Source organism: Ornithorhynchus anatinus, chromosome 16 (genome assembly GCF_004115215.2).
Source record: "Ornithorhynchus anatinus isolate Pmale09 chromosome 16, mOrnAna1.pri.v4, whole genome shotgun sequence".
Classification (NCBI taxonomy): Eukaryota; Metazoa; Chordata; class Mammalia; order Monotremata; family Ornithorhynchidae; genus Ornithorhynchus; species Ornithorhynchus anatinus.
The window spans coordinates 44,508,763-44,645,344 of record NC_041743.1 but is presented as its reverse complement, the minus strand read 5'-3'; the positions used below and the strand labels follow the sequence as shown (position 1 = coordinate 44,645,344).

Here is a 136,582-nt window from a genome sequence, read left to right as displayed (position 1 = left end):
TTCGCCCACATCCCGCCTCTTGCCCGGAATTCCCTGCCCCTTCATATGTGCCAGACCACCACTCTCCCCATCTTCAAAGTCTTATTAAAACCACATCTCCTCCAAGAGGCCTTCCCTGACTGACCCCTCATTCCCTCTCCTTTCTGGTTCGCCTTTGCATTTGCACTTTTGGTCACCCCACCCGCAGCACATAATAATAATAATGTTGGGTTTTGTTAAGCGCTTACTATGTGCCGAGCACTGTTCTAAGCGCTGGGGTAGACACAGGGGAATCAGGCTGTCCCACGTGGGGCTCACAGTCTTAATCCCCATTTTACAGATGAGGTAACTGAGGCACCGAGAAGCTAAGTGACTTGCCCAAAGTCACACAGCTGACAAGTGGCAGAGCTGGGATTTGAACCCATGACCTCGGACTCCAAAGCCCAGGCTCTTTCCACTGAGCCACGCTGCTTCTATTGCACTTACCAATCAATAGTATTTCCTGAGCGCTTCCTGCGTGCAGGGTACTGTATTAAGCACTTAGGTCCACATCCTTCATTTACTAATTCATATTAATATCTCTCTCCCCCTCCAGACTGTAAGCGGGGTGCGGGCGGGGAACGGGCCTACCGTCATACTGTACTCTCCCAAGCGCTCAGGACGGTGCTCTGCTTCCAGTAAACGCTCAAAAGACATGACCGACTGGGGGAGACCCGGAAGAAAGGGTGGGAACTCTGGTGCGGAGGCAAACGGGGAGATTGGGGGGCAGGGAAGACGGGGCACCCGGAGGGGTACAAATTGCAGAGGGTGGGAGGGAGGCTCTTGGGCAAAGGAAAGTGGGAACGTCAGCGGGGATCAACTAGACTCCAAGCTCAGCCTAGACTGTAAGTTCATCGTGGGCAGGAAATGTGCCTGCCAACGCTGTTATTTTGTACTCTCCCCCGTGCTCGGTACAATATTCTGCATGCAGTTATATGCTCGATAAATATAACTACAACTGACTGGCTCTATGCCAACCTACTCACTCTCAGTCTCCTCTATCTCGCCACCAACCTCTCCCCCACGTCTTGCCTCTTCGTATCTGAAAGATGATCGCTCTCCCATCTTCAAAACCTGACTAAAGGCTCATCTCCTCCAAGAGGCCTCCCTCAATGAAGCCCTGACTTCCTCTTCTCCCACTCCCTTATTATTACTTTTATTATTACTGTTATAGCCTTTCAGTGCTTACTACTTCTCTGTGCCTCAGTTCCCTCATCTGTAAAATGGGGATTAAGACCGTGAGCCTCACGAGGGACAACTTGATCACCCTGGATCTACCCCAGCTCTGCACTGAGTAAAAAATACCAACATTATTATTATTACGTGCCAAGCACTGCTCTAAGTGCTAGGAGAGATGCAAGGTAATCAGGTTGGACGCAATCCCTGTCATTCAGTCATTCCTTCAACTGTATTTACTTACTGTGTGCAGAGCACTGTACTAAGCGCTTGAGAAAGTACAACACAACAATAAACAGTGACATTCCCTGCCCATAACAAGTTTACGCATGGGGCCCGGTCCTAATGGCCATTTTACGGATGAAGTAACCGAGGCACAGACAAGATAAGTGGTTTGCCCAAGGTCCCACAGCAACCAAGTGGCAGAGGCGGGATTTGAACCCTTCTGCATCACCCTGATTTGCTCCCTTTATCCACCCCCCAGCAAGTAAATCCATATCCGTATTCATTTCTACTAAAGTCTGTCTCCCCCTCTAGACTGTAAGCAGGGCACCTGCCTACCAAACTCTTGTTCAACCGTCCTCTCCCAAGCGCTGAGCAATAATAACAACAACTCTGGAATTTGTTAAGCGTGTGCAAGGCACTGTACTAAGCGCTGGGGTGGAGACGGGCAACTCGAGCTGGACACAGCCCCTGTCCCACAGTGTTGAGGCGGCAGGGCGTACTGGATGGGGCACAGGCCTGGAAGTCATGGCTTCTAATCCCCACTCCACCACCTATCTGCTGTGTGGCCTTGGGCAAGTCACTTCCCTGGGCCTCAGTGACCTCATCTGTTAAATGGGGGTAAAGAATGTGAGCCCCACGTGGGGCTCTGCCCATCGCGATTGGCCTGTATAATAATATGGGTATCTGTTAAGTGCTTACTATGTGCAGCGCACTGCTCTAAGCGCTGGGGGAGATGCAGGGTCATCAGGTGGTCCCACGTGGGGCTCACAGTCTTCATCCCCATTTTCCAGATGAGGTCACTGAGGAGTGACTTGTCCCCGGTCACCCAGCTGACAAGAGGCGCAGCCGGGATTCGAACCCGTGACCTCTGCCTCCCCAGCCCGGGCTCTTTCCACTGAGCCACGCTGCTTCTCAGCATCCCGCATCAGCATTCCTGTATCCTTCGCAGCGCTCAGTACAGTGCCTGGTACACGGTAAGCGCTTAATAAACACTATTATCATTAACCCCGTGTTGCAGCTGGGGAAACTGAGGCCCAGAGAAGCGACTTGCCCAAGCAGGGACCCCCGCCCTCCTTCACTCGATCGGACTTATTAAGCGCTCCCCGGGCGCTGGGCACCGTACTAGGCGCTTTGCCTCCCAGCCCCGAGAGGCGCTCACTAAGTCCCACCGCTTGCTGGAGCCTTGCTTGGCAGGGCTGGTCTCCATCTGGGGCCGAATTGTCCATTCCAAGCGCTTAGTACAGTGCTCCGCACCTAGCAAGCGCTTAATAATAATGATGTGGGTATTTGTGAAGCGCTTACTATGCGTTAATATTAACAGTACGCGCTTACTGTGCATTAACAGCATTAATAGTAATAGCATTAATAAATACTCTGGACCCTTGGGACCTGGAGCCCGACGTTGGGCGGCGGGGTGGGGCGGTCCGGTGCCGAACCGTCCAACCCGAGCGTCCAGTCCAGCGCTCTGCACCTAGTGGGCGCTCAGTAAATAGGACTGGACGAAGGAATGAGCACGTGGGCCTGGGGCCCCCCCCTCCCCCCACGAGGCCCCGCTACCTCTTGGACACCGCCCTCGTGCTGCTGGGCCATGGCCAGCAACATGCCGTCGAAGCGCTCGTCCTCCTGCTCCCCGCCCATCGCACCGGGCCCGGTCCCCCGCTCTGACCTCTGACCCCTGACCCCTGACCCCCAACGGCTCCCCGCCGGCCTCCGCCTCCACCTCCTTCCGCAGCCCACCCGGCAACGCGCATGCGCCGCGCTGCCCTCCCGGGCCCCGCCCCCTCGCCGCTCTCCGCCAATGGCCTGCCGGGACGCCGCCCGCTCTCGCCGGCGATTGGCCGCGGCGCGGACCAATCGGCGGGCGAAAGCCGGTCGGGCGCTTGGCGGCCGTTGCTAGGGTTACCGCGGCCTCGCTGGAGCCTTCCAGAAAAGTCCAGGCCCAGAGCGGGGGCGGGGGGCGAGGGATCAAACCCCCTCCTCACAATCTGACAGGATCAAAATCAAAAAATAATAGTTGCTAAGCTTTTAGTAGGTGCCAGGCACTGTTCTAAGCGCTGGGGTAATAATAATAATAACGTTGGTTGGTAGGTGTTCGACCAAGAGATGCAGCGTGGCGCAGTGGAATGAGCGCGAGCTCGGGAGACAGAGGTCATGAGTTCGAATCCCGGCCCTGCCACTTGTCAGCTGGGCGACCCTGGGCAAGTCACTTCACTTCTCTGGGCCTCAGTTCCCTCATCTGGAAAATGGGGATTAACTGTGAGCCTCACGTGGGACAACTTGATTACCCTGGATCTCCCCCAGCGCTTAGAACAGTGCTCTGCACCTAGGAAGCGCTTAATAAGTACCAACATTATTATTATTCAATAGTATTTATGAATACTATTAATACTATTAATATTAATACATAGTAAGCGCTTAACAAATACCAACATCATTATTAATATTATTATTATTAAGCGCTTACTAGGTGCAGAGCACTGTACTGAGCGCTTGGAATGGACAATTCGGCACCAGAGAGAGACCATCCCTGCCCAATGACGGGCTCACTATGTGCAGAGCATTGCACTAAGCGCTGGGGGAGATCCAGGGTCATCAGGTTGTCCCACGTGAGGCTCCCAGTCTTCATCCCCATTTTCCAGATGAGGGAACTGAGGCCCAGAGAAGTGAAGTGACTTGCCCACGGTCACACAGCTGACAAGTGGCAGAGCCGGGAGTCGAAGGTGCGGAGCACCTAGGTGCAGAGCACTGTACTAAGAGCTTGGAATGGACAATTAGGCACCAGATAGAGACCATCCCTGCCCAGTGACGGGCTCACTATGCGCAGAGCGCTGTTCTAAGCGCCCAAAGACGGGCTCCCGGTCTAAAAGGTGTAATAATAAAAATAATGTTGGTATTTGTGAAGCGCTTACTACGTGCAGAGCGCTGTTCTAAGCACTGGGGGAGATACAGGGTCATCAGGTTGGCCCATGTGAGGCTCACAGTCTTCAGCCCCATTTTCCAGATGAGGTCACTGAGGCCCAGAGAAGTGAAGTCACTCGCCCACGGTCACACAGCTGACAAGTGGCAGAGTCGGGATTGGAACCCACGACCTCTGACTCCCGAGCCCGGGCTCTTTCCACTGAGTCACGCTGCTTCTCTATCTTGTAGACACGAGATAAAGGGGTGGGACACAGTTCCTTGTCCCACAAGGGGCTGACAGCCTTAATCCCCCAATTTAATAATACTAATGTTGGTATTTGTTAAGCGCTTACTATGTGCAGAGCACTGTTCTAAGCGCTGGGTGAGATACAGGGTAATTAGGTTGTCCCTCATGAGGCTCCCAGTCTTAATCCCCATTTTACAGATGAGGTAACTGAGGCACAGAGGAGTGAAGTGACTTGCCCACAGTCACACAGCTGATAAATGATGAGGGAACTGAGGGACAGAGAAGTGAAGTGACTGGCCCAAGATCACACAGCATGAGACTGTGAGCCCGTTACTGGGCAGGGATTGTCTCTATCTGTTGCCGAATTGTCCATTCCAAGCGACTAGTACAGTGCTGTGCACACAGTAAGTGCTCAATAAATATGATTGAATGAATGAATGCATATATATATATATGTATGTATATGAAAAGCAGCATGGATTAGACTGTGAGCCCGTCACCGGGCAGGGATCGTCTCTGTTGCCGAATTGTCCATTCCAAACACTTAGTACAGTGCTCTGCACATAGTAAGCACTCAATAAATACTATTGAATAAATGAATGGAGTAGTGTATAGAGTGCGGGCCTGGAAGTCAGGAAATTATGGGTTCTAATCCCGGCTCGGCCACTTGTCTGCCTTGTGATCTAGGGCAAGTCACTTCACTTTTCTGGGCCTCAGGTACCTCATCTGTAAAATGGGGATTGAGAATGTGTGCCCCACATGGGACAGGGACTGGGTCCAACCCGATTTGCTTGTATTCACCCCAGCACCTAGTACAGTGCCTGGCACATAGTAAGCGCTTAACAAATACCGTAATTAATTAGAGAGAGAGAACTCAATTGTAAAGGAACTTCATATCATTTGAGAAGCAGCCTGGCATAGTGGATAGAGCATACACCTGGGAGTCAGAAGGTCATGGGTTCTAATCCATGTCTGCTGTGTGACCTGGGGCAAATCACTTCACTTCTCTGTGCCCTCACCCGTAAAATGGGGCTTGAGACTGCAAGCACCACATAGGACGGGGATTGTGTCCAAACCGAATTGCTTATATCCACCTCAGCGCCTAGAACAGTGCCTGGCACATAGTAAGCGCTAAACAAGTACCACAATCATAATTATAATTTTATATATTTATATAATTTATATAATTATTATTTTCCAGATGTTCTTAAGAGGATCCTAATTTATAACACGCCATCATATGGGGAAACCTAACACTCGCGGTGACGTTGGTTAAGTGCTTACTCCATGCCAAGCGCTGTGCTAAGCACTGGGTTAGATTTAATGCAATTAAATCAGACCCAGTCCCCGCCCCTGGCATTTATTGAGGAGGGAGTGCCAGGCCAGAGGGAAGACGTGGACAAGCCCGCCAGCTTTGCTCTTCCAACTCACGGTACCTCGATCTCATCTATCTCACCACCGATCCCTTGTCCACGTCCTCCCTTCCAGCCTGGAACTCCCTCCTCCTTCATAGATGGCAGGCCGCCACTCTTCCCACCTTTAAAATGGAAATTAATAGTAAAATTGATATTAAAAATCACACCCCCTCCAAGAGGCCTTCCCCGACTGAGCCCTCATTTCCTCTATTTTCCTTTCTTCTGCATCATCTACGCACTTGACCGTGTACCCCTTGCCTTATGCCGCTTCGACCCACAGCGACGCCCCGGACACATCCCTCCGTGAACGCCCCACTTCTATCTGCAGTCGTTCCGGTAGCGTATCCGTGGAGTTTTCTTGGTGAAAATCCAGAAGTGGTTCGCCACTGCCTCCTTCCGCGCAGTAAATTTGAATCTTTGCCCTTCTCCCACGTCGCCGCCGCCCGGCACAGGGGATTTTTGACTTGTCGCAGATTGCCTTCCGCTCGCCAGCCACTGCCCGGGCTGGGAATGGAACGGATATTCCGCTGCCTGACTCTCCTTCATGTAGTCGAGACTGGTAGAGTAGTGGAAACTCTCCAGGTGTGACCCCGAGAGGGGGACTGTACCCCTTAAGCACTTTATATTCATCGTCTACCCCACAACAGCCAATCAGCGAATCATATTTACTGAGCACTTACAGTGTGCAGAGCGCTGTACTAAATCCTTGGGAGAATACAACAGTAAACGGCATTTACATACCCATCCTTATTCTCTCCCATTTCCCCTATTTGTAGTTTGTTTTAAATGTCTTTGTCCCCGTCTAGACTGTAAGATACTTGTGGGCAAGAATGTACCTACTGTATTCTCCCAAGCACGCAGTACTGTGCTCTGGAGCCAGTGAGCATTCGATAAATACCGCTCATGGATCGACTGAATGATCGACGGGTCTTGGATCCCGGCCCACATCAACTCTCCGAACCTTCTCAGCCACCTCGCAAGAGGAGGTTCTTGCATTTCGCCTAAACTGGGGAGGCCGTTCACGGAAGGGGAGAAGAGGAGCAGGGCAGAGGTTCAAGGAAGAGGGTGAACTGGCTAGAAAGAGAGGCCTGGAGGGCTTCCCTGAAGAGGCGGTCCCCGGCCCACATCCCCTTTTATCCTCCCCTCATTTGGGGATGTGCTAAGCCCGTCCCTGACTCTCCTCGAACGCCTCCATCCCTGACCTGGGCCGAGGGTAGCCCCGGACGGAGGTCTGTGCGTGGCCGTCCCAGCCCACCCCTCGCGAGAATCGCCGCTGTTTGTTCTCAGATTCTCGCCCAACGCCCTGCAGGTCAGCCACCCCTGCCTGGACCTGCCGGGGCCATTCATCCCTCTCCCGGGTGGGGGAAGAGTCGGGGGAAGAGAAGGAGGAGGAGGAGGAAGGAGGTTCCAGCCCCAGGGCCAGTGAGACTGTGGGATGGGAGAGGCAGCAGGAATCCTCGAATGCCATCGGGTCACGGGCCGGGTGCTACGGGGCAGTTGGCATCAGAGTGGCCTTCCCGACCAGAAGCCCGGCCCACTGAACGATAGAGATCCCGCACGCCGGCTTCCCGGGCCCCGACCCCTCACCCCCTCATCCTGGTCTGCTCTCTCTCTCTCTCATATTTACTGAGCGCTTTTTGTGGGAAGAGCACTGTATTAAGCGCTTGGGAGAGTACAGTACAGCAATAAACGGACACAGTCCCTGCCCACAAGGAGTTTTCAGTCTCTGCTACGGAGTCCGACCCCTTTCCTTCCCCTGCTCTCTCTCCACTCACCCGCCGCGCCCCTCAGCCCTCCATCCCTGTCCCCAATCCACTCGACCCCCTCAGCCCCCCACCCTTCCACCGGTCCCTGCCCCCCACACCGACTCCAACCCCACTAAGGCCCAGGGGGATCCGGGGCCTGGGGCCTGAGCCGGCCCCTGGCCCCGCAGAGTCCGAGGGTCCCACGCCCCCAGCCAGGGGGAGACCCGTGGTGCCCACCAGGAGCCCCATGGCTTGGAGAAGCCGGGTCCACCCGAGTTGTATCCCCCCGGGGACGCAAGGTCCCCCCCCGGACGCCCGGGTCTCAAATCTGCTCCAGGGTCCCACCCTCCCCATCCTCCCCGCTGGCCGGGCCCGCAGCCCTTCCGAGAGGACCCTGTACCAGGCTGAACATTGGACTGTTTTTCCGTATTTGCCCGCCCGGGTGATTTATGACCTCGGGAGAGGGTGAGGGCTTCGGAATTGTCCCCGGGAGGGGTGGGAGGAGGAGGAGGAGGTCTTCCTCACCGCCCACCCTGAACCCCCTACCCCAAGGCGGGAGGAGACGGGGCAGGGCAGACCCCCCACGGGCGGGTCCCTCCCAGAGCCCCCTCCTCGTCACGGGATGTTGCCAGGATGCCTGGATTCCCTCTGGCCGTGCCCGCTGAGCCCGGCAGAACCTGCCGGCGGGAACGGCCACAAGGTTAGACAAACAGCCGCTGATAAAGTCATTTCCAGGTCGAGCCGTCCAAGGTTGGGGCTTGCGGACTGCCTCTCCCCACCCCCCGACCCCGGGCCCAGACTAGAGCCTGGGGCCCGGGAATCAGAAGGACCTGTGTTCTAATCGCGACTCGGCCGCTGGTCTGCCACGTGACCTCGGGCAAGTCACTTCACTTCTGTGGGCCTCAGTTACCTTATCTGTAAAACAGAGATTCCGAGTGTGAGACAGGGCCGGTTTACTTGTATCCACCCCGGCGCTCAGGACGGTACCTGGCCCACAGTAAGCGCTTAACAAATACCGCCATTATTATTATTAGAGAAGCAGTGTGGAGCAGTGTAGAGAAGCAGAAGAGCTTGGGCAAGTCACTTAACTTCTCTGTGCCTCAGTTACCTCATCTGTAAAATGAGGATTGAGACTGGGAGCCCACGAGGGACAACCTGATGACCTTGAATCTACCCTAGCGCTTAGAACAGTGATCGGCACACAGTAAGCGTTTAACAAATACCCTCCTCCTCCTCATCATCATTATTATTATTAGAGCACCGTGCGGATGCAGGAGTGCGCATGAGCGTGGGCCCTGACCGTGACACCTGTCGTCACCCCGCCGAGGAGGCCGGCGGTGCACCTGGAGCCCGGGGCAGGGTACGCGGTGGATTAACGACTCTGTTTATCCCTTTTGAGTAATCCCGGCGATAAGGCGGCTGGGCCGGCCGCCGGGCCCCTGGGTCCTCGGGCCCCTGGGTCCTCGGGCAGGCCCTTTCATTGAGAAAAGCCTCCTCAGCACCACGTGGGCCACCCCCCCCAACCCCTGCCCCGCTCCCCGGCCAATCGCGCCCGGGCCGCCTGGTTTGTCAATGAACCCGGCTCCAACCAAGGAGTCAAGGTTGCCCAAGCCCGCGCCCTCCCGGGGGCTATAAATAGAGCGGGAACCCAGCCCAGAGCGCGGCGGCAAGGCCCAGGGCCAAAGGGAGAGACGGGCAGCCGGGCAGACAGAGACGGGGAGAGAGACAGAGGCAGGGAGAGAGAGAAATAGCGAGCGGGAAATAGCGGGAGAAATATATAAAGAGAGAGAATTAGCGAGAGAGAAATAGAGCCGGAGAAATAGCAAGAGACAAATAGAGAATTCGTGAGAGAGAAATAGAGAGCAGAATAGCAAGAGAAATAGCACGTGAGAAAGAAACAGTGAGAGAAGTAGAGAGGAGAGAGAAATAGCTAGAGAGAAAAAGTGACAGACGCAGAGAGAAGTAGCGAGAGAGAGAGGGAGGGAAGGAGGGAGGGGACGGACGGAGAGATCCAGAGAGAGCGGCCCAGGCTCCGGGGTTTTGCCCCCGGGAGGCGGGTGACGGCAGCATGGCGGAGACGGAGGCGAGCCCCGCGGGCTGCCGGTGCCAGGGAGGTTGCGGGGGCCGCCAGGCCATCCTGTACACCCTCCTGCGGCCCGGCCCGGGCCCCGGCCCGGACCCCGGCTGGGTGCAGCGGCCCTGCCTCTGCCGGCGGTGGCGGCCAGCGTCCCTGCGTACGCCGCAGCGCACCTGCCGGGCGGCCTCGGCCGTCCTGGTGAAGACGGTCAGCTTCATGAAGAACCTGCCCTCCTTCCGCCTGCTGCCCGACGGCGACCAGCTGCTCCTGCTCCACAGCTGCTGGGCCCCGCTCTTCCTGCTGGGCCTGGCCCAGGACGCCGTCACCTTCGAGGTGGCCGAGACGCCCGCCCCCGCCCTCAGCATGCTCCAGCGGATTCTGCTGGACGGCCGGGGACGCCCGCGCCGGGAGCCCGAGACCGCTCGGCCCACGCTGGCCGCCGCGCAGAGGCTGCAGTGTTGTCTCCACACTTTCCGGGGCCTGGACCTCGGCCCCAAGGAGTACGCCTACCTCAAGGGGGTCTTCCTCTTTAATCCCGGTGAGGGTCCGGGGCAGGGTTAGGCCCCAGAGGGTTATTAATAATAACAATAAAAACTGTGGTATTGGTTAAGTGCTTACTACTTGCCAAGCACTGTTGGAAGCGCTGGGGTAGATATGAGCTAAACAGATTGGTAAACTCGTGGTGGGCAGGGAATGCGTCTGCCACGTCGTACCTTCTCCAGAGCATTATACAATGCTCTGTGCTAAAGCGGTCGAGAAATAATCATAATAGTGATGATGGTACCGGTTAAGCGCTTACTAAGTGCCAGGCACTGTACTAAGTGCCGGGGTGGAGACAAGCAAATAATAACGATAATTGTTGTGTTTGTTAAGGGCTTACTATGCTTCAGGGACCGTACTAAGCACGGGGGTGGATACAAGCAAATCGTGTTGGACACGGTCCCTGTCCCGCACAGGCCTCCCAGTTTTATTCTCCATTTTACAGAGGAGGTAACTGAGGCCCAGAGATGTGAAGTGACTTGCCTAAGGTCACACAGCAGACAAGTGGCAGAGCTGGGATCAGAACCCATGGCCTTCTGACTCCCAGGCCCGGGCTCACTCCACCGCGCCATGCTGCTTCCCTACGATTGATTGATTGATCGATTGATTGACACAGTCCCTGTCCCACATGGGGCTCACAGTCTTCATCCCCATTTCCCAGATGAGGGAACAGGAGACGAGTGGTGGAGCCGGGATTAGGGTTGGAAAGGGAAGATGACAGGCTGAGGTGAAGGGGAGAGACGGCCTGGTCTAGTGGATAGAGCTCGGGCGTGGGAGCCCGCGACCCGAGTTCTAATTCCGGCTCCACCGCTCGTCTGCTGTGTGACCTCGAGCAGGTCACTTTGCTTCTCCGTGCCTCGGTTACCTTATCTGTAAAATGGGGATTCGGTCCGCGAGCTCCACGCGGGACACGGACTGTGCCCGGCCTGATTAGCTTGGATCTACCCCAGTGCTTAGTACAGGGCCCGGCACATAGTAAGCGCTGAACAGATGCCATAGAAAGGGGGAGGTCAACAGGCATTCTACATATGTAAGGGGCAGAGGGGGAGAGGACGGAGACGGTGAGGAGGACAGGGGCCTGGGTTGAGTGGGAAGGGGTGGCCGGCGTCGGGCCGGAACCCGGTTTTCAGGCGTCGCCCCTCGGCGCCCCTCCTCTCCCTGCAGACGTGCCGGGCCTCCGGACCTCCCCGGCCATCGAGAGCCTCCAATGCGAGGCTCAGCGGGCGCTGCGGGAGGAGCTGCTGCCCCGGCACCCCGAAGACCAGGGCCGCTTCGCCCGCGTCCTGCTGGTCGCCTCCACCCTCAAGTCCATCCCGCCGGCGCTGGTGCGAGATCTCTTCTTCCGGCCGGTCATCGGCGACGCCGACATCACCGGGCTCCTCGCCGAGATGCTCTTCGTGCGGTAGCCCGGGGCCCAGACCTGGGACCCCTCCCCGCAGGGTCCGCTGCAGATTTACGGGGACGGGAGACCCCCGGGGGGGCTCTGCGGACGAGGCGGGGCCGGCCCGGAGGTGAGGGGCGAGAGCGCGGGCCGGGCAGGACCGGCCCGTGACCCCGGCCCGTGACCCCGGCCCCTCCAGCGGGGCGGGAGGGCCTCCGAACCACGTTTGTGCCCTCCTATGCGACTGTCCGAGGGGCCCGGGCACAGACGGGAAACTCCCCGAGGGTGCCCCAGGGGCCCGGGTGCCGGACACTCCCCTGGGATTCCGGCCCTGGCAAAAGTGGCGCCGCCGACCCCGGGACCAGCTCTAACTCTCCGCTTCCCCGACGGGGCCCGGGAGCGGCTGTCAATCAGAGACTTCGTCGTTTGTGCAGAACCTCGTTAAATTATTGAATTTTTTTAAAAAATAAAGTCCTTTCTAGCGCTTGGAACTGCTCTGACCCTTTGGAAGGGCAAGATCGGGAACGCGTTTATGGCTGTCTTCTCCCAAACGCTCAGTACGGTGCTCTGCGGGCGGTAAGCGCTCCCTAAATACGATAGAAGTGATGGAGACGGAAGGGATCCAGGAGAGGGGCAGGGCGAGGAGGTTGGGCACCGTGCAAAACCCACTCTGCCCAGCGGATCCCAGCCTCACCTCTCCCGGGGGGGTCTCGAGTGGGCTATTTTCCCAGCAAAGTCCCCACCCTAAGCTCCCTCCCACTTCCCCGAGGAAGTTCTCTCACCTTCTACCTCCGGGCCTGGTTAATTATTCACTCTATAAGGTCGTTCACCCAGGTGGCAGATCCCTAAACCTGCCTCCGAGGTTAACATAGGTCACAATAATAATAATGTGGGTTTTTTTTAATGGGATTTAGCACTTACCGTGTGCCAGCCACTGTACTAAGTCCCAGGGTGGGTACGAGCTAATCAGGTTGGACGCAGTCCCCGTCCCACTTGGGGCTCACGGTCTTAATCCCCATTTTACAGAATGAGGTCACCGAGGCCCAGAGAAGGTAAGTCGCTTGCCCGAGGACACAGAGCAGACAAGTGGCGGAGCCAGGCCCTTCTGACTCCCAGGCCTGTGCTCTAACCAGTAGCCCACGCTGCTTCTCGTAATGGTATCGACTGGGCTATTACTGCGTAAGCGCTGGGGGAGACAGATGCGTAAAACAGACCAGATACAGTCCCTGACCCACATGGAGCTCACACTCTAAGAGGGAGGGAGCCGAGATAACAGCCTTATTTTACAGATGAGGAGTCTGGGTCCAAAGAGGTGAAATAATAATGATGATGGTATCTGTTAAGCGCTTACTATGTGCCAAGCACTGTTCTAAGCTTGCCCAAAGCCACCCAGTAGTCCAGCAGGCGATAGGAGACTGAAAGTCAGGCTCCCGGTCGCACGCATATTCCAATTAGCCAAATTAGTTCTCGGCCACCGTGCCATCGGACATTCAGTGGTCTCTTCTTCTCTTGGGAGGCAACACAAAGGGGTTTGCTAATTAGCAGCTTTTCTCCTTGTATCCACTCAGTTTTAGTATGGAAAGGGGGTGTTTATTATTATTATTATTCATAATAATACTAATAACAGGGATACTTGTTAAATACTTACTCTGTGCCAAGCACTGTTCTAAATGCTGAGTTAGATACGCATTAATCAGGTTGGACACAGTCCCTGTCCCACAAGGGGCTCAACGGTCCGAATAGGATTTAATCCCCATTTTACAGATGAGGTAACTGAAGCCCAGAGCAGTAACGTGACTTACCCAAGGTCACACGGCAGGCAAGCGGCAGAGCCGGGACTAGAATGCAGGTCCCTTGAGTGTCGGGACCCTCGTCCTCCCTTCGTCCCTCCGTCCGGTGCCCAGTCCAGCGTACGCACATCTTATCTCGGTGGCTCCCTCCAGCACCGTAAAGAGTAGGTATTGAGGGCAGACCAGAGCGGGGGCCGAGGGCGGCGGAGGGACGGGTCACAGGAGAGAGTGTCCCTGGGAGGGTCTGCCCCAGGCTACCCTGGGCCGGAGGACTCAAAGGAATGACTTTCCCGTTGAGTCAGGTCTCAGGTTCTCACAGGTCTAGCTCTCCCTCTCCTTGCCCAACCCATCCCAACCCTGCAGGTTCTGTTCACACCCTCCCTCTCCTCCCATTCATCAGACCCGCCTGCCCGGCCTAGATACTTGCCCGTCAATCAACCCATCAATCATACTTACTGCATGCTCACTGTGTGCAGAGCACTGTATTAAGCGCTTTGAAGAGTAATAATAAGGTGGGTATTTGTTAAGCGCTTACTATGTGCAGAGCACTGTTCTAAGCGCGGGGGTAGATACAGGGTAATTAGGTTGTCCCACAGGAGGTTCACAGTCTTAATCCCCATTTTACAGATGAGGTCATTGAGGCACAGAGAAGTTAAGTGACTTGCCCACAGTCACACAGCTAAGTGGCAGATGCGGAATTCGAACCCATGACCTCTGACTCCCAAGCCCAGGCTCTTTCCACTGAGCCACGCTGCTTCCCTTACACTATAACAATATAACACAGTTGGTAGACACACTCCCAGCCCTTGAAGAGTTTACAGACTGGAGGGGGAGACAGACACTAATGTAAGTAAATTATAATATTAATAATTGTTGTAATAATGATGGTATTTGTTAAGCGCTGACTATGTGCCAAGCACTGTTCTAAGCGCTGGGGGAGATACAAGGTCATCAGGTTGTCCCACGTGGGGCTCACAGTCTTCATCCCCCTTTTACAGATGAGGGAACTGTGGCCCAGAGAAGTTAAGTGGCTTGTCCAAAGTCACACAGCGGATACGTGGCTGAGCCGGGATTAGAAGCTACGACCTCTGACTCCCGAGCCCGGGCTCTTTCCACTGAGCCACGCCGCTTCCCCCGTAAGCGCTCGATAAATACGATGGAACCTAAGAAGCCTTTGGCAAGGGGCAGCTCTGGTCATTCCTTGGCGGGAGGGTCCCCTCCTGCTGCCTCATCTCCTCACTGTGCCTTGTTCTCACCTGTCCTGCTGTCGACCCCCGGCCCTCGTCCTACCGTCAACTCCCGGCCCACATCCTACCTCTGGCCTGGAATGCCCTCCCTCTTTTCATCCGCCAAACTAGCTCTCTTCCCCCTTCAAAGCCCTACTGAGAGCTCACCACCTCCAGGAGGCCTTCCCAGACTGAGCCCTCCCTTTCCCTCTGCTCCTCCTCCCCATTCCCCTGATTCCCTCTCTCTGCTCTACCCCCTTCCCCTCCCCACAGCACTTGTCTCTATTTGTATATATTATTTCTTACTCCATTTATCTATGATTCCATTTATCTATTTGATGGAATTGATGCCGGACTACTTGTTTTGCTGTCTGCCTCCCCCTTTTATTCATTCATTCAGTCAGTCGTATTTATTGAGCGCTTACTAGGTGCAGAACACTGTACTAAGCGCTTGGAATGGACAACTGGGCAACAGATAGAGCCCATCCCTGCCCAGTGATGGGCTCACAGTCTACAAGGTGGGAGACAGACAGCAGAACAAAAGTAGTCTGGCGTCAATATCATCAAGATGAATAGAATCGTGGATAAATAAACATCATTAATAAAATAAGTAGGGTAATCAATAATATATTCATTCATTCGACAGTATTTACTGAACACTATGTGCAGAGCACTGGACTAAGCGCTTGGAATGGACAATTGGGCAACAGATAGAGACCATCCCTGCCCAGTGACGGGTTCACAGTCTAAATGGGGGAGACAGCAGAGCAAAAGAGAACGAAACAAAAACAGGAAAACATCAAGATAAAGAGAATCAAGGGGACGTACACCTCATTAACAAAATAAATAGGGTAATAAATCATATACACAAATGAGCACAGTGCTGAGGGAAGGGGGAAGGGCAGAGGGAAAGGGAGGGCTGAGTCTGGGAAGGCCTCCCGGAGGAGGTGAGCTCCCAGTAGGGATTTTAGGCCGTGAGCCCGTCGTTGGGCCGGGATTGTCTCTCTCTGTTGCTGACTTGTCCCTTCCAAGCGCTTAGCAGAGCGCTCCGCACCGAGGAAGCGCTCGGGAAGCAGCGTGGTTCAGTGGCAAGAGGCCGGGCTGGGGAGTCAGAGGTTATGGGTTCGAATCCCGGCTCTGCCACTTGTCAGTTGGGTGACTGTGGGCAAGTCACTTCATTTCTCTGGCCCTCAGTTCCCTCATCTGGAAAATGGGGATGAAGACTGTGAGCCCCACGGGGGGCAACCTGATGACTTTGTATCTTCCCCCAGCGCTTACAACGTGCTCGGCACATAGCACTTAACAAATACCGTCATTATTATTATTATTTATCTGGGCAAGTCACTTCACTTCTCTGGGCCTCAGTTCCCTCATCTGGAAAAGGGGGATGAAGACCGGGAGCCTCTCGTGGGACAACCTGAGGACCCTGTATCTCCCCCAGCGCTTAGAACAGTGCTCTGCACATAGGAAGCGCTTAACAAATACCAACATTATTAGAATCCCGGCTCTGCCACTTGTCAGCTGTGTGACTGTGGGCAAGTCACTTCCCTTCTCTGTGCCTCAGTTCCCTCATCTGTCAAATGGGGATCAACTGTGAGTCTCACGTGGGACAACCTGATGACCCTGTATCTCCCCCAGCGCTTAGAACAGTGCTCTGCACCTAGGAAGCGCTTAACAAATACCAACACTATTATTATTATTGTTTATCTGGGCAAGTCACTTCACTTCTCTGGGCCTCAGTCCCCCCATCTGTCAAATGGGGCTGAAGACTGGGAGCCTCCCGTGGGACAACCTGATGACCCTGGATCTCCCCCAGCGCTTAGAACAGCGCTCTTTACCTAGGAAGCGCTTAACAGATACCAACATGATTATTCTTATTGATTGGATGAATGAATGAGTGAATGAATGAATGCTGCCCCCACAGAGCGCCCCGGGGCTTCTGGGAGCACAGGCCTCAGCCCCCCCCCCCGCTCAGTCTTCTTTCCGGTCCGGCCCGTCCCCGCCGCTCCTGCGCCTGCGCGGGTGACGTCACCCAGGCGGGCCCCGGGCGCTGCGCGCGCAGCCGGGGGCGCGTCATGTGACCGTCCAAGATGGCTGCGCCCAGCGGCCAGGAAGAAGCGGGGGAGGCCGACTGGTCTTCGGCCGCCTACCTGGTGGTCAGCGGGATCCCCGCCGGGCTGCGCTCGGCTCAGCTGCGCCACTACTTCAGCCAGTTCCGGGAGCAGAGCGGGGGCGGCTTCCTCTGCTTCCACTACCGGCACCGGCCCCAGCGACCCCCCGGCCCGGGCGCCGCCCCCGCTCCCGCCCCCTGTTGCTGCTGCGTGATCGCCGTGCGGGAGGCCCAGGCCGGCCGGCTGCAACGGATGTACTCGGGGCGCCCGTGGCTCGACTCCCGAGGGGACCCCCTGCCCGGACGCTGCCTCATCCGGAGGCTCCGGCTGCCCGCCGAGGCGGCGGGTAATCCACATGATAACGTTGGCAGCGCTTCCTAGGTGCAGAGCACTGTTCTAAGCGCCGGGGGAGATACGGGGTCATCAGGTGGTCCCACGGGAGGCTCCCAGTCTTCGTCCCCATTTGACAGATAATAATGTTGGTATTTGTTAAGCGCTCACTATGTGCAGAGCACTGTTCCAAGCGCTGGGGGAGATACAGGCTCATCAGGTGGTCCCACGGGAGGCTCACAGTCTTCATCCCCATTTGACAGACGAGATAACTGAGGCCCAGAGAAGTGACTTGCCCACAGTCACCCGGCTGACAAGGGGCAGGGCCGGGATTCGAACTCATGACCTCTGACTCCCAAGCCCGGGCTCTTGCCACTGAGCCATGCTGCGTCCCATAATAACGTTGGTATTTGTTAAGCGCTTACTAGGTGCAGAGCACTGTTCTAAGCGCTGGGGTAAGAGAGGGCTATCAGATTGTCCCCCGTGAGGCTCATAGTCCTCATCCCCATTTTCAGACGAGATCACTGAGGCCCAGAGAAGTGAAGTGACTTGCCCACGGTCGCCCAGCTGACAAGGGGCAGGGCTGGGATTCGAACCCATGACCTCTGACTCCCAAGCCCGGGCTCTTTCTGTCGTTCGTATTGAGCAAGGACTGTGCACGGAGCGCTGCACTATTCATTTATTCATTCAATAGTATTTATTGAGCGCTTACTCTGTGCAGAGCACTGTACTAAGCGCTTGGAATAGGCAAATCGGTAACAGATAGAGACAGTCTCTGCCCAGTGACGGGGGAGACAGACAGACAAGAACAATAGCAATAAATAGCTGGGACAATACAGTTCGGCACCAAATAAAGCCCATCCTTCCCCAACAACGGGCTCGCAGTCTGGAGGGGGAGACAGACAACGAAACAAGTAGAATAATAATTGATAATGTTGGTATTTAAGCGCTGACTATGTGCAGAGCACTGTTCTGAGCGCTGCGGTAAAAACAGGATAATCAGATTGTCCCACGTGGGGCTCACATTTTTAATCCCCATTTTTGCAGATGAGGTAACTGAGGCACAGAGAAGTGAAGTGACTTATCCAAGGTCACACAGCAGACAAGTGGCAGACTCAGGCTTAGAACCCACGACCTCTGACTCCCAAACCCAGGCTCTTTCCACTAAGCCACGCTACTTCTCAAGTAGAAGGCATCGGGAGCATCAAAATAAATAGAATTACATATACCCATCATTAATAAGGTAAATAGGATAATAAATATGTACAAACATATACCATCATCATCATCATCATAATGGTATTTGTTAAGTGCACACTTCCTTCCCAAACCAAAATGGGGGCAGCATTCATTCCTTCATTCAGTCGTATTTATTGAGCACTCGCTGTGTGCGGAGCGCTGTACTAAGCGCTTGGAACGGACAAGTCGGCAACAGAGAGAGACTCCCAGCCCAACAACGGGCTCATGGCCTAAAAGCCCTCCTGAGCGCTCACCTCCTCCAGGAGGCCTCCCCAGACCGAGCCCTCCCTTTCCCTCCGCTCCTCTCCCTGCCTTTCCCGTCACCGTGGACGGCACTGCCTCAGGGCCTCAGTTACCTCCTCTGTAAAATGGGAATTATTCATTCGGTTATAATTATTCCCTGCTCTCTCTCCCCACTGCTGCCACGGGGTGGGCCGGAGCCCTCTCGGATAGGGAGAAAGGCCTCAGGCCCCCCACCCCGGGCGGGGACTCTCCTGGACCGCCTCAGCGTGCACCCGCGTCCCCCCCTTCCCAGGTCTGGCGGCCTTCCCCTACCGGACCCGGCAGGAGCTGCGGAGTGAGAAGCCCCAGAGCGAGACGTTCACCCTGGCGGACCTGCGCCGGCTACCGGAGCTGAACCCGCCCGCGCCGATGCCCAACGGGAACGTGGGCACGCCCCTGCGGGTCTTCCTGGACCTGATCCGGGCCTGCCGGCTCCCCCCGCGCATCATCACGCAGCTGCAGCTGAGCTTCCCCAAGACCGGCTCCTCCCGCCGCTACGGCAACGTACCTTTCCACTACCGGGACACGGAGACGGTGGAGCGGGAGGAGCTGGTGTACACGGCCAGCGGGGAGGAGATCCCGGAGGCTCCGCGGCGGGATCCCGGCCCGGACCCCTCCCCGGGCGGCGACGAGGACGAACCCGACCCGGGAGACCCCGGGGGCGAGGCCGAGGCTTCCCACTCGGATGACGTAAGTCGTTCCGGACAACCGGGGGCGGGGGGCGGTTGGGCCACCCCCCCCAGCCCGGGCCGCGATCCCCCGGCCACGTTCTCACGCCGCCCCCGTCCCCCGCCCGGTGCCCCCGGCAGGACGACGACAGGTGCGAGGAGTGGGAGCGACACGAGGCCTTGCACGAGGACGTGACGGCCCAGGAGCGCACCGCCGAGAGGCTCTTCGAGGAGGAGATCGAGCTCAAGTGGGAGAAGGGCGGGTCGGGGCTGGTCTTCTACACGGACGCCCAGTACTGGCGCGAGGAGGACGGAGGTGCCCGCGGGGCCCCGGGAGGCCGAGCCCCGGGCTGGCTCCGCGTCTGCCGGCGGGTGGGGGGCGGGCAGGGAGGCTGTGGGCGGGGATGGGGGGGGCGGCCCGGGTTCTCACCAACACTGACGCGTCTGCCCGTCCTCCGGCAGACTTCGACGAGCAGACGGCCGACGACTGGGACGTGGACATGAGCGTGTACTACGACCGAGGTGCGCGGGGAGGCTTCCCCGGGCCGGGCGGGGATGGGGCCGGGTCGCCCCCACCATTCCCAGAAAGACAGGCAGCAGCTCTAGGGTTCATTGAGCACCCACGTGGTGCGGTGCACGGTGCTAGCTGACCCTCTGCTTTTTTTTTTCCAAATGTATTTAAGTACTTACTACAAGTCAGGCACTGTACTGAGCGCTGGAGTAGATAGAGGCTAATCAGGGTGTATCGACCCAACAGGTTGTATCTAACCCACTTCATTTGTATCCACCCCAGTGCCTGATACACTGCCCGGCACATAGTCAGTGCTTAACAACTATTCTTCTCCTCAGGATGTGGAAGTTGGAAAGAGTCCCTGTCCCGCATGGGGCTCACCGTCTTAATCCCCATTTTCCGGATGAGGGAAATGAAGCCCGGAGAAGTGTAGTGACTTGCCCGAGGTCACACGGCAGACCCGAGGGGGAGTCAGGATTAGAACGCAGGTCCTTCTGACTGCCAGGCCCGGGCTCTAGCCGCTAGGCCACGCTGCTCGACAGTCCCCAGCAACAGTCTGTGGGAGTCACCCGGGGTCCGGGAGGGGAATAAATAGAGAGGGAGACCCTGACCCTGTCAGCATGGCTTCGTGGAAAGAGCCCGGGCTTGGGAGTCAGAGGTCGTGGGTTCTAATCCCCGCTCCGCCGGTTGTCAGCCGTGTGACTTTGGGCGAGTCACGTTTCTTCTCTGTGCCTCAGTTACTTCGTCTGTAAAATGGGGATTAAGACAGTGAGCCCCACGTGGGACAACCCGATGACCTTGTATCTACACCAGTGCTTTGAACGGTGTTTGGCAGATAATAAGCGCTTGACAAATACCAACATTATTATTATTATCAAGGGGTCTGAGGTGGGAGGGAGCGGCGCGGTGATGTGAATCCCTTGGCCTCTGTGTCCGGGCCCGCAGACGGGGGGGACAAGGACGCACGGGACTCCGTCCAGATGCGCTGGGAGCGGAGGCTCCGGGCCGGCGAGGAGGACGGGTCGGTGGCCGGACGCCAGCTCGGCACCTTCGAGCGTCACACCAAGGTAGGAGCCGGAGCCGCCCAGATCCCCGGAGCGGGTTTGGTCGGCCGGGGGAGGGGGCTGACGTGGTCCTTCCCAGTCTTCCCGGTCCCTCCCTTCCCCGGCCTCCGGACCTCCGGACCTCCTCTCTCTGGTTGGCAGGGAATCGGGCGGAGGGTGATGGAGCGGCAGGGCTGGGCGGAGGGCCAGGGCCTGGGCAGCACCAACCTGGGGAGACCCGAGGCCCTGGACGGCGACGGCCAGGACCCCAGATGCAAGCGGGGACTGGGGTGAGTGGGGAGACCGGCTCGGAGGGCGAGGTTGGGGGGAAGGGGGTGTTGGGGGTGGGCAGAGGTAGGGAGATGGGGTGGGGGTGAGGGGGTTGGTGAGAGGACCCCCTGGGACCAAACTGAGGGCAACCACTCCCCCGGGGGTCCCCCACTCCCCGTGCCAGCTCGGCCGCCACCCTGTGCCTAAACCAGGCGTTGATGAGAAGCAGCGTGGCCTAGTGGCCAGAGCCCGGGCACCACAAGGACCTGGGTTCTAACCCCGGCTCCGCCACTTGTCTGCTGGATGACCTTGGGCAGGTCACTTCACCTCTCTGGGCCTCAGTTCCCTCGTCTGGAAAGCGGGGATTAAGATGGCAAGCCTAACACGGGACAGGTCCCGGGCCACCGTGGCGATGGAGCGCCGGGGCGGCTGAGCCCGTGCCGCTCCGCTCGGCAGGTACCACGGAGAGAAGCTGCAGCCGTTCCGGGCGCCCAAGAGGCCCCGCGGGGACGCCCTGGGACTCATCTCCACCATCTACGACGAACCGCAGGCCCGGGACCAGGGTGACGGGCTGCTCCGGCGCCAGCCGCCCACCGGCATGAAGTACCGGGCCCCCCCGGTGCCCTTCGTGCCCGCCTCCGACGACGCCGGCCCCTCCTGAGCTCCTCGAGGGGCTCCGACCTGGCCCCCTCCCGTCGTCCCTGGGAGGGGACGCTTGCTCCACTGCCAGCCTGGACCACCCAGGCCTCACACTGTTCCTCGGGCCCGGGTTTATTTATTTTTTACAGAGCGCTATTTTTATAACAATAATCACCATTCTCTCCAAACGTGTAGCGGCCTTTCTCTTTTCCTCACGCCGTCCCCTTGAGGAAGGGAGAAGCGGGGGTCACCCTCGCCCTTCCACAGACACAGAAAAGGAGGCCCAGGGAGGTTAAATGACTCTGACTCTCAAACCCGGGCTCTTTCCATTATTAGCCCACGCAGCTTTTACGGCCTTTTCAGCACGAGGGGGTGCAGGGAGGCCACCAGTTTACTTTCTGGAAGGGTCGAGGGCAGCTCTGGCCCCCTCCCCACCACTGGGTTAACTGAGCAAGCAGTGTGGCCTGGTGAATTGACCACGGGCCTGGGAGTCAGAAGGACCTGGGTTCTAATCCCAGCTTGCCACTTGTCTGCTGTGTGACCTTAGGCAAATCACTCAACTTCTCTGTGCCTCAGCTACCTCTTCTACAAAATGGGGATTAAAACTGAGTCCCATGTGGGACATGGGCAGAGTCCAACCTGATTTTCTTGTATCTACCCCAGAGCTGAGTACAGTGCCTGGCACATAGTAAGCACTTAATACCATGGAGAAAAAAGGGTTAGGCAGGGAACATGCCTGCTAACTCTGTTGTATTATACTCCCCCAAGAGCTTAGTACAGTGCTCTGCACATAGTAAGCACTCAATAATCCACATTGATTGATTAACCCACCCTCCACTCTGCACAGCACAGGCTACATCACTCTATGCCTGCACTCTGGGCTGGTGCTCATCCTTTCTCTTCCTTTTCTCCTCTTCCTCCTTCTCCCTTCTCTTCCTCCTCTTTTTCCCCTCCTCCTTCCTCCCACCTCTTCCTTTCCTCCTGTTCCTCCTTCTTCCTCTTCCTCTTGTTGCTCTTTCTCCCTCTTTTCTTCCTCTCTCTTCCTCCTCTTCTCTTCCTCTCTCCCTTCTCTTTTCCTCCTCCTCTTCCTCTTGTTCCTCCTTCTCCCTCTTCTTTTCCTCCTCCCTTCTCTTCTCCTCTTCCTCCTCTTGTTCCTCCTGCTCCCTTCCCTTCTGCCGAGAAGCAGCTTGGCTGAGTGGCAAGAACCCGGGCTTGGGAGCCAGAGGTCATGGGTTCTAATCCCGCCTCCGCCACTTATCAGCTATGTGACTTTGGGCAAGTCACTTCATTGTCTCTGGGCCTCAGTGACCTCTAAAACGGGGATTAAAACTATGAGCCCCACGTAGGACAACCCGATTAGCAGGTCGAGAAGCAGCGTGGCTCAGTGGAAAGAGCCCGGGCTTGGGAGTCTGAGGTCATGGGTTCAAATCCTGGCTCTGCCACTTAGCTGTGTGACTGCGGGCAAGTCACTTCACTTCTCTGTGCCTCAGTTCCCTCATCTGTCAAATGGGGATGAAGACTGTGAGCCTCACGGGGGACAACCAGATGACCTTGTTTCTCCCCCAGCGCTTAGCACAGTGCTCTGCACATAGTAAGCACTTAACAAATCCCAACATTATTATTACCCTGATTACCTGCTTACCAAGAACAGTGTTCTGCACCCAGTAAGTGCTTAACAAATCCCAACGTTATTATTATTACCCCGATTACCAAGAACAGTGCTCTGCACAGAGTAAGTGCTTAACAAATCCCAACGTTATTACCCTGATTAGCCAGAACAGTGCTCTGCACATAAGTGCTTAACAAAACCCAACATCGTTATTATTATTACCCCGATTACCTGATTACCGAGAACAGTGCTCTGCACAGAGTAAGCGCTTAACAAATCCCAACATTACTATTATGGTTACCCTGATTACCCAGAACAGAGCTCTGCATAGAGTAAGTGCTTAACAAATCCCAACGTTACTATCATTACCCTGATTACCAAGAACGGTGCTCCGCCCCTAATAAGCGCTTAACAAATCCCAACATTATCATTATCATTATCCTAATTAGCAAGAACGGTGCTCGGCCCATAGTAAGCGCTGAAGAAATGCGGTCGTTACCGTCCTCTTCTTCCTCGCCCCCTCCCGCCCTTCCTCCTCCAGGGGGAGCCCGCGGGTCCCGCCGGGGTCGTTTCCCCGGCAACGGAGGGCGCCTGCGCAGCCCGGAACCTTCGCTCCTCGGCCTCGCGCGCCGCCCGGACCCTCCGAGCGGGGGGGACCCTCCCTCCGCCGCCCAAATCCGTCCCCGGAGCGGAACGGGCGGGCGCCGCGCCCGGACAGGGGGCGTCGCCGTCTCCGGGGGGTGGGGGGTGGGGGGGGGGCTCTCAACACCCCCCCGGAAAAAGCCGCGCCATCCCCGCCGGAGGCCCAAACGTGGGCGGGCCGGGGGGGAGGGCGGGGGAAGACTCTCGGGGGAACCCCTTCCGGGTCAGCCGTCCGCCATCTTGCCTTCGCTTTACCTCAGCCGAGCGCGGGAGGCCCGAGGCCATGGCGGCCTCCCTCGCCGCCTTCGGCCAGGCCGTGATCGGGCCCCCGGGCTCGGGCAAGACGAGCTACTGCCTGGCCATGCGGGATCTCCTCGTCGGGCTGGGCCGGCGGGTGTCCGTGGTCAACCTGGACCCGGCCAACGAGGGGCCGCCCTACCCCTGCGCCGTGGACGTGGGCGAGCTGGTCACCCTGGCCGACGTGATGGCGGCGCTGGGCCTGGGCCCCAACGGGGGCCTGCTCTACTGCATGGACTACCTGCACGCCAACGTCGACTGGCTGCGGGCGCGGCTGGCCGGACTCCCCGGACACTACTTCCTCTTCGACTGCCCGGGCCAGGTGGAGCTGGGCACCCACCACGACGCCCTCAGGGCCGTCTTCGCCCGCCTGGCCCAGTGGGGCGTCAGGGTGCGCCCTCCTCCTCCTCCTCCTCCTCCTCCTCCCTCTGCAGCACTGATAATGTTGGCTTTTGTTAAGCGCTTCCTACGTGCAGAGCCCTGTGCTAAGCGCTGGGGGAGACCCAGGGTCATCAGCTGAGGCCCAGTGAAGTGACTTGCCCACAATCACCCAGCTGACAAGGAATAATAATGTTGGTATTTGTTAAGCGCTTACTAGGTGCAGAGCACTGTTCTAAGCGCTGGGGGAGACCCAGGGTCATCACGTGGTCCCCCGTGAGGCTCACAGTCTGCACCCCCATTTTCCAGATGAGGGAACTGAGGCCCAGTGAAGTGACTTGCCCACAATCATCCAGCTGACAAGGAATAATGTTGGTATTTGTTAAGCGCTTACTAGGTGCAGAGCACTGTTCTAAGCGCTGGGGGAGATCCAGGGTCATCACGTGGTCCCCCGTGAGGCTCCCTGTCTTCATCCCCATTTTCCAGATGAGGGAACTGAGGCCCAGTGAAGTGACTTGCCCACAATCACCCAGCTGACAAGGAATAATAATGTTGGTATTTGTTAAGCGCTTATTAGGTGCAGAGTACCGTTCTAAGCGCTGGGGGAGATCCAGGGTCATCACGTGGTCCCCCGTGAGGCTCACAGCCTGCACCCCCATTTTCCAGATGAGGGAACTGAGGCCCAGTGAAGTGACTTGCCCACAGTCACCCAGCTGACAAGGAATAATAATGTTGGTATTTAAGTGCTTACTCTGTGCAGAGCACTGTTCTAAGCGCTGGGGGAGACATAGGAGAATCAGGTGGTCCCCCGGGAGGCTCCCAGTCTCCATCCCCATTCTGCAGATGAGGGGACTGAGGCCCAGAGAATAATGTTAGCATTTGTTGAGCGCTTCCTATGTGCAGAGCACTGTTCTAAGCCCTGGGGGATACAGGGTCATCAGGTGGTCCCACGTGAGGCTCACAGTCTTCATCCCCATTTTTCAGATAAGGTCACTGAGGCCCAGTGAAATGACTTGCCCACGGTCACCCAGCTGACAAGGAATAATAATGTTGGTATTTGTTAAGCGCTTACTAGGTGCAGAGCACTGTTCTAAGCACTGGGGGAGACACAGGGTCATCAGGTGGTCCCCCGTGAGGCTCCCAGTCTCCACCCCCGTTTTCCAGATGAGGTCACTGAGGCCCAGAGAAGTGACTTGCCCACAATCACCCAGCTGACAAGTGGCAGAGCTGGGATTCAAACCCATGCCCTCTGACTCCCCAGCCTGGGCTCTTTCCACTGACCCCCGCTGTGCACAGCAGTGTGGCTCAGTGTCCCTCAGAAGTCCTGGGTTCCGATCCCGCCTCCTGTCAGCCGGGTGACTGGGACCAGTCGCTTCACCTCTCCGAGAAGCTCATAGCGTTGGCGTTTAAGCGCTTCCTATGTGCAGAGCACTGTTGTGAGCGCTGGGGAAGATGCAGGGAAGCAGCACGGCTCGGTGGAAAGAGGCCGGGCTGGGGAGGCACAGGTCGTGAGTTCTAATCCCCGCTCCGCCACCTGTCGGGTGGGACTGTGGGCAAGTCACTTCTCTGGGCCTCAGCTGGAAAGTGGGGATTAATTGTGAGCCTCACGTGAGGCAACCTGATGGCCCTGTGTCTCCCCCAGCGCTTAGAACAGTGCTCTGCATGTAGTAAGCGCTTAAATACCAACATTATTCCCTGGGCCTCAGTGACCTCAGCTGGAAAATGGGGATGAACTGTGAGCCTCACATGGGGCAACCTGATAGCCCTGTGTCTCCCCCAGCCCTTAGAACGGTGCTCTGCACACAGTAAGGGCTTAACAAACAAACAAATTCCAACATTATTCTCAGGGCCTCAGTTCCCTCATCTGTAAAACAGGGATGAAGACTGTGAGCCCCACATGGGACAGCCTGATCACCTTCTTCCCAGCACTTAATACAGTGCTTTGCACGTAGTAAGCACTTAAATGCCATCATTATTATTAATCCTGCCTCCGCCACTCGCCAGCCGGGTGATTTGGGGCCAGTCGCTTCACTTCTCCGGGCCTCGGTGACCTCATCTGGAAAATGGGGATTAAAAACTGGGAGTCCCATGTGGGACAACCTGATGACCTTCTAATAATAATATTGGTATTTGTTAAGTGCTTACTATGTGCAGAGCACTGTTCTAAGTGCTGGGGGAGATACAGGGTCATCTGGTTGTCCCATGTGAGGCTCACAGTCTTAATCCCCATTTGACAGATGAGGTCACTGAGGCCCGGAGAAGTTAAGTGACTTGCCCACAGTCACACAGCTGACAAGTGGCAGAGCTAGGATTCGAACCCATGACCTCTGACTCCCAAGCCCGTGCTCTTTCCACTGAACCACGCTGCTTCTGTCCATCCCCGCGCTTAGAACAGTGCTTGGCACGTAGTAAGCGCTTAACAAATGCCATCGTTGTTTTTTATTTCTTACCAGGTCAGCAGGTTGTCCCACGTGGGGCTCGGTCTTCATCCCTCTTTTACTTGGGCTTGGGAGTCAGAGGTCATGGGTTCTAATGGTCATGGTACAACTTGATTACCTCATATCTACCCCAGCGCTTTGAACAGCGTTTGGCACATAATAAGCGCTTAAAAAAATACCATAATTATTATTTTACAGGTGAGGGAACTGAGGCACAGAGAAGTGAAGCGACTTGCCCCAAGTCATACAGCTAAGTGGCAGCACCAGCATTAGAACCCATGACCTCTGACTCCCAAGCCCAGGCTCTTCCCACTGAGCCACGCTGTGCGCAGAGCACTGTACTAAGCGCTTGGGAAAGTACACTGCAATAATAAAGAGTGAGGTCCCTGCCCACAATAAGCTCTCACAGTCTGGAGTCGGGGGAGGTAGACAGCAATAGAGATAAAGAGGCAATAAAACAACAGACAAAATAATAATGATGATGGTATTTCTTAAGCCCTTACTACGTGCTAAGCGCTGGGGTAGATCTTCTAGACTGAGCCCATTGTTGGGAAGGGACTGTCTCTATCTGTTGCCGAAGTGTACTTTCCAAACGCTTAGTACAGTGCTTTGCACGCAGTAAGCACTCAATAAATACAATTGAATTAATAATCCAAGTGGATCGGGTTGTCCCACGTGGGGCTCACAGTCTTAACCCCCATTTTCCAGATGAGGGAACTGAGGCAGAGAGAAGTTAAATGACTCGCCCAAGGTCACACGGCAGACCTATAAGTTCTGTGGAGCGGGAAGGGTAGGGGAGAGCAAAGGGAGCAAGCCTGGGCAAACGCCACTTGTCTGCTGTGCGACCGTATGCGAGTCACTTGAGGACAAGCAATGTGTTTTAGAGGATAGAACCCGGGCCTGAGAGTCAGAAGGACCTGGGTTCTAATCCCAGCCACGCCGCTCGTCTGCCGTGTTGGCTTGGGCAAGGTCACTTCTCTGGGCTTCAGTTGCCTCATCTGTGAAATGGGGATTAAGACCGTGAGCCCCCACAGGGGCAGCGACTGCGTCCAACCTGATTAACTCGTATATACCCCGCCAGCGCTTAGAGCAGTGCTTGGCGTATAGTAAGCGCTGAACGGGTACCATCGATCATCATTATCATTTAACTTCCCTGTGCCTCATCTGGAAAATGGGGATCAAGACTCTAGATTGTAAGTCTAGGGTCTTTAGACTGTAAGCTCATTGTGGACAGGGAGTCTATCATATTGTAATATTGTATTCTCCCAAATGCTCAGTACAATACTCTGCACGCAGCACTACGATTGACTGGCCGAGAGCCGCACGTGGGACAGGAACTGTGTCCGACCTCATTAGCTTGTATCTACCCCAGCGCTTAGTACAGTGCTTGGCACGTAGCGCTTAACAGACACCTTTAAAAAAAAAAATCTGGACCCCCTCAAGGATAGAACAAAGGCCTAAAAGTCAGGAGGATCTGGGTTCTAATGTCGCCTCCACCTCTTGTCTGCTGTACGACCTTGGGCAAGTCACTTCACTTCTTTGTGCCTCAGTTTCCTCGTCTGTAAAATGGGGAATCAGACCGTGAACCCCGAGCGGGACGGGGACCGTGTGGGCCGTGGACCGTGTCCAAGCTGAGTAGCTTGTATCTACCCCGGCGCTTGGAACAGTGTCTGGCACATAGTAAAGCGCTTAACAAACGCCATAAAAAAAGTGGGTGGCGAGTTTTGCTGCCGGGCAGCGGGGCCGAGGCGGGGCCTCTCCATTCAGGGAAGGACCCTGCTGCCCATTCAGCTGCCCATTATCAATCGATCCAATTTATTGAGCGCTTTCTGTGTGCAGGGTACTGTACTAAGCGTTTAATCCGTCATAATTATGGTTTTTGTTGAGCGCTGTGTACCAAGCTTCATTCTAAGCGTTGGGGTAGATAGAAGTGAATGGGGTTGGACACGGTTCCAGGTGAGGCTCCCGGTCTTAATCCCCATTTTCCAGATGAAGGAGGGGACTGAGGCCCGGCCTAGTGAAGTGACTCGCTCAAGGTCACACAGCGGAGTGGCAGAGCCAGGGTTAGAACCCAGGTCCTCCGGATACCGGGCCCGGGTTCTTGCCCACTAGGCCGTGCCGCTTCCCGGCGTCCCTTTCCCCGGCCCTGACCGGCCCACCCCTCCCTGCCGCCCCCACAGCTGGCCGCCGTCCACCTGGTGGACTCGCACTACTGCACGGACCCGGCCAAGTTCATCTCGGTGCTGTGCACCTCGCTGGCCACCATGCTGCACGTGGAACTGCCCCACGTCAACCTCCTGTCCAAGATGGACCTCATCGAGCAGTTCGGGAAGCTGGGTGAGGCCGCGCCGGCCGGATCGTCGTCCCCCCCCCGACGGCCCCGAGGCGCCGCCGCCTGCCTCTTCTCCCCCCCCCCAGGCCCGGCAGGGCGGAGCTGCCTCCGCCCCCTCGCCCCTCCGGCTCGGTGCCGGGCTGGGCCTAGACGGCCAGAGAGGGGAGCCGGGGAAGGCGGAGGGTTTGGCTGGGAGCGGAGAGCGATGGCTGGCCAGAGGGACCCCCGCCTCCGGGCTTGAGGGAGGGCGGGATGGGTCTAGGGGGACCGGGCTTCGTGGGGGGGAACGTGAAGGGCCCCCTTCTTGCTGGTGTGAACCGTGCCCCGTGACAACACCCGTGACAACTCCGCAGCCTCTCTGCTGGAGCCACGACGGGGCAAGGCCCCAGCTCCCCGCATCCCTCACCCCCATTTTCCCCCCCGTCTCCGTCCCTCCCCGTATCCTCCCCGCAGCCTTTAACCTGGACTACTACACCGAGGTCCTGGATCTCTCCTACCTCGTCGACCACCTGGCCTCTGACCCTTTCTTCCGACATTACCGCCGCCTCAACGAGAAACTGGTGCAGTTGATTGAGGACTACAGCCTGGTCTCCTTCATCCCCCTCAACATCCAGGTACCGCCTTGGAGGCGGGGAGGGGACGGGGCGCCCCCGTCTCTCCAGCTTCCCACAGCCGAGCGGGAGGACGAGGCCGGGCCACTGCGGCCTCGCCCGAGAGAGGGTGTCCCCCTGCCCGCCCCCGACACCTGCCCGCCTCCGCAGGACAAGGAGAGCCTCCGGCGTGTCCTGCAGGCCGTGGACAAAGCCAACGGTTACGGCTTTGGGGAACAGGAGCAGCGGAGCCTGGAAGCCATGATGTCAGCCGCCATGGGGGCAGATTTCCACTTCTCCTCGTATCCTTTACGGCCCGACGGGACCCCGGTCGGCCCCCGGGGGAGGTGGGGGGTCCCCCGGCGGAGCGTCGGCCCCGGGTGGGACTGGGGGGGGCGGTTCGTCCCGTGAGCACCACACCGTCCTTGACCGGGGCCCCAGCACGTTGGCCGTCCAGGAGAAATACCTGCAGCCGCCGGAACGGGAAGACGAGCGGCCGTAGAGGCCGTGGGGGCCGAGCGGCGGCGCCCTCTCGGGAGTCCGGAAGGGCCGGGACCGTTCGTCGGGCCGTGGCGGGCGAGGGGCCGGCCGGCCGCCCCCCGCGCCCTCACGGTTGCCGGTGGATCCTCGGGGGGCGGCAGGAGCCTTCCCTCCTCGACTCTCCATCCCTCCCCCCAATACACGCTGTTTTCTGTCTGGCCGATGCCCACTCTCTCCTCGGCGGTGCCGCGTGGGCCGGGTCCCCTCGGGCACCGGACGCCAGTCCAAGAGAACCCCGCCGGCCGGTCCTCGCCTCAGACCCGGCCCGGCTCCCGCCTCCACCTGCCCCGAGGGCGGGCACCGGTCCCGGAGCGGAGCGTCCGGCAGAGGGCGGCCGCGGGACGCCCTCCGGCCCCGGGCGGGCCTGGCAGGGGGTGGGACGGAAGGGGGCGCCCTCGGGGCAGGGGGCGGCCGGGCCCGGGGCCTCCCGGGACAGCGCTGAGCGCCCCCGGCCCCGTCTCCGTGGGTGATAATAACCGGGTGCGCGTCCCCGGCCTGCGCTTTCATCTGCAGAGTTCAAAGCCGGCCCCTCCCCGCCGTTCAGCACCCGAGGAGGCGGCAGGCCATGAGGACCCGCCTCCCCGGGGCCGGGCCCCGGCGGCGGCCTCCGGGGCCGGGAAGGTTCGGGGCCCGGGGCCGGGCCCGGCTTTACGGGCCGGGGGAGGCGGAGGTCGCCCCGGCCGGGGCTCTGGTGCGGTCGGCCCCTGTGCCAGGGAGGAAGCTGGCCCGGCGCCAAGGCGGTGCCCGCCCGAGTTATGGGCTTGGACGCCAACAAAACCCGTCCCCCACCCCCGCTGCCCATCGCCCCACCGGAGGGCCCGGTCTCGGCTCCCGGGCCCTGCAGGAGCCGAGGCCCAGAGCGAGTTCTAGAGTCAGGCGGCGGCCGCTCCGAGGCCCCACCCTTCCCCGGCTTCAAGCGGCACAGCCTTGGGGAAAGAACCCCGAGCCTGAGAGTCAGACGACCTGGGTTCTAATGCCGGCCCTGCCGCTTTCCTACTGTGTGACTTTAGCCAAGTCACTTCGCCTCTCTGTGCCTCAAGTTTCCTCACTTGTAAAACGGGGATTCACCAGCCGGTCTGTCTCCCTCCCACAGACAGGGAGCCCCACGGGGGACAGGAACGGGGGTCTGACCTAACGCTTAGCACAGTGTCCGGCACCTAGTAAGTGTTGAAGAAATGCCACATTTATTATGGTGATTATTATGAAGATGATGATCACTCCCCCCCCCCCCGAGTTACTGACCCAGAGCGGACTTTGTCCGGAGCTTGGGGGCTCCACCAGTCCAGGCTCCTGCCGGCCCCGGGAGCCGGGGTCCCCCCGCCTGGAACCCCTGACTCAACCTCTTGTCAAGGGAAGGCGGCAGCAGGGTGACTGGGGTACTCCCAGCGCCCCTGAGCCTCAGAAGGGAGCTCTCCGGGCTAAAGAGAGATAGAACACATCTACCGACTATCCGCAGACCTTAGTCCAGCGCTCTGTGTATAGGAAGCGCTCAATAATGTGGCTCGGTGGAAAGAGCGTGGGCTTGGGAGTCAGAGGTTGTGGGTTCGAGTCCCAGCTCCGCCACTTAGCTGTATGAATGGGCAAGTCACTTCACCTTTCTGTGCCTCTAAGGCTGTGAGGCCCAAGTGGGACAACCCGATCACCTTGTATCTACACCAGCGCTTAGCGCATAGGAAGTCCTTAACAAATACCATCATCCTTATTAGTATTAAGTGCCAACCGATCGATCGGCGATGGGGAGGGGCTGGGCTCTGGGATTGATGGGATTCTGGCTTCTCGGTGCCCACGCCAGGCCTCTGAGCCCCCACGCCAGGCCAGTTTGCTTCCTGCCCACCTCTCTGTGGACCCGCTCTGACAGTGCAGAGGGGCTCGGGGGTCCAACTTCAGCCTCGTACCCCCCCGCGGCGGGAACCCGTTCGTCTGAGCCCGGCCCCGGGGAGGCCCTGGGTGCTGGGAGGGTCCGAACTGGGACCCTGGACGTGGGGGGCATCTACCTTGCCCCATAGGCCAGGAAGCTGGGAGGAGGGCGATGAGGAGCAGGCCTGTCTTGCAGTGAGGGGGCCCGGTGCGTCCTGTCCTTCCTTTTCCCACGGCCGGGGCCTCGTCTGTGGCTCCGGGGCCCTTGAAGGAGTTAAATTGTCTCGGGCCGGGGCTCCCGGCGCTGGCGGCTCAGGGGCAGGGAGGAGGAGGAGGAGGAAGAGGGAGGCTGGGGTTGACTCAGCCTCGACCCCCCCAGGTGGCATACCGGCCTGCCGCATTCCTGTCTCCCAAACTCATGGGGAAGGGAAGGTCTCCCGGAGCCAGGCAGGGCCTCGGGGTTGGGGGGGGGGAAGGGGCGGGGAGCTCCTTACACTCCCCTGCCGCCCCTCCCGCCCCAGCAGGAGCTAGTCGGGACTAAGGCGGGGAGGAAGGGGTAGGTGGGAAGCCGCCCCCCACCTTCCACGCCCCCCCTGCCTGCCCTGACAGGCCCCGGGCCTTGGGGGCTGGGTGGGGTTGTGGGACTGAGGCTCCTCCAGCAGCCGAGCCCTGTCAGCCGAAGCCGGGGAGGAGGCCCAGAGACCTCCCCCGGCCCCACTAAGCCGCCCAGCACATCGATGAACCGGGAGGCGGGACTCCTGGCTTCGGGGTTTGGAGGAGGCCCAACGGGGTGACCCCCGAAAGTGACCCTGTGCTTCCCAAGGGCGGGCCGCTACAGAATTTGGAGTTCTTCAGGGGGCAAAGGGCTAGGGACCGGACTCCCCTGTGGAGGAAAGGGAGGAAGAGGAGGAGGGAGAAGGGATCTGGGTCTCAAACCAACATGGAGACCGGGTGGGTGGCGGCCGGTGTCCTCTGTGTCGGGTGAGGCCCCTTTCAGTGGAGGTGGAAAGAAGGTGTGTGTGCATGTGTGTGTTTGGGGAGTGGGGGGTATCTTCCTGGAGAATCTAGTCCCTTGCATAGTGGTAATAATAATAATGATAGCATTCATTAAGCGCTTACAGTGTGCCAAGCCCTGTTCTAAGCGGCGGGATAGATACAAGGTCATCAGGTAGTCCCACGTGGGCCTCACGGCCTTAATCTCCATTTTACAGATGAGGGAACCGAGGCTCAGCGAATTCAAGTGACCCGCCCCAAGTCACCCAGCTGACAAGCGGCGGAGCGGGGATTGGAACCCGTGATCTCGGACTCTTTCCACCGAGCCACGCTGCTTCTCCCCGGGATTGCGTGCCTACTGTGTGCAGAGCACTCTACTAAGCTGTGGGGAGAGTTCAAGCCAATAAGCAGACACATTCCCTGCTCACAACGAGATCTGGGGGGCGGAGGGGGTCCTGTGGGGTGGGGGCTAGAGGCCCAGCGCGGGGAGCGGGGGCCCCCGAGCCCGAGCAGGCCCCCCCGGGGTGGGGGAATTGGGCTCAGGGCCGCCCCCCACACCGCCTGCCATTGCTGGCGTGGGCGGGGAATTTCCCTGCCAGGACAGGGAGGTAAAGGAAGCCGAAGAAGCCCCGCCGCCGCTTGCAGGGACCTGACTGCGGCTCTGCCATCCCTCCTCGCCGCCCCCGGCCCAGCTCCCTTCCCCTCACCCTCCGCCCGCCTCCCCCCAGGGGCTGCTCAGCCGGTCCCCGACCCAAGCGCGGCCTTGGAGGGGGGGATGGTTCTGCTCAGGAGGCCCGAGGGCCCTGCCCGCTCCTCCTCCTCCCCAGCCCCCGACGGCCGGGACCCAGGCTTCTTTCTTATTGTACCCTACTCTCCCCAGGCGTCTAGTACAGTGCTCAGCACACGGTAGGGGCTCGATCGGAGGAAGGAAAGGGGTGGTGAGGGGCGATGCAGGGCTCCCGGGTGGGGGGCTGGGGAGGGCGGGAGGAGGCTGGAGCTGCAGGCCCAGGACCCGCCTCGGCCCCGGGAAGCCACCGGACCGGTCAGATGAGGGGGCGGGGGCGGGGCAGGCGTCGGGGAGCCGAGGGGAGGGTGGGCATCTGCCCTGGGAGGGGGGAGAGAGGAGAGAGAGGGCCGGTGGGGGGCGGGGGGGAGGAACCGGGGACCAGGCCTGGCCTGGACTGACCCGTGTGGGGGCGGAGGGCCGGAGCCGCCCGCTGGACCCGCTCCACAAAGGCGGGCACCTCTGCGGTGGAGCCCGAGGGGCCGAGGGCATTTCGTCGGGGTGAGCGGGCCGTCGGCCGGTCAGTCGGTCAATCGGTCAGCCAGCGGGGGAGGAGGAGGAAGGAAGGGGGCGTCTTCCCGCGCTGCTCATTGGTCCGCAGGGGGCGGGGGCGGGGATCCTCACCCTCCCCACCCCCTCCGGGCCCGGCCGCCTCCGCCGCCGTGCAGCCCCCGAGCTCACCCGCCCGCCCGCCCCGGCCGCCCGGCCCGCCAAAGGAGAGCAGACGACAGCGGACGGAGTGTCAGGGGAGCTTTATTGAGAGGAGACGTGGTCACCCGCACTCGGACGTGCCCTCTCACACACGGACACACACACACGGACACACAGACACACACACACGGACACCCTGTCAGGCGCGCACACACACCGGTGTCCCGCAGCCTCCGCGCTGGCTCAGGCCGGGGCCCGACACTCCTCCCTTCCTATGGCAAAGGCCCCCCGGGGAGGGATGGATGGATGGATGGATGGACAGACGGACGGACGGATGGATGGGGGCGGGCGGGGGTGGGCAGGGAGAACGGGGAAGGGGGTCAGCCCGCCTCCCACCGCCCCACCCCCGGCGGCCCCCGACAGCGGGCCCGGGCCGCCTCCCCCGGGCCGCCCGCCTGGGCCGCGGGTGGGAGGAGGGAGAGGGGTGGGCCGCCCCGGGCCTCCCCGGCGGGGGCGGCGGGCCCGCCCGAGTCCTCTGCGGCGACGGAGGGGCCGGGCCGGGCCGGGGTTCAGCTCTGGGGGTCCTCGGGGGCCTCCCCGCCTTCCTCCCCGGCGCCGTCGGCCGTCCAGAGGGTGAGGTTGTCGCGGAGCAGCTGCATGATGAGCGTGCTGTCCTTATAGGAGTCCTCGTTGAGCGTGTGCAGGTCGGCCATGGCCTCGTCGAAGGTGGTCTTGGCCAGCGAGATGGCCTCCTCGGGGCTGTTGGCGATCTCGTAGTGGAAGACGGAGAAGTTGAGGGCCAGGCCCAGGCGGATGGGGTTGGTGGGGGGCATCTCGTTCTTGCCGATGTCCATGGCCTCCTGGTAGGCGCCGCGGGCCGAGTCGATGGTCCGCTTCTTGTCGTCGCCCGTGGCCACCTCGGCCAGGTAGCGGTAGTAGTCGCCCTTCATCTTCAGGTAGAAGACGCGGCTCTCGGCGTCGCCCGCCTGCTTGATGAGGTGCGAGTCGAGCAGGGCGAGGACGGCGCCGCACACGGCCCGCAGCTCGCCCTCCACCTTCTCCCGGTAGTCGCGCACCTCGGGGCCCCGCTCCTCGCCGCCCTCCTCGGGGCCCTTGTGCTCGATGCTGCTGAGGACCCTCCAGGCGGCCCGCTGGCCGCCCACCACGTTCTTGTAGGCCACCGACAGCAGGTTCCGCTCCTCGCAGCTCAGCTCCTCGCCGCGCTCCACCGCGCCCTTCATGAAGGCCGCCATGTCCTCGTAGCGCTCCGCCTGCTCGGCCAGCTTGGCCTTCTGGATCAGGCTGGCTCGCTCCATGGCTCGGGCGGAGGAGGAGGAGGAGGAGGAGGAGGTGGAGGAGGAGGAAGAGGAGCAGGAGGAAGCGGCGGCTCCCGGGCACCTGGGAGGGAAGACGGGCCGGCTCTGCTCGCCTCCCGCGCCCGGCCCCGGCTTTTGGCTGGGCGTCCTGCCCTAGAGCGGGGCGGGACGGGGCGGGGAGGGGGCGGGATGGGGAGGGGCCGCCCCCCTTCCCCCCATTCCCCCCCTTTCCCTCCCCCCATCCACCCGCCCGCGCCCTTTCCGGCTGATCCTTGAAGGCAAAGGGCGATGACGGAGGCGGCTGGGGAGTCTCCGTTCGAGAGAATTCCAGGTGTGCGCGCACACCCCTCCCTCCCCCTCCGCTTCCGTTCCGTCCACTCGCGCGCCCTCACCCTGATCTCCGGGCACTGCCCCCGGGCCCTCCGCCCTTCATCCCCCGACTGCCCGGGGGCTCGGAGTCGGCCTCCTCACACGCAGACACGCACGGCGGGGAGGGGGCTGCCTGCAAACGTTGCTGGAAAGCCCCGGCCCCCAGCCCCGACTCCACGTCCATCAATCCGTCGATCGATGGTTTTCATGGAGCGCTCGCCGTGTGCGGAGCGCTGGTCTAAGCGCCTGGGAGAGGGCCATTCAACGGAGCGGGTAGCTTCCCGTCTAGAGGGATTGGGTCTCAGCCCAGATCTGTCTGGGTCTGGCCCCTTTCTAGGGCACTGCCCCGTGGAAAGCGCCCGGGGCCCGGGAGGCGGGGAGACCGGCTTCTAATCCGGCCGCCACCGCTTGTGTGACTTGGGGCGAGCCACTTAACTTCTCTATCCTCCCTCCCGTTTAGACCGCGAGCCCCTCGGGGGACCCGATTAGAACGTAGTAAGCGCCTAACGGATATCACAGGTCCTCGTGTAATCGACGGGGACCGGGCACAGCCTGAGCCCGCGTGTGTGTTGGTCGGGGGTAGGGTTCACCCCACTTTCCCCTGGATTGCCTCACAGCTGGACTCAGCCAGGGTCCCGGGACCCCCCAGCTTTTTTTGGGGAAGGGGCAGCGGGGACTACTTGGGCCGTGAGCCCCACGTGGGACTTGATTTCCTCTTATCTACCCCAGCCCTTAGTTCAGTGCCAGGCACACAGTACGCACTCAATATTATCGTTGTCATTTCTCCGGAGCTTCTCGACCCTCTCCCGTCCCGGCCGGGACCCCTTCCGCCCAGGGCCGGCCGGGGCTGGGGCCTCTCTCGCGGCCTTTTAACGAGCGCGGACGCTCCGGGCCGGCCCGGTCCCTGTAATTACCCGCATGGCCCCGGAACCGGCCCCGGCCCCATTACTCTGCAGTTTTCCCTTTCAAGTCAGAGGCCTGTTGGCACTTGCAGGACTTTCCCTGTGACGCGGTGAGAGGCCCAGGCGGCCGCCCCCTCCGTATCGGCCCGGCCCTCCCGGCCCGGCCCCGTATCGGCCCGGCGGACTCCGCCGCTGCCCCACTTCCCAGCCTGACTCACCCGCCCCCCCCCCCGGCCCCGGGCGAGGGAGGGGTCCCCGCTCGTGGGGTCAGGACGGGAGCGGGGGCCCGGTGGGGGAGGCTAGGCCGAGACGAGGAGGGGGAAGGACCTGGGTTCTAAACCTGGCTCTGCCCCTTGTCTGCTGACCCACATAGGGCTCCCGCGTGTCTCCGGGGCCAATCAATAAGTCAAGGTACCGAGCGCTTACTGTATGAAAAGCACTGTACTAGGCGCATGGGAGAGTACACTCTGACAATATAGCGGACGCATTCCCTGCCCAAAGAGTGCTTCCAGTCTAGAGGGGGAGGCAGACACTCATAGAAATAGATTACAGATACAGACATAAGCGCTGTGGGGCTGGGAGGGGAGGATGAATAATGGGAGCAAGTCAGGGCGACGCAGAAGGGAGTGGAAGACGAGAAAAAGAAAAGTGACGTCGGGCAGTCACTTCACTTCCCTGGGTCTCAGTTCCCTCATCAGCAAAACGGGGATTCGATACCCATCCTCCCTCCTGTTTGGGCTGTGAGTCTCGTGAGGGCTCTGATTATCTTCTATCCAACCGGATTAGCTTCTATCTAGCCCAGTGTCTAGAACAGTGCCTGGCACAAAGTAAGGGCTTAACGAGGACCTTTTTTTTTTTTTAAAAAAAAAAAAGCTCTTAACAAATACGATAATTTTTAAGGAAGTGGAGAGTGGGGAGGAGCTGGGGAGGCAGGGGAAGTGAGATGGGGAGGGAGGTTCCCCGGGAGGATTGGCTTTCAGTCTCGGGCAGCCCCGGGCACGGTGGAGGGGGCTGACACCCCTTCGAGTGCCCCCCGTTTGGGCCCCCTTGCCGGGGCCGGCCCCTCCCCACCCCTAGGAGCTGGCACAGTCTGGACTCGAAGCAGGGAGGGCTGGGCCTCCCTCCTCTCCCTCCAGGGGGATGGTCCCACGCATCCTCGGCCTCCCAGCCTCAGTCTCCCTCGGTCCGGGGCGGGGGGCCCTCGGTGCCCGCTGGCCGCCGGGAGGCGGCCAGGCCGGGGCTCGACTCCTGACTCAGTTCCCGACGCGAACCACCTCCCTGGCTTCGGGGCCTCTGCTCGCTTCCTAAACGGTCAGGGAGCGGGCCAGGACGGCCAGGTGAGGGGAAAGCGGGCCAGGAGAAGCAGCGCGCCTTAGTGGAAAGAGCACGGGCTTAGGAGTCGGAGGACCTTGCACTCTAATGGCAGAGAGAGACGTAAAAACATTTTCCAACAGTGAAAGCAGACTAATCGAGGAAGCAGCGTGGCCTAAAGGCTAGAGCACGGGCCTGGGTTCTAATCCCCACTCTGCCACTTGTCTGCTCTGGGACCTCGGGCAAAGCACTTCCCTTTTCTGTGCCTCAGTTAACTTATCTGTAAAATGCGGATTGACACTATGAGCCCCATGTGGGACAACCTGAATACCTTATATCTATTCTAGCACGTAGAACAGTGCTTGGCACATAGTAAGCGCTTAACAAACACCATCATTATTATGATGAGGGCCAGGTGAGGGGGAAGGGGGCCAGGAGGACCAGGTGAGAAGAAGCGGGCCACCGGTTAGGTAAGACAGAGCCCCGCCGGGGATGAGTCAGGTAGCTCCCAAAGATGCCACGGCAAAAACTCCCCCCTCCCTTCCACGCCCCCCGCCCCAGCGGACGGCCCCCAGCCCCCGGGTCACTCAGTAAGCATCGAGGGTTTTGTACCCCGGGGCCACAGTCAACCGCTTTTCCTCTCCGGCTTGGAGTGCAGCAGGAAACACTGAAGCTAGACAGCAGGAAGCACTTCCTGCGGGTATTTAGGTCAGGCGTCAGAAAACTTCGGGCAGCGAGGGGGAGTCGGTCAGTGGTATTTGCTGAGCGCCTACTGTGTGCAGAATACTGCACTAAGCGCTTGGGAGAGTATGACAGAACAATATAGGAGTCAGAGGCTGGCAGAGTAGGGGTGGGAGTGGGGGCAAAGCGGGCCATTTCACTTCAGTTCCCCTCCCCCGCACCCCAGACTGTGAGCTCGTTGTGGGCAGGGATTGTTCTGTACTCACTTTCCCAAGTACTTAGTACAGTGCTCTGCACACAGTAAGCACTCAATAAATACGACCGAATGAAAGAATTGAATGAATTAATTTCATCTGGTGACTTTTACACATTACGCAGATCCCCGGCCGACTGGATGGGTGGGTTGGGGCAGGCTGGGCGCAAGGGAGGGGGGAAGGAAGGAAGGCGGGGGTGGGGGGATATACAGGAGCAGAATAGCAGCTCGGCTAAGGGATTTACTAGGATCGGCCCCTTCTGGAAACCCTATGAGGCTTCCCCCCAGCCCCCTTTTTGTGGCATTTGTTAAGCCCGTACTATGTGCCGAGCACCGTACTAAGGGCTGGGGCAGATACAAGTTAATAAGGTTGGACCCAGTACCTGACCCACATAGGGCTCACAGTTTTAATCCCACTTTTATAGATGAGGTCAGAGATCCCGAGAAGTTTAAAGTGGCTCACCCAGAGGTCACGCAGCAGACAAGCGGCGGAGCTGGGAATAGAACCCAGGTCCTTCTGACTCCGGGCCCGGGGCTTTATCCACAAGGCCGCGCGGCTTCTCTAGGCCCTGGCTTCTGTCAGCTGCAGAGTGAGGGAAGAGCAGGGGTTGAGGGGCAGTTCTGTGACCGGAGCGGCTTCCCCGGACCCTGGGAGAGACCAGCCAGGGGCCATCAGGCAAGACCCGACCCCGCCATGCCCCATTTGAGGGTCCCCAAGCTATCTCGGAGAAGTGGGCATCGCCCCTTTCTCCTCTTCTCCCTTCCCAGGTCTCAGGGTCCTGGGGTCAGGAGGGCAGCCTGGTGCCTGGGGAAAATTCCAGCCAGAGATGGGAGACAGGGACCGTTTCTAACGTCCACGTCCTCCTCGCTCTGCCCCAACACCTTCCCGGGTGACCCGGGCAGCGTCCCACCCAGAACCCTTCCCACGACATCCTGGCCTCCGCCTCGAAGCGCGTAATAGGCCCCCACCCCTCACGCCCCTCAGGGGTGGGCACTACGCAAGGAGGTGCGGCGAGCGGCAAAAAGAAGGGACACTTTTATTTGGTAAAAAACGTTGTCAGGCGATGCCGACTGACCCGACTTAAGGCTCGGGCCACTGACTCCCAGACCGGGGAAGGCCCCGGACCTCTCCTAGGTCCCGCCGTCCGGGAGCGAGTGGGGGTCTGGGGGGAGGTGAGAGACGGGGCAGCTTCGGCCCCAGGAGCCGGACGGAAGCGGGGCGGGAGTCCACCCTGTCCGTCCCACCCCGTCCCCTCGGCCTCGGGGGCAGCGGCCGGGGGGGGAGGGGGCTGCAGCAGCAGCAGAGCCGGCTGCCGTGGGAGCCGTCGAGCGCCGCTTGGGCTCAGCACGGTCACAGTCACGGAACCTGTTTGGCCGCGTCGGCAGGCCCGGCGACGGGCCGCCCGGCCCCACACAAACCTGTTGGGTTACACTGCGGCGGCGGCCGGGGGGCCGGGGTCCCCCCGGGGAGAGGCGGTGGGAGGGCGGGGCTCCTTCCGGCCAGCCGCCGCTCTATGGCTTCAAGCTCCGCACGTGGGGGGGGGGGGGTGTCTCGGCGCCTCCCGGCCTCAGCCGGGCCTTCGGGAGGCCCGGCCGGGGGTGGAGGCCGTGGAGGCTGCGGGTTCGGGCCGACAGGATCCCCGGATGCCCCCCGTCCACCCCCGGACACCTCACCCCCCCGGGGAGTTCCCGGAGCGGGAGACAGAAGGAGGTGTCCTCAAAGACTCCTTAACGTGCCACAGGCGACGCCGCGACCCCGGGCCAGCGAGGAAGAGGAAGGAACTAGAGATAGAGAGATAGAGAGAAATACAGAGATAGAGACAGTTGGTGATTGGGGCGGGGAGCCGGCCCAAGGCGGGATGGGGGAAGAGGAGAGGTCCCGGCCGCCCCCCGCCTCCTGCCCAGCGGAGACCCGAGGTCGGACCCCAGAGGCGGCGGACGGGGAACGGGTCTGTTCTCTTGTCCCTTCCCAAGCGCTTACTATAGTGCTCTGCACAAAGTAAGGGCTCAATAAATAGAAGCGACCGCCCGACTGCCCGAGGCCGGGACCCCCAGCCCCTCTCGGCCGGTCCGGCCTATCTCGCCTGCCACCCGCCACCGGAGCCCAAGCCCGGTCGTCGTCGGAGACCCTTGGAGAAGCCGGCCTAGGCTCTCCACCCCCTGACCGTGCCCACTGGCGGGCCAGGAACCCGCTCACCTCCCAGGGCCGACCCACCCCCGGCTCTCCTGGCCTCCGCCCCTCCCTGGGCCGCCAGCCCCTCGCAGGACCACCTCCCACCCCCGGCCCCGCTGGCCAGCCCGCCCCGGCCCCGGAGGGTCTCCTTGGGGTCAGGTAGCCAGGCGCGGGAGGGGAGGTGAGCGGGGGGCCAACAGGGCGGGAGCGGGCACAGCCAAGCTGGGTCTTACCCGCAGAGCCGCAGCAGGAGGCAGAGCCCTCCCGTCAGGCTGTGCAGGAGATGGCAAAGTCCTGACAGGCTTCGTCCTGGGGGAGACAGCGGAGAGGGGCCGCGTCACGGGGGCTTCGGAGCCCCGCGGCCCTCCCCCCGGGGGGAGGGGGTTCTTTGGGGGGATTGCGTGCAGGCCTATCCCCACGCTACCCGCCAACCCCAACTTCAGGGGAACCAGATGGGGAAAGGCCAGTTTGACCAAAAAAAGGCCAAAACACTCAAAAGGACCCAAGTAAACGAACTCTTGAAATGCAGTTTTATTCAGGGTGGAACTAAAAGTGAGTGGCAACGGGCAACCACGGGAGCCCGCCCCCTTCCCTTCCCGCCAGCGCGGGGAGGCTGCGGGGCCAACGGGCCCGCGAGGGATTAAGTTTCGCCCCGGCCGGCCGGGCCGCCCGCCGGAGAGTCGGCGGCCGACGGTGGCGGCCCAGCCCCACCCCGTCCGGCTCGCCGCGGCCCGGCCCGTCTCGGCAGATCGCGGCCGGAAGGCCGGGGGTGGGGGGAGCCGGCATCCCTCACCCACGGGGACTCCGGACATCAAAGTCCAGAAGGGTGGGGCCGAGCCCAGGCTCACGGGGGAGGGGTCGGGAAGCTCCTTTCAAACCACCACACAACTGGGCCGTGTCCCTCTGCTTCCCAATGACCAAAAGCCAGGAAGCGAGCAGGGAGAGGAGAACACACACATACACACACACACAGGCGCACACATATGCCGCGGAGGAGAATGAACCAACACCCCCGCACCGCCCCCCCCACCCCCCCGGGCCATGAGACCGGCCTCTCCCATTTTCAAACGTTAGGTAGAAAAGGTCTATAAAACTGTGCAAAAAACTACCCTGGTTGCTTGAACGAACTCATTTCAAGTACTGCCAGCGTGGGCGGCGCCCTCCCGCCTGGCACTGCTCCGGGGCCCGGTCGGGGAGTAGGCAGCGCCCCGCTTCCCTACCCGGGAGCCCAGATGGGGAGCCGAGAGGGGCGGGCCACGGTGGGGCGGGGTGGCGGCGTGTGCGGGGTCGGGGAGGGAGGGAGGGAGGGGTGGCAGGTTCTAGGAAACAAGGCCGTTCCCACGATCGGCGTGGACCCGCCCCATCCCCTCCCTGCCTGGCGGCCGGCCCGGCCGGGCTCCCGCGGGCGCAGCTCTTTCCCAGGCCTCCCCGCCCGGTGCCCGGCCCAGCTCCCCACACGGCCGCTCCAGGCTCCTGCCTCCCCCCAAGGTGAGGAGAGGGGCGGTCCTCCCGTCCACCGGGGCTCCTCGCTCCCCTCCCGCTTGGCCGGCCCTCACATCGACCCGGGTCCAGGGGCCGCTGAGAAATGGCTCCCACATGCGGAGGCCCCCGGGGGAGACCTGGTGACCAACGCCGAAGCGGGCCGGGGGGGTTCCCTAGGGGTGTGCCCCCAGGGTCGGGACCCCCGACCCCCCACTCTCCGGACCGAGGCCCAGGCCCCGGAGGGATTCCCCAGTGCCGCGGGGTTCAGCGGCGACAGTGGCAGCCGCCTCCTCCTCGGCCGTTGGGCCCGAAGGGCCGTCCTGGCGGCCGGGTACCGGGCGGGCAGCAGCAGCAGTTGGCCCAGCTAGGGGCGGCCTCCTACCATGCCGGGGGCGGGCTTGGCATCGCTCTTGGCTGGGGACGGTATCCCGGCGTCGGGTGGCACGAACCCTCTCCGGTCGATCAAGCTGCCGACAGAGAGGAGACGGGGCTGAGGACTGGGGGGCGGGGGGGTGGGGGGTCACCGGGGGCAGGCCGGTGGTTCCCGGGCCCTTGCGATGCAGAGGGGAACCACCTCGGGCGGCCCCTACTCGGGTCAGGTCGGTCAATGGTATCTATATAGTACAGAGCGCTGTACTAAGCGGTCGGGAGAGTTCGGCAGAACAATATAGCGGGCACTCCCTGCCCACAGCGAGCCTACAGTCTAAAGGGGGAGACAGACGTTAACGTAAGGTCAAGTGAGGCATTCCTCCGCCCCCGTTATTCCTGCTCAGTGGGAACCGGGGTGGCGGGGTTGGGGGGCGGGGGGATGGTCTGGGAGGTCCGGGGGCGAGGACGAGGTGAGGCTGGCAGGGAGAAAGGAGTTGACTCAGGCTGGGTTGGCCCCACCACCCAATCGGGGAACACCAAAGCCGGATGATGTCATGGCCCCGGTCTTTCTCCAGGGCACTGGGGCCTGCCCATCCCCCCTCCGCCCCCACGATCACCAGCCTGGATTGGGCGTCACCGGGTGCGCCGCCCCGGGCCGGGCATGGCGGGAGGGAGGAAGGGAAGACCCGGCGTTGCCCTCAGAGAGCTCCGCTCTGCGGGAGGAGGCAGGACCGACGAGGATGCGCGGACCGGACCGGACGGGCAGCCAGAGGAGAAGGGGCGGGCGCCGGGCCGGGGCCCCAGAAGCAGCGGGCCGGACTCAGGCGGACGGCGGCAGGGCCGCAGGAGCCGGGGGGAAGGGACAGGTGGCGGGCGGCGGGAGGAGAGAGGGGAGACGGCCAGAAGGCAGGAGGCAACACCCAGGGTCAAACCCCACAAGGCGGTGGCAGGCGAAAGGAGAACAAGAAACAGCCCCAAAGTCAGACGGAAGGGAGAGCTGGGGAGGCTTGGGGAGGAGAGGCTCGGGGCTAGGCCTCCGGGCAGGGAAAAGGAGGAAAGGTCAGCTGAGAAGCAGTGGCGCCTAGTGGACTGGGCCTGGGCCCGTGAGTCAGAAGGACCTAGGTTCTAATCCCAGCTCTGCCACTTGTCTGCTCTGTGACCTGCAACAACTCACTTCTCTGGGTCTCAGTTATCTCTTCTGTGAAGCGGGGGTTAGGACTGTGAGCCCCATGAAGGACAAGGACGGCAGCCAACCCCGTGTGCTTGGATCTACCCCAGTGCTTAGTATATGGCCTGGCACATAGGAAGCACTTATCAAATGCCACAAATATTACAGTTATTAGAGAGGAGCGAGGAGGTGGCCATCAGAGGCTCTAACAAGGGTCATGACGGCGGAGGGCGGAAGGGTTCATCTAGACGGACGGGGGTCGAGAAGAGGGCCGGTTGAGACACCTAGAAGAAGCCATCTTCTCCACCCCCCAATTAACTTCCTGCCTCATCATGGATGAGCTGCTGCTCCTGCTTTGGGGATCGGCCCCCTCGTGCCCCTAACCCTTGTTAAGATGCAATAGTTACATTGTTATTGTTTTACTGTGCTCTCCCCAGAGCTTAGTACGGTGCTTTGCACAAAGTGATCGATAAATACGACAATAAACGAATGAACGAACCTTCACCAAGGACGCCTCCCGCCTTTCCCAACTAGACCGTGAGCCCGTTGAGGGCAGGGATCGTCTCTCTCTGTGGCTGAACTCTATTTTCCAAGCGCTTTCCGGTGCTCTGCACACAGTAAGTGCTCGATAAATACGGCTGAATGAATGAATTAGACTATCAAATCCTTGAGTGCAGGGATCCACTCTTAACTGTCCTGGGTCCCTCTAATTCAGGCTCGGGTTTAGACACACACGCATGTATACACATACAGAGGAGGGTGAAGATTCAGCGCAGAGGGAGCCCCAACTAACAGATTCAGGTCTAGGGTGAGGGTGGGGGTCTGAGTGTCTCTGGGCCGCCCAAGGGACTGAGTCTGGGAAGGGAGGAGGGGATGCAGAAGTAGGCGTGGGCGGCAGAGCTGGTGCGGGGACGACAGGGCAAGAGGGCTTGTTGTGGGCAGGGAATGTCAGTTGTATTGTTGTACTGAACTCTTCCAAATGCTTAGTACAGTGTCCTGCAAACGGTAAAGCTCTCTCAAAAAATATGACTGACTGACTCCAGGTCCGGACATCCTCCAGGAGCAGCTGCAGCTGGGGCGAGGGGAGGTGCAGGGTGGCCAGGGTGGACGGGACAGTGGGGTGAAGGGATCCGGGGCCGGGAATGGTGCCAGGGCAGAGGGAAGGTGCCCGGGACACCCTTGGGGTGGTGAAGGGTAAACTGAGTCTTCTCTCTGGGGCAGCTTGCTGCCCAGTGGCCCCCTCTTGTGGCAGCCCAGGGAAGCCAGGTTTTTGGGTTGGGTTTTTTTTGGTATTTGTTAAGCGCTTACTTTGTGCCGAGCACTGTTCTAAGCACTGGGGTGGATCCGAGATACTCAGGTTGTCCCACGTAGGGCTCGCAGTCTTCATCCCCATTTTACAGATGAGGTGGCTGAGGCCCAGAGAAGCGAAGCGACTTGCCCAAGGTCACACAGCTGACAGGAGGCGGAGCCGGGATGAGAACCCATGACCCAAGACTCCCAAGCCCGGGCTCTTTTAATAATGTTGGTATTTGGTATTTGTTAAGCGCTCACTATGTGCCGAGCACTGTTCTAAGCGCTGGGGTAGACACAGGGGAATCAGGTTGTCCCACGCGGGGCTCACAGTCTTAATCCCCATTTTACAGATGAGGTAACAGGCACCGAGAAGTTAAGTGACTTGCCCAAAGTCACACAGCTGACAAGTGGCCGAGCCGGCATTCGAACCCATGACCTCTGACTCCAAAGCCCGGGCTCTTTCCACTGACTCAGGCTGCTTCTCACGCCGGCTGCTTAGGATTTCTGGACGCTTCCGCCCCGGCGGAGGCTGGGAGCTTCCCGGGCTGCCCCGGGGGGAGGCAGGAGCCCGGGCAGTCCTCCCAGGGCCCCCTTGAAAAGCGCAGCTATCAGCTGCGCCAACCCACGGTGAGTCAGGCTGGCATCAGAGAGCCGCTCACCTGCCTCGCTGTGGTCTCTCGCCACTGACCCCTTTTCCACGCCCTCTCTCCTGCCTGGCACTTCCTTCCCCTTCACATCAAGCACATCACACTGCTCTTCTCCTCTTCAAAGCCCTCCTACGATCACAGCTCCTCCAGGAAGCCTTCCCTGACCAACCTTTCACTTCCCCACATTACTGGCCCGCCCTCCCTGAATCGGTACCTCTTGGGCACTTAAGGGATTCACCTCACCCCCAAGGTGCTTAATGTCCATATCATTCGTTCAACTGTATTTATTGAGCGCTTACAGTGTGAAAGGCACTGTACTAAGCACTTGACACTACTAACTATATAGATAACAGATAATGTTAATATCTGTCTCCCTTGCTACACTGAAAACTCCTTGAGGGTAGGGGATCGCATTTACACACTCTGTCGGACTTTCCCGAGCGCTGAATATAGTACTCTGCACGTAATAAGCATTCAATAAATACTGACTGACTGACTGATCGATCGACCCCTCGGGCAAGGCAGCAGACAGGTGTCGGCGGGCAAGGCGCTCTCCCCTATAAGAAGCCGTGTGGTTTAGTGGCTCGAGCCCGGGCCTGGGAGTCAGAAGGACCCGGGTTCTCACCCTGGTCCCAGCAGGTGTTTGCTGTGTGACCTTAGGTAAGTCACTTCACTTCCTCTGGATCTTAAGCACTTACCGTGTGCCCAGAGCAGTGAATGAGTACCATAATAATTATTATTGTTATGGCTCAGGGGAGCCCAGTGGATGGGCTTGGGGGTGGGGAGCCAGGGGGCGGGGGACCCCGGGGAAAGCACGTACCTGGGAGGGAAGGGGCCGCAGAGCACTGAGCAGCAGTTGGTCAGGATGCTGTCGTGGCTGTACGGGTTGGCTGCTGACTCTGTGCCTCTCTTGTTGGACCACGAGCCTTTGATCTGGAGCGAAAGCGTCCCGCGTCCCCCCCGATCCCCACCGGTGGGTGTGAGCGAGGCCTATGCTCCGTCCGAGCGGTGGGAGGGGCGCGGGGGTGGGAGGCGGAGACGCGGGGAGGATCCATCCCACCCAGGCTGGGGGAGCAGCAGCCATAGCTGCCGGGGTGGAAATGACCCCCCAAGGGGAACCGGGGCGAGGCGGGGGGGCGAAAGGGCCGGGGTGGGCCGGAAGGGCTCAGCATCCGGGATGACACCGGAACCACCGGGAGCTGGCAGGAGTCTGATTCCCAGCTGCTCCGGCCTCACTCCCGGGAGCCGGAGAGGCCCGGGTGGGCCGCGGGAGCTGGGCAGGATCGGCCCGAGGCGGCACCCGAGTTGCCGGAGCTGTACCCTCCTGCCAGCCTCTCAGGATCCCTCTCCTCCTCGGGATCCCCTCTCCCACCCCGGCCCAGCCTCCCGAGCTGCCTCCCCCGTCCATCCGCTCGCACTCACATCTTCGTTGGTCGTCAGGTTCGAGGCAACGAGGTACGTGTGAAACCCTGAGAGGCCCAAGATAGACCAGACTGAGAAGAAGCAGACCACCAGCTCCAGCACAGTGCGGCTCAGTTGTCAAGGAAGCCGCAGAGGGTGGTTGGGGTTGGGGGGAAGAGAAGTGAGACGGAGCAAGGGGGGGGCCTCAACTGGGGTCCCGACTGGGCCAACGGCCTCAGTTCCCAAGCCTTCCCAACCCCTGACCTCGCCTTCCCCAAATCCCCTAGGGCTGTTCCGGGGTCTCCACAGAAGGCCACCCCCCTGCTGGGATGTGACCACCCCTCCCATCCCCTCAACGCAACCTCGAGCCTGCAATCGGGCCGGGAGCTGGGCCTAACGGAGAGGGGCACCGAGCTCCTTGGGGAGTGGCACCGCCCAGCCCAGGGTAGAACTGGAAGCTCCCTGGGGGCGGAGGCCAGGTCTCCTCTCTGTCCTATGTGCTCTCTCTCTCTCTGTCTGGAGCCACGAGAGCACCAACAGGGACTCTTGGAGGAGGAGAGAGGAAGGTCAAGGGCCAGGAAACCCCACTGGAGGGAAGGGGCTGGGGTGGGGGGAGAATACTAATAATTGCAGTATCTGTCAAGCGATTACTGCGCACCAGGTACTGTACTAAGCGCCAGGGTGGATACAAACAAATCGGGTTGGACACAGTCCCTGTCCCACATGGGGCTCACAGTCTCAATCCCCATTTTACAGCTGAGCTGAGGCCCAGAGAAGTGAAGTGACTTGCCTGAGGTCACAGAGCAGACAAGTGGCGGGACCGGGATTAGAACCCACTTCCTTCTGACTCCCAGGCCCGGGCACTATCCACTGCGCTACGCTGCTTCTCGGAGGGGCCCACCCCCGCCCAGGGCCCACCCCCACCCAAGGGGGTCCGCGTCTCAAAGGATATCTCGCCGGCGTCTCCTTGAGCGTGTTGAGGAAACTGTCGTTCTGGGAGCCTGTGGAGAGGGCAGGCCTGGGCTGGTGACACGGGCAGGAGCCACCGGGGGGGTCCGGAGCCAGCGGAAAGAACGCCCTTCCCGGCTCGCTTTCCTCCCCCGCCCCCCGCGGCCCATCCAGGAGCCCTTACGCAGGGTGAGGTGGGTGATGACGCAGGCGAAGATGAAGGCCGTCAGGAAGGACAGGGACAGGATGAAGGCGTAGAAGAAGCGGTAGTTGCGTTTCCCAACGCAGTTGCCCACCCAAGGGCAGTGGTGATCGAACCGCTCTGGAGGCGGGAAGGGCGACGTCGGTGCCCGCCCTCTGCCAGCCCCGCCGCCGCCCACCCCAGGGATCTCTGCCCTACTCGCGGCCCCACCCCCTCACAGTGGGGGTAAAGCAGCTTGTCACACAGCCAGTGGGCAGGGACCGCGGGGTGCCCGCGGGGCGCCCGCTTGGTCCCGGGGGGAGGCGGTGACCAGCCCCGCGGCCAACGGCTGAGAGGAGCCCCTGGGGCTCACCCTGCCGGGGCAGGAGGACCGGGCTGACTCACGGGGTGAGTCCCAGCGGGCTCTCCCCCTTCTGCCCCACCCAGGGCGGGCGGGCCTCGCCCTCCCCGTCTAGCTGGGAGATGAGATCACAGCCCAGGTGCCAGGGCCCGTCACCTGGGCCGTGCTCCCCCGGGGCTTGGGCGGGAGCGAGGCCCCCGCCCCCCACAACCGCCCCCCTCTCCGGGGCCCCCCCTCCTTCTCCCAGCTCCCCAGGGCCATGCCTCCCCCTCACCTCTCCTAACCACTCCTTCTCCGGGAGCTTCTCCCCCCGCCCAAGTCCCTCTAGACTGGAAGACCACTGTGGGCAGGGAATGTGTCGGCTATACTGTTATAGGGTGCTCTCCCAAGCGCTCAGTACAGCGCTCTGCACACAGTGAGCGCTTGATAAGTACAACTGCCTCCCAACCCCCAGGGGTCACACGCCTCCCCCGACAGCCACCCCCTCCCCTGGCCACGAACCACATCCGCCTACCACCGGAGAGTGGTCTCGGTCGCCGTCTCCTTGTCGCCCGCTTCCCCTAACCCCCTGCATCTCTAGCTGGGGACGGGGAGACCCGGACCCCCCGTCATCCGGGCTCACAGGGGCGGCGAGAGCCAACGTGCGCCTGGTCGCCGGTGGGGTTGTGGGGGGAAAGGGGAGCCTCCTCTGTCCGGCCCCCGCAGGTCCGCCGGGTCCCACTCACCCACACAGTTGTCACAGACGCTGCAGTGCGAGGTCCGGGGGGGCCTGAACATCTTGCAGGTGAAGCAGTATTTCAGCTTCACCACCTGCCCGTTGATGAGCACCTCCCGCGTCCGCGGGGGCGGCCGGTAGGTGGTGGAGCCCGTGCTGTCTGGAAAGGGGATGGGGAAGATGGTGCCGGTGAACCTTAGATCCCACCTCCCGCCACCCTTCCTGGAACACCAGGCCCAAAGAAGGGGCGGGAAGCTCCCCGCTGGCCCACCGGGCCCTGGCCCGGCCCACCCGATCCCTCCCCCAGACCTCCCCCGGGGCCCGCCGGGCCCCGGGTCCAGCCTCCCAGGCCGTACTAAGATGGCAGCCATCTCAGGCCGCCAAGCCAGAGCCATTGGCAGTGGACGTGGGGTGTCGCGGAGGCCGAGCCCATGACCCCCTAAGTCCCTCCCGGGGCCCTCCAGCGCCCGCGGCAGCCGGCCACCACCCCAAGAGCAGCCAGACAACCAGAGTGGCCTGGCGGAAAGAGCGCCCGGGTTCTAATCCCCGGCTCTCCCCCTTGCCTCCTGGGTGACCTTGGGCAAGTCACTTTGCTTCTCCGGGTCTGTTTCTTCATCAGTGAAATGGAGATTCAATACCCCTTCTCCCTCCCACTTAAACTGGAAGCCCCAAGGAGGACAGGTACTGTGTCCAACTGGACGATCTTGTATCTACGCCAGGCTTAGTGTAGTGCTTGGCACACTGTAAGAACTTAATAAAACCCAGTTATTATTTGCACTAAATTATTATTATTATTTCTATTAATGTCTGTCTTCCCCGCTAGACTGGAAGCTCAATGTGGACAGGGAATGTGTCTGTTATAGTCTTCTCTCCCAAACACTCAGTACAGTACTAAGCGCTCAATAAATACGACTGACTGCAGCTCCCCTGGCTGCCTCTGAGAAGTCCAGAGGCAAAAGCCATCCTTGCAGTGGGAAGTAGCGTGGCCTAGTAGTGGCCGGACCCCGGCCCTGAGAGCCAGAAGGACCCAGGTTCTAATCCCAGCTCCGCCACTCGTCTATGAGACCTTGGGCAAGTCATTCAACTTCTCTGGGCCTCAGTTCCCTCATCTGTAAAATGGGAATGAAGACTGGGAGCCCCACGTGGGACAGGGACTGTGTCCGACCTGCTTAGCCTCTATCTACCCCAGCGCTGTACCTAGTAAGAACTTAACAAGTACCATTATAAAAAAACAAATAAAAAAAACCCATAAAACATCTGTCACATCAAGTCCAAAGCAACTAGGCTCAGGTTGTTAGACTAATGACGATAATAATTGTGGTATTATTGTGGTATTGTGCTATCGTGCTTTGCAGTTGGAGGCCGGGCCAGCAGCAGCTCCTGGACCATGAGGGACTCTCCAAACAGCCCTGGCTCCAGCCCCACCCCCCGGACCTTACGCCGGCCCCCCGGACCATGCCGACTGACCTCAAAGTGCTTAGTACAGTGCTCTGCACGCAGTAAGCGCTCAATAAATACAACTGAATAAAAAATAATAATAATGGTATTTGTTAGGCGCTTACTATGTAACAAGCACTGTTCTAAGCGCTGGGGGGAATACTAGATAATCAGGTTGTCCCTCATGGGGCTCGCGGTCTTCATCCCCATTTTACAGATGAGGTGGCTGAGGCCCGGAGAAGTGAAGTGACTTGCCCAAAGTCACACAGCTAACAAGTGGCAGAGCCAGGATTAGAACCCATGATCTCTGACTGCCAAGCCCGGGCTCTTTCCACGCTGCTTGAATGAATGAATGAGAAACTTCCAATCGCTGCCCACCCACCTCCGCAGCAAAACAACGAGACACTCAATCAGCTCCCCCCCCCGCATCTACCCAAACGCTTCACTCCTCTAACGCCACCAATCATAATCATGATAATTAAGGTATTTGTTAAGGGCTCACTGTGTGATAAGCACCCTTCTAAGCGCTGGGGTAGATACAAGGAAGTCAGGTTGGACACATTCCCTGTCCCCCGTGGGGCTCACAGTCTTCACCCCCACTTTATAGATGAGGGAACTGAGACCTGGAAAAGTGAAATGATTTGCCCAAGGTCACACAGCAAGACAAGTGGTGGAGCCGGGATTAGAACCCAGGTCCTTCGGACTCCTAGGCCCGTGGCTCTGACCAGGCCACGCTGCCAACCGATTTACTGTCCCATCCCTCGACCGCACCCTCCCCCTGGTCCGGAACGCTCTCCCACCTCATCAAAGACAGACCGCCACTCTTCCCAGCGCCCTCCTAAAATCATATCCCCTCCATGAAGCCTTCCCTGACTAACTTCTCATTTCCCCACCCTACTCGTTGTCTTTCGGGGTCACTTTACACTTGGGACAGTACCCCTTAAACACTTTGATAGCCACCCTCCCACCCCCGCAGCTCTCGTCTCCACATCCCCATACTCTGCCTCCCCGACCTGAATCGTATTTTGACACGTCACCCCTGCTAGGTTGTTGGCTTCTTGAGAGCAGTAGCTGTAACGAAGGTATTTATTAGGCACTCACTGTGTGCGGAACACTGTAGCAAGCGCTGGGAATGAGTTCGAGTTCACAGGTGGGAATAATAATAATAATAATAATGTTGGTATTGGTTAAGTGCTTACTATGTGCAGAGAACTGTTCTAAGCGCTGGGGTAAACACAGGGGAATCAGGTTGTCCCATGTGGGGCTCACAGTCTTAATCCCCATTTTACAGATGAGGTAACTGAGTCCCAGAGAAGTTAAGTGACTTGCCCCCAGTCACACAGCTGACAAGTGGCAGAGCCGGGATTTGAACCCATGACCTCTGACTCCAAAGCCCGTGCTCTTTCCACTGAGCCACGCTGCAGGGATACTGTCTACCAACTCTACTGGAGAGTACTCTCCTCCCAAGTGCTCTGCACAAAGTAAGCGCTCAATAATTATATTGACTGCGCAGTGCCCGGGACCAAGCTGACCGAACCCCAGAAATTTTGGCCTCGGGTAGTGCCCCAGACCCCGCTGACTGAACCCCGGCAATTCCTGCCTTGAGTAGGGCCCAAGAAGCAGCGTGGCCTAGTGGAAAAGAGCACGGGCCTGGGATGCAGAGGACCTGGGTTCTATTCCCGGCTCCGCCCCTTGCTTGCTGTGTGACCTTGGGCAAGTGGCTTAATGTCTCTGGGCCGCGGTTATCTCATCTGTACAATGGGGGTTAAACCCTCCTTTCTGTGAGCTCCACGCGGGACAGGAACTGTGTCCAACCTAGTGTAGCCACCCCAGCGTTTAAAACAGTGCTTGACAGGGAATAAGCACTCCTCACCACTGGCTTTAAAGCAGTCCCTCACCTTACCCCCACACCTCACCTCGCTCCTCTCCTACTCCAACCCAGCCCACACACTCCGCTCCTCTAACGCCAACCCTCTCCTTGTACCTCCCTCTCGTCTCTCTGCTGACTTCTGGCCCTCCGTCCTCAAATCCGACAATTACTGTCCCACCCTTCAGAGTCTTATTGAAGAACCACCTCCTCCAAGAGGCCTTCCCTAAGCCCTCTTTTCCTCTTCTTCAGCTCCCTGACTTGCTCCCTTGGTTCATCCTCCCTTCCAGCCCCGCAGCACTTGTATCTGTAATTTATTTATTTATATTGGTATTTGTCTCCCTTTCTAGGCTGTAAGCTCGTCGTGGGTGAGGACTGGGCCTGCTTTATTGTCCTCTCCCAGCCCCTTAGTACAGTGCTCTGCACACAGTAAGTGCTCAATAAATATGATTGACTGATTTAAATACCGTTAAAAAACAATTAAAAAAAGAGCCCCCAACAACGTTGGCCAATGCCTGGCAGTACCGGCCACAGCGTCACCTCGCCCCCATGGCTCGGGGGTGTCTGATATCCAGGCAAGGGGCCTGCTGGAGTGGTCAAAGACCCTAGGGCCAGGCGCCCAGGGTCCGACGAGCTCACCCCGCCAACTCGGACCAGGGGTCGACCTCCAGAACCGGTGGTCGGGCATTCGCCTGCCTGCCCGGGACTGGTGGCTGTGCGGTCCCAGAGTGGGACCAGGGTCGCCTCGGACTTAGCCCCGCTTCTCCTCCACCATCCGCCCACCACAGGACCCCCCCAAACGCGGGCCTGTCGAACGGGGCTCGTCCGCTCGGACCCGTCGTCGCTGCTGCTCGGGTCGGGGCAGGGGGCCGAGCCGACCCCCAGCCTCCTCCGCCTGGGGTTCCCGCGGTGTGGGACGGAGCGTGGGACGGAGCATGGGACGGAGCGTGGGACGTGATCTAGGGACCCAGTCTGGGAGCGCAGGGCTGTGGCTGTGGTGTCCCGTTTGCCGGCTGGGGCCGCTTTCCTCCCCCCCGAGTCCCCACCCACTTCCTCCTCCTCCTCCTCCTCCTCCTGTGAGATCTAGGCTGGGAAGTAGGTGGGTGCTGAGCTCTCGCTACTCGGCCGCGGCCTCCCGACGCCCAGGGGTGTTCTTCTCCAGTCCCTTCCGCCCCTCACCCGCACTGAGGTCCCACCGACGGAACCACGGGTGCAGCTGGAGGAAGAAGAGCCCGAGGCAAATCCTCGGTCGGGGGTCCCCGGCCCCGGGAGGAGAGGCGTGAGGAAGGACGAGTGTCCAGGCTGGGGGATGGCCATCTCCAGGGTCCTCGGGGATGGCCCGAGCTGGGGAGGCCGTCCGGTGCTCCGGGACGCCCTCCCGCTTCCGCGCACGGGCACGGACCCGCGCGGGGGCTTCTAGGAGCCTGCAGGTGCCTCAGCAGAGCGGCTAGGGCATCTCCGGGAGGAGAGAGGACCCACAGACACCCAGCAACTCCCTCCAGACTGTAAGCTCATTGTGGGCATGAAATGTGTCTGCTTATTGTTGTACGGTACCCTTCCAAGAGCTTAGTACAGTGCTCCGCACACGGTAATGGCTCAATAAATACGACTGAATGAATGGGAAACTGGACCCACTCCCACTGGTGCCCGGCAGGGCAAGACCAGGCCCCCGGACACGAGCCCCCGTGGGGCTACGTTGCCCAGTGCACGACCTCCGCCGACAGGGAATCTGCCCAGCACCGGGGAGGTGGTGTGGTCTAACGGGAAGAGTCAGTCAGTCAATCAGTTCGCATTCACTGAGCCCTTATTGTGTGCAAAGCACTGTACTAAGTGTTTGGGAAAGGACAACAGAACAGACAGTCCCTGCACACAACTACCTTACAGTCTGGAAGGGGAGAGCCAAGGGCTGGGAGTCAGAAGGCCTGGAGTCTAGTCCCAGCTCTGCCACCTGCTGTGGGACCTCGGGGAGGTCACTTAACCTGTCCGGGCCTCAGTTTCCTCACCTGTAAATTGGGGACGAGGACTATGTCTGGTCTGATTACCTCGAATCACCCCCCAGCACTTAGGGTGTTTGGCGCCTAGAAAGCACCTGACGCAATACTCTAATTTTGGGGGAGACCGGTGGAGTCCGGGCTCCGCACCCCGAGTCCCCGGGCTTCCCTCGTGAGGTGGCACCCCGCCCTCCCCGGCCGTCCTTCCCACCGTCCCGGGTCCCCGAGAGATCAGCCGGGGCCTCACCGATCTGTTTCTCCAGGTCAGCGGCCTCGCTGGGGGTGGCCCGCGGCAGGATCCCGGGGTCCGTGAAGCTGGTCTGCAGCAGACAGCTGACCACGAAGAAGAAGAGGAGCCCCGCGATGGCCGGGATGGCCAGGGTCAGGTGGCGGGCCAGGAACGGGCAGCTGCAAGGAAGCGGACGTCGGAGGGGTCCCCTAGCTTCCCCGCCCACCGAGGGTCAGAGGGGCTGCCGTCGCTCTGATCCCCAGACGCCGGCCCAGGGCCGCGGGCACGCAGCCACGTCTGGGACCGGAGGGGGACCCTCTGTCTGCTGTGCCCTTTGGCTGCCGTGCCCGGGAAGAGTTGCCCGGGCCGCCCCCGGCCTCCAGCGACAGCAACGCTCAGGCAGCGGTCTGGCTCAGTGCCCCGGCTGGCAGACGAGAAGCGACAGTCCAGTACCCCCTCCCCTGCCGGACCTTCACCGGTTCCTGGAATGCCATCCGCGGGCCCAATTTCAGCCCCACCATGCCAATCTCAACTCCCTGCTGGCGCTCTCTCTCTCTATCCAGCTGGCACCACCCCTGGCTCTCCACACCCGGCAAATATTGGCCCTCATCAGTCCAGTGAGGGGGGTCTCCTCCTGAAGGCTGAGGACCCATCGACTCAAGGGCCTGGGAGGCCTCTCGTGGGCACCTTGGCAGCAGATCTCTCCTTGACCTGGGAGCGATTTGGTCATGTCCCAGGTCATCCCGGCCCAGGGTCCGGGTCAGCTCTACTTCACACCACATGGACGGCAGCTTGCGGGTCTCTGGACGCAACAGCGGCTTCCTCTGCGCGACCCCTCAAGGAGGAACCCGACGAGCCTGGGGAGGGGGCCGCTCTGTGAGCGGCCTGGAGTGGCGGGGTGATGGGACCAGGAAAAGTCTGTGAAGCTGCCCTCTGACTGACTCTGTGCCCACAGCACGGCCGACCAGCCCGAACCCCCAAGAGAGACAGCCCCTTTCCCTGGACAAGCCCTAGGACAAGTCCTCAGGGGTCCCGTCGACCCAGCCGGGCACCCCGAAGTGGGGGACGGCCTAGATGCCCCCTTCTCGGTTCCAGCAGCTCCCAAACTTAATCTGGTTGGGGGTGGGGGAATGAGAAGGGAAGGGGATAGGTGGGAAGTGAAACAACCCTGCTCCAGGGTGCCTAGAAGGAGGACATCATCTCAGGGCTCCGGGGTGCCCGACTTGACCTCGCCCTACTCCAGGAGGGCAGGGGAGGTGGGATGGAAGGAAGGCGGCTTGGGAGGGAGGCCAATTTTGAAGATGTCACTGCTCAAAAGAAGGGGACATAAGCGGAGGTGGCAGTGGCTCTCAGGGAAGGGTCCTGGAACACATGGGCACCACCAGGAAGCCAGAGCTAGTGCGGATGAGTGTTTACGGGAGGTGGGAAAAGCGTAGACTACTGCACAGCACCAGACGGATTAGGAAGCCTGCGTTAGGGAATGACTTGAGATAAAGGGGCGTCCCCATCCCCTGTCTCAGTTTCTCTCCAGTAAATGGGACAGATTCCCTGTCCCCGACCCTAGGGAAGACCGACATTCTCTGAGAGAATGCGTTGACCCGTTGTCTCTCCCGGGAAGACGCTCGGAAAAGCCAGGGACGTCTCCCCAGGTGGGGAAGAGGGGGTGAAACTATGGTCCGGGTGGGGGATCGGGAGCAGGGAGGTGGGATGGTGCGGAGGAGGGGAGAGGTGGGGTCGTGGCAGCGCGTGTAGGGAGAGCGGGGGGTCGGGGTGGTGTGGATGAGGGAAGTGGGGGGTCGTAGCTGCGTGGAAGTGGAGGGGTGGGATGTAGGGATGAGGGGATGCGGGGGTCGGAGTGGTGTGTGTGTGGGGAGCGGGGTGGTGTGAATGAGGGAAGCGGGGGGTCGGGACGGTGTGGAGGGGAAAGCGGGGCTTGGGGTGGTGTGGATGAAGGGAGTGGGGGGTCGTGGCGGTGTAGGTGAGGGGGTCGGGGTGGTGGGGATGAGGGAAGCGGGGAGTCGGGACGGTGTGGCGGGGAAAGCGGGGCTTGGGGTGGTGTGGATGAAGGGAGTGGGGGGTCGTGGCGGTGTAGGCGAGGGGGTCGGGGTGGTGGGGATGAGGGGAGTGGGGGGTCGGGACGGTGTGGCGGGGAAAGCGGGGCTTGGGGTGGTGTGGATGAGGGGAGTGGGGGGTGGTGGTGGCGTAGATGAGGGGGTCGGGGTGGCGTGGATGAGGGGGTGGGAGGGTCAGGATGGTGTGTCGGGGGGGGGGAAACAGGGGTGGGGCTGCTCTGCGTCTGGGGAAAGTGGGGGTTCGGGGCGGTGGGTGTGAGACGAAAGTGGGGTCTGGGGTGGGGGGGGGATGCAGCAGGAGAACAGGGGACGGGGTGGTGTGGATGAAGGGAGCAGGGAGCAGTGTGGAGGGGAGAGTGGGGGTGGGGGCGGTGTGGATGCTGGGGGAAAGTGGGGGTCGGTCGGGGGGATGCGGGGGGTGGGGTTGGGGGTGGGGCGTCCGTCCTCACTCGAAGACGAAGAAGAGGCCGGTGGTGGCGAGGATGAGCCCGAAGGTGAGGGCGCAGACTCCGCCGTGTCCGGACAGCATCAGCCGCCCGCCGCAGTAGAAGCGGTTCCGGCCGGGGAACACCTCCCACTTGCGGCGGGGCCGGGCCGCCGGGGAGCCCGGGGAGCCCGGGGAGCCCGGAGGGCCCGGGGGGCCGACGCCAGGCCCGACGCCGCAAGGACCGGACGGGGGACGGCCGGCGGGGCCCAAGCCGGAGCCACCGGACGGCGCGGGCGCGGGCGCGGGCGCCGCCCCGGGGGTGATCTGCTGGTACTCGCACTCCTTCATGCGGCCGGGGCCGGCCCGGCGGCGGCGGAGGACGGGGAGGACGACGGGGAGGACCGGGAGGAGGAGGAGGAAGAGGCGGCGGAGGCGGCGGCGGCCTCCCTCAGCCCCGCCGACGCTCCTCGGGACGCCGGGCCCGGGGACCGCGGGGCCTCCCCGCACACACAGCGCCCCCTGCCCTCGTCCGCCGGCACTGACACCGACGACACCGGAGACCCCGAGGCCTCCCCCGACAGCGCCCCCTGTCTCGCCCGCCGGCACTGTCACTGCCGGGAACGGGGACGCCGAGGCCTCCCCCGACAGCGCCCCCTGCCCTCGCCCGCCGGCACTGTCACTGACGGAGACCCCGAGGCCTCCCCCTTCAGCGCCCCCTGCCCTCGCCCGCCGCCACTGCCACGACCAGGGATCCCGAAGCCTCCCACCGCAGCGCCCCCTGCCCTCGCCCGCCGGCACTGCCACTGCCGGGAACGGGGACCCCGAGGCCTCCCCCGACAGCGCCCCCTGCCCTCGCCCGCCGGCACTGCCACTGCCGGGAACGGGGACCCCGAGGCCTCCCCCGACAGCGCCCCCTGCCCTCGCCCGCCGGCACTGCCACGACCAGGGATCCCGAAGCCTCCCACCACAGCGCCCCCTGCCCCCGCCCGCCGGCACTGCCGCCGCCGGGCCCTGACGACGCTAGTCGGAACACTGACGTTTCTCAAGCGCCTCCCGCACGCCAGCCACACTCTCCTAAGCGCTGAGGCAATCGTGAGCATAGTGGTGCTACTTGTTAGACTACTCCCAGGTGCCAGGCACTCTCCTAAGCGCGGAGGTAATAATAATGATCATAATTGTGCTTTCTGTTAAGCGCTTACTATGTGTCAGGCACTCTCCTAATGGCTGAGGTAATGATAATTACAATGGTGGTATATTCGTTCAGCACTTACTAGGTTCCAGGCACTGTACTAAGCACTGGGGTGCATACAGGCAAATCGCGTTGGACACAGACCCCGGTCCCACGTGGGACTCACAGTCGCAATCCCCATTTTACAGATGAGGGAACTGAGGCCCCGAGAAGTGAAGTGACTGGCCCAAGGTCACCCAGCAGACGAGTGGCAGAGCTGGATTAGAACCTGTGACCTTCTGACTCCCAGACCCATGCTCTATCCACTACATCATGTTGTGTGACCAGTTATTCAATCATTCATTCATATATCCTGCTCACTCTACTTGTAAATGCTGTACCAGACTTAGAAGGCAAGCAGGGAATCTGCCCACTTTTTTTTTTTAATTGGGTTTGTTGGGCATGTACTATATACCAGGCACTATACTACACGCTGGGGTAGATACAAGCTGATGGGGTTGATCGCAGTCCCTGTCCCACATGGGACTCATAGTCTTAATCTCCATTTTACAGAGGAGGGAGCTGAGGCCCAGGGAAGAGGCGTGCCCGAGGTCACACAGTAGGCAGAGCCGGGATTAGAATTTAGGCCCTTCTGACTCTCAGGCCTGTGCTCTCACCGTTAGGCCACGCTGCTTCTCCTCACTTGTTTTGTAGATTCCATGGCTTGCAGTGGGCACTCAACACACTACCTGTTGTGTGACCTTGGGCAAGTCACTGTACTTCTCTGTGCCTCAGTTCCCTCATCGGTAAAATGGGGATTAAGACTGTGAGCCTTATGTGGGACAGGGACTGTATCCAACCTGATTGCACTCTATCTATGCCAGCACTTAGAACAGTGCCTGGCACATGGTAAGTGCTTAACAAATACCATAATTATTATTACTGTACCGATTAGACCGTAAGCCCGTCAAACGGCAGGGACTGTCTCTATCTGTTGCCGACTTGTTCATTCCAAGCGCTTAGTACAGTGCTCTGCACATAGTAAGCGCTCAATAAATACTATTGAATGAATACCAATTGGGCTGATACACTGGGGAGAGGCTTTCTGGGGGGGGACAGCAGCATAACCTTTCATTCATTCATTCATTCAACAGTATTTATTGAGCACTTACTATGTGCAGAGCACTGTACTAAGCGCTTGGAATGAACAAGTCGGCAACAGATAGAGACAGTCCCTGCCGTTTGACGGGCTTACGGTCTAATCGGGGGAGACAGACAAGAACAGTGGCAATAAATAGAGTCAAGGGGAAGAACATCTCGTGAAAACAATGGCAACTAAATAGAATCAAGGCGATGTACAATTCATTAACAAAATAAATAGGGTAATGAAAATATATACAGTTGAGCGGACGAGTACGGTGCTGAGGGGATGGCAAGCGAGGGGGAGGAGCAGAGGGAAATGGGGGGAAGAGAGGGTTAAGCTGCGGAGAGGTGAAGGGGGGGTGGTAGAGGGAGTAGAGGGAGAAGGGGAGCTCAGTCTGGGAGCTCCCCCCTCAGCCCCTCAACAGGGTAACCAAAGCCACTTGTCCCTGTGGGTGTTTTGAGTTGGGGGGTGGATGGGAAGTCTGGACTCTAGCCTCAGTAGGGTCTAGGTGGGAGACCAACCCAGCTAGGTGTCGTTAGCTCTGGAATAAACAGTCTGATTTTTTGTTTTTATGGTATTTGTTGAGTCCTTATTACGTACCAGGCACTGTACGAAGCGCCGGGGTAGACACAAGCTAATCGGGCAGGACCCACTCCGTGTCGCACGCGGAGCTCACGGTATTAATCCGTCTTTTACAGTTGAGGGAACTGAGGCACAGAGAAGTTGAGAGACTTGCCCGAGGTTACACAGCAGACGGGTGTCGGGGCCAGGAGTAGAACCGGGTCCTTGTGACTGGCGGGCCGGGGCTCCATCCATTAGGCTAGGCTGGCTCCCGCCGAAAGTCCGGCTGCAGGCCTGAAAGCCAAGGCCGGCCCATCGCGGCCACCCCCTGGGGCGGGGGAGGGGACCCAGGCAGGTCTGTCTGAGGTCAGGAAGGAATTCCCTCCCTCAGGAAAGTGGGCAGGGTCTGGGCAGCGGGCCAGCCCGGGTTCTGGGCCATCTGCTCAGCTGTTGCTTTCCCCTGCTCCCAAGGAGGCAGCGGTGAGGGCGGCCGGATCTTCCCACAGCTGGGACGGACCCTCTCTCGGCCTCCGAACGGAGGCCAAAGGTGAGCGAGGGGTCACCCGGGGCCCTCCCTGGCACTGCCCCAAATCCCACACCCACGTCTGCGGGAGGAGGCCCGCTTCCCCCTGGGCCCAGCCCGGCCTAGAGAGCCGGCGACGACGGGAGGATTAAGGCCAGAGGGAGGGGAGGAGGGAGAGAGGGGAAGTGGGGGAAGGGGAGCGGGACGGGTGAGACCGTCTGCCAACTCCAAGGAGGATCCAGGCAGGACACAGCGCTGAGCCAAGGAGAAGCCACGACGGCTTGGCACGGGGCAGAGGACTCCCCTGCTCCGTGCCCATATTTCTCTCAGCTCTGGACGCCAAAGCAAACACGCTCGGCTGGGCTGATGCCGCTCCCTCCCCGGGCCAAGTGCAGGGGCTGGCCGTGCTGACCAGAAACCCCGGGCGGCGGGGGCCGTTCCGCTGATCACCCCGGAGGAACGGAGCGGAGGTGGAGCAGCCAATGGAGGGTCAGCACGGACACTTATTATACTTGCTCTCCCTGCCTGTAATTTATTTTAATGTCTCCATTAAACTGTAAGCTTCTTGGGGGCAGGGAATCATCATCATCATCATCATGGTATTTGTTAAAGCGCTACTATGTGCCAAGCACTGTTCTAAGCGCAAGAATAGATACGAGGTTATCAGCTTGTCCCACGTGGGGCTCACAGTTTTAATCCCCATTTCACAGATGAGGGAACTGAGGCACAGAGAAGTGAAGTGACTTCCCCAAAGTCACGCAGCTGACAAGCGGCGGAGCCGGGATTAGGACCCACAACCTCTGACTCCCAGGCCCGGGCTCTTTCCACTAATGGTTGGATTTGTTAGGCACTTATTATGTGTTAAGCACTGTTCTAAGTGCTGGGGTAGATACAAGGTAATCAGGTTGGACACAGCCCGTTTCACCTGAAGCTCAGTCTTGCTTGTATCCATTCCAGCGATTACAAGAGTGTGTGGCACATAGTAAACATGTGCCATACATGTGCCAAACAAGTACCATAAATATTATTGTTATTATTATTATTGTTAATCCCCATTTTACTGAGGAGGTAACTGAGGCCCAGCAAAGGGAAGTGATTTGCCCACACAGCAGACAAGAGGAGGAGCCAGGATGAGAACCCACGACCTTCTGACTCCCAGGCCTGCACTCTAGCCACTAGGCCTCTGTTGGATCGTAGCCTCCCAAGCGCTTAGTACAGCGCTCTGCCCATGTAAGCGTTCAATAAATACCACTGGTTGATTGGGTCTCACCATATCTCACCCTCGGGGAGGGTCCCCCGGCTCTAGATGGTAAGGTCATCGCGGGCACGGAATGTGTCTGTTTACTGTTCTGTTGTCCTCTCCCAAGTGCTTAGTACAGTGCTCCGCACACAGTAAGCGCTCAATAAATCCCACACTGTCTGCCTGACTGTCCCCAGCGTCTCGGTCCTTCCCCCAGGTCTTGACCAGCCATCTCCAGGATGTCCGGTCCCGGGTGGGGGGTGGCTCGTCTCCGGGTTCCAGGCCTCCCGGCCGTCCGGCCGGCCCAGCCCCCGGGACGGACGATCCTCCGTGTCACGTCCACGGCAGGAAGTTGCAGTGAAGGAGCAGCCCGAGGGCCCAGTAGGTCAGGAAGTAGCCCAGGACGACCCGGGCGACGGTGGGGCAGGCCCCCCAGTTCCACAGGAGCTCCAGGACGGGGTTGCCGGGCCGGCCGGTCTGAGCCTCGGGCTCTCGCGGCCGGCTCCCGCCACGGCTCAGGGACTCCTCCAGCAAATGGGCTGCAAACCAGTACAGAACCGGCGAGGAAGAAGCCAGGAACCTAGTGAGGACCTGGAAGCCACAGGTAGAAAAAGAGACAAGGGGTGTCTGGTCAGGTGACCTTGCAGACATTCCAAGCGCTTAGTACTGTGCTCTGCACATAGTAAGCGCTCAATAAATACTATTGAATGAATGAATGAATGAATGAATGAACTGAGTCAGTCAGTCCTATTTATTGAGTGCTTCCTGGGTGCAGAGCACCGTATGAAGCGCTTGGGAGAGTACAAAAGAAACGATAGAACAGTCACATTCCCTGCCCTCAATGAGCTTACCATCTAGAGGGGGACACAGATATTAACAGAAATACAGAAATGACAGATAGGAACTGTGGGGCTGGGAGGAGGGGATGAATAAAGGGAGTAAGTCAGAGCGATGCAGAAGGGAGTGGGAGAAGAGGAAAGAAGGATTTAGTCAGGAAAGGCCTCTTGGAGGAGACGGGCCTTCCATAAGGCTTTGAAGGCGGGCGGAGGGAGTGACTGTCTGTCGGATATGAGGAGGGAGGACGCAGAGGCGGGATGAGGCTGAGGGGTCGGCAGCGGCGAGGTGGACAAGATCCAGGTACAGTGAGAGGGTTGGCATTAGTGAAGTGTGCGGGCTGGGGTGTGTGTTAGGAGAGTAGCGAGGTGAGGTAGGAGGAGAGGCTTGGGAGAGGGGAAAGATGGGGGACATGAGACAAGTCGCCTCCAGGCCCGGCGGTGAGGTTAGCTCTGAGCCGAGGTCCAGGCTGGGAAAGGCACTTTCCTGGCCAAGACAGCGCCCGGGGCTGGCGGTCAGCTTCATGGACATGCGGGACTCCGGCCAGGCCGGTCTCGGTGTCACGAATAAACACGGTTTCAGCCCAGTGACCGTGTTAATTGGCCGGCGGCTTCCAAACACTCCACAGGGCCCCAGCCCTGACCTCTCTCCTTCTTGGCAGTCTCGCCTGTCCTCCTGCCTTCGGGAAATCTCTACCTGGGTGTCCCAGCAACTCTTCCAACTCAACATGTCCAAAAGAGAACTCCTCTTCCCACCCAAACCCCGTCCTCCCCCTGACCTCCCACCCTTCACATACGAGAGAGAAGCAGCATGGCGTAGTGGCTAGAGCACGGGCCTCGGAGTCAGAAGGCCCTGGGTTCTAATCCCGGCTCCGCTACCCTGCCGTGTGACCTTGGGTGAGTCAATTCACTTCTCTGGGCCTCGGCCACCTCATCTGTTAAATGGGGATTGAGACTGTGGGCCCCGTATGGGACAGGGCCTGTGTCCAACCCGACTTCCTTGTACCTACCCCAGGGCTTAATACAGTGCCTGGCACACAGTAAAGCGCTTAACAAATACCACAGTCATCACAACGGACCACCATTCTCCCACCACTTCAAAGTCTCATTAAAATCACACCTCTTCTAAGAGGGCTTTTCCAAGTCCTCATTTTCCTCACCTGCCCTCACCTCTGCGTTGCTTATACACTCAGACTGTACCCTCAACGCACTTGATCTCCACCCCACCGCTAGCCCTTATGCCAATTCCCCCTTCCTGAAATTTATGGCTCCCTCCCCTTCTGGCCTCTAAGTTCTACCAACTCTACTGTAGTGTATTTTCCCAATAGCTTAACATGATGCTATATCCCCAGTTAGTGCTCAATAAATAGACCTGATTGATTGACTGGGGGCTCTGGGGAGGTTGGGAGGCCAGGAAGAGCAAACTCCAGCTCCTGCAGTTAGTACTAAGCGCTTAGTACAGTGCTCTGCACATAGTAAATGCTTAATAAATAGGAATGAATGAAGTTCAATCCTCACCCTCGAGAAGGAGTTGTGAACCAACGCTCTGGCCAGCAGGTCCCTACACCCCCCTCAGGCCCTCCATCCTGGTGGTCGGGGTCCAGGCGGGGGTCTCAAACCCCTCTCATATATACACTCTGCAACCCCCTAGCCAAGAGCCCGGGTGGTTCTAGAACGGAGGGAGACGGGGGTCCGGGCTTCACCTTCCCCCTCCCAGCCTCCGACCTGTCCCCCTGCCCCCACCCCTTCCCCTCCCACCCAGCTCCTCACCTGCACGTGCATACAGAGGACTCCAAACAGCAGCAGGGCGGTGGCGTGGACCACGTACACGAAGACCCGAGGGCCGAGGAAGCCGTCCCCGGGCTTGCCCGCCCCAGCATGGGACCTGGCTTCCACCAGCCCCAGCCGAAGGCAGTGGCGGGGATTGGCGGCCACGTACGTCCAGGCCGCCCAGGCGCCCAGCGCCGCCACCGGGGCCGCCAGGAGGAAATTGGGCGCCTGCTTGAGCTCAAAGTAGCGCAGGAAGCCCACGTTCCAGTAGGCGTCCTGGACGTAGCCGTAGGCCAAGGGCAGCGGCCAGGAGCACCAGGGTGGCGCCTCCCCGCCCACCACTCGGTAGCCCCGTTCCGCTGCCAGCCGCTGCAGGGGCCCCGGCACGGGCCGAACCGGGCCGGGCCGGCAGAACCGGCTGTAGGCGTAGGCCTGGAACAGGGCGAAGGGCAGACCGACCGCAGCCACTCCCGAGAGCGAGGCGGCGGCCAGCCGCAGGATCCGGGCTGCAGGCCGCGGGCCTCCCCTCAGCAGGCCCCGGGCCAGGTGGTGCAGGAGGAAGCCCGCGCCCAGCAGCCCGTTGGATCGCACGGCGGCGGCCAGGGCGAAAAGGAGCCCGGCGGCCCGGGCCCGCCCGCTTTCCAGCCGCTCCATGGCGCTGAACGTGGCCAGCGCGAACAGGCTCTCCGAGTAGGCGGCGGCCAGGAAGACGCTCGCGGGGCTGAGGGAGAAGAGCAGGGCGGCCAGAAAGGCGGGGCGGCGGCGGGCCAGCACGCGGCAGCCCAGTTGGTACAGTGCCCCCGCGGCCAGCGCCGACGCCAGGGCGTTGAGCAGCACCCCCGCCAGCAGCAGGCGGCTCCGGAGGCCCAGCAGCGGGCTCAGCGGCCACAGCGCCAGCTCGGCCCCCGCCCGCAGGGCCAGCGGGAAGCCGGGGAAGAAGGCCAGGCTGGGCTCCAACAGGTAGCCGTGCTCGGCCACGAACAGGAAGTATTCGGCGTCCCAGCGCCCCAGCCCGCCCAGCAGCCGGTCCAGCAGCCGGTCCCCGGGGCCGGGGGTGTCCAGGCGGGGTGGGGAGAAGGCGTCCGCGGCGTGGTCCGGGATCAGGGCGTTGGACAGCGCCTGGGGGCGGAGAGGGTTGGCGGCTGACCCGGGGGCACCGAGACCCGAGGATGGAGCCGGAGGCGGGGGAGAGGGGCTCCCGGCTCGCCCGCCGGAAGGGGACGGGACCCGCCCCCGAATCGGACCCTCGGGATGTGCTCGTCCCCCCGTCTGACCCCGTCCGAGGGCCGGAGCCGAGCCTGGGGGTGACCGGGGGCTGCCTGTCTACACGAGGGCCCTTGGGATCCCCTCACCCTGACTTCCCCAACATGGAGGCAGAGAGAGAAGGTGAAGGGGCAGGGGGCCACGTCACCGATCCTTCTCACCTGAAGCACGAGAGTCAGGGCCCGCCAGGCCACGGCAAACCTGACCACCTCCCAGCGGTACGGGTCACCCGCCTGCATCCTCGCCCCGTGGCCACTCGCCGCCTGCCAGGACCAGGGTCTCTCTGGCTTCTGGGCTCTGGAGGCACAAGCAGGAGAAGACAGTCAGGACTAGCTCTGCGCAGCCGGCCGGAGGCCTGGGCTCCCGGCCTACACCTCACCTCATGGGGCTCCCGGTCTATACCGCACCTCCTGAGGCTTCTGCTCTACACTGCAACTCCCGGGATTCCTGGTCTGCACTGCAACTCCCAAGGACCTGGAGTTGCCAGTCTACACTACACCTCCCAGGGCCTGGCCCTGGTCTACACTGCGTTCTCCCAGGGGCCGTGGCCTGACAACCTTTCTGCCAAACAGCCCTCATCACTGTAGTCACCACCACCACCCTCCCCAACTCGCAAGGCCCTAACTGGAGCATTTTCCTCCACCTCCACCCTCAGTCAAGCCCCATATTCAGTCTGTCGCCAAATCCAGCCCGTCCGCCCTTCCTTCCCGTCTCCAGAATCCAACTCGTCCTCTCCATCCAGTCGGCCACCGTGCGGGGACAGGCACTTAGTGTTAACCTGACTCGGCTACTTCTCAGCTCCCCCTCCCAATAGCAATGACCCTTCCCTTTGCTCTACCCTGTCTCCGCCCCACAGCACTTGGGTATATATGTACATATCTATAATTCTTATTTATATTGATGCCTGGTTACTTGTTTCGATTTCTCACCTCCTCCAAGAGGCCTTCCCAGACTAAGCCCTTTTCCTCTGCCACCCCCTCCCCTGCCCATTGCACCGACCCGCTCCCTTTGCTCTACCCCCCGGCCCCATGGCAGTCGTGTATATATGTATCATTAGAATTCTCTTTATTTTTACTAATGATGAGTACATATCTATAATTCTATTTATTTGTAACGATGCTGCTGATGCTTGATAACTGGTTTTGATGTCTGTCTCCCCCCCTTCTAGACTGTGAGCCCGTGGTGGGCAGGGATTATAACGATGCAATTTCTTAAGCGCTTACTATGTACCGGGTACTGTTCTAAGCGTTGGGGTAGATACAAGCTTCTCAGGTTGCCCCACGTGGGGCTCACCGTCTTAACCCCCATTTTCCAGACGAGGGAACCGAGGCACAGAGAAGTAACTTGCCCAAAGTCCCACCGCTGACAAGCTCTGCCTCCCAAGCCCGTGCATCTTCCACTAAGCCCCGCTGCTTCTCTGGGATTGCCTCTCTTCGTTGCTGTATTCTCCTCGCTCAAGCGCTCAGTCCAGTGCTCTGCACGCAGGGAGCGCACGGGAAATACGACCGAATGAATGAAGGAGTCAATCGGAGGGTACCGTCGGCTCTTGATTCCTGGAAAGACACTGGCTCCCCCCGTCCTGTCCCGCTTTGGAGGTCACGGGAAGAACGGGGTGACCGATGTCCTGGAAACCCATGGCAACCCCGGCCCGGGGCCAGCGGGCGCCGTTCCACCGTCCCGGCACCAGGGGGCGCCCCCGGCCTTCGCCGCCACCGGGGCCCAAAAGGCAGAACGGGGATATTGAGAATAATAATTAATAATAATAAATAATAATAATGTGAGTATTTCTTAAGCGCCTACTATGTGCAGAGCACTGTCCTAAGCGCTGGGGGAGATACAGGGTCATCAGGTTGTCCCACGTGAGGCTCACAGTCTTCAACCCCATTTTCCAAATGAGGTCACTGAGGCCCAGAGAAGTGACTTGCCCACAGTCACACAGCTGACAAGTGGCGGATCAGGGATTCGAACCCATGACCTCTGACTCCCGAGCCCGTGCTCCTTCCACCGAGCCAAGCTGCTTCTCTAATAATAAGCATGGCATTTGTTAAGCGCTTACTCTATGCCAAGCACTGTTCTAAGCACTAGGGAGGAATACAAGGTAATTAGGTTGCCCCACGTGGGGTTTACAGTCTTCATCATGGGATTTATTACCCTATTTATTTCATTAATGAGGTGCAGATCTCCATGATTCTATTTATCTTGATGATGTTGTTTTGTTCTGTTTTACTTTGCTGTCTCCGTTTGGATGTGAGCCCGTTATTGGGCAGGGATTGCCTCTTATCTGTTGCCAAATTGTATATTCCAAGCGCTTAGTACAGTGCTCTGCACATAGTAAGCGCTCAATAAATTCTACTGAATGAACATCTGTTGCTGAATTGTACATTCCAAGTGCTAAGTACAGTGCTCTCCACGTAGTATAAGCGCTCAATAAATACTATTGAATGAATGAATGAATGAATGAATGAATGATGAAGACTGTGAGCCCCACGTGGGACAACCTGATCGCCTCATATAATAATGATGGCATTTATATCCTCCCCAGCGCTTAGAACGGTGCTTGGCACGTAGTAAGCGCTTTAACAAACGGCATCATTATTCTCCCCGTGTTCCAGATGAGGTAACTGAGGCCCAGAGAATAATAATGATGGCATTTGTTAAGTGCTTACTATGTGCCAAGCACCGTTCTAAGCGCTGGAGAGGATGAGTTTGTCCCACGTGGGGCTCACAGTCTTGATCCCCATTTTACAGATGAGGTCACTGAGGCCCAGAGAAGTGACGTGACTTGTCCAAGGTCACACAGCTGACAAGTGGCGGAGCTGAGATTTGAACCCATGACCTCTGACTTCCAAGCCCGGGCTCTTTCCACTGAGCCACGCTGCTTCTCCATAAATGCTTTTACTTCCTTCCCTGAAACCCTAGGAATCGGGGACGGGCCTCTCAGGACGGGCCGGGGAAGCTCCCTCGAGCAGAAAACGACCTCTCCTTCTCTGTCGATTAGACTGGAAGCCCGTCAATGGGCAGGGACTGTATCTGTTGCCGATCTGTACCTTCCAAGCGCTTAGTACAGTGCTCTGCACATAGTAAGCGCTCAATAAATGCTATTGAATGTTTCCTTCCAACCTTCCCCTTCCTTTCCTCCCGGGCTCTAGCCAGAGCCCGACGTCGGGTAGGGATTGTCTCTGCTGCCGAATTGTGCTTCCCAAGCGCTCAGTACAGCTCTCTGCACACGGTAGGCGCTCAATAAATACGACTGAATGAACGAATGGAGGGAAGTGGAGCAGATAAAAGCACTTTACCGGGCTGGCTCGCTCTCTCCCCTTGGATGCCCGCTTCTCCCCTCGCCCCAATCCGGCGAGCTCGTCGCTCGGTGGCCGCAGGCGGGGACCTGGTCCGTCGGAAAGCAAGAGAGGGAGAAAAGGCCAACAAAAATGGGTGCCGTCCTAGCTTTGGACACCCCCACAACTCCCTACGTCGGGGGGCTTTGGGGGGACAGGCATGGAGGGCTGATTTAATAACCACGGGGGGGAAGGACTGGTTTGGGGGCCCTCTGCCTGGCCGTCTCCATCCCCCCTGGGGGAGCAGACCAGGGCTCGGGGGGAGGTGTGGGCCGTGCGTTTTGGGAAGGCCCGGTGGTAAGGATCTCCTTGCAGGAGGCGCCGGGCCACACGGTGAGGGGGAAAGGCAGGGGACTGTGAGGCGGGCCCAGGCGGGGGGCAGTTAATGGAGGCGAGGAGCCCTCCTGACCCTGCCTCCCTCCCCTCCCCCCCCCCACTTCCGCCCCGACCCCCAGCACCTCCATCCGGGACTTCGGAGCGGCCGCGCATGCGCCCCGGCGGAGCCGAAGTCGGCCCCGCCCTCCCCCCCGCCTCCCGCCGGCCGCCATGTTCGCGGCGGGAAGGAGAAGCTGAGGGAGGCGGCGGACGCCTCAGGGGTCGGGGCCGTCCTGCCACCCCCTCCCCGCCTCCCACCGCCCCACACCCGCGCCTCATTCCTCCTCGGGGGGGCCGTCGTTTAGGCCCGAGTCTCCCACGTGACCCCTGAGGCGACTGCCCGGTCGCCCTTTGACCCGGAAGTTGTTCGCTCTGAGGAGAAGGGGGTCGGAAACCCTGCCTCCCTGGGAGTGGCCCCCTGTCCCTCCCCCCGACCGGCAAAGTTGCCGGCTGGACTTAATAATAATAAACACAATAATAATAATCACGGTATTAAACGCTTACTGTGGGCCAAGCACTGTTCTAATCCCTGGGGTGGATCCAAGGTCATCAGGTCGTCCCACGTGGGGCTCCCAAGCTTCACCCCCATTTTACAGAGGAGGGAATAATAATAATAATAACGTTGGTATTTGTTAAGCGCTTACTGTGTGCAGAGCACTGTCCCACTTGAGGCTCGCAGTCTTCATCCCCATTTTACAGATGAGGTAACTGACCAGTGAAGTGACCCGCCCACAGTCACACAGCTAAGTGGCGGAGCTGGGATTCGAACCCATGACCTCTGACTCCCAACCCCGGGCTCCTTCCACTGAGGCATGCTGAGGCCCAGAGAAGTGACTTGCCCAAGGTCGCACAGCCGAGAAGTGGTGGAGCTGGAATTAGAACCCAAGACCTTTTAACTCCCAGGCCTCGTGCTCTATCCACCGTGCCATGCTGCTTCTATTAGGGGATTATTCTATTGGGGACTAAGACTGTGAGCCTCAAGTGGAACAATCTGATGACCCTATATCACCCCCAGCGCTTAGAACAGTCCTCTGCACAAAGTAAGCGCTTAAATACCAACATTATTATTATTATTATTATTATTAATAATGTCTGCCCACCTTTCATGACTGTAAACTCATCGTGGTCACGTGTCTACCAACTCTTGTATTCTCCCCAGCGCTTAGTATAGCATTTAAAGTGTATCCCCACAGCACTTACATATATATATCTTCAATTTTCTTTATTTATGTTGATGTCTGCCTCCCCTCTCTCCCCAGACTGTGAGCTTGATGTGGGCAGGGAATGTCACCGTTTATTGTTGTATTGTACTTTCCCTAACGCTTACTACAGTGCTCTGCACACAGTCAGCGTGGCTCAGTGGAAAGAGCCTCGGCTTCGGAGTCAGAGGTCATGAGTTCGACTACCAGGCTCTGCCACTTGTCAGCTGGGTGACTGTGGGCGAGTCACCTCACTTCCCTGGGCCTCAGTTCCCTCATCTGTAAAATGGGGATTAAAAGTGTGTGAGCCCCACGTGGGACAACCTGATGACCCTGTATCTCCCCCAGCGCTTAGAACAGTGCTCGGCACCTAGTAAGCGCTTAACAAATACCAACATTATTATTACTATAGAGTCGAATGAATACAGTGCTCTGCAGCCAGTAAACGCTGAATAAATACCATTGATTGCTGGGGTTGGACTAACCGCCCCCACCCCCGGATTGTAAAGCCGCTGTGGGCGGGGAATGTGTCTTTATTGTTCTATTGTCCTCGCCCGAGCGTTCGGCCCAGTGGTCCGCGCCCAGTAGGCGCTCAGTAAGTAGGAAGGAGGCGGCCCCGCCCCTCGGGCCGCGCCGGGTGGGATGGGCTGCTCACGGTGAAGGGAGGGGAATTCCCGGCCGAGCAAAAGGGAAGGAGGTAGGAAGGAGGGAAGGGGAATTCTCCGAGGTATTGGCTTCTCCCAAGCAGCTTTGGCTTGCGGGGGGGCCGGAGGACCAAGTAGGGGGGTCGGCTGCCGATGCAAGGGAGGCCGAGCCAGCGCTGGGCGCTTCCCACGGACGAAACCGGTCCTTCCTCGCTCTCTGTTCCCCAGGCCAAGTTTCCCCCACCCCCGACACACAGACACCCGGGGTTCCCCGGCCCCGCCGAGTTCCCCGCCGACAGAGCTTTTTCGCAGAAACCGAGTGGCTGGGTTGGAAATGACTGGCGCCGAGCTCAGGCCCCTGCAGCCTTCCGCCTTTCCTTGCTTCTTCCCCTGCTGCAGAAGCAGGGAAACTCAAATCCCCAATGGGAAAGGGGCCGGAGGACGGAGGGATGCCCTTCCCCGGCTTCCGCTTCTCAGCAGGCCGCGAAAATGGAGCCTGCGTGGCAGAAGGGCCCCGTCGGAGGCCGGCTCCGCTCGGAACAGTCCTGGATTAATAATGTTGGTATTTGTTAAGCGCTTACTATGTGCGGAGCCCAGTTCTAAGCGCTGGGGTGGATACAGGGTGATCAGGTTGGCCCACGTGAGGCTCACAGTCTTAATCCCCATTTTACAGAAGAGGGAACTGAGGCCCAGAGAACTAAAGTGACTTGTCCACAGTCACACATCTGCTGATGCCTTCCCACTCTGAGGCTGAGCGCTTATTGCCGGCCAAGGGCCAAACTAATAATAATAATAATGTTGGTGCTTGTTAAGTGCTTACTATGTGCAGAGCACTGTTCTAAGCACTGGGGTAGATACAGGGTAATCAGGTTGTCCCATGTGAGGCTCACAGTCTTCATCCCCATTTTACAGATGATAATAATAATAATGTTGGTATTTGTTAAGCGCTTACCGAGCACTGTTTTAAGCGCTGGGGTAGACATAGGGGAATCAGGTTGTCCCACCTGGGGCTCACAGTCTTAATCCCCATTTTACAGATGAGGGAACTGAGGCACAGAGAAGTTAAGTGACTTGCCCACAGTCACACAGCCAAGTGGCAGAGCTGGGATTCGAACTCGTGAGCCCTGACTCCAGAGCCCATGCTCTTTCCACTGAGCCACGCTGCTTCTCCCACAGATAAGTTAAGTGACTTGTCCACAGCTAACAAGTGGCAGAGCTGGGATTCGAACCCATGACCTCCGACTCCCAAGCCCGGGCTCTTTCCACTGAGCCACGCTGCTTCTCCTGCTAAGCCCCGGGGAGCATACGATGGGTCGGTAGCCTCAATCTCCGTCCTCAGGGAGCTTACGGTTCAGTCCATTCGATTGGATTTTTTGGGCAGCCGGGCGAAGCGGTGCGGCTCGGTCCCGGGAGGCCGCAGGCCCGGGGTTTTAATCCCAGCCGCTGCTGTAGGTCCTCGGATAAGCCGCTCGACTTCTCCGTGCCTCAGTTCCCTCATCTGTAAAATGGGGATTAAGACCGTGAACCCCATGTGGGACCTGGGCTGTGTCCGACCAGAATAATAATAACGTTGGTATTTGTTAAGCGCTTACTATGTGCAGAGCGCTGTTCCAAGCGCTGGGGTAGACACAGGGAAATCAGGTTGTCCCACGTGGGGCTCACAGTCTTCATCCCCATTTTACAGATGAGGTAACAGGCACAGAGAAGTTAAGTGACTTGCCCACAGTCACACAGCTGACAGTGGTAGAGCTGGGATTTGAACTCATGACCTCTGACTCCAAAGCCCGTGCTCTTTCCACTGAGCCACGCTGCTTCTCTAGAATAGCTTCTATCTACCTGTTTCGTACAGTGCCTGGCACGTAATAGGCTCTTAAATACCATAAAAATCATGGAAAAAAAATGGTGAGTAGCAGTAGCGTTTACTGAGCACCCACTTGATGCAAGGACAGAATAATCAAGAGTCACCTGCCCTGCCCACAGAGAGCTTACAATCTACTAAGGCCTGGCTGGCAAACACCCAAGCATGGTGGCCCACAGCACGGGGGGCTTAAAAAATATTATTATTACTGTTAGACGGGGGCTCTCTGCCCCATCCCTCCGCCCCGCCCTGGGGCCGATCCACAACGACGCTGCATTGGTCTCTCGCCCCTCCCCAGCCGGGCCCAGCGCCCGGGCCGAGACCCCGCTCGGACCTCGCTGGCGAGAGCCGGGCCCTCCCGTGCGTTCCCGGCCCGGCAGCGGGCGTGAGCAGCTCGGAGGCCTACGGGCACAGGTACCCATCCTCGGGGTGGGGGGGGGGGGGAGCGCTAGGGCCGAGAGTCCCACGGGAGGGGGGAAAAAATAAAATAAAAACCCTTACAAACCTCTTACCAAGATTTAATGTACATTTATTCTTAACACGTGGAACATATAGTATAAAGATTTCATACTGAATAAATGATATTCATTAAGCCAAAAAAGGAAAAAAAGGAGGAATTTACATCAAGTTTGGAGCTACATCGTCTGAAATACAAATATGCAGAATTCATCACTGAAAAAATCTCAATTGTGTTTCTTCATCAGGAACTTCAACTGAACCTAGAACTTTTTCACACCTCGATTAGAAAGAAAACGAAACAAAAAACAAAAACAAAAACAAAAAAACCCAGGGGGGAAAAAATAAACTAGAAGTTGATTGGCTGCTGAGACAGCAATGACTTTTTACACAGAGGCCTGTACAGCATCCTCGGGGTTGAGGGAAGGAGGAGGAGGAGGAGGGAGAAGGGAGAAGGGGAGGAAGAGGACGTGAGGCAAGAGATTAAATAATTGTGTCTCGCTTGTGCAGGTCACCAACTTGTTAACTCGTCATACTATAAAGGGGGTGAGGGGCGGGAAGGGGCTCAACTGCGGGGAGTCAGAGTATGTGCAATGTACAACGTCATATATACACACGAGGCGGCCCAGCAGCCGCGGCTAAAGTTTAAAACCGGCTCGAAGAGGTGATCTCAGGGTATCCATACAATCGAGGAGGAGGAAGAGGTCAGGGTGTTGTAGGTTCACACGAGATACTTTGGGGGAAGCCTTTTTTTGTTTTTTTTTCTCCTCAACATTAAACTAAAAACATCTTTTATTTGTTAAAAACTACAGCGTGCTGCCGATTCAGCGCCTTCCTCTCTCGTTTCGCTTTCCGCCCGGGGCGAGAGACGTCGTTACAGCATGGGGACGGGGCGGGCGGCCCGGGGCCCGGACCCCGACGCCTCGCGCGCCTTGGCGTTTTTTTTTCTCTCGTCCTTCGGAGATATTTTTTTTTTGTATGTTTTTTTTCTTTTTCTTTTTTATACCATTAAAAACAGTTTACGAAAGGTGACCCCGCCCCGCCCCCCGCGGGGGAGGCGGGCGGGGTGGGAGTGGGGGCCGTTCTCTCATTATCGGGTGGTTGTTTTTTGTTGTTTTTTTTCCCAAACTCACTGTAAACAACAGTAACTTTGGTTAAAATAAAAATTAAAAAACCAACGGAAAGGAGAGAAGAAGGAGGAGGAGGAGGAGGAGGAATCTCGTAGGTAGGCGGAGCTCCTCCAAGGGGGTCCGGGTGGGGAGGGAGTCGAGGAGGGGGAGGGATGGGACCGGAGGGGCCGGGGGAGGAGAGGGAGAGACGCACCGAGGGAGGTACCTTTCCCGGGAGGGGGGAGAAGCAGGGTCGGGCGGGGGGCGGGAGGGCAGGGGGGAGCGGCTGGATTCTGAGGTGGTTTTGCATAAATAAAAGGGCAACAGTCAGTCAGTCTCCTCCGAGTCGCGCCCGACCAGGGGCGGGCACGCAGGGAGGCAGGCACGCGGCAGGCCGGGGCGCGGGGAGGCGCGGGGGGGCCCCCGGCCGGGCCGTGGGCGTCCCCGGCCGTCATGACCGGCCGATGAGGAACAGTACGTCGCAGATGACCTGCGAGACCAGCGAGTTCATCAGGGGCGAGACGGAGATGTCGAGCAGCCGCGCCTCGTAGAGCGTGAACTCCGGGTGGTTCTCGTCCACCTTGGCCAGCGCCAGCAGCGCCCGGGCCGCCCGGCGCATCATGTCCACGCTGGTGGGCTCGAAGGGCGGGCCGGCCACGTGCCCCAGGCCGGCCTGGCTCTGTTGGAACTGCGTGGCCGCCAGGCTGTCCTCCAGGAAGCCCAGCAGGTTGCCGATGCTGCCCTTCTGGACGGCGATGGCGCGGGCCGCCAGGCTGTCGCCCTGGGCCAGGTTGGCCAGCAGCACCACGGCCATCTCGCGGCACACGGGGTTCTTGCGGTCGCCCAGGAAGCGCACCATGGCGCCGTAGAGCTTCTCCAGCCGGCTGAAGGGCGGCGTGGCCAGGATGAGGTCCACGTTGTTGTCCTGGATGCTGAGCTTGCTCAGGGCCTCCAGGACCAGTCTCTGCGGCGAGAGCACCGCGTGGGGGCCCAGCGTGGGGAAGGGGTCCTGGGCCTCGGCCGAGGGGCACACGGCCCAGTGCAGGAGCCCGTCCAGGACCGGCAGGCAGATGCTCTCGGGGTAGGGGGACAGGTCCAGCTGGCCCGAGATGTTGGCCAGGGTCACCAGGGTGTTCTCGCGCAGGGCCTCCAGGCAGTCCCACCACCACTCCACCTTGTTGCAGCTCACGCCCTGGTCCTGCTCCTCCTCCTTCTCGTAGGTCAGGGGCGCCTGCTTGCGCTCGGGGTGCGTGTGGTGCAGGAGGATCAGGCGGCTCAGGACCAGCAGCAGGCCCGGGTGCTTCGACATCTCCAGGTCGTTGCCCGGCACGAAGGACAGGCTGCGGATCGTGTTGGACACCCCCACGCACCGCTTGGCCAGGGCGTCCTGCCAGTCCAGGAGGGCGCACAGCGGCGTCTCGTCCTTGCTGCGCGGCTCGTCCTCCAGGATCTTCAGGTGCCGGCGGCCCGGCGCCGGCCCCCCGCCCAACGGGAACTTGGCGGCGGCGGCGGGGGCGGCCGCGGCCGGCCCCCCGCCCCCAGCCTCCTCGGCCAGCGCCCCGGCCCGGGCCGACAGCACGTCGTCCATGGTGGCCGTGACCCGCTTCTCGGCCGCGGGGGGGGCCGCCCTCGCCCTCGCCCTCGCCCCCGGCCGCCGGGGCCGCCGCCGCCGGGCTGCCCGGGGCGGCCGGCGCGCGCTTCCTGGAGGCGGCGGCCGGGCAGGGCGCCCGCGGGGGGCCCGGCTCCGTCTTGCTCTCGAAGTGGGTCTGGATGTGCTCCGTGGTGTCGCCGCCCCCGATGCGCCAGTGCAGCAGCCCGCTGTCGAACTCCTGCACCCGGCCCAGCCGGTCCGAGCAGTCCACCACGAACGGGTCGCTCTTGGGCACCACCTTGACCGGCAGCTTGTCGAACTTGCTGGCCAACTTGTCCTCGCGGCCCTCCGGCGGGCCCTCGCCCGCCTCCCCCTCCTCCGCCGGCTTGGGGCTGGGCCCCTCCGCCTCCCGCTCCCGGCCTTCCTCCGGCTCCTCCTCGTTCTCTTCTTCCTCCGCCTCGTCCTCTTCCTCCCGGGCCTCCGCCGTCCCCTCCGCGGAGGGGGAGGCGGGACTCGAGGCCTTGCTGAACCGCTCGGGCTCCAGTAGCCTTCTCTGGCCCGGGTCTCCCACCTCGTACTCCCTCAGGATGCCGAAGATCTCGATGAGACAGCGCCGGAAGTATTCCACCAGGAGCTCTAACAACCCCGGCAGCTGGGGAGAGGGCAGACACGGGGCGGCGTCAGGACCACGTGCCAGGCAGAGGGGTGGGAAAGACCGGGGCGCGCGCCGGGGGGCTGGGGAGGGGACGGACCCGGCTCAGGGCTCCCCGATTCTAGTTCTCCCCACTGCGGGGGCCCTGACCCTCGATGCCCGGGCCCGGAAGCCGCCCGGCCGGCGAGGGCCCGTCTCGCCCCCGGCTCGTTGCGGTCCCACCCCCACCTGGCTGAGGTTGAAGGTCATGATGCTGTTGTCGTCGTACAGCAGGATGTTGATGGTGTCTAAGGCCCACGTGCTCTCAGCCAGCAGCCCCGACTTTAGAGACATCATCACCCGCCAGGCCTCTGGGGTTCCTAATGAAGACAGCGACGATAATGCTAAGCGCGGTATTTCTTAAACCCTCGCCACGTGCCAGGCGCCGTCCTAAGCGCTGGGAGGGATACGAGGTAATCGGGCTGGACCCCACGGGGCTCACAGTCTCACTCCCCATTCTACAGACGAGGGAACGGAGGCCCAGAGAAGTCAAGTGATTTGCTCCCGATCGCACGGCGGACGAGTGGGGCGGTTGGGAGCAGACCCCAGACCCTCCGACTCCCAGGCCCGGGCTATTCCCCCTAGGCCGAGCAGCGCTCCGAGAAGACACGGGTCCCGCCCGTCCATCTCATCTTCCGCTCCCGGATCCCGGCGGGGCTCCCGCCACCCACCCACCCCTTCAACCCTCCACCGGCCACGCCGGGGGACGGCCCGAGACTCCCGTCGGCCCGCCCGCCCGGCAGAGCCCCCGCCGGACCCCTCGCCCACGGCCGTACCGATATCCTTCGTCGTGAGCCGCCGCCTGGGCTTGAGCACCGGCTGCGTGGCCTCCACCGAGCCGGGCGGGAAGGTGATGTCCCGGCGGACCATGGGGGGCTGGGTGGGGGGCGGGGCTATATGGGAGGCGGGCACGGGGGGCCCCGCCTTCTGCATCTTCATGCCGGAGTGCAGAAACGGGGACTTGCTGGGGGAGGTGCGGCTCTCCAGGGCCCGCGGCAGGGGGGCGGGGCTGGATCCCTGAGGAATGTGGGTCTGCGGCGGGTAGCTGGACTGCGGGGGCCTCGCCATGGGGGGCACGGGGGCCGAGGGGCCGTAAGGGGGCTGCCGGCTCCCGTGGGGCGCCCAGGGGCCCTCGTGGTTCACCCTCTGGTCCGCGTGACCCAGCTCGTCCGTCCGGCTCACGCCGTGGTAGGCGGCGGCGGCGGCGGCGGCCCCCGGCGGGGCGGCGCCCGCGGCCGGCCGATTCGAGTAGTTGTAGCCCAGCTCGCCCCGCCCCTGCCACATGGCGCCCTGTTGCGGGCCGTCGGGGGCCGAGGCCATCGGCGCCCCCAGCATCTGCGGCGCCAGGCTCTGCTGGGCGCCGGCCCCGGCGGGCGCCGAGACCCGGTCCCGGCCGAACTGGAATGGGAACTGGTTCTGGGGACCGCCCGCCGGCCGGCGCTCCGGCGGGGGGTACGCCGTCCCGTACTGGTTGTACAGATCCTGCTGCGGGGAGGGCTGGGCGGCCGGGGGCTGGCTGGCTTGCTGGCTGGGGGCCGGGGGCAGCTGGGGAGCCTGGGGGGGCGGCTGCCCCTGCCCGCCGCCGTACGGCACGTTGTACATCTCCCCCTCGTGCCGTTTGGCCGGGGGGCCGTAGGCTCCGTCCATGGGCCGTTTGTAGTTCTGTGGGGAGTGGGGGGGCGAGAGAGAGAGAGAGAGAGAGAGAGAGCGAGGTGGGTGGGCTGCCCCCCGGGCCCGGGGCTGGTCTCCGGCAGCGAGGATCCCCCTCCCTGCCCCTCGCCGCCCGTCACCGAGCGCCGCCGCTCGCTCACCTGCTGCTGTGCCTGGTACATGGTGGTTTGCTGGCTGGGGAAGGGGCTGCCAGAGGGGGTGCCCTGGGTGGAGAACTGATTGCCATAGGAATCGTGTCTGCGGGAGAGAGCGGGCGACAGCGGGCTGAGCCGGGGCCGGGGCCGACCACCCCGGCGCGGGCGCGGGAGAGCGGTGGGGACGCCCCCTTACCGTTGCTGCGGCGGCTGCTGCGGAGGCTGCTGCTGCTGCTGGGGGGGGTAGCGGCTGGGAGAGTACATCCCCGAGTCCGGGGCCGAAGGCATCAGGCTCGGCTGCGGGGCTCCGGGCCCCATGCTCCCCTCGGGGCCCATGCCGGGCTCTGTCCTGAAGGAACCACCGGCCCGCGGTGAGGCCGCCGCAGGTCCCGGGGCGGTGCGCCGCGCCCCCCGCCCCTCCCCGCGGCCCCTCCCCGGCCTTCGGGCCGCCCGGCCCTCCCGCGCTCACCTCACTCGGTCGTAAGGACCCCCGTAGGGGTAGTGCTGGCGCTGAGCCATGGCCATGTTGCCCATGCCGGGGCCGGCCGGCCGGCTGTAAGGGTCCCCCATCCCGCTGTTGGGGCCCTGCCCCGCCGACATGAAGGGATCGCTCCCCGGAGCTGAGGAAGCGACGGAGAGCGGGGGTGAGTGGGGCTGGAGACGGACAGATGGGTCGCCCGGGGCCACCTCCCCGCTCCCGCTGGTGGGGGACTGGAGGCCCGACGGGTCCCCGTCGGCGGAGCCGACCCTCTCCCCGCAGGCCGCAAGCCCCCACGGGCCCCCTCGGCCCGCGGCGGGGAGAGCGGGGGCACGGAGAGGGCGGGGGGGCGCCCTTCTGGGGACGCCCGGCGGGCCGGCCCTGGCCAGGCTCAGTCACCTTTCCTCATGCCGCCGTACGGGTCCTTGCTGGGCTCGTAGGTCACGCGGCCCATCAGTTCGGAGGCGTTCATGCCCGCCTGGTACCCGGGGTTCGGCGTCATGGAGTTCCGCTTGGGGAACGCCGCGGGATCGCCTCCCCCGTCCGCGAATGCGTCCTGGAGCCCGACCGAGTTGCTCCTGTATCAGGTCGAGAGGGGCGGGGGTCGGTCGGCACCGCTCTCCGCCTCCCCCAGCTCCCCCGAAGCCCTTCGCGGCATCCCGGGCCCGCTCCCCCGGGTCTCACCTGATGCCGGGCAAGGGCGGCATCTGACTGTGCGGCGTCGACGCCGGCGTCGGGGGTTTCAGGTCTCCCCCTTCGGCCATGGAGCTGCTGGTGGACTGGGGCGTCTGGGGCCCTTGCATGGAGCCGGAACCGGCTGCAAACGGAGGCGGGTGAGGGGCCTCTCAGGGCGGGGGAAGGGTGGGGGGGCCCTGCCCCTGACGCCCCAGAGACGTGACTCCTTTGGGCCAATCCCGGGCCCGGTTTGGGAGATCCGAGGACATGATGCGGTCCATCGTTCGGTCGATCGTTATCTACAGAGCGCTTACTGTGTGCAAAGCGCTGTTCTAAGCGCTTGGTAGAGTACGAGACCACCAAGTTGGTAGACACCATCCCTGCCCACGAGGAGCTTACAGTCAAGAAGGGGAAAGGGACTTTCACCGACGTGTATAAGCAGTGGGGGGCTGAGAGGGTGGAGTAGATCCGTTGTTTAAAGGGAACAGATCTTTGTCTACGGTGGTGGGAAGACGGGGGAGGAAAGGGTCTGGGAGGGAAGATGAGTAATTCTGTTTTGGACATGTTTAGTTTGAAGTGTGACGTTCCCGTCGGCTCCTGGGGCTGACCCGCCCCCGACCCTTTCCACCCCTGGGCGCCGCGCTGGGGATGATAATTCACGGCCACCCCCGACGCTGGCTCTCTGGGGGTCACGTTTCTTCTTTTTTCACCCCCACCGTCCTGGCACTCCACCCCCCGGGGGGCCCTGACCACTTCGATCCCGCCCACGTGGCCATCAGCCGGCCGGGGCTCTCCCGGCACACGGGACAAGCCCCGTCCGGGTCTCACCTGGCGACGGGGGCTGGACCTTGGGCTGGGCCTTTTTGGAGTCGGCAGCAGCGAAGATGTCAGGGGGCGGGTCCTCCCCGCGTTCAACCTTGCACTCGAAGGCGTACAGACACTGGATGTACTGCTTCTTCAGGGAACTGGCGGCGCTGCTTGAGGTACCCACGTTCAGGTTGGTGGCCAGCTCCCGCCATTTCTTGTTCTTGTTGACCTGCAGGGCCGCCCCGGGTTCAGCGCCCGCCCCTGGTGGCCCTCCACCACGTGCCGGCTCCCTGCCGCCCCTTCCCAGATGGGCTAGAGGCAAGACCCCAGGCCCGGGAGGGTCAGGAGACCCGTGATCATCAAGTCCCAGTCCTGCTGGGTGATCTTGGACAGGTCACTTCACCTCCCTGGGCCTCAGCTTCTTCCTCCTCTGTAAAACTGGGAAAATGATTCCTGAGCCCCGGGGAACAGGGATGGTGTCAGAAACGGGTCGGCTCATTCCACGCCAAGGCACGACCTCCCCGAAAGCGTCAGATAGAGGCCACCGCCGACGAGGCAGAGGGCAGAAGAGGAAGCCCTCTCTCTGCTGGGCCGAGACCCGGGGTCCGGCCCGGTCCCCGGCTACCGGGCAGCCTCCACGCTCGCAGGAACCCGGGTCCCCCCCCCCCACCCGCCGCCTCCCCGAATTCCGCGGTCCCACAAGTCGGAACCGGAGGGGAATCCACAGTCCTCACGGCAGGGACGGGCCGTCGTCCGCGGGCCCCCACCCCACGCCGCCGGCCTACCTGCGTCAAGCCGCCGATCTCCTTCACCGACACGTAGAGGCGGTACAGGTCCAGTGGCTTGCGGCCCACGGCGGGCAGGTTGGTCATGCCCATGGCCTTCTCTTCGGTGAAGGCCAGGTAGCGGTCCACCCAGATCTTCCTCTCCGGCTCGCTGCCCAGCTCGTACAGCTTGGTGATCTTCTCGTTAGTGGTGGTGGAAGAGCTGGACTTCTGGAACGGGAAGTCGCCGTCAGGGGTAGGCACGGGGGTGGGTAAAGGCAAACGGCCAGTGACCCCGGCCGGGGCTAAGCTGGACCCAGAAGAGGTTCTAGCTATAAGCCCCGGTCGCTCATCGGTTCCCTCCTTCCCGAGCCCCTTCCTTGGGAAGCGTGGGCTCCCCCGCCCGTGCAGTGAGGACGGGGGATGGCCCGGATGACCCTAGGAGGAGGCGATCATCCCACTGCCAATCTCTCCGACTGGTCTTCCCGGTGGGCGTTGGAGAGGAGGGGCCCACGGGCACCGCACCCCCCTCACTGTGCCTGGGGGCGACAGGTGAGGGAGGGTGGGGCAGCACTGCGAGGGGGTGGAGCCTGGCAGACTACCAATCCATGGGCAGTGCCAAAATCACACCCCATCCCTCGGGGAACAACTAGCTGGGGGTGTTTGCCTTCCACAGAATACCGACCGGGCCCCGAGCGTCACCTTGGATTTGGACTCGGTTTTGGGGGTCCCGTCAGCCTTGTTGTTCATCTTGGTGGCCGGCGTGAGTTTGACGTCCCCGAGGCCCATCATCTCCGGACTCCCCGCCATCCCTAGAGGATGACGGGCAGGACCCTCAGGCTCCGCGCTCGGCCCCCGCCGCCCGCCCGGTCCCCGCCGCCCGCCCGGCCCGCCGGGAGCATCGGCTTACCTGAATTGTTGGCCATGTTCCCGCCCATGGGGTAGGGGGCGCCCTGCGGGTTGATCATGCCGGCCATGCTGTTGATGCCTTGCCCGTAAGGAGGCCCCGAGGCCATCATGCCCCCCTGGTTCATGTTGGGGTAGCCCGGGGGCCTGGGAGGCGACAGAGCGCAGAGACACGCGGTGAGGGCCGTGGGAATCGCCCGCAGTCCTCCGGGCCGAACCCACCGCCCCGCTCCGGACGTCGGCCCCTCCTGCCTCTCCCCGGGCAGGGATCCTCAAGCCCCAGCAAGGAGATTACAGCTCACATCCCTGGAGCAGATTCTCGGGCTCTGCACCCCTTGTAGCCCCCCGGGGGGTGGGGGCGGACCCTGCTGCCAGCCTGGACGATGGGCCAGAATCTCGCCGAGCGCGATGTCTCCCCGGCTCCCCGCATCCCTCTCCACTCCATTACTCCTTGAAGTCAAATATCCGGTGCCCTCTTCCTTGCCCGGGAAACCCCTGAGGCCGGGAGCCCCCGGCCCCGAATGGGGCCCGGCCTCGAGGGTCGCCGTAGACCCTCCCTCGTCGGGGGGAGCTGCCTTCACCACAGACCCTCCCCGCCTTCACCCCTCCGGGCGGGGCCCTCACCGGTTGGGGATGGAGTTGGCGGCAGCATGCATGGCTGCGGCGGCGGCCGCGGCGGCGTCTTGTGCTTTCCGGTTCAGGCCCCCCGGCGGGGGGCACATCCCGGTCCCGACCTGAGGCGGCAGGTTGGCCATGTTGGCCATGTTGGCCATGTTGGGGCCGTAGGGCCGGCTGCCCATGGCGGCGTGGCCCATCCTCCCGGGGGGCATCCCGCTGTAGGGGGGCACCGCCGCCTGCCCGTGCATCTGGCTCCCGGCCCCCATGGGGTTCAGGCCGCCCCCCATTCCTGCGCTCGAGTAGTTGGCGTTGGGCATGGCACTGTAGTTTGGCTGTCTGGGGTAGCCTCCTGGTGGGTAGGGGGGGAGGGGGGCAGGAGGAAGAGGAAGGAGAAGATTCAGGGATGCGCTTTCCGGCTCCCAGGAACCCCGGGCGAGTGAAAGGGAGCAGCAGGGGTCCGCTGCCCGGCAACGCCGGGTCACGGGGCTGACCGGCGCTGCGGCGGGTAGCCCGAGATGGGGGCGCAAGAAGCCCCCAGAGCCCAGACGGCCCCGCCCATTGCAGGACCCGGGGAGGGGGCCCACCCCTGGGGAGCAGGGAGGGTCCAGGCCCGATCCACGTTTGGGGGGGTGGGGCGAGGAGGCATCGGTGCGCCGGCCTCCACCTCCGAAGGGAACCCCCGCCGCCTTCGCCCAGCACGCTCACCTTGAGGCCCGTACTGGCCACCGCCGCCCTGGGGTCCGTAGCCACCCACGGAGTTCTGCTGATAGGAGCCCATGGCGGTGTGCATCTGCCCGGCCGAAGACTGGCGCGGAGATAAGGCGGAGCCGGCCTGGGGCGAGCCGTACTGGGGGATCTGGGGGTTCCGCTGCATGTAACCTGTGAGGGCGGGCAGACGGACAGACAGATGGACGGGCCGTTCCTTCCCTCTCGGTGCCTAACGGCGGCCCCCACCGCACCGGCACGCGGGGTCCCGGTCCCTCCCGCAACCCCGCGGGCCCCGGCCCCTCACCTCGGTCCTGGGAGATGGTCGGCTGGTTCACGGCCGAATGCATGATGCTGTCGGACTGGCCGCTGGGCGGGCGGGGGGGCATCTGGCTACCTGTGGCGCAGGGAGGGCGGACGGTCAGAATAGATCTCTGGGGCCGGCCGGCCGGCGCGGGGGGCGCCCCCGCCCCCTCCCGGGCCCGCGCCCACCCTCCGCCCGTACCTGGCACCGCGGCCGGCGAGAGGGGTCCTGAGCGAGGCTGGGCGACGCTGGCGGGGGAGCCCACGGGGGAGGGCGAGGGGCCGCGGATGCCGGGCAGGTGGGGCGAGGTGTGAGGGGAGAACGGGGACTGCGCCGGGTTGCTCTGCTCCCCCTGGCTGCTAGAGATGCCCGACGTGCTCACGCCGGGGCTCAGGGCGCCCTCCGTCCCCATGGCGAGGTCGTCCAGGGAGCCGGACAGGTCCTGCGGGGGACGACACCCGGGTTGGCGGTGCCACCCGCCCCTCGCCCACCGGTCCACCGCCAATCGTCAGAATAAAATAAAGACATCGGGGTGGGGCAGGCTTTCTCTGCGCCGGCTACTTGGCTAAGCACCGGGGAAGATGCAAGACCATAATAATAATGATGAATAATAATAACCAGTGGTATGTTACATGCTTACTCTACCAGGCCCTTTACCAAGCACTGGGGAAGATGCAAGACTATAATAATGATAATAATAGCGGTATTTGCTGGGTGCTTACTACGTGCCAGGCACTGTACTAAGCGTTGGGGTGGATACAAGCAAATCGGGCTGGACACAGTCCCCGTCTCACAACCGGCTGACGGTCTTAATCCCCATTTTACAGACGAGGTAGCTGAGGCACAGAGAAGTGAAGCGACTCGCTCAGGGTCACACAGCAGACAAGCGGTGGAGCAGATAATCAGGCCGGAAAGTCCCCGTCCCACATGGGGCTTGCAGCTTAAGGGAACCGCGGACGAGGTATTTCGTCCTCAATGCACAGAGGAAACTGAGGTACAGAAGTGAAGCGCCTTGCCCAAGGACCCACAGCAGGCAAGTGGCGGAGCGAGGCTCAGAACCCAGATCCTCTGACGCCCAATCTCGTGCCCTTTCCACTAGGTTCTCCCCAGCTTTCGCATCGCCTCGCTTCGCCCTATCGGGTCTTGTCCTCGTCTCGTTCGTTCAATCGTATTTACTGAGCGCTTACCGTGTGCGGGGCACTCTACTAAGCACTTGGGAAAGTACGACAACAGACAGACACGTTCTCTGCCCACAATGAGCTCTCACCCATCTCCACCCCCTTGCCCCCGACCTCGCCCACCGTGCCAGCCAGACCAAGGCCTTCCCCAGCCCCAAAGCCTTTCTGAGCTCATCTCCCCACCCCTCACCATCACGTCGGGCCTCGGCTATCCCCTCAGCGCTTCGAGACCACCCCCGCAGAACTGCTGTCCGCATTCCAGCGCTTAGTACAGGGCCCTGCAGGTAGTAAGCGCTCCACAAATACCATCGGTGGACCTCAGACTTCTACATCGTGAGCCCGCTGTGGGTAGGGATCGTCTCTGTTGCTGAACTGTATTTTCCCAGGGCTTAATACGGTGCTCCGCACACAGTAAGCGCTCAATAAATACGATTGAATCTCCGATCCTCTGCTCCTGCCATCCGTCTCCCCCGCTAACCGTAAACTCCTCGAGGAGCTTGTCTACCGATTCCACTGAACGCTCTCTAGCACTCAATCCTGGGCTCTGCAGGCAGAAGGTCCTAAATCGACACTCTCCGATCCTTCCTCAGCCCCTCAGCACTTAGGACTATCTAGACTTTATTGGTACGTCCGTCTCCCCCTCCAGCTCCTTGTGGGGAGGGAACGGGTCTCCCGCCTCTGCGGTACGGTGCTCTCCCAAGCGCTCAGGACGCTGCTCTGCGCACGGGAAGCGCTCAATAAAAATCACCGACTTATTCACCGGCCACCCTCAACTGGCACCATTCGCTCCCTCCCACGTTCACCTTGCGGGCTCTCCCGCCTCCGGCCCCTCGCTCCCGCCATTCCCCCGGCCCGGATCTCCCTCGCCCTGCCAATATCCACCAGACCTCAGCTCTCCCTGTCCTCGAAGCTTACGGAAACCCCACCTCTCCTCCAGGGAGCTTTCCCCTATGCACCTCTAAGTCGACGCCACCCTCGGCCCCCGTGCGTTCTATTCCGTTTCTCGGCACCCGTTCGGTTACCTATTTGCATGGATACGTTTCTATTCTGCCGTCCTGCCCTTCTCGAACTTTGCCCTGCCTGGGACTCCCACTATCGTCACTTTAGCTTCTGCATCTTCCGTTTGACCGTAAGCTGCGGGAAGGCAGGAAACGCTCTCCCAAGTTGCTCAGTATGGTGCCTCGACCCTAGGTGATCAGAGAGTACCACCAACCCATCCATCGATGTCCCCTTTGGCCTCTCGCGGACCCCGTCCCCGCGTATGACACACGGGTACCCCCGACGGTCCCGCCAGGGGCCTCAACTTCACTTACCCTCGGGGCGGGGGCCGAGGGGCGCTAGGCCGTGCCGGCAGCGAACTCTAATGCCCGCACGGCCCATCCGTGATTTGCGACGCCCCCCCGGGGCATCTGGCACGGTGGTGGGCTCCAGGGGTGGAGGAGAGGCACGTGCACAGCCGGCCTCGCTTCCCAGGGAGGAGCGGGCCCGGTCGGTTCGGACGGAGGGCCGGCCGCCGGGGGGGCCCTCGGCCGGCCGCAGGGACCGGTCCCCCCCCGGGGGCCGCGTAGGCAGGGAGGGGAGGGGGGGAGAGGGGAGGAGGGAGGCGGCGGCTCAGCCCGCACGGAGGAGGGGGAGGCGGAGGCCGCGGCGGCGGGGTCTGGCGGGCTTCCTCACGTGTTCTCAATGTGTTTTTGTGCATTTTACTGCTCATCTGCCACGCAGATCAAACCGGCTGGAGCCGATCCAACTGTTTCACACACAGAATCTCACACCCCAGGCTGGCTGCAGCCCCAAAGCCTCCGTCTCTTCCCTTGAAATACTGCCCAGTGTTATTTCGGGATGTGACCCGATAGCGGGAGCCCAGGGGGACTCCCGGGCGGCAGCCGCTCCAGCTGCGATTGGCCGCCCGGCCGGGCCAATGGCGGCGAGCGGCTGCCGCTCCGCCGACGGGAGGGGACGCGCCCACCTCGTCTCCCGAGCGCCACAACGAGACCTCGGAGGAGGGGCCGCTGCCCTGACTCCGAGGGAGAGGGGACGGGGGGAGCCCGCCCCCCGAACAAGGCCCAGGGGGAGCCGGGCGGAGGAAACGTCGCGGGATCCGCCCGGCCCCGCCCGCCACGCGCCCTCTCTCTCCCACCTCCGTCCCGCTTCACTCATTCAACCGTATTTATCGAGCGCTTACCGTACGTGGAGCGCTGTACTAAGCACTCAGAAGACAAGACAGAATGATAAACAGGCACGTTCCCCGCCCAAGACGAGCTTAAGATCTAGAAGGCCGAGCCGGGTCGGCGGAACCGACTGGATGGCGGACGCTGCCCGCAAAGGGACGGGTCCGAATCAGGAGAGGGCGGTCGTTTGGACACCGGGGAGACCGAACGTCCCGACTCCCTCCGCCCCAGCCAAGGGGCTTTACAGGTGGCTCGGGAAGATAAATCGGGAATATAAACACCACCGGGCAGATAGATGGCCCTGGGGCTCGAATAAAGACAAATGCAGTCCCGGGTGGGAAAACAACGGGATGGGGCAGGTCTCGCTGCGCTGCACCGCCTCACCCCGGGAGGGGCGGAGGGCGGAGGGGGATGTGCTTCCCTGGAGAGATTCTGCCACACACCTTCTTCCCACCCTCAGCCCAACCCCTCAACCCCGACCTCGCTCGTCCGACGAGAGCCAAGGCCTTGGCGGACCCCGGGAGCATCCCGGTCCCGAGTTGACCCCGCATCCCCGTGGCGGAGGTGCTCGGGCACATCCTCAGGTCTGAGCTGACCCCGTGCTCAAGGCCGGGGGGATCCGATAATGATCTCACAGGCTCCCCTCAACCTCCTCCCTGCCTGGTCTAACCAGGGGTGAGAAAGGAACAGAGCCAAAGCACTCCCCAACCCCATCCCGTGGGACTGGAGTTTTGAAAGGGGACCCCGACCCCCGCTTTCCAGCTCGTCTGTCCCCTTCCACTCACACCTCGCGCTAACTCAAATGCTCCTCCTGGACCTTGGACCAGCTCCTTCCCGAGCCCTCCTCTCCCGGCAAGATTTCCTGGGGTGCAACGCAGAGGGTAGTCTACAGCCCCTCCGTCACCTCCCACTCCCGATTTAAAGAGGGCGAGCCTGGGGTCAGACTCGGCTCCCCTCTGGTTTGCTTTAGGAAACAACCCTAGCAGCGCTCTGCACACAGTAAGCACTCGATAAATATGACTGAATACCTGCACAGCACTTAGACGTTGCAACTGGTTAGAGACAAAACAATGGAGGGGAAAACAGTCTCTGCCCACACAGGGCTCTCGGAAGACAGGAGCGGAACTTTCAGTGGCCCCCGCAGACCCTAGAAAGTGGATTCCACCTCCCCTAGATCGCCATCCCTCCCCACCATGCCATGAGGACGAAGGGCCAATGATGGGGAGACCAGATGGCCCCGGTGTTGGTCGGGAGCTGGGCACTGGGGGAATCCAGATCCCAGCAACACGAGCTGCACGGGGGGAGGGGACCGTGTCAGACCTGACGATCTCGTATCTGTCCTGGCATTTTCGGTGTTTGGCACACAGTAAGCACTTGAATGCCATAATGAATGCTACTATGATTAACAAGGCCTGACAGCCCTCGTCCTCTCTTCTACCCGAGAGCAGGCACGGGATTTGGAGGGGGGCACGTGCCTTTGAGGGGATCAGGAACTACCTGCTCGAGAGGCAGCGTTAGGAAAGAGGAGGATGGAGAGAGGCGGAGCTTCACGGCCCAAGAGAAATTCTGCTCCAATTTGGAGTCCAAATGCAGTGCCATACTAATAACCCACCTCGGCAGACGGGGACCCGCCCGGAGGAGGAGGAAGAGGAAGGGGAGATCTAGTTAGGGGCCCTTCCAGCCCCACTCCGGGAGCCCAAGACAGAGACAGCTCTGCGGCTCCTCGCCCATTGATTTTTCAGGTCGATACTCCACTCCCACAGCCCGGCTCTCTCCGCCCGGGCCTTAATCACATCTGGCACGTCTGCTCAATGTCCCCCTCCCTCCTCCTCCTCTCCCTCCCTGACACCAAATGCCACAAGCCGGGTGACGCTGGAGGCAGACCGAGACGCCGCCGAGACAACGGTCGTGGAAAAGCTCCACGGACCGGGGGGGAGCCTCACCCACTCCCCCAGAAACCCCCGGCTGACGGATCCTGGATCACCTCTATCCAAGCTCCCGTCTGAACCCTTGGTGACACCCACCCACCCCGGTCCTCACCAGCATCCTCGGGGGTCTTCTCACCCTGCCAGCAGCCACCTCACCCCCCCCCACAGGCCCAAGGGCCCGGCGGCTCAGAAGGGCTCTGCCTAGCACAATTTCCAGGCCTGGGATAACCAAACTAGGTCAGGGCTGGGCCAGAGATAGCACGGAGAATATTTCTGGGACGTGGACGGTCCCAGGGCCCGGCAGGAAGTGGCCACGTTCCACCGAGCCAGGCCGGGGAGGGCACAGAAGGGGGTAGGTGGGAGCTCATCCAAGAGCCTTCCTCACCCCTCAGTCCTTCAGCTTCAGAGGGGCCATCCCCTAGCTCAGTTTCCCTCCATCAAAATGTGTGTGTGCGCGCGGTGTGTGCATGTGGAGGGGGGAGGTTGAGGAGCCCCCAAGCCTCCCCTGCCTTCTTCTCCGGGGCAGGCCCGTCCCCTGCCCCAATACTTACCCCTGCTTGGCCTGGTTCTCCCTGCATCAGCCTGACCCTCTGCTCCCTGCTGCTCCCAGACAGAAGCCCACACTGAGCTTCCCTCGACACGACACGGTGGGGGTGGCCGCCGGGTCACCCGGGACGTCCTGGGGCTTGTGGTTTGATCGGCAGCCGGTGGCAGCGGAAGCCTCTCCGGGAGCCAATCAAAAATCCGTCCCGTTTGCGTGAAATGCATTAGGGCCATCTTTGTACCCGAACTCTAGAGAAGCTGGATCCCGCCTGCCCTTATTGTGGCAGCTGAAGTTGGTATCCCCTGGGCAGGCACCTTTGGGCTCCCCGAGAGGACACGGATGCCAGCTCCTTCATGCCCTTCCAAAACCCCAGCCTGGCCACACGCCCAAGAAGAGGCCCTCAGGTCCTATGGCTAATACAGGAACCCAGGCGGTCAACGGGCAAGCCAAGCCATGGGGAAACCTTCCCATTCTCTCCAGCTTTCAGGAGGGCGTGGAAGCACGAACGTGAGGGGAGGATGGATAAGAGAAAAAAAAATAGGCATCTCCATGGCAACCCGGCCCATTCCACACTTTGACGCAGCCTATCGCTAGCCCCGGAGGTCAGAGGTCATCAGAACAGTCAATCACTAGCAAAGTCACCTCTCCCCGTTTCAGGAAACTCAACAGCCCCTTGAAGAGATCTCTTCCTTCCTGAATAAAGGCCCGATTAAGAAGAATCGGGAATTAATCACCTGCATCCCAGCAGGGATGTGATCGGGCCCCAGAGGGCAGCCTCGGTTTCCCCACAAGTCACCGCCCGGGCCGAAGACTGACACGGCTGCCCTTCCAAGGGGACCTCGGTTTTGGGCGGGGGGGGGGGGGGGGGGGCACCTCAGTGCGGCAGTTTCACCCGCAGACATCCCCCAGTGCCTTCAAGATGACCAAGAGTAGCTTCTCCAAGAGAAGCAGTGTGGCTCAGTGGAAAGAGCCCGGGCTTGGGAGTCAGAGGTCATGGGTTCGAATCCCAGCTCTGCCACTTGTCAGCTGGGTGACTGTGGGCAAGACACCACGTCGCTGCGCCTCAGTGACCTCATCTGTAAAATGGGGATGAAGACTGTGAGCCTCACGGGGGACAACCTGATGACGTTGTATCTCCCCCAGTGCTTAGAACAGTGCTCTGCACCTAGTAAGCACTTAACAAACACAAACACTACTACTATTATGACCACCCCTGGCCGTCCTAGCCGGTCCCGGCGGCCTCGCCCAACGGGTGGCCCTGCCCGGGACCGAGACCCAGGGGGAGAAACCCTCCCGCCACGGGCCGCCACGCTCGGGACAAATGGCGGGAGGGGACGGTGGTGGAGAGCAGGTCCTCCAAACTGGGGTCTGGGGGAGGCTTGGGAAAGAGAACCCCAAGCCCCCAGGGGGGCTTTTCTGCTGCAGAAGCGGGGCCTCGGGCGTGGGCGAGCTCTGGTGGTGCGGGCTTTGCGAGCGCTCTCTTGCAATTTCCTGATTCAATAATGAGCTGCTGGGCCTCCATTTTGCTCCCCGCCCCGGGAGGGGGCACCCTACCCCACCCCCGGCCACGAGGGCGGCCCGGGCCAAGGCCGCTGTGGATGCAGGGGTGGGGCTGGGGGGAAAAGAAGAGGGGCTACAGGGAGGGAGCCGGCTGAGGCGACCGACAGACAGCCAGACAGACAGCCAGGCGGACTGACTGCCAGGGGGAAAGGCAAGCAGGAAGCAGGGGCTCAGCGGCCTGCGACTAGAATAGAAACAGGAAGCGGGCCCCGGAACGAGCATAGGCCAATGCGAGGCCTGGCTCCCTCCGCTCCAGCGCGAGGACGCCCGCGGCCTCCGGACGCCCACGTGACCCGCCCGCCGGCTGCCCATTGGCCGGCCGGGCCCGAGGGGGGGACGGACGGGAGGGGGGGGGAGCGAGGGGGAGCATGCGCACGAGGCGGCAGCGGGGGGTGGGGGGAGGCCACGCCCAGGCCGGCAGCGCGGCCGAGGCTTCCGGCCGGGGCGATCCCGCCGCCGGCCGCTGGGGGCGCGGTGGGGTGGGGCGGGAAGCGCGCGGCCTGAGGAGCGCGGGGGAGACAACGAACGCGGGCGGCGAGGCCCTGAGGCGGCGGGGCCTAATGGTGCTATTTGTTAAGCGCTTACTAGGTGCACGGCACTGTTCTAAGCGCTGGGGGAGATACAGCGTCATCAGGTTGTCCCACGTGAGGCTCCCTGTCTTCATCCCCATTTTACAGATAACTGAGGCGCAGAGAAGTGAAGTGTCTTGCCCACGGTCACACAGCTGACAAGCGGCAGAGGCCGCATTCGAACCCATGACCTCTGACTCCCAAGCCCGGGCTCTTTCCACTGAGTCATGCTGCTTCTCTAGTGGCAAGGGCCCGGGCCTGGGGGTCAGTCAGGGGGCGTGGGTTCCAATCCCCACTTTATCTGCTGGGTGACCTTGGGCACGTCACTTCACTTCTCTGGGCCTCAACTCCCTCATCTGTAAAATGGGCGTTAAGACTGGAGCCCCTCGTGGGACAGGGAGTGTGTCCAAACCCGTTACCTTGTTCGCTCCAGTGCTCCACACAGTGCTTGGCACAAAGTAAGCACTTAAATACCCTAAGTATTATTATATTAGCATTATTATATTATTAGATATATTATTATTTCTATGAGGAGAAACATGGCTCAGTGGAAAGAGCCCGGGCTTGGGAGTCAGAGGTCATGGGTTCGAAGCCCGACTCTGCCCCTTAGCTGTGTGACTGTGGGCAAGTCACTTTACTGGGCCTCAGTGACCTCACCTGGAAAATGGGGATTAAGACTGAGAGCCTCAGGTGGGACAACCTGATGACTCTATCCCAGCACTTAGAACAGTGCTCTGCACAGAGTAAGCGCTTAACAAATACCAACATTATTACTGTCGGCTCAGCTCCCCATCCTACCCACTGGGGCTACCAGGCCGAGGGACACCACACCTCCCATTAATGGGTGGCAGGCCGGGGGGGGGGGGGGAGTGGCTCGTCCCCCCCATTCACAAGGAAGCCTGCTCCCCAGAGGGCAACGATCAGTCTACTGCCAAATGCCCCATCTGTCCAGCTCCAGAGACCTCACAGGGTACCTGCAATGCCCACACCCGTGGCCAAGCCAACAGTGGAGGGAAGGAGGGGGACATCATCCTCAAAACCCCACCTCGGGGTAGTGGGCAGGGTCCTCATGGGCATCTAACCATGCCCACTGACAATTCAGATGGGGAGAAGCAATGTGCCCTACTGGAAAGAGCACAAGCCTGGGAGTCACAAGGGCCCGGGTTCTAATCCCAGCTCCACCACTTGTCTGCTGTGTGACCTTGGGCAAATCCCTTCATTTCTCTTTAGCTCTGTTACTTCATCTGTAAAATGGGTATTAAGGCCGTCAGCCTAACGTGGGACAGGATTAGCCTGTATCTACCCCAGATCTTAGAACAGTGCCTGGCACAGAGTAAGCACTTAAATACCCCATCTTCCCTGAAGGACAAGCTCACCTGGGGGGGGGGGGGGGGGGCCGCCCCCACCGGCAAGGGGAGAATGAAGCTCAAATCAAGCAATGCTAATAATAATCGTGGTATTTGTTAAGTGCTTCCTATGTGCAAGGCACTATACTAGGCCCTGAGGTAGCAAATCAGGGTGGACACAGTCCCTGTCCCAGGTAGGGCTTACAGTCTCAATCCTCACTTTACAGATGAGGGAACTGAGGCCCAGAGAAGTGAAGAGACTTGCCCAGAGTCAGAGAGCAGACAAGTGGTGGAGCTGGGATTAAAACCCAGTCCGTGCTCTATCCAGTACATCATGCTATTCGGGGGAGGGCTACAGCCGGGTGGCTTGCCATGATCCCCTTCCCCAGTAACTCCAGTTGAAGGACCCAGGGACACAACCCTGAAAGGGGGGTACACAAACGCTGTGCCAGGTGCAGAATCCTAGGTTTTCTGCACCCCGCACCATTAAGGATGCGAAGGAGATCGACTCGGGCCCGCCATAGCCCAGCACGGGCCTTTCTCCACGTGCCTAGAGTGGCCGCTCGGCCTCTCTTCTCGCCCGAAGACCTCTCGGTTAGCGCTTGGGGACCAGAGGCCAACCGGTCCAAGCCCCTGCCTCCAAGCAAACGACAAACCGACCAAATCCTTAAAGTTCCCCAGGGAACAGAGACGCCTCACTCTCCCTGCCCAGAAGGGGATAAAAACAGTCTCTCGATTAGACTACGATCCCCCTGTGAGCCACAGACAGCATTCAATCTGAATCCCCCAGCTCCCAATAAACGCTATCGCTCTGATTACTGGAAGTTCTTCCTTGTGTCAGACCAAAAATCTCTCCTGCTTTCAATGAAAACCCACGTCCTCTTGCTTGGCCCTCAGCAGGCTTGGGGGAGTAACCGGCCAACCTGCTCTGTGTACCAGCCCCCGTGCGCTGACTCAACAGGCGCGCCCTGGTCTCCCTATTTGGGATCCCTGTGTCCAACCGGAGATCGCATTTAGCGAGTGCCCGCCGTGGGCAGGGCACTGTCCTAAGCACTTGGGAGAGAACCCTAGAAGAACGGCCCTCTCCCTCAGGGAGCTTACCCTTTTCGGAGGGAGGGGGCGGCGTCCCAGTCTGGGCCCAGCAGAAGGGATCCCTGTCCAGGCCAGCTCTCCCGGGCCAAACCAACCGACACTAGATACCCCCGTGGTTCCTCGGAAGCCGCCCTCCTCTCCAAACCGCTACAGTGATAATCCACGAATTTATCCTATCCAGACTTGACTACTGTATCAGCCTTCCTGCTGATCTCCCGGCCTCCTATCTCTCCCCATTCCCGTCCACGCTCCATTCTGCTGCCTGGATCGTTTTTCTACAGAAACGTTCAGTCTGTGTCTCCCCACTCCCCAAGAACCTTCAGTGGTTGCTCATCCACCTCCGCGTCAAACAGAAACTCCTCACCGTCGCCTTGAAAGCACTCAATCCCCTTGCCCTCTCCGGACTCTCGTCGCTGCTTTTCTACTACGACCCAGCCCACACACTTCACTCCTCTAATGCCAACCTACTCATTGTACCTCAATCTCTTCTATCTCGCCACAGACCTCTTGCCCACGTCCTGCCTCTGGCCTGGAACGCCCTCCCTGTTCATATCCGACAGACAATGACTCTCCCCCGCTTGGAAGCCTTAGTGAGGGCACATCTCCAAGAGGCTTTCCCTGACTAACCCCTCATTTCCCTTTTTCCCCCCTCCCTTCTACATCACCCTGAATTGCTCCCTTTACTCACTCCGGTCCCGCCACTTACCTATATAGCTGTAATTTATATTAATATCTGACTCCCCCTTTAGGCTGTAAGCTCACTGTGGGTAGGGAAGGTGTCCGTTACGTTGTGCTGTCCTCTCCCAAGAGCTTAGTACAGTGCTCTGCACACAGTAAGCCCTCAGTAAATACAACTGATTGACTGAAATATTCTTCCCCGCCTCCTGCCCGGCCCACCCTCCCTCTCCCCGACCACCGTCGCAAAGAGCAGCTCCCACCTACCCAGAGATTGGGAATCCCCAGGGGAAAGACATCAACTCAACCGGGCTGTTCCCAGCCTCCCTCACAGCTCACTGGAAGAGGACCGGGAGCCAAGCAGGCTGCCTTAGGCCCTCTGCCTGGGCGTGGTGATCTCCAGAGACACTCCATTGTCATGCAAGCGAGGGCCGCAGAGGTGTGAATAGTAGACCAAAGGAGCAGAGGCTGGGGGGGGGGGGGCCTCCACAACTCCTCAAAAAGCAGCAAACGGGAGAGGGAAAGGGAAGTCAGGGACAGGTGGAAGGGGGCAGGGACCTCTGGAGGAAATGAAGCATTAGTTCCCGCCACCCCGGAAGGCGTGAATTTCAATAGTCTCCCAGCCGGGAGCCCCAAGTACAGCAGGCTCCAACCATCAGCCACGACTCCTGCAGGCAGGCAGAGGCGGAAGAGGGGAGGGTCCCAGTGCCCCTGAGGGGCACTGGGGCTCTCCTCCACATGGCCAAAGACAAGTCCACCCCGCCGCTCTGGTCCCACCAGACCCACCAGCTGGTGGATTTACTGGAGGAAAGCAGCATGGCCTAATGGAGAGGCCGCAAGACTGGGAGTCCAGAAACCTGGGTTTTACTGTCTCCATCGCTTGCCTGCTGCGGTGGAGACCCTGGGCATGTGGAGACCCTGGGCATGTCAAGACCCTGGGCATGTCACCTCATTTCTCTGAGCCTCAGTTGTCTCAATTGTAAAACGGGGACTAAATTCCTGCTCGATCAGCCACCCTCAAGACTGTGAGCCCCATGGGGGACAGGGACTGGTCCCATCTGATAACCCCATATTTACTCCAGGGCTGACTTAACACAGTGCTCGGCCCCCAAGTAAAAGCTCGAGCAGAAACAATTATATCAGAAGACTTGCAAAGTTGACTCAAGGGAGGTTCTGCTCCCAGCCTGGAAGCCACTTTGGCCCGGTACAGAAGGCCACCCAGGGCCGGGGAAGCCACCGCTCCCCCAGCCGCCATCACGAAACCCTCTCAGGGCACGTCTGGTCCCGACGGCACCCTCGCGGATGCCCGCCCGGTACCCTCCCCGGGCCCGACGGCGGCGCCCCACTCACCGGCAGGCTGGAGGGTCTCGACTGGAGACTGAGGCTCATGTCGTCTTGCCCTCCTTTACTGGAAGCCATGGAAGGGGCAGAGGACGCCTGGGAGCCAAAGGAGTCCTGAGACAGCTCCTGAAAGACCATGACAGGAGGCTGACCGATGAGTTGGCCTGGCCAAGGGGCCACGCGAGCGGGGGGGAAGGACCAGAGTCGTCGGTGGTTGTGGGGTTGGGGGGAGGGGACGGGGGCATCACCGCGAGGAGGAGCAACGTCAGAGGGTGGGTAACAGCGGGCACATCCAATCCGCCTCCTGTTGCCCCAGACCGGACCCCACCGGTGGCCACGGCATCCGGGGCCCTGGCTGGACCCTTTCTGCTCCCGGCCACCTCCCGTTCCGCAGCCCAAGAGGCCACCTGTCCGTTCAAGCCGGTGGGCGGCTCTGCCCAGAGTCAAAATGGGGGTTTGGGGGCAGTCTGGACGAGAGAGACCGGTCAGTCCCGGACCCTGGGGGGCGGGGGGCGGGGGGCAGGGGAAGGCCTACCTGCGGAGGAGGGAAGCGCTGCTGGGAGTAGGCGGATGGCTGGGGCTGGGGCTGCTGCGCCTGTGCCGCCGGGTACCCGGACTGCTGCGCCAGCGCCGCGGCGGCCGCTTGTTGCGGCTGCTGGTAGGGGGACTGGGCCTGCTGCTGCTGCTGCGGTGGCTGCGAGTAGGAGGGCTGGCCCTGTTGAGGGTGCTGCTGCGCGGCGGCCTGCGGCGGCGGGTAGGGGGACGGGGACTGCTGATGGGGCGGCTGGGGAGGCTGGGGCGGCTGCTGCTGGCCGTACGGCGGCTGCGAGGACTGCAGCTGCGGCGGCTGGGACTGCGACGGCGGCTGGTAAGGAGGCTGGGACGGCGGCGGCGGCGGCTGAGAATACGGCTGCGGCGGCTGCTGCGGGTGCGGGCTCTGCTGGTTATAGTACGGCGCCTGGCCCTGCTGGCCGTACCCGCCGGGGCCCTGCTGGGTGTACGGCTGCAGCTGCACGGGAGAGCGGGCGCCGGGTCATGCCGCCGCCGGCCTTCGACTCCTGTCGGGCCACCCCTGCGCCCTCTCCCGCCGCCCCCCGCGACCGGCCCCCGCCCACCCCGGAGGCGAGGGATGGTGGGTTGGCTACCTGCTGGGCGTACGAGAGGCCGCCCATGGCGCTCTGGGCCCGTCCCTGCATGGTCATCGGGTAGCGCTGGGGCGCCTGGGTGCCGTAGGGCTGACCGGGGTAGCCGTGTCCCTGCTGGGCCCCGCCCTGGGGGGGCCCCTGCTGCGGCTGCTGCTGTGAATACGGGTTACTCCCGCCGTAGGGCTGTGGCCTCATCTTGCCCATCTGGTCCATCGGGCTGGAGGGCTGGAAGACAAAAACAGCCATCACCGTGGGCTCCGGGGGCCTCCTCCGGAGCACTGGCCGGGGCTGGAGCCTCGACGCCTCCTGGCTTAGGGGAGGGGGCGGGGGAGACGGCCAACCTACACCCCCAGCTCTCTGAGGCCCGGCTAGCCATGCCCACAGCAAACCCGGACACCCGAACCCCGGTACCAAAATGGAGTCGTCCCACCTTAGCCGGCGGGACCGGCCTTGGGCTTGAGACGGGGGGGCGCAGACCCCGGCGGCCGTGCCGAGGCAGGCGAGGAAAGGCCTCGGGGAGACCCCGGGTTACCGCTGGGGCCGACGGCAAGCACTCAGTGGGCTCGAGCCACTGGCCGCAAGGCACCGGGTACCCTCCCCTCCCCGCTGCCGCCTCAAATGACCGGACCGAGGCCGGAGGAGGCCGATCTGGCCGATGCCCAAGCTCGACGGGAATCGGGAGAAGGGGGAGTGAGAGTGGAGACCCCATTTTCAAACTGGTCCCAGAGTTGACTGCAGAGGCAGAGTACACACCCAGGGGTAGCCCACCCTTCCACACATCGCCAAACCCACAGACTCCTGAGTGAGACAGAGACATCAGAGATGGGGAAATCAAAGGTTGGAAAGGCAGAGAGAGAGGTCGGATGGAGACCGAGAGCCGAGCGTGCCCCCAATCCCCCAGCCCGCCCCCATTACACGCCCCACTCCACTTCAAGCAGGTCCAGAAACCACCCCTCAGGGCCGTCGGGGAGATCCCAAGCCACGACTTGGCCAGTGGCACCGGGTAATGTTGGCCAGAGGCCTTGCCCGGCCACCCTGGCCTCAGGTCGCCTCCGCCTCCACCTCCTTCCATCTCCCTTCTCCAAGGCCGACTCAGCCCCCCAACACTTGCCAGAAGAGGGGCTCAGGAGGAGGGGAATGGGGGGTACACGCACAGACCCTCCAAGGATCACAGTCTGTCACCACGTTTTAGAGGCAGTTTCTTCCGTAGCCTCAGCCACCATCATTTAAACCGTTCCAGCAATACCTCAACCAGCCTATGCACCTTTCATTCAATAGTATTTATTGAGTACTTGCTGTGTGCAGCGCCCTGTACTAAACGCCTAGGAGAGTACCCTATAACAACAGACGCATTCCCCAGCCACAATGAGCTTCCAGTCTAAAGGGCGAGACAGACATTAATAGAAATAAATTACATCTCTTGGGTCTGAGGTGGGGCTCTGAGGGCCAGGGGCCGGGCCCTTCCATCGGTATTTATTGAGCGTTTCTTTTACGCAGCACTCCGTACTAAGCGCTCAGGAGAGTACGGCAGAGTTAGAACGAGATCCTAACCTTGAAAAACTGACAGTGTAGCATGGAAGCCAGGAATATAAGCTACAGAAGGGCCCGTCCTCCTCACTCCCCAGACGGCCCAGCAAAGCACTGTTAGGAACGCTTCTTTCTCCGCCGCTGATTTGGACCGTTATGCCAACCCAACCCATCACCCGTGCAGATGGCCGGCCTCCCCATCACAGACTCTGACCCAAGCTGACTCCCCTTCAGAAGCTCCCAAGAACCGGGGTGTCCCTCCCGGGTCACTGCTGGGGGCCAACCGGCCACCCAGGAAGGGCATCTGAATAATAATAATAATGATGGCATTTGTTAAGCACTTACTAGGTGACCAGCACTGCTCTAAGCCCTGGGGTAAATACCAGGTCATCAGGTTGGACACAGTCCCGGTCCCATTTGGGGCTCATAGTCCTAACCCCAGTTTTACAGATAACAGGCACAGACACGTTAAATGACTTGCCCAAATGTGGGGGGCTGCACTGGAGTGCTCGGTCAGTCGAGCGTATTTACTGAGCGCTTTCTGGGTGCAGAGCACTGTTTTAAGTGCTTGGGAGAGTACACTACAACAGTCTAAGTGACATGTTCCCTGCCTGTGAAGTCAGGAGGAGGAGGAGAAGCAGCAGATCGGTCCCTGGGATAGATGGGTCTTTGTGGGGGGCGGGAGGGGAGGGGGGTGGCGAGGGAAACCCTTTCACGGGAAACCACAGGAGTAGATTACTGTGATTACACTTCTAAAGCGAGGGCTCGCGCGCCACAGACACACATAATTGAGAGAAGACTGCCGCTCTCGGGATCAGGGAAACCCCCCCTCCGGCCCCGTCTCCGACTCCCCGTTCTGGAACGGAGGGAAGAAGCCCCGAGAGCTCCATCGATCCCACCCCGCCACCGAGCAGACCCCATCCGCCACCCTCCCCAAGCAGACTGGCACCCCGACTCGGTCCGGGCCAACAAACACGGACAACGGGCCGGCTTGTCCGGTGGAAACCGGGGAGCAGGCAAACACCATCTCTCAAGGGAAGCGAGCCATGGGCCACCCCTGAACTGGGGGCCCTGCCGCCCCAAGGGAGAACGCTAACAACTCCTAGGCCGTATCAACTCGGCCACTTGTCTGCACTGTGACCTTGGGCAAGTCATTTAACTTTTCTGTGCCTCAGTTCTCTCATCTGTAAAATGGGGATTGAGACCGTGAGCCCCACGAGGGACACTGACTGGGCCCAACCTGATTAGCGTGGATCTACCCGGGCCCTTAGAAGGGTGCATGGCATTCATTCAGTCGTACGTATTCAGGGCTTACTGTGTGCAGAGCACTATACTAAGTGCTTGGGAAAGTACAATACATCAATAAAGAGAGACAATCCCTGCCCACAAGGAGCTCACATAGTAAGCTCTCAACACATACCACAGACAGCGGCCCACGCTGAAGCCACTCTGGCTCTCCCGGCCCGGGCGTCCCACCGTGGCCCAAGCCGCCGGCGAGATCACTGGGCCCTCCAGGGGCAGAGCTGGGCGCCGGGCTGGCAGACGGGCACCGCTGCAGCTGGACCCCGCAGAGTTGGATCTGAAGACCCCAGCTACCGCCCAGCCCGCACAGGGTCCAGGTGGGAGGAGGGAGCGGGTAAGGGGTGGGGAGCAGGCCCTCCCCTGCAGGGGGCCCGCCCGACCCGAGCCCCCCACCCCCGTCCGCACCGCGGGCCCGGAACCGCCTCCGAGGTCGCGGCCGGCTAATTAGACACCCGGGGCTCGCCCGGAGCCTCCGCCGTGTTCCCGGCCAGACCTGCCGTCCGCCTTTTAATAATAATAAAAAAAAAAAGTGTCCCTGGCTCTTTAACCGAGAGAACCCCTAATTGATTCCCACAGTAATTAACCTGCATTTTACCTCCGAGAGCGGTAGTTAAGGAAGTCGGCCGGGCTATTTATAACTCATCTCCAATTGAGGGCAGACTGCCTAAAATCTAACACATCCCAGCTGTACTCCTGTTTGAACCGGGGCCAAGGGAGTTTTTTAAAGCAGTCTTGGCACAGAATGAATGACACCAACAGTGCGAGCGGAGACTGGCTGCGTGGTGCCGGTGACGTAGCAGCGAGGTGGAGGCGGGGGAGGGGGCGTGGGGGGGGCGGGGGGTGGACGGGGCCAGCGGGACCAGATCCCGCCCTCGTGCTTGCCCTCGCCGGGTCTCCGTCCGCTGCCCGCCAGCCCGGCCCAGTGAGAACCACGTGGCCGCCAGGCGCGAAGCCGCCCCGGGATGGGCGGCCGGGGGGGACGGGCACAGGGTCCCGTGACTGGGCGCCCGGTTTCCCGTGGCCCTCCCGCCCTCAGCAAGAGGAGGGGGAATCGGACCAGCTGACCCTTCTGCTCGTTCCTCCCTCTCGGCCCACGGGCCCGGCCGCTGGCTGCTGGTCGCTCAGCACGGCGTCACGGCCCTCTCTTCCTGATGTCCACCGGCCACCCCTTGACAGCACGCACCGCTGCGGAGGGATGCATCCGGCGGCCGAGGCTCAGCCTCAGGACCCTCCACTCCAACAAGGAAGACGCCCGGCTCACTCCTTGGCAGGGGGCAACTGCTGACTTGTCAGTCACTAAACTGTCCCCTCTATACACACACACGTGCCACAGACCACAGACCTGGGAGTCAGAAGGTCATGGGTTCTAATCCCACCTCCACCACTCGTTCGCTGTGTTACCCGGGTCAAGTCACTTCACTTCTCCGGGCCTCAATTCCCTCATCCTTAAAATGGGGAATCAAGACTGTTAGCCCCTTGTGGGACACGGACAGTGTCCAACCTGATGATCTTCTATCTCACCCGTGCTTAGTACAACGCTTGACACACTGTAAGCACTTAATACCGTTGTTATTATTATAACTATTAACCCCTGGCCCCCACCAACTTAGCATTTGAGCGGCCTGCTCAGTGGGTCAGATTTCCTGGAGATCTTCAGGGGTTGACCAGCTCCCCAGGGGGAACCAAAGGGTCCGACGGTCAGTGGCGGCTCTCCTCGGCTCGAACCAGTCGGTCACGTCCAAGCCCACCTAGGTGTCCCGTGCCCTGCTGCTGGCTCCTTGGGACTATCAGATAACAGCGACGATAATAACAATAACAACCCTGGTATCTGTTAAGCGCTTACTACGCGTCCAGCACTGTTCTGAGCACAGGGGTAGACACAAGCTAATCAGGTTGGACACATCTCTGTCCCATATGGGGCTCACAGTCGTAATCCCCATTTTACAGATGAGGAAACCGAAGCACAGAGAAGCAAAGTATCTTGCGCAAGGTCACACAGGAGATGAGTGGCGGAGCCGGGATTAGAACCCAGGTCCGCTGACTCCCCAGCCCTGCGCTCTAGCCACCAGGGCAGGCTGTTTCTCTAAGATCAGAGCCCGCTCCTGAAACCCACGGGATCACGCCAGGCTCCGGGCCACCTAGGCAAACTCACAGCCTCCCAATCCGACGGCCTTCAGTGTTTTGGCACCAATGCCTCCCCGCCCCCTCATACCTCCCCCTCCCCGCCACACACACTAAACCTCCAGCTCCGCAAGGGCAGGGATGGTACCTGCTATTATTACAACTACAAATACTAATAATAATAGTGGTATTTGTTAAGCGCTTGCTGAAAGCCAAGCACTGTAAACACGAGATAACTGTCTCACGGTCTCCCACGGGCTCAGTCCAGTGCTCTGCCCGCAGCGAGACGCTCAGTAAATAACATCGACTGACCGAGGGATGACCCGCCCAGAGCCACGCCGGGGTCGGAGAGCAGCGTGGACCGGCTGGGTCCACGTGCCCGGTCACGCCTCCCGGTGCCATCCAGTTCGGATACGATCCCTCGCCACCCCCCCTCCCCCGAGAGAGCAAAGCCAGGGCTCCGCTCAACACACAATCACTTGCCTCCCGGCTTTCCCCAACAATAATAATTACTGGGGCATCTGTTAAAGACGTACTATGTGCCGGGCACCGATCTAGGCGCTGAGGTGAATACGAGCAAATCGGGTTGGACACCGTCCCTGTCCCACGTGGGGCTCACTTTCTCAATCCCCGTTTTTCAGATGAGGCAACTGAGGCCCACACGAGTCACTTGCCCAAGGCAGACGGCAGACAAGTAGTGGAGGCAGGATTAGAACCCATGACCCTATGATTACGAGGCCCGCGTTTTAACCGGTACACCATGCCAACGTCAGGATGATTCCACAACGGCACAACAAGCCTGGCTGGTGCCGGCACCCACAGACTGTCCTGGAGCGCACCCGCCACTGACCATCACAACTAACCACCGGCCGGCTAAGGACTCACAACCACCACCACCACCAGTGGCGGGCACCAATCGGTTCCAGCACCACCAGTACCACCGCTGTCCATCTTTGGCACTGAGGCCATTGTTTGACACCCCTCACGGCTGCCCATCTTTGGCACCGGGGCCACCGTTTGACACCCCTCCGCTTATATACCCCGCGCGCCCTGGCACCACAGCCCACCTCCAGCGACACGGACCGGCTCTCTCTAGAGCAAAGCCCCTGCGGGCGGTGGCCACCAGGAGACGACGGCCACCAGCGGGCGTCCAGAAAGTGTTTGGGGAAAGATGCCCCCTCTAGGCTGTGAGCTCGTGGTGGGCAACGAATGAGTCTGTTATATTCTCATATTGTACTCTCTCAAGTGCTCCAAGTACTCAATAAATACAACTGACTGACAATTATTCAATCATATCTATTGAGCGCTTACTGTGGACAGAGCGCCGCACTAAGCGTTTACAAGACGCGGACGCCCCACTCTCGTGGTTGGTTCCACCTCCCTCCATCGGCCCCTCCCCAGGATCGTCACCCCAAGATGACATCCAGATTCACCTTGGCAACCCGGGCAAACCCCTCTCTCCCGGTCCCACCCTGGGCTCACCCAATCGTTCCTTGAAAAGCCGAGGTTGGGAACGAGGGGTGTGGGGGAGAGTCTGCGTCCTGGCCTCAGGACGTGAAGCAGCCACCCCCCGGAACGGCTGGTGGGAATTCCAAACTGCCCACACTCTCTCTAAGCGCCACTAAGCCCAAGAGAGCGGCCGCGTGAGCCGGAGTTGGCGGAAGGTCAAGAGGCTCGACCGAGAGGCAGCTTGGCCTACTGAAAAAAACACGAGCCTGGGAGACAGGGTACCTGGGCTCTAATCCCGTCTCCGCCACTTTTCTGCTGTAACTTTGGGGAAGTCACTTCACTAGGCCTCAGTTCCCTCATCCATAAAATGGGGATTAAAGGTGTGAGCCCCACCTGGGATATGTACGGCATCCAACCCGATTATCTTCTAACCCAGCGTTTAGTCCAACACCTGGCACATGGCTATTAACAAATACTGTCAGGAAAAAAAACAAAAAACCTGATTCCATCTGTAAAACGGAGAAGGTGGTGGGGAATGCCAGCCTGGCCCCCGCCTGCCTCATCCATGGCCAACCGACCTCCGGACACCGGCTGGCTGGAGTTGAACACCCTAGAAGTGGCCCCGGGGGCCCCCCACCCAAAGTCAGCCATTTCTGCCTAAAACCGCTCTGCCAACATCCTCCTGGGGTGCTGCTGCCCAATGCTCCAGGCCGGGCCAAGGAATCGGGCACCAAGGGAACGGGCCCCAGGCAGAGCAAAAGATTCAAGTGGGCCCTCGTGCCACATGAGGGTCCTCGCGGAAAAGCCGGTTCACATACAAGAACAGCTCTCAGAGCACCGGTCCAGGTGCCCGGCTGGGTCTCAGGAGCGTCTCGATTTGGGACATCGGCATCGCGATCTCCAGCCCGGAGGGGACCCGGGCAGACGTGGCCCCAGCACGGCCCATTAGCTCCAGGGATGGTGAAACATTCATTTAGTCGTATTTACTGAGCCCTTACTGTGCACAAATCACTGTACTAAGCGCTTGGGAGTACAATATAACAGACAGACACATTCCCTGCCCACAACAAGCCTGCAGTCTAAAACATCCTGTGGCCCACCCACACAGAGACTCTGCAAGGCAGACTGACGGGGGACATCGATGCCCGCTTGGAGGCAGAAGGGCAGACCTGGTGCTCCAGTGCCAGCTTCTGGCGCTGGGCCATTTCTCCCCCAGGAACCCCCTGCCATCTGAGTCCCACCCAAACCCTCCTCCACCCCCGCACGGGGGGAGCAAACGGAGTCAAGCCCAAGTCCCGTGACGGGTAGAAAGAAACACGAGTGGACCGAAGAGATGATGGAAGCCGCCTTCCCCGGACCATACTTCAAACCCAGAGACCCCCCCCAACTCCCACAGGGTGGCAACAGCATCCTGAGGGGGCTCAGTCAGGAGCCCTGGGAGGCTGCAGGGGTAGGAACCCCTCGCAGGCACCAACCCAGGTGGTCTTGTGTAGAAAAGCAGCCTGGCCTGTGGATAGAGCATGGGCCTTGGAGTCAGAAGGACCTGGGCTCCAATCCCGGCTCCACCATTTGTCAGGTGGTAAACTTGGGCAAGTCACTTCCCCGGGCCTCAGTGACCTCATCTGTTAAATGGGGGTTAAGACTGGCAGGGACTGTGTCCAACCTGATTTGCTCGTGTCCACTCCAGCACTTAGGACAGTGCCTGGCATATAGTAAGTGCTTAGCAAATACCACAATTATTATTGTCATCATCAACAACACCGTTCCAGGGTAACTCCCAAACCCAACACACACATGAAGATGAAGTCTCTTCTCTTCCCAAGGCGGCCCACGTGGCCACAAGGGACGCAGCACAACTCTAAAAGGTGTTCAAACCAGGTCCCGTGTCGCTCGGGGATCCCCTGGACAATCACCCCATCTCCGAGTCGCCACGTACAGGGACACGGGCTGTGTCCAGTCTGAAGAACTGGGCCCAGAGTAAGCGGAATCAATACTATCCACCCTCATTTAAAATACAATTGAGCCACAGGACCGTTCCACGGCCCCGAGCGCCCTAGAAAAGCCAACCGAGAACCAGGGTCCACCATCACGACCCTTTCTCTGATGGACAGACCCCGGCCATGCTAGTCGGGGAGGGTCTGCCCGGCCCCAGTCGGGGGTGACCATCAACCACACCTGGGTTCTGCTCCCAACTCTGATATTGGAGGGAAACTCTGCTCTGAGGAGACATACACACATACGACACACACAGACACACGGAGGAAGGGGGTAGGGGGGGAAGAGAGGAAGAGCGAAGGAATCAGTGTGAGGGAGCCCCACCTGCTCTTTCCCAGTTTTAGTGACTCAGAAGAGGCTGCCAGCTACCGCCGCCAACGGCTCAGACGTAGCTATCTCCCATGCCCGGGCCCAGCGTTGCGTACGGGGGCGGCCGGGGACATTCCCCCCACCCCCGATCATGGAGCCCCGCGGGACAGAGCGCCCGAAAGGTAGTCGGGGTCGTCCCGGTAGCCAGCCTTCTGGCCCCGGTGAGCTCCGGCTCTGGACAGACGGTGAACCCCGCAAGTCAGAGCCAAGGGTCCTCAAACCTGCCACCCTCCCCTCCCCGGCCCAGAGCAGTCTTTTGCAGGTCCGCCCGGAACGACGACCCACGATGCTCAAAAGGCTCGGGTGCCGGCGGGTGACATTTAACAGCCGGGATGGTGTCCGCCCCAGCCCCACACCAGGTCTCGGCCCCAGGAAACACCAGCGGCCCCCGAGCGGAGTCGGCGATGGTGGTGGTGAGGGGGTGCTCGCACCCGTGGCAGCTGACAGATTAGTATAAGCCCAACCCATGCCACCACCACCACCCAGAGCGCTTTGGCCGGCAGGATGGCGAGAGGGCCAACCAACACCGGGGCGGGGGGTGCTGGGCGCATCACACGTACACGACACACACGCTCGCACACGGTCAGAAGGAAATCCTGGCGAGAGAGGGGCGGGGCCGGGGCAGTGGGCTGGGCCCGGCGCTCCCCCCGCGGGGAGGGGAGAGGCAAGGAGGCGGGCAGCCGCTGCAGCAGCAGAGACCGGGCCTGGTTTCCGGACGCCGGGAAACTCGTGCCGCGGCAGTTGCCTGTCGTCCCCGCCCGCCCCGCCCCCCCCCCCGCCTTACGGATCCGACTTCCCCGCCGGCCGGCTATGGGTCACGGGCGGGCCGCCCTGGGCCACCTGCAGGTCTCCGCCGCCGGGCGAGGGCTCTGGGGAGAGCGGGACGGCTGTGCCCGGGAGGCGGGGGTGGGGAGGATCTCCAACACGCAGAATCGCCAGTAGCGTGGCCTAGGGAAGCAGCATGGCCTTGTGGATAGAGCCCGGGCCTGGGAGTCAGAAGGTCATGGGTTCTAATTCCCACTCTCTGCCACTTGTCTGCTCTGTGACTGTGGGCAAGTCACTTCACTTTCCTGGGCCTCAGTTCCCTCATCTGTAAAATGGGGATTGAGACTGGGACAGGGACCGTGTCCAACCTGATTTGCTTATATGCACCCCGGCGCATAGTACAGTGCCTGGCACCCAGGAAGCGCTTAACAAATACCATAATAATAATAATCCAGTGCTTAGCACAGTACCTGGCACATAGGAAGCGCTTAAATCCCACGATTATTATTATTATCCAGCACAGAAAGCCCATCCATCATCCAAGCCTCCTTTATTGAGCACTTGACCGCTAAGCACTGTACGAAGCACTTGGGAGAGTAAGCCGGCAGCAAGAGGGAACGCTTGAGTCCTCGGAAGGCCTAGGTCCCCCAAAAGCAGGGTCAGAGGGGTGAGTCCACTGCCCCCACCCATTGAGGGAAAGGAGGATTAGATGCCCCGGGCTTGGAAGATATCTGAGGCCTGTTAGGGAGGGGCAGGAGCGAAGGCAGTGTGTCCCAGTGGAAAAAGCACCGGGCTGGGAATCTGGAGATCTGAGTTCTAATCCCGGGCCAGCCACTGATCTGCTGGGTGACCTTGAGCAGTCACGTCGCCTCAGTTTCATCAGTAAAATAGGGATAAAACACCAGTTCCCCCATCCCTCTTAAAACCGTGAGCCCCGTGTGGGACAGGGACCTGTTCCAACTGACTGTCCCATATCTACCCCAATGCTTAGGCCAGCGTGTGGCACACAGTAGCCACTTAACTGCTACTTGAAAAAAAAAAAAAAAAGGAGCAGAAATAGTGGCCCATCCACTCGAAACCGGTCCCAGACCCTTGGTATTGGGCCCTAGCATAACACCCCGGGTTCTCCAAGTTGGACTCCCCTTGTGTTCACAAACAGACCCCTTCTCCTCCAGGCTCCAAATAACAACAATAATTGTGGTATTTGTTAATCATTTACCACGTGCCAGGCACTGTCCTAAGCACTGGGAGAGGTACAAGTTAACCAGGCTGGACACAGTCCCTGCCTCACTTAGGGCTCCCAATCTTAATCCCCAATTTCTAGATGAGGTCACTGAGGCCCAGAGAAGTGAAGTGACATGCCCAAGGTCACACCGCACCCAAGTGGCAGAGCCGGGATTAGAACCCAGGTCCTTCCGGCTCCCAGGCCGGGGCTCGATCCACTAATCCACGCTGCTTCTCAGCCCGGGGCCACCAGCAACCAGCCCCCAGGGCCCAGCTAAGCCCATCAACCACCGTCTGGAATGAGAGACGAGGCCGCGTCCACTAGCCCTCGCCCCACGGGCCGGCTGCGTGAAAAGTGGCCAGGGAGCTACGGCAAGGCCTCTCCGTGGGCCGGCTGTGAGGGAAACCAAGGCTTGGGCACGGGCACCACTGCCAGCCACTGGAACTCCAATGACTTCGCCATCCCAGAGAAAGGTTTTTCGGCTGAGGGAGCCGGGGGTCACGGAGCGGAAATGACCCTCCCGTGCCCGCCACGGTGACGCCACCCGGCCCCGGGGCTCGGCCCGCGTCCTCGCCCGGGGTTTCGAGGGCACACAAAGAGCAGGGCTGACTACTGGAGAGGGTGAGCTGGGGCGGGGGAGTCCAAGAGCCAAGTTCCGGCCCAAGCCCTCTAGGCCTCCGTTTCCTCAGAGAGACCCCTGCTCTCCCTCCCTCGGATCCGAAGCGTAACCGATCCGACGGTCTTCTATCTATGCCAGCGCTTAGCGTATAGTAAGCGCCGAACAAATAAACACCATCTCTTGACAGCCAAGCCAGCCGAAGGCCCAGAAGGTACCAAGATGCATTTAGCACTGGGCACGATATCCATCCCCAACTGTCACTTCTGAACCACCCAAACATTTGGGGGTGTGTACATACACACATACACACACACCCCCCACACACACACCCCCACCCCTCGCCACTTTGGTCCATATCTTTCTACTCGTTTCCACTCTCCTACCTGCAACTGACTTTAGTATCCACCTTCCTCAAAAGACTGTAAGCTCCTTAAGGGCAAGGATAATCATTATGGCATTTGTTAAGCGCTTACTATGTACCAGGCACCGTACTGAGCGCTGGGATGGATATAAGTAAATCGGCTGGGACACAGTCCCTCTCCCACATGGGGCTCGGTCTCAATCTCCATTTTACAGATGAGGGAACTGAGGCTCAGAGAAGTGATTTGCTAAAGGTCGCACAGCAGACAAGTGGCGGAGCCGGGATCACGTCCATTAGGTCTCCTGTCCTCTCCCGAGCAACTAGTACAGTTCTCGGCCCACAGCAGATGCTCTAACCATGCTTTTGGTTAACTGGCTGAGAGCGGGACAAATGTGATTTCTCGGCTAAGAGGCGGGAACAGAACCTAGGGAGTCTGGAAGGTCCAATCCCGCCAGCCCACCCGCTCTGACTGGCCCCTGGCACCACCGTACACCGCCCCCCGCACCCAGCCCTCGCCAAGGCACACATGCCAATCCCCCGTCGGGCCAAGTGACAACAACCCAACTGCAACAACGAGAAGCCGGGCGGATTTCACATCCTTCAGGGGCTTCCCTTGGCCACACGGACCGACCTACTCCACCGGTGGCGGTCGCCTTCGATCGTCCGACAGTGTACACAGCAACACCAAGCAGGTGGCTTAGGAGTCCGGAAGAGGCTCGGCCCCGCGGGGACACGGGAACCTCCTGCCCTTCACTGACCCGCCCACTTGGCGAGGGGAGGGAGGACCTCAAAAACGCTTGGAAAAAATCTGGTTTTGAGAGTTTCCCCTAACAGCGGCGCAGGGTCTCTGAGGGTCGCCCCCCTATTTCCTTCCCCACCCCAACATTCTGATCGCCCATCAACTTGGCCTGAGACCCCCGGCAGACAGAGCGCTCTCCTGCCTCCCCAATCGCTCTCTTCTCCCACCACCCTCCAGCTCACGCTCTCTGACCCCCTTCAGCCCACCTATTCAAAAGGTCTCACTCTTGTCTCTCCCCATGGGGATTCCTTCTGGTTTCCTATCTGCCAGACCACAGTTCTCCCCTTTGGGCAAGTCACTTCACTTCTCTGAGCCTGTTACCTCATCTGTAAAATGGAAATGATGTCTGTGAGCCCCACGTGGGACCGCCTGAATGCCTTGTACCTACCCCAGCGCTCAGAACAGTGCTCGGCACACAGTAAGCACTTAAATACCCTCATTATTCTCACCGTCGTTCGCCTCCACCAGAAAGCCTTCTCCATTTAAACTGGTCTTCTCCCCAAGTCACAGCTCTTCCAACCTTCAGCTGGGGGCTTGCGGGCCCACCCTCGCCCTCGATTACCCCCCAGCCCCTTGGGCTGGGCGAACCCGGTCTCCTGGAACGAGAGGCGAGGCCGTGTCCAGCGACGCGTTCCGGCAACGCTTCTGGACACGGACACACCCACTGATCCACAGAACCGCTAGCCTCCCCCTTGGAATTATTTTAGCGTCCTTCTCGCCCGCTTAGTGGCAGAGACCGTGTCTTCTCACTCTAGGGCTCCCTCCCGCGCGGTCAGCGGCCGGACAGCGCTCTGTCCATGCTCCTGTTGGCGACAGCCCTGACTGCCCAGCGCCCTCCAAGACCAGGGCCCTGCCCTTCCCCTCCGCTCGGAGATGACCCCTCTTGCCTCCCAGAAGGGGTCACTGATCTTTGGGTCGGCCACGACGAGGCCTCCACCGCCACCTTCTCCCCTTCCTTTCCATGCCAGGACCGGACTCACCAGCTCCATCGGCTGCCTAGAAACCGCTGTGCCACTCGCTCGCCTGGCACCACGGTGGGGGCCACTGGCTCCTCCCTTCGGAAGCCATCTGGGCACCTATCGACAGCGATTCGGCAGGAATTTCCACAGCGCTCAGAAGCGGGAGGTTCTCTTCAAAGACCAAAACGAGCACGAAGTGCCATGGGATAAAAGCAGCGAGGCCTAGTGGGAAGAGCCCAGGCTAAGAGTCGGGCGACCCGAGTTCTAATCTGCCTCCATGACTTGCCTGTCACGTACCCTTGGGCAAGGGGCTTCATGGCTCCGTGCTTCAGTTTCCTCATCTTTAAAATGGGGATAATACGCCCATTTTCAATCCTTAAACAGGGAACCCTGCGTGGGACAGGGACTGTGTCCAACCTGCTTATCTTGTATCTACCCCCAGCCCTTGGAACGGAGTAAGCGCTTAACAATTACCCACCCAACCCTCCCCCATGGACTTCCCTCTCTCGGGCCCCGACAAACACATCGACTCCACGAAGCGTCAGATTCCAGGCAAGAGGGAGGGTCAACCTGCTGCGATCAACAGTATTTATTGAGCGCTTCCTAAACGTGAAGCACTGTGCTAAGCTCGAGGGAAAGGACAGGCCGACGCGATGGGTCGACCCATTGCAGCCTCGCCAGCTCCGGATCCCTCCGGCTTGCTCTCGGCCAGTCTCCGGGGCCAGGGCTCGGCCTTCAGACGGGTAAAATCACTCCGAGGGAATTTACTGAGCGCTTACCGCGTGCGGAGCATTGGACAAGTGCTCGGGAGAGGACAGTAAACAGAGCCCTTTCCCTGCCCACAGGGAACTTACAGTCGACGGGAGGAGATCAGGAACCGGGCAAGGGAACAGGACAGTGAAGAATCAGGAATACCAACAGTTGTGGCATCTGTTAAGTGCTAGGTGCCAGGCACTGTACTAAGCGTCGGGGGTAGATACAAGAAAATCAGGTTGGGCACAGTCTCAGTCCCACCTGGAGCTCACAGTCGGAATCCCCATTTTACAGAGGAGGGAACGGAGGCCCAGAGAAGTGAAGTCACTTGCCCAAGGTCACAGAGCAGACAAGCGGCAGAGCAAGGATTAGAACCTAGGTCCTACCGACTCCCGGGCCCGTGCTCTATCCGCTAGGCCATGCCGCTTCTTGTGCCCCGTTTCCTGGCCCCCGGGGAAGGGTGGGAGAGCAGGTCCTGGAGAACAGGCTCCACGACTCGGTTTCCTCATCTGCAAAATGGGGATAAGAGACCTCTTCTCCTCCCCAGCTGGGACCAGGAGTGTCCGGGGGGGGGCCCAGGGCCCGCACCCAATCCAATTATCTGTCCCAGCGTTTAGAACGGTGCTTGGCGTGGAGTAGGAGCTTAAAGGATACCGCCGGCGGCGGGACAGGAAACCAGAGCCACCAGCCCCGCTGGCAACTTCCCAGCCACGGGTAATGGAGTGAGCCCCCATGACCCCAGTCTCAGCCGAGGGGACGCGAGCGGCTGAGGATTCCCGCTGGAAAGGACTCAGAGAAGCAAAACCTGAGGTGCATCCCCGCCCCACCCCCGACCTCAGAGCAAGCCCAGCTCCTCGGTGCTACCAGAGTCCACTGCCAGTCCCCGTCGAGGGCCAGGCCTTTTCCTGCTCGTCCCCTACGGCCCCCGACCCGCCACAGGGACCCGCTCAGGATGAGCGGCCACCCGGCGCTCCCGCTCGTTGCCGGCCCGACCCCACGATCTCCCCCACTCCCAGGCAGACGTCGGGTGAGGGGCAGGTTGAGGATCCGGCGACGGGAGATGGGGCCGGTGGCCGACCCGGGCCTCCTTCGGGGTCTGCCTGTGCTTGAGGTTAGAGGTGGGAGCTGACCAGGCCCGGCCCCCACTGGCTGGCGCCTCCGCCCGACGACACTTAGCAGGCCAAGCCCGCAAGGCAGCTCCCGCTGAGTACCTCTTGCACACCCACGTTAACTCGCAGGAACTCCGAGACTAGCAGGGGGCCGGGGGGCAGCTGAAGCCCTTGGCCGGGATCCCCCAAAGCCCGCCGCTTCCGACTTTCCTCTGGAGCGGAGAACTCCGGACCTCGCCCTCGTCCAGCCGGGCCGGGCTCGCCAACAGCCGACCTTTCCGCGGCAGCCAGGGCTCCCTCGCCTCACCCCAGGTGGGGGGGGCGCCGCTCTCGGCCCGAACTCGGAAACCCCACAGCCTCAGGTGTCCGGGCCTGGGACGGGACCCCCCCGGCAACCCACCCGCGGGCCCCACCCGTCACCCCCCTGCCCCCGGAGCAGCACGAGGAACGCGACAGAAAGAGGCGAAGGTGGTCCAAGCGGCCAGCAGAGCCTGGTCGGCCCGAGGCCCGGCCCCTGGCTGACCCATCCCCTCCTGGCTCAGACACCCCATCCGTCCCCCACGGACCCTAGGCCCACCTAAGAATAACAACAACAATAACGGTATCAGTTAAGTGCTTACTCTGGGCCAGGCACTGTACTAAGCGCTGGGGTGCACGCAAACAAATCGGGTTGGACACACAGTCCCCGTCCTGGCTGGGGCTCACAGTCTTAATCCCCATTTTCCAGATGAAGGAGATTGGGGCACAGAGAGGGGACCTGCCCGAGGCCACGCGGCAGGCAAGTGGCCGAGCCGGGATCAGAACCCACGACCTTCTGACTCCCAGGCCCGTCACGGCCCCGTTCCGTGAGGAAGGCTCACAGAGCAGGGCTCCGTTCACGCCCCAAGGCCCTCTCGGAACAGGGCAGGGGGACCGGCAAGCGGCAACTCGGCTCTGGTCGCTGCCCATTTGGTACGAAGCGCCCAAAGCCTCTGCCCTGCCCCCGTCCGACCTTCCCTCCCCGAACGCACAGGCGGATCGGTGCCAGTGGGTCAGATCGATGGGGTTCCCCGAGCCCGCGCTGCGCGCGGAGCCCCGTACTAAGGGCCGGGGAGAGTCAGAGGGAAGCGAGTAAAGACGCGAGGCTCCCCGTGGCGCTGCCCCGAGCTGGCCCGCCCGCCCACCGGCCCGCTCGGGACGTCTCTTCTGGTTTCCGTTTATCTCTCCCTCGGGGATTCCCAGCCTTTCCCCTTCCTTCCCACAAGGACCCAAAAGCCCAACTAATGAACTGAAAGGAGTAAAGAGAGTTTGACTTCCTGCCCAGAGACAACCCACATCAATGTGCCGGCAGGGCAGGAAGGCGGGCACACCTGCCCCTCTCCCGGGGCTGCCCGGCCTTGGATTTTAACCCTCCAGCAGCCGGGCCGGGTCACCTCTTTTCACTCCGAGTCCCTCCTTCCTCTCCCCCTGGGGAGGTTGCCTCCCCAAGTATCTTGCCTCCTCCCAGCCTGACACCCAGGAGACACAAACTCCTCTTGGAGGAGCAACTTGCCCCCAAGAGGAAGGGAAGGGACGGGGCAAACTGCCCCCCCCCCCCCCCCCGGCAGATCCCGGACAAGTTCGGGGGGCATGCCCCCCTAGACCCTCAGCTCCGAGGGCTCAAGAAAGAGAGTTAGGTGGCTTCTGACAGCTCCGACGGGACGCGGTTGAGTAAAAATCAGGCCACTTGAAGTGAACCAAACCTCCCCCCCGCTCCAACGCCAACAGGAGACTTGGGAGGAAGCGAGAGAGAGAGGATCTCCTTCCCCAGGCTGGGGAGGCGAGGGATGAGGAAAAGGGAGCGGCAGGAACAGAGGGGTGGGAGAGAGGACGGTCCAGGACGAAGGAGGACTTCCACGGAATCTCCCCTGATCCTCCGGAAGTCAACGGGATCCCTTCTACAACAACCTAGGATGGAAGGCTCCACAAGTTGCGGGGCCTGGCGGACGGAGCCCGGGGCCTGCGAATCACCAGGACCTGGGTTCTCACCCCAGCGCTGCCCCTCGTCTGCTGGGCGACCTGGGGCAAGTCGCCTCACTTCTCTGGGCCTCAGTGACCTCATCTGGAAAACGGGGATGAAGTCCGTGAGCCCTACGTGGGACAGGGACCGTGTCCCACCCAATTACCTTGCATCTACCCCAGCGCTTAGTACAATACCTGGCCCACAGCAAGTCCTTCACAGACACCACGATTATCATTATTATTATTACACGTACACCTACCCGGACCTGAGGCGCAAGATCCGACACCCCCCTTGACCCCAACAGCCACAGAACACCCGCCTTCCGCCAACCCGAGCCGGACGACTCAAACGCCCCCTCGACACCCACCCACCTACGGGTGTTCATCCTCACACGGGAGGAAAGACGCCACACGCGCACACCCCCACTATTCCTTGGCTAATCACCCGCTTTTCCAAAACAGCCAGTGACCGCTGAGAGAGACTCCAGACCGGACCCCGAACACGATCTGGCCCCGGCCCCGGCTCTCCCTCACCGGCCCGCTGGCTCTCTGTGTCTCCCCTCCCTCCTCAGACAGCCTCTCGGCTGCTCTCTCCCCAAACTCCAATTAACGGAAGAAGGTGTTAAAGCGACTCCACATGTAAACAAAGAGCGCAGCCCGCACTTCCTCGGGGCACGACTTCGTGGTGCCCGCCGTGCCCGGGCGAACGGGTCGGGATCTCTTTCCAGGGATGCGGCCTCACGGCCCTCTCCCGGAGCCCCGCTGGCCCCCGGCCCCGGAGACCCAGCCCGGCCGCCTCGTTTCCATCCCGAAAAGCTGAACGGGCTCAAAATCCGGTCGGCGGGGCGGGGGGGACAAAAAGGGTCCTCGTGAACCATCAAAAGGAGTCATCTGCGCCGCACGGCACCCAAACGCAGCCAGCCCATTGTACGGAGGGACCCATCTGACAACAGGGGGGTCTATTTCGGGTGGTGTAAAAAAAGATAACGAGGCCCAAAGATGGGGGGGGGGGGGGAAGAGCAAAGGGAGAGGAAAAAAAATCATCATCAATCTCCCCCCCCCCCCCCCATACACACACACACACACAGACACACACCCCACCACCCACAAAAATGCCATCGCCTCCTCTTTTGTTTCAGGCACAATGCCCGTCTGGGGCTGGGGCTCCCGCTAAACCTCCTCAAGGTCACGGCCCGTTTTCGGCTCTGGAATAAAAAGGCAGAGAGTGGCGGTGATGGTTTGGGTTATGGCTGGCAGAAAAGCGGAGTGTAAAAGTTTATGAGCTCATCAGGATTGTTGTACCATTACATCAGAGGCAATTATAAATGGCCAAGAGCAGGAGATGGGGAGCCAATCAGATCACAGATAGGATGTCAACCTAAGACCAACTGTCTCCTGGCTTTGACAGAAGGATTTTACCTCCATAATTCAAATCCCAAACCCAAGCAATCTGCACTTACTACTCCGATCGCTCAGCTGTTTACCGGCACTTCCCGGGCCGGGCCCGGGCCACGGGGGCCGGGCCGGGGAGGCGGCCGCCGCTCCCCTCCCCCCCCGGGGGCGAGCTCCGGCCGCCCGGGGCCGGGCCCGGCCCTCCTCCTCGTCCCCCACCCCCGGAGCCCCCTTGCCCCTGGAAGGGGGAGGGGGGCGGCCGGCGGACGGGAAGGGGGGGGGTCGCTCGGAGGGGATCCCGGCCGCCGACCCGACCCCCCCACCCCCCAGTCCTCTCCCCGGCCCCGGGGCCGCTCCTCCCCACCCCGCTCCTCGGACCCCCCCCCCCCCCCCACCCCCCCGGCGGGGGCAAGGGGGGCGTCGGGCCTCGAGGGGTGCGGAACCCCCCCCTCGGGAAGGCCCGACACAAAGGCCGGAGGGGAAGGAGAGGCAGGCGGGCAGGCGGGCAGCCATTTTAAGAGAAGAGGAGAGACGAGGCAGAGACAATGGCAGCTCCCCGGCGGTGGAGGCCCCGGCCTGGGGGGGCGGGAGAGCGGGGCCGGGGGGTGTCGAGCCGCGCCCCTTCCCCGGACCCCTCACCCCCAAAGCCCCTTTACCTGTGGGGTCCTGGAGAGGGACTGCCCCCCGGCCGCCGCCGCCGCCGCTCCTCCTCCTCCTCCCCCGCCGCCGGTCCCGGGGCTCATGGGCGCGTGGTGGCTCCTTTGTTGGGCCCCTCCGGTGGCCACGGCGGCCGCCCAGCCCTGGCCGCCGCCGCCCCCGACGTACTGCGACCCCAAGTCGGCGGGGCCCTTGCCGGCGGGCCCGTCCTGGGGCCCCGCGCCGTAGTCGGCCCCGCCGTAGGCCTGGTAGCCCCGGGCCGAGCTGGGCGACGTGAGCAGCTGGTTGAGGGTGGGGGTGGCGGTGGGCTGCGGGGTGGGCCCGGGCCCGGCCGGACCCCCCAGGGCCCCGAACCGCTGCTGCTGCTGCTGCTGAGGCTGCTGCTGAGGCTGCTGCTGCTGCTGGGGGAAGGCCGGGGCGGCCGCGGGGGTCGAAGCGTTGGCGGGGGGCGGCTTGGAGGCGGCGGCCGGGGCCGGCGTCCCGGGGCCGGTCCCTCCTCCCGCTGCTCCCGCCGCCGCCGGTCTCGGGGAGCCGAGCGCGTAGGCCTGCGCGGGGTAAGCGGTGCGGTTGGGGTAGTAGGAGTTGTACTGGTGGTTGGCGAAGCCGTGGTCGCCGTGCGAGTTGTGCTGGGGCCCGGCGTACGGGTCCAGGCCCCCGCCGCCCCCGCCGCCGCCCCCGCCGCCGCTCTGCAGCGCCGCCAGCCCAGGGCTTTGTTGTCCGCCATGTTGGTGGAAGGCAGCGGCGGCGGCGGCGGCGGCGGCGGCCGCCACCGACACCGACACCGGGCCCCGGCCGTAGGGCGGCCCGAACCCGTAGGCGGGGGGCGGCAGAGCGGCGGCCGGGTGCGGCGGCGGCGGCGGCGGCGGAGGCGGCTGCGGAGGCGGCTGCGGCGGAGGGGCCGCCCCGTCGCCGCCCGGCTCCGGGAGGTTATTGTTCAGGGCGGGCCTGGGCCCCGCGTTCCCGTTGGAGTTCTTCAGGTCCGGCTCGGCGCCGGGCCCGCCGCCCGTCGACGCCGCCGCGGCCGGTCCCGCGCCGCCGCCCCCGTTGCTCTCGGCCCCGTCGGGCAGGTCCTTCCCGGGCGGCTGGGGCGCTCCCGCCGCGGGGCCCTCGCTCTCCGCCGCCTTCATCTCCCCGCGCTGCTGCTGCTCCGTTTCTCCCGCCGCCTCCTCTCGCTGCTGCTGCTGCTGCTGCTCCGGTTTCTTCAGCTCCGAGGGCGGCGGCGGCGGGTTGCCCAGGCCGCTGGCGGCGGCGGGGGCGACCTGCGCGGCCATGATCCCCGCCGTCTCCTCCGCCGACCGAGCGCCCGTGCGCGGCCTCGCGGCGGCTCGACGGTCCCCCCGCCCCGCCGGCTCAGGCCCCGGCCCCGGCCCCGGCTCGGCGGCGGCGGGGCTGCTGGTGGCTGTGGGGGCTCCGTGCCCGGCTCCCCCGGCTCATTCCCCCCCAGCCCTGCCTGGGAATGAGGGGGGCGGTGGAGGCTCCGCTCCCCAGGGCCCGGCCCCGCTGTGACTCTCCGCTTTCTGCTGCCGGAGAAAGGAGGAGGGAGCGGGGGGGGGGGGAGGGGAGGGGGCTGGGGGGGGGGGGAGGGGAGGGGGGCCCGGGACGGGCGGGCGGCAATAGCAGCCCGGGCGCCGTGCGAGCGGGAGGGAGGGAGGGAAGAAGGGAGGGAGGCAAGGAAGGAGCGCGGGCGGTGGCTGCTGCTGCCGCTGCTGCTGCTGCCGGCGGCCTCTATTCCTGCAGCTCCCTCCCCTCCCCCGTGCCTTCTCCCCGGCTCCGGGGCCGCTCGGCGGGCCTTAGCTGGTCGTCGGCGGCGGCTGGGCCTCCCCACTCTCCCGCGAGTCCCCCCTCACTCCGACACGAGGCTCGGCCCTGCCATTTTACCCAGCGCCTCCGGGCCGCCCGCAAGACCCGGAGCGGAGCCGCGCCGGCGCCGGAGCGGAGCCTCCCTCCCCTCACAAAGGCGGCGGCGGCGGCGGCGGCGCCGAGGAAAACCCGGACCGGAGCGGCGGCCGCCGGCCCCTCCGCCTCCTCCCTCCTTCCCCCGGCGGCCAGGGAGCGAGCGAAGTCGGGCAGCGTGAACTTTACCCGCCGCCCTCGCCGCACGCCCGCCCGACCCCCTGGCAGCTGTCACCAGACACCGGCCTCCCGGCTGCCGCTTAGCACCTCCGGGGCAATTTTCTTCTTCAAAGCCCCCTTCCAGACCCTGACTAAAGACCCGGCTCGGCTCGAAGCGGCCCGGCTGGCTTCTTCCCCCCCTCGCCCCGACCCTTAGCTGGGAGAGAGATGGTCCTTAGGCGCTTAGACACTTTGCATTTGCGGCCTCCCCCGCCCCTACCAGGCCCCGAGGGCACGGGGCGAGGGATCGCCCCCATTTCACAGAAGTGAATTATCCACAGAGACGGGGCGGGTGTCGCCGGAGTCGAGAGGCTGGCTTCGGACTGCTCTCCCGTTGGGAGCTCCTGCTCCACCTTCCTCCACCCGAAGAAGGGGTGGCTGGGTCACCTGGGAGTCCAGACCACCGGGTTCAGAACCGAGAAGGAAGGGCTGCCGAGGGGCTCGGGCTTGACGGGAAACGTGATGCTGGAAAGAGGGGCCGAGAATCCCTCCTCCGCCACAAACCGCTTCTCTGTCCGTCCTCCCAAGAAAAACTCCCTGCCGAGGGGCCGGGACCTGCCTCCTCCTCCCCGTCGGTGTCCCTTCCCGGCCGCGTCATCTCTGCGCAACCCCATTTGAACCCGCACCCTGCCGGACACCGAGCTCCTGCCCCATAACAAGTTTCCTCTCTAAAAATCTTCACGGGGAAAGCCCACCGCTAACCTCCGTCTCCCCTAAGCTTGGCTAGGCCCGGAAAGGCCTTCTAGAGGGCGGCTAGGGGATGGGGACGGGGGAGGGAATTTCCCCCCAAGGAGCAGCCTGGTCACCTCCCGGGAGGTAAGCGGTCTGTGAAATCCAGGAGGTTTTTCAGAGCGGCCAACCCCACTGCCTGGATCCTGACGGGTCGTGCCAGGAAACAGAAGACGGCAGAGGCCGGGGCAGATTCCGTCTAGCCCGACCCGAAGGGCTCTCGGAGGAGATCCTGAACGGGACCGCCCCGACCAAACCAGAGAGGGATCCCGGGGCCCCGCAAGATACCAGCCCACATCCCAAGGCCCCATTTGCCTAGATCGGTTTTTAAATAGAGTTTCCTAGGCCTCGGACTACAGAGTCGGCGTGGGTCCGACCCGCCCTCCACCCGGCTGACACACGGGCTGAACCAACCGATCAGTCGATCAGCGGTATCTAACCGGCGCTTATGGGGTGCCGAGCACTGTACTAGACGCTTTGGAGAGTATAAGTTGATCTGATACCCGGTCGGCATGGGGAGGGTTCAGACCACCTTCCTGCCACTCCACCGTCCCACCCCGGCGGGCCCGTCACTGAGTTTTCGGGCGGGGGGGTTTCGCAGTCTGGCAGCTGGGCCCCCCCCACCACACACACACACACACACACACACGCTCGTGATCTGTTCCCACGTTGTGGGCGTCCTCTAGGCTCCAGAACTACAACTCCCAGCAGCCCCACGGAGCGGCCGCACATGTGTGGTAGCACCGCCTGGAAACGTGCCCAGCCCCTCTTGTGGTTTGGCCTGGGCTGACTTCCAGTTTTGGTCCTCGGACAGGGGGAGCCGAAGCTTGACATGGGCAGGGAGGAGGACAGACCAGACCCCAGGTTTCTAGCCCATGTAGGGCTTTTCTTCACAGAGGCTCAATGCAGAGAGGAATAGGCCGTACCCAGGGGACCACAAACATTCACCTAGAAAGGAACCTACTTCCCAATCAGGCCAACCCTAAATTCCTCTTTGTTTGGCTACAGGATTTCCCCCCCAACTTTGGGCTCCTCTCCTGAAACAGGTCCCATTGTCTGCTTAGGTAGGAAAGGCAGAACACCCAGCGGTCTCTGCGGCCCTCCGACACATCTGACACAATAATAATAATGTTGGCATTTGTTAAGTGCTCACTATGTGCCGAGCACTGGGGTAGATACGAGGTCATCAGGTTGTCCCACGTGGGGCTCGCAATCTTCATCCCCATTTTACAGATGAGGTCACTGAGGCCCAGAGAAGTGAAGTGACCTGCCCAAGACCACACAGCTGACGAGTGGCGGAGCCGGGATTAGAACCCACGACCTCTGACTCCCAAGCCCGGGCTCTTTCCACTGAGCCACGCTGCTTCTCATGAACAACCAGGATGGAGTCACGAGCAGCTCTGGTAAATAAGAGGCACCCAATCAGTCAGTCATATTTATTGAGGGCCTGGAGCCCTGTACTAAGCACCTGGGAGAGTACGATAGAGCAGAGTTGGTAGACATGTTCCCTGCCCACAGGGAGTTTACAGTCTGGAGGGAGTTAGCTCTGGGTAACATTGGAAGGCGGGGCACTAAAACTGCCCTAGGACAGCAACCAAATCTGTACTTGTCAACTTCTACCTAAACATTTCAGCACTAACCCATCTACACATCCGTTTTTTTCCGTTTCCTTCTGTACATTGTTTTGTGTGTCTCTCCCGATAGCCTATAAGTCTTCAAGGCCCGGGGATCATGCCTTCTGTTCTAGCGTACTTTCCCAAGTGCTCTGGACACAGTTGGTGCCAAATAAACACTATTGTTCGATTAGTGGATGCCCCACTTGAAGGAAACAAACAGATCCAGCACTTTTAACGCCTCCCTGCCCCCCAGGAAATCAAGCTACCCCTCCTCCTCCTCCAAAAATCAATTAATCAATGGTATTTACTCAGGGCTCACTATGTGCAGGGTACTGTATTAAGCGCTCAGGAGAGCACAGAACAACAGAATTAACAGACACGTTCCCTTCCCATAAGGAGTTTACAGTCTAGAAAGTCATCAGTCAATCGGTCTATAGTATTCACTGAGCGACTACTGTAGGCGGAGCACAGGGCTAAGTGCCCCGGGAAAAAGTAGAATAGAATTATAATAATAATGATGGTATTTGTTAGGCGTTTACTATGTGCCAAGCACCGTTCGAAGTGCTGGGGTAGATACAGGGTTATCAGGTTGTCTCATGTGGGGCTCACAATCTTAATCCCCATTTTACAGATGAGGTTACTGAGGCCCAGAGAAGTTAAGTGAACTTGCCCAAGGTCACACAGCTGGCAAGTGGCGGGGCCGGGATTAGAACCCACGACCTCTGACTCCCAAGCCCGTGCTCTTTCCATTGAGCTAGTAGGCACAAACCCTTACCTCAAGGAGTTTGCCATCCAGCTGGGGCGACACACTAGAATAATTTGCCAACAGGAGGAAGAAGAGAAAGAAGAGACGGGCATGAGTGGTGAGAAGCCTCGACCTTTCTTCAGAGGCCCCAACGCTCGTTGTGGGCAGGGGAGGTGTCTGTTTGTATTGTACTCTCCCAAGCGCTCAGTACAGTGCTTTGCACACAGTAAGCACTCAGTAAATATGATTGCATGAATAAAGAGAGTTTGGGAACCCTGAATGGAGGGCACCCAGGCCCACATTTCCTCACCGCAGCCTTGGGGGGGCTACAAATCCCTGGGTGCAGTAGGTCCTAGGCACCAATCTGTGGGCTGCCTCGTAAAGGGAGCTGGGCTGTTTAATCAAGTGCTTCTAGGCTGGCAAACAGTCCAGAGTCCTGAACACAAATGAGGAATTTTTACGTGCAATTACCCTGCAGTCTTCTAACCGGAGAGCTGTGGCGTAGTGGGAAACCCGGCTCCAAATGAGAACCCCGAAACCCAGGGTGGATCCCTCTCTCCCTTCCCTGCCCTCCCTCCTCTCCAGGGAAGGCCCCCCACCGTGTCCCACGTGGGGCTGTTAAACCCGGACTCCCACACCCGCTGCATGGGGAAGGTGCTCAGCTCGGGCCTCACGAAAACAACTCCCCATCTCCAACCCGGAGGCAGCCGGTGGAGAGTTGGGGGGGGGGGGTAGCCGGTGGGGAAGCGCCCCCTCTTCTCCCTCCCACTCCCTTCGGTCTCGTGGCTTGGTGGAAAGAGCCCGGGCTTGGGAGGCCGAGGACGTGGGTTCCCTTCCCGGCTCCGCCACTCGTCTGCTGGGTGACCTTGGCCGAGCCCCTTCACTTCTCTGTGCCTCGGTTACCTCGCCTGCAAAATGGGGATGAGCCCCACGTGGGACAACCTCATTCCTCTGGAGCTAGCGCTTAGAACGGTGCTCGGCACGTAGTGAGCGCTCGCTTAACAAATACCGTCGTTATTATTATCAACCCCCTCCCCACCCCCGCACCCCCCAGGCCCATGCCCCTCGGCTCTCCCAGCCCCTGCCCCGGCCACCACCGGAGCAGACGGGGCCAAGCCTACAAGGAACTTTCTTTGTAGCCAGCCCACACGCCTGACTGGAGGGAATCGCAGGCAGGCAGGTCTCTCCCACCCCCTCCCCGCCTCCGATGGGGGGGTGGGGGGAAGGGGGCTGGGCACGTGGCGAGCCCCAGGCCTCCAAATCCCGGGGTTGGGACCCCGGGTCCCCTCCCCAGTGGGGACTCCTCGAGGAAGGTGGCCCTTGCGAAGACCGGGACCAGCAAAGCCTCATGAACCGAGGCTCAGCCAGCAGCGTGATGGCAAATATGGACTGAATCGTTGACATGGAAACCGGACTAAAGTCTCTCTCTCTCTCTCTCGCTCGCTCACAAGAGAGTTCTTATCATTATCCCCGACCACGGAGCTCCACCGAAAAAGCGGACCGGATCCGGGGACTGGAGGAACGGGGCGGAGTGTGTGTCCCAGCGTTCACCCGCTCCAGCCAAGCCTTTAGGAGCGGGTGGAGGGGTTTGGAGGGGAGGAGAGAGCTGGACGGGACTGTGCCGAGGGGTTCTTCCATTTCCTCGAGAGGTCTTGGGCGCTTGAGATCCGCCGACTGGACCCAAGAACAAGAGCCCAACCTTACGATAATAATCCACGGAGTCGGCCGCAAAACGTGGAATGGAAAACCGCACACCTGGCGGGGGGGGTGGGGGGGGGCGAGCCGGGAGTCGCCCCCTCCACTCCAAGTCGCCTCCGTGCACTTTAAATTTAGCTGGGGGGTCCACTCTAATCAATAAGATGCTGGATGGATCTTTGGGGCTCCCCCCATCCCCCCATTCTCGGATGGGGATTTAAAGGCACTGGGGCGCCCAAAGAGGGGCGTTTACGATGCCCCTTTGGGGCTCTAAGAGAGGAGGGACTGGGAGAGACCCCGGCCCCCAGAGGGGTGGAGAACTAAAGCGGGAGTTGGAGCAAAAGGGCAACTCTGCCAGTCCGGGGGGGGGGGGAGAGCAAAACTCAAAGTCTGGCCCGGATTTCCCCCCCCCCCCCCCACCGGAGCCGTCGCGGTTGAAAGTTTGGAGCACGGGGCGAGGTTGGCGATCGGTGCGAGAGTGTGCCACGACCGCCTGACAGCGCTCTGCAAAACTTTGGTCTGCATATTAAGAGAGGAAAGTGGATCGAAGCGACAGTCGAGGCAATTCATTACGTTCCCAGGCCCCAGGGGCAGCCGCAAAACGCGGACCGGCCCCCGGCCCGGCAGCTCGGAGTGGAGCCGCCGCTCCGCAGCAGCTCTCTCCAGGGCCAGCTCCATGTGCCGAGGCCCAAGGAAAAGAGCAATCCGGGAAGGCGGAAGGAGCGTGGGAGCTTTTCCTTTTTTTTTCCGCGACCCCCCGCGATCCCGAGCCCAGAATCTCGGGACGTGCATGTCGCGGGGGCATTTTGCCAGTGAACCCATTTCTGGGAGGGAAGGTGGACGAGAGGGAGGCAACTCTTAGGAAAGGCCAAACTCCCGACCAGGAGGAGGGGACTGGCTTTCGGCTCATTAAGATAAAGCCACAAATTTACACGGGGTCGCACCTCTTTGTCTCTCCCCTTTCTGCCGTCTCCTCTCCGGGTCTCACACAACTCTGTCTCTCCCGTGTCTCTGTCTGACTCACACATTCTCTGTCCTTCAGCCTTTCTGTGACTCACACATTCTCCGTCTCTCACACACTCCCGTCTCCCGCTCTCACACTCCAGTGTCTCACTGGGTGCCCTCAAGGCCATCTCCCCATTTGGAAGAGGCTGAGCCAAACCACGCAGCGTGGAAAAGTGGACGAGAGCACCGGCTTGGGAGACAGAAAATCAGGGGATTCTAAGGCCGGCTCCGCCGCTTGTCTGCTGCGTGGCCTTGGACGAGTCACTTCACTTCTCGGGGCCTCGGTCACCTCACCTATGAAATGGGGATTAGGAATGTGAGCCCCAGGTGGGAAAGGGGCTGTGTCCAACCCGATTTCCTTGTATCCATCCCAGCGCTTAGTATAGCGCCTGGCACACAGCGCTTAACAAATACCACAATTAATAATAATAATTGTTTAAAATGGACTGGAGTGTCAAGAAAACACCCTATAATGGACTGAGAACTATGCTCGCTCAGTTGGGCAGACCACAACCGAGGATCTAGACCCCATCTGAGCCGGTAGACCAGAGAGAACCAACGTGGGGAAGCCTCTTGCTGAGGAGACACAGAGCTACTTTTTACGTTCCGACACAGAGGAACTCGTCCACTTTGGCCCTAGATTTTCTAATTTAAGCTGGGCGGCTGGTGGATTGGTGCCGGCAGTGCCCGCTCAACCTCCCCAGAACCTAGGGGAGGTCAGCGGCAGTGCCAGCCTTCACAGTGAAGGCTGCGGCCCAAGGACCGGGCTGCTCTGGCACGGACCCTTCCCCCGGGGCGGAGGATGTTTGTTAAAACCCCATGTCCTCCGAGGGGAAACCCTCACCCTGCCCCCACCTGTGTCTGAGGGGAAGTTTCGGGGTGGAGGACCTTCGGTTTTTAGGGAGGAAAACCAACCCAACAGATGGAATCACATAGATACTCTAAACCCTAGCATAAAGCTCTCTCTCACTGCCATTTTACTGAGATAGGGAAGGGGAGAGGCAGGCTGCTGGGAAAGTTTTTCACAGCAACTCTGGACTGGATCTGGAATGGAGTTGTTTTGCTCCAACCCAACTTGAGCAGGAGAGGATTGGGGTAAGGAGAAAAAGCAGAATGGGGTGGGAGAACCCCCCGCCCCCAGAAGCGAGACACTGAAAGGGGGCCACGGACCCAGGTCAACCACATGTCCAGGCTGGCAGCTCCAACACCAGCCATGCTGCGGAACACCCCCCCCCATCACCTCTCTTGGCTCAACAAAAATAATAATAATAGCATTTGTTAAACACTTACTATGTGCCAGGCACCCTACTAAAGCGATGGGGTGGATACAAGCCAATCGGGTTGGACACAATCTCTGTCCTATGTGGGGCTCGCAGTCTTAATCCCCATTTTACAGATGAGGGAACTGAGGCACAGAGAAGTTAAGCCATTTGCCCAAGGTCATGCCACCGACCGCTCGCCCACATCCTGCTTCTGACCTTGGAACACCCTCCCTCCTCAGATCTGACAGACAACGACTCTCCCCCCTTCAAAGCTTTAATGAAGGCACGTCTCCTCCAAGAGGCCTTCCCTGGCTGAGCCCTCTTTTCCTTTTCTTTCACTCGCTTCTGTGACACCCTGACTTGCTCCCTTTATTCATCCCCCCTTCCCAGCTCCACAGCACTTCTGTACGTGTCTCTAATTTATTTATTTCTATTAATACCTATCTCCCCATCTAGACTGTAAACTCATTGTGGGCAGGGAATGGGACTGTTATATTGTTATATTGCACTCTCCCGAGAGCTTAGTACGGTGCTCTGCATACAGTAAGCGCTCGATAAATACGGTTGATTGAGTGGCGGAGCCGGGATTAGAACCCGGGTCCTTCTGACGTCCAGTCCCACTAAGTCACACTGGTTTTTTATGTGGGAATGAGGGAGAAATCCAAATAGAGTACCTGGCATCAGGCAGGAAGTCGAACGTGCCTGGGTCTAAACAGGTCTGGGATCTCTCAGATGGGGCTTGGATCCATTTGTTCAGAGAAGATACGGGAATCAACCGACCAATCAATCAAAGGTTTTTATGAGCACTTCCTGTGTGCAGAGCACTGTACTAAGTGCTTGGGGGAGTACAATATAACAGAGTTGGTAGATAAGTTCCCTACCCATAAAGATCTTACAGTCTAGAGGGGAGCTTATAGTCGAGATTGGGGGGAAGGGACCCGAAGCAGAGCTGCTTCACTCTGAAAGGCCATGGCCCAGCATGGCAGGGCTGGGGGCGGCCACAAAGGAATCCAGTACAATCATTTTCTGCCACTAAATTGGTAACCTGGGCACCAGATTCTTAAATCCAGTCTACCCTTCCACTAAACTACCACTCGAGCCCTACTTTTCCATGGAATTTTCACCAGGGAGGGGAAGAGAGGAAGACAAGGAGATGGCCAATAATCCAACACACACATACACACTCTCACAGAGTGAGTACCCGAGAGCTGTTTCTATCCTCAGTGTGCCCATACTTACACCCCACAATGCATCTCTATCTGTGCCAAAATGTACATTCCAAGCGCTTAGTACAGTGCTCTGCACATAGTAAGCGCTCAATAAATACTATTGAATGAATGAATCTCTTTACACGGGACTTCTCCACAAGCCGCTCGTGCATCTGAGAGAACCCAAGTTGGACAACCTGAGGTATTCGAGCTTCAAAACACATAAGACCAGGTTAAACCCAGAAGAGAATTACATCATCCCTCTTCTGGCTGCTCAATCAAGGCCAAGAACCCACCAAAGGCATATTTATAGAGCTCTAGGAAGGATAAATACAATCGGACTGTGTTATTCTGATTCCCCTTCTAGTGAGGGCTGCTGGGGTAGGGGCCAGGGTTCGAGAGTCAGTCTTGTTCCTCCTCTTTCCTCCACAAAAGCTGGGGTTGGGAGGTTAGGGGGATGGAGACGATGACTCTCCCCACCTTCAAAACCTTTATTGAAGGCCCATCTTCTCCAAGAGGCCTTGCCTGACTAAGCCCTCCTCTCCTCTTCTCCCACTCCCGTCTGCGTCACCCTGACTTGCTCCCTTTATTCACCGCCCCCCAGCCCCGCAGCACTTATGTCCATATCCGTTATTTATTTATGTCTATTAATGTCTTTCTCCCCTTCTAGACTGTAAGCTCAGTGTGGGTGGGGAATGTATCTGTTACACTGTTCTACTGTACTCTCCCCGGCACTTAATACAGTCTTCTTCCCACAGTCAGTGTTCAGTAAATACGACTGAATGAATTGAATGAGGGTTTCATCACGGTAGCTACCCCTCGCTCAACTAGGAATATCACCCCCCATCTTGAAGAGTGGCAGCATTTTGGAGGCTTTGAGGAGAAGAAATCCCCGGGGCAGACAGGTTGGACTAATACAGCGTTGGCATTTATTGAGCACTCACTCTGTGCAGAGGACAGAACTCAGCATTGGGGAAGTCTCGAGACGATGGGCTCTGGCACAGTCTCTGACCCACCTGAGGTTCACAGGTGCAGGAGGGTGCGAGAACAGGCATTGTACCCCCATTTTTCAGGTGAGGAAACTAAGGCCCAGAGTGGCTAAGTATTTTGAAGTTCCACTGATCCCTGTGGACCGAAGCGGAGGTAGTTTGTATTCGGTAGGGAGAGGAGGAGGTAATCGCCCCTCCCCGCACTGTCCACCTCACCTGCACTAGAATTGATGATTTGAAACCCAACTGGGCAAATACGGATCTGTAAAACTAGGCCACTGATTAGGCGCATTATATCTCTGATTATTGTTGCTGTGATTGATAACCCCCCTCCGGACTGTAAGTTCGTGGTAGGCAGGGACTGTGTCTATTTATTGAATTGCATATCCCAAGAGCTTAGTACAGTGCCTTGCACACAGTAAGCGCTCAATAAATACTATCGAATGAATGAATGAATAAGCAATCCATCAAGAGCATCTATCGTACGCTTTCTGCTAAGCAATGAGACCTGGTGGAACAAACATTGGCCGGGGGGGGGGTGGTCAGAGAACCTGAGTTCTAATCCCCAGTCTGTCACTCGCCTGCTGAGTGACCTTGGGCAAATCACTGAACTTGTCTCTGCCTCGGGGGTTTTCTCAGACTGTGACTGTGAACCCAGTGAGGGACAGGAAATACATCCGACTCGATTATCTTCTATCTACCCCAGTACAATGTTTGGCGCAGAGTAAGTGCTTATCAAATACCACAATTATTGTTATTATTACTGTGTAAAGGGTGCTGGTCTAAGCGCCTGGAGGGGGGGACAGTTGTAGAAGATCTGTACCCTCTGGACTCTTGGCATTCACCCCACTCTCATCCCCACAGCCCTTATGTACAAATCTGTAATTTATTTATTTATTATTAATGTGTCTCCTACTCTAGACCGTAAGTTCGTTGTGAGCAGAGAATGTCTGCCAAGTCCGGTGTGCTCTTCCAAGTGCTTAGTACAGTGCTCTGCATACAGTAAGAGCTCAATAAATACCATTGCTTTCTTGACAGATTGACTGAAGGCAGGATCTCTGCCCACAAGGCGCTTACAATTTAGCTGAATGATAATAATTCAGATTTTGCCCCAGCCACCCTTGAGATTGCTTTGACTGTCAGGACCCTTACCGTCCATCGCCTTCTAGAGAATTGAGAAGCAGCATGGCTTAGTTGAATGGAGCACAGGCCCGGGAGTCAGAAGGACCTGGGTTCTAGTCCCGGCTCCACCACTTGTCTGCTGTGTGACCTGGGGCAAGTCACTTCCCTTCCCTGTGCCTCAGTTACCTCATCTGTACGATGGGGATGAAGACTGTGAGCCCTAGGTGGATCAAGGACTGTGTCCAACCTGATTAGCTCTTATCTACCCCAGCGCTTAGAACAGTACTCGACACATAGTGAGCGCTTAACAAATGCCATTGTTATTATTATTAATATTATTTTTGGGGAAAAAACTGGAGCTTGCAGAGGGACCAACTGCCTTGAGGCCCAGCAATGAAATGGGCAGCAAGGCGTGAAGGAGCCATTGAACCCATGCAGAGCTAAATTCTACTCTGCTGCTGTTCTCTGTTTCATGTCACTAATTCACGCCCTTGGTGAGCCGCTAATTGATGGTGAATTTGGAAAGTCTCTATTCTAACACTAATGGCATTCATCCATTTAGCTTCTCAGTCTCTCTAAGTTCTCTCATCTCAATTGTGTCTCTGACAACCACTGGCCACCATTCTGGGTGGAATGGAGCGAAATTTCACCAGGGGCATAAACCCTGGGAGAAAGAACTAAGACTTGCTAGCATCATGAACAACAGGCCTTCCCCTCCCGAAGTGCCCCCCACCCCCACCCCCCCAATAAACAAGTTTATCTCAGCTTGGATAAGGTTTTTTTCTTCTGAAGTCCCAACCCCAGAAAGAAAGAAAGAAAGAAAAAAGAAAAAACCCTGAAGCCCCTGTCTAGGGTGGAGATTTTGTTGAAAAGGGAACCCAGATCCTGGCCAGGATTAAGGTTACACCAAACACATTCTATCCTGCCATTTTCCAAACAGAGCTGAGCAGATGGAAAACGTGGAGCGGGAATCTCCAGGAATGGAGCACCATTGAGCCAACAACAGGCCTTGCAGAGATGTGGGGTTGTTGGGTGTTGGGGTTTTTTTTGGGGTGGTGGTAGGGCAGGGAGGCAGTGAGGAGAGAGTGAAACAGAGCCACCTCATCAGCTTCCAATGTTCAGTCCTTTATTTCCCCTGTCTTTTATTCAATCGTATTTATTGAGCACTTATTGTGTGCAGAGCACTGTACTAAGCGCTTGAAGCTGTCTTCTCCTCTCTGCATCAGCTATGCACTTGGCTTAAGGATTTTGGGCAAGACACATAACTTCTCTGTGCCTCAGTTACCTCATCTGTAAAATGGGGGTTAACTGTGAGCCTCACGTGGGATAACTTGATTACCCTGTATCTACCCCAGCGCTTAGAACAGTGCTCTGCACATAGTAAGCACTTAATACCAACATTATTGTTATTATTATTATTTTGATACTCACCCCAACCCCACGGTATTTATGTAAATATTCTTATCCTTTATTATTTTCCCTATCATCACTCTCTCCCTGGAGACTGAAAGCTCCTTGTAGGCAGGGATCAAACCTACCAATTCCGCTGTGTGGTACTTTCCCAAATGCTCTACAGTGCTCCACACCCAGGAAGTGCTCAAAAGATACGATTGATTGATCGACTGAGTGATCCTTAGCCCTTGGTGGATTGTAAGCTCACTGTGGGCAAGAAACGTGTCTACCAATTCTCTTACATGGTAGTCTCCCAAGTATAATACTCTGCAAGCAGTAAGCGCTCAACAAATACGAGGGATTGATCGATTGAGAGGACAATACAACAGACATGGTAGACACGTTCCCTGCCCACCAGAAGCTTACAGTCTGGATGGGTAGGCGGGGACAGATCTTAAACTATATTGTGGATGCGTACATAAGTGCTGTGGGGCTGAGGGTGGGGTGAATATCAAGTGCTTAAAAGGGTACAGATCCAATTACCTAGGTGTCACAGAAGGGAAAGGGAGTAAGGGAAATTAGGTCTTAGTCAGGGAAGGCCTCTTGGAGGAGATGTGATTTTGATGAGGCTCTGAAGGTCGTAAGAGTGGTGGTCTGTTATATCTGAAGAGGGAGGGAGTTCCAGGCCAGAGGGAGGATGTGGGCAAGGGGTTGGCAGCAAGACAGACAAGAACGAGGTACAGTGAACAGGCTGGCATTTGAGGAGTGAAGTGCGCGGGCTGGGCTGTAGAAGGAAATCAGCAAGGTGAACTAGGAAGGGGCGGTCGGATACAGGTCCTGTCCAACCTGGGGAGAATGGATAGTAAATCCCCATGTTACAATGAGGAAACTGAGGCCCAGAGAAGTGAGGTGACTTGCTGAGGGTTTCACAGCAGGCAAGTGACGGAGCCAGAATGAGAACCCCGGTCTTCTGACTACCAGGCCCGGGCTCTTTCTGCTAAGCCACGCCGTTTTCAATGCTAGTCTTAGGGGAGGAGAAGACTTGGAGGGACCAAGCTCTCGAGAGCCACCATTTTGGGTCTTTGCAGTTCTGAGGGGAACCTCATAGGTCTTGTCAGAGGCCTGGGGTGAGTGGAGCTGGGAGTGGTGGTAAGCACGTACAATTTTTACTCTGGAAGGAGGAAAAGGCAGAAATATCAGTCAGTTCAAGAACAGTCTGGATAAAGTCATGCCACCCTCTTGGGCCACTGGGGAAAAGCTAGAGGGGCACTGGATGGTAGGGGAGGGGTCTAAGAGGGTACCCATTGCCCAGCTCCTTCGTGCAGGCCCCTTGGGGCCGCTGCCGGGGCTGTAAGGGCCTGAAGTCTCCCTCACAATGTTCTTAGACTACCCAATCCTCACTCCAGCCTCCCTTTTGGAGAACTGTCTTGAACAATTTTCTGTAGAGAAGGATCCAGTTTTTCAGCTGTCACCTGACTGGAGAATAGTTTTCCTCAGCAGGGACCCACCTCGACCACAAGTGCCAACTCCTCTCTCAGTGATGGGGAGAAATCCACCTGGAGCTTTCCCACAGCTCCAAGGTGAGTTTTGCTCTTCTAGTGAGGGTTATTCAGAATGAGGTGCCCTGATACCAGCACCCTACCATGCACTGAACTCAACACCCCTCTACCTCAGTCAGAACAGGAATGCACCAGGGCAGGAATGCCCAGACTCAAATGTTAGAGAAAGCCAACGGGGATTCACACGGCTGGCATTTCCTCTCATTCTTCCCAGCCTACTTTGAGATGTCAAGCGCTTCCCTCACTGTCAAGAACTGGTGTAGAGATGAGATAATCAGATCGGACCCAGGGAGGGAGAACAGATATTTTAATCCCTACTTTACGAGGGAGGAAACCAGGGCACAGGCTGGGTGAGTGACTTGCCCAAGGTCACAAAGGAGACCAGTGCTGAAACTGGGAATAGAATCCAGGTTTCCCAACTCTTTCCTCCGGACTGTGCTGCCTCCCTAGAGACAAAGGAGACGCCACCGCTTTGGAGTTTCTCTCACTCTTCCCAACATTCTTGAGTGGAAGGGAAGCCAAGGGAGTTAATAAGCGTAGAAGTGATTGAGATCCTCAGATGTTACCTAACGACCAAGTGGTAATTATCATTATTATTACCTTCTCGAGGTTATACTTGGTTTAGTTTTCCCAGAGAAAGAGCGAGAGAGAGAGAGAGAGAGAGAGAGAGAGAGCGCTTCTGAAGAAGAGGAGGGCAAATGACCTGTTGTCAGCAGGGAATGTGTCTATTTGTTGTTATAATGTACAATCCCAAGCGATTACTACAGTGCTCCGCACATAGTAAGCGCTCAATAAATACGATCGACTGGCTGACTGACTTCGTCTTCCCCCTCCTAGATTGTCAGCTCCTCAAGGTCAGGGATCTCTGTCGTAGTCCTTCAAGCGCTCAGTACAGAGCTCTGCACACGGCAGGCACTCAACCAATGCTACTGATTGATGGAGCGATTATTATTACGGTATTTGTGAAGCGCTTATTACGTCAAGCCCTGTCCTATGCGCTGGGCTAGGTACAAGTTAATCAGCTGGGACACAGTCCTTGTCCCACTTGGGGCTCAGACTCTAAGTAGGAGGGAGTAGGATTTAATCCCCATTTAACAGTTGAGAAAACCGAGGCGCAGAGAAGAGACACGATTTACCCAAGGTCACGCAGCAGGCAAATGGCAGAGTTGGAATTAGAACTCAGTCCTCTGACTCCCAGGCCTGTGCTCTTTCCCTTAGGCCACGCTGCTGGAAATATAGAGAATCAACTGCTCGTCCTCAAAGCCAACGTTCATCGCAGGGTAAAGTGACAACTCGGCACCGAGAAGGGTAGCGGGATCCCCTCTGAGGCCAAAGACCCCCGGCGCCACTCGGCCTGAACCACAGACGGAGACGGCGAAAGGCAAACCGTGGCTCGGGCGGGGCAGCCTCCTGTCACTGGGGGAGATGTGCCTGCCCCTCCAGCCCCTTCTGAAGCTCCAGAATCACTGGGGCAGAGGAGAAGGGGAAGGCCCATCAGAACCGAATGGCTCAGAAAAGAAAGGTTGCCCTCCAAGCTCCCCGAAAATAATTCAAGACAGCCACAAAGGCTTATGGGAGGCTGAGGCGGGCAGAGCGGGCCGCACGGAGGCTGACCCTGCCCCGCACACAAAATGGCTCTAATATTCTTGGAGCCTGGGGTCTCAGAGAGCGAAGCAGCAATCCTGGCTCTGGACAGTGCGGCCCAAGCCCAAAAGGCCCTGGGAATCTTGCTTCTGCAACTGTATCCATGGGACAAGGGAGAGAGGGAGGGAGGGCATGGAGGGGCCACAATGTCCCCCCCCCCCCACTCTCTGTGTCTCTCTCTCTCACATAGTAGCCACGGACCTGTGGTTGGGGCAGCGCTGGCTAACACTTCCTTGTTAAAGGGAGTGTTTGTTTGTTTTGGGCAGAAAAAACATGAGGTGTCAAAAGGGGGGAAACCCCATAGAACCCCCTACCCACTCTATGACTCAAAACATGATTTCCAAGCCCGCTCGGGACCGCCCACTTCCACAACTCCCAGCACCCCGAGAGGGTTTAGTTCAGTCTCTCCAGGTGATCGGGACATTCTAAAAGAGGAGGCCCCAGCCTCTCCTCCCTCTGAACCTCTTCCCCACTGTTAGGGGGAGGGTGGACCCCAATTTCCCCACGGAGTTTATCAGCTGGATAAACCATACCTCCCCCAGGGATGGCGAGAGGCCACTCTCTCCCCCGCTAGTCTGCAGGCAGATGCAGTGTGGCCTGGCGGAAAGAGCCCAGCCCTGGAAGTCAGAGGACCTGAATTCTAATGCTGGCTCTGACAGCTGCTTGCTGTGTGACCTTGGGCAAGTCACTTCACTTCTCTCTGCCTCAGTTCTCTGGTTCTCCCTCTTACTTAGGCTGTGAGGCCCGTGTGGGATAGGGACTGTGTCCAACATAATTAACTCGTACGGCTTGTCTGCTGTGTGACCTTGGGCAAATCACTTCACTTCGCTGTGCCTGTTACCTCATCTGTAAAATGGGGATTGAGCCTGTGAGCCCCACACGGGACAGGGACTCTGACCGACCCGATTTACTTGCATCCACCCCAGCGCTCAAATCAGTGCCTGGCGTATTGCAAGCACTTAAAAAAACCCCACAATTATGATTAGAAATAGTAGTAAGCGTTTAACAGAAACCATAAAAGAGAGAAAAAAGCAGCAGGCCAGTTGGTGCTGCCCATTCCTCACAGCAGTAGCGGGCAGTGGGTTCCAGTCTTCAGCCCACCCCCGGCAAACTGATCTGTTTGTGGTTCCGACCAATCAAGGTCGTGACTCGTGACACGCCACGGTCAGTAGAGGTCAAGGGCACAGCGTGTGTGAGCATGTACCGGCCGATGCCTCCA

General features: G+C 60.2%; 8 protein-coding genes across 9 annotated transcripts in view; 3 read left to right on the top strand and 5 right to left on the bottom strand.

The window, feature by feature from the left end:
- Window positions 1-3,132, bottom strand: part of NUDC (nuclear distribution C, dynein complex regulator) — an 8,487-nt gene extending 5,355 nt beyond the window's left edge. Inside the window, exon 1 of the mRNA XM_029080858.2 lies at window positions 2,977-3,132. Coding sequence (XP_028936691.1) covers window positions 2,977-3,057 — 81 coding nt within the window. The 5' untranslated portion in view covers window positions 3,058-3,132. The remainder of the gene's footprint in view (window positions 1-2,976) is intronic.
- Window positions 3,133-9,644: 6,512 nt separating this feature from the next.
- On the top strand, window positions 9,645-12,213 carry NR0B2 (nuclear receptor subfamily 0 group B member 2). Its single transcript, XM_001514305.4, has 2 exons — window positions 9,645-10,339; window positions 11,506-12,213. The coding sequence occupies exons 1-2, from the start codon at window positions 9,793-9,795 to the stop codon at window positions 11,745-11,747; spliced, it is 789 nt and encodes a 262-aa protein (XP_001514355.1). The 5' UTR covers window positions 9,645-9,792; the 3' UTR covers window positions 11,748-12,213.
- A 4,601-nt stretch (window positions 12,214-16,814) lies between these two features.
- On the top strand, window positions 16,815-22,023 carry GPATCH3 (G-patch domain containing 3). Its single transcript, XM_029080854.2, has 7 exons — window positions 16,815-17,195; window positions 18,954-19,390; window positions 19,510-19,684; window positions 19,831-19,890; window positions 20,825-20,946; window positions 21,085-21,212; window positions 21,649-22,023. Exons 1-7 carry the CDS (start codon window positions 16,829-16,831, stop codon window positions 21,851-21,853), a joined length of 1,494 nt encoding a protein of 497 aa, XP_028936687.1. The 5' UTR covers window positions 16,815-16,828; the 3' UTR covers window positions 21,854-22,023.
- Window positions 22,024-24,304: 2,281 nt separating this feature from the next.
- On the top strand, window positions 24,305-30,815 carry GPN2 (GPN-loop GTPase 2). Its single transcript, XM_029080859.1, has 5 exons — window positions 24,305-24,770; window positions 29,376-29,532; window positions 29,981-30,141; window positions 30,289-30,419; window positions 30,559-30,815. The coding sequence occupies exons 1-5, from the start codon at window positions 24,366-24,368 to the stop codon at window positions 30,617-30,619; spliced, it is 915 nt and encodes a 304-aa protein (XP_028936692.1). The 5' UTR covers window positions 24,305-24,365; the 3' UTR covers window positions 30,620-30,815.
- Window positions 30,816-35,469: 4,654 nt separating this feature from the next.
- Window positions 35,470-36,391, bottom strand: SFN (stratifin). The gene has a single exon (XM_001511470.5). It carries the CDS (start codon window positions 36,256-36,258, stop codon window positions 35,512-35,514), a length of 747 nt encoding a protein of 248 aa, XP_001511520.2. The 5' UTR covers window positions 36,259-36,391; the 3' UTR covers window positions 35,470-35,511.
- A 3,746-nt stretch (window positions 36,392-40,137) lies between these two features.
- On the bottom strand, window positions 40,138-59,031 carry ZDHHC18 (zinc finger DHHC-type palmitoyltransferase 18). Of its 2 annotated transcripts, none has more exons than XM_029080856.2 (10): window positions 58,558-59,031; window positions 56,055-56,215; window positions 50,523-50,672; window positions 49,440-49,577; window positions 49,260-49,308; window positions 48,329-48,431; window positions 47,727-47,839; window positions 43,812-43,896; window positions 42,181-42,256; window positions 40,138-40,357 (listed from the first exon to the last, which is right to left on the bottom strand). In XM_029080856.2, the coding sequence occupies exons 1-9, from the start codon at window positions 58,881-58,883 to the stop codon at window positions 42,215-42,217; spliced, it is 1,167 nt and encodes a 388-aa protein (XP_028936689.1). In that variant the 5' UTR covers window positions 58,884-59,031; the 3' UTR covers window positions 40,138-40,357; window positions 42,181-42,214. The 2 variants fall into 2 exon arrangements, with proteins under 2 accessions (XP_028936689.1, XP_028936690.1); XM_029080857.2 differs by lacking the exon at window positions 40,138-40,357 and adding an exon at window positions 40,795-41,556.
- Window positions 59,032-63,118: 4,087 nt separating this feature from the next.
- On the bottom strand, window positions 63,119-70,767 carry PIGV (phosphatidylinositol glycan anchor biosynthesis class V). Its single transcript, XM_029080853.2, has 4 exons — window positions 70,334-70,767; window positions 67,199-67,334; window positions 65,775-66,893; window positions 63,119-63,762 (listed from the first exon to the last, which is right to left on the bottom strand). The coding sequence occupies exons 2-4, from the start codon at window positions 67,274-67,276 to the stop codon at window positions 63,505-63,507; spliced, it is 1,455 nt and encodes a 484-aa protein (XP_028936686.2). The 5' UTR covers window positions 67,277-67,334; window positions 70,334-70,767; the 3' UTR covers window positions 63,119-63,504.
- A 4,189-nt stretch (window positions 70,768-74,956) lies between these two features.
- On the bottom strand, window positions 74,957-119,556 carry ARID1A (AT-rich interaction domain 1A). Its single transcript, XM_029080843.1, is given in 21 exon segments — window positions 74,957-77,623; window positions 77,625-78,256; window positions 78,485-78,615; window positions 79,072-79,957; window positions 80,107-80,203; window positions 80,297-80,449; window positions 80,570-80,720; window positions 80,978-81,156; window positions 81,263-81,395; window positions 82,082-82,289; window positions 82,846-83,055; window positions 83,527-83,636; window positions 83,735-83,877; window positions 84,355-84,697; window positions 85,054-85,227; window positions 85,361-85,450; window positions 85,559-85,799; window positions 97,768-97,884; window positions 98,294-98,767; window positions 98,904-99,128; window positions 118,285-119,556. Coding segments are annotated over 21 exon segments (7,128 nt in total). The 3' UTR covers window positions 74,957-76,464.
- Between the last annotated feature and the right edge of the window lie 17,026 nt (window positions 119,557-136,582).

What these genes read in the sequence shown, in the direction of transcription:
- NR0B2 (XM_001514305.4), top strand. Translation starts at nt 9,793, where the DNA reads ATGGCGGAGACGGAGGCGAGCCCCGCGGGCTGCCGGTGCCAGGGAGGT. An exon ending in GGTCTTCCTCTTTAATCCCG is followed by an intron (nt 10,340 to 11,505) that starts GTGAGGGTCCGG and finishes CTCTCCCTGCAG; the next exon opens with ACGTGCCGGGCCTCCGGACC.
- GPATCH3 (XM_029080854.2), top strand. Translation starts at nt 16,829, where the DNA reads ATGGCTGCGCCCAGCGGCCAGGAAGAAGCGGGGGAGGCCGACTGGTCT. An exon ending in GAGCGTGTACTACGACCGAG is followed by an intron (nt 19,891 to 20,824) that starts GTGCGCGGGGAG and finishes CCGGGCCCGCAG; the next exon opens with ACGGGGGGGACAAGGACGCA. An exon ending in AGATGCAAGCGGGGACTGGG is followed by an intron (nt 21,213 to 21,648) that starts GTGAGTGGGGAG and finishes TCCGCTCGGCAG; the next exon opens with GTACCACGGAGAGAAGCTGC.
- GPN2 (XM_029080859.1), top strand. Translation starts at nt 24,366, where the DNA reads ATGGCGGCCTCCCTCGCCGCCTTCGGCCAGGCCGTGATCGGGCCCCCG. An exon ending in TGGCCCAGTGGGGCGTCAGG is followed by an intron (nt 24,771 to 29,375) that starts GTGCGCCCTCCT and finishes CCGCCCCCACAG; the next exon opens with CTGGCCGCCGTCCACCTGGT. An exon ending in GCAGATTTCCACTTCTCCTC is followed by an intron (nt 30,420 to 30,558) that starts GTATCCTTTACG and finishes CCGGGGCCCCAG; the next exon opens with CACGTTGGCCGTCCAGGAGA.
- SFN (XM_001511470.5), bottom strand. Translation starts at nt 36,258, where the DNA reads ATGGAGCGAGCCAGCCTGATCCAGAAGGCCAAGCTGGCCGAGCAGGCG.
- ZDHHC18 (XM_029080856.2), bottom strand. Translation starts at nt 58,883, where the DNA reads ATGAAGGAGTGCGAGTACCAGCAGATCACCCCCGGGGCGGCGCCCGCG. An exon ending in CGTCTGTGACAACTGTGTGG is followed by an intron (nt 49,578 to 50,522) that starts GTGAGTGGGACC and finishes TCCCGCCTCCAG; the next exon opens with AGCGGTTCGATCACCACTGC. An exon ending in CATCACCCACCTCACCCTGC is followed by an intron (nt 49,309 to 49,439) that starts GTAAGGGCTCCT and finishes CCCTCTCCACAG; the next exon opens with GCTCCCAGAACGACAGTTTC.
- PIGV (XM_029080853.2), bottom strand. Translation starts at nt 67,276, where the DNA reads ATGCAGGCGGGTGACCCGTACCGCTGGGAGGTGGTCAGGTTTGCCGTG. An exon ending in CCCTGACTCTCGTGCTTCAG is followed by an intron (nt 66,894 to 67,198) that starts GTGAGAAGGATC and finishes CTCCGCCCCCAG; the next exon opens with GCGCTGTCCAACGCCCTGAT. An exon ending in TCCTCTGTATGCACGTGCAG is followed by an intron (nt 63,763 to 65,774) that starts GTGAGGAGCTGG and finishes TGTGGCTTCCAG; the next exon opens with GTCCTCACTAGGTTCCTGGC.